The 144,179-nt window shown below is 44.4% G+C and overlaps 4 protein-coding genes and 1 long non-coding RNA gene across 9 annotated transcripts; 4 read left to right on the plus strand and 1 right to left on the minus strand.

Annotated features, from left to right (window-relative positions):
- Positions 1–5,584: 5,584 nt before the first annotated feature.
- Positions 5,585–23,310, plus strand: LOC138768807 (sialic acid-binding Ig-like lectin 8). The gene is made up of 9 exons (XM_069946761.1): positions 5,585–5,652; positions 10,454–10,819; positions 13,995–14,258; positions 15,339–15,602; positions 17,108–17,371; positions 19,295–19,426; positions 21,844–21,894; positions 22,252–22,310; positions 22,801–23,310. Exons 1-9 carry the CDS (start codon positions 5,589–5,591, stop codon positions 22,840–22,842), a joined length of 1,506 nt encoding a protein of 501 aa, XP_069802862.1. The 5' UTR covers positions 5,585–5,588; the 3' UTR covers positions 22,843–23,310.
- Positions 23,311–36,906: 13,596 nt separating this feature from the next.
- On the plus strand, positions 36,907–91,362 carry CD22 (CD22 molecule). 5 transcript variants are annotated; one of them, XM_069948176.1, is made up of 17 exons: positions 36,907–37,086; positions 38,314–38,522; positions 46,732–46,814; positions 58,944–59,297; positions 61,991–62,272; positions 62,461–62,709; positions 63,386–63,646; positions 64,511–64,765; positions 66,584–66,844; positions 67,835–68,092; positions 82,013–82,282; positions 83,889–84,149; positions 84,234–84,327; positions 84,412–84,481; positions 86,019–86,143; positions 88,324–88,390; positions 90,178–91,362. In XM_069948176.1, exons 2-17 carry the CDS (start codon positions 38,398–38,400, stop codon positions 90,316–90,318), a joined length of 3,156 nt encoding a protein of 1,051 aa, XP_069804277.1. In that variant the 5' UTR covers positions 36,907–37,086; positions 38,314–38,397; the 3' UTR covers positions 90,319–91,362. The 5 variants fall into 5 exon arrangements, with proteins under 5 accessions (XP_069804277.1, XP_069804280.1, XP_069804281.1 ...); XM_069948179.1 differs by lacking the exon at positions 61,991–62,272; XM_069948177.1 differs by lacking the exon at positions 36,907–37,086 and having other exon boundaries at positions 38,173–38,522.
- A 5,719-nt stretch (positions 91,363–97,081) lies between these two features.
- On the plus strand, positions 97,082–98,381 carry LOC138768808 (free fatty acid receptor 2-like). Its single transcript, XM_069946762.1, has one exon. The coding sequence runs from the start codon at positions 97,395–97,397 to the stop codon at positions 98,379–98,381; it is 987 nt and encodes a 328-aa protein (XP_069802863.1). The 5' UTR covers positions 97,082–97,394.
- Positions 98,382–103,460: 5,079 nt separating this feature from the next.
- Positions 103,461–139,571, minus strand: LOC138769491 (uncharacterized). Its single transcript, XR_011359261.1, has 3 exons — positions 139,373–139,571; positions 124,136–124,384; positions 103,461–104,367 (listed from the first exon to the last, which is right to left on the minus strand). It is a non-coding gene; the product is annotated as an uncharacterized lncRNA (long non-coding RNA).
- Positions 134,644–135,847, plus strand: LOC138769573 (free fatty acid receptor 3-like). The gene has a single exon (XM_069948136.1). The coding sequence runs from the start codon at positions 134,716–134,718 to the stop codon at positions 135,673–135,675; it is 960 nt and encodes a 319-aa protein (XP_069804237.1). The 5' UTR covers positions 134,644–134,715; the 3' UTR covers positions 135,676–135,847.
- Positions 139,572–144,179: the final 4,608 nt, after the last annotated feature.

A 144,179-nucleotide genomic window follows, 5' to 3' on the forward strand; every position in this document is an offset into this window, starting at 1 on the left:
AAGGGGGATGACATTTACGTACTCGCAGCGGGATGACATTGAAAATCCGCTGCGAATACGGTACATGTGACCCTTAACAGGAGATTGATGGCGCTGTCTTAACGGAGAAGTCCGGTGAAATTTTTTTTACAGTATTGTATTGCCCCCCAAAAGTTATACAAATCACTAATATACACTTATTACGGGAAATGCTTATAAAGTGCTTTTATCCCTGCACGTACTACTGCATCAAGGCTTCACTTCCTGGATAAAATGGTGATGTCACCTCCTGGATAACATGGTGATGTCACCTCCTGGATAACATGGTGATGTCACTTCCTGGATAAAATGGTGATGTCACGACCCGACTCCCAGAGCTGTGCGCTGGAGGGCACTGGAGGGACACTGAGCATTCCTCTGCCATCATCCTCTCCAGCAGCCACAGCTCTGGGAGTCGGGTCGTGACATCACCATTTTATCCAGGAAGTGAAGTCTTGATGCTGTAGTAACTGCAGGGAGAAAAGCACTTTATAAGCATTTCCCATAATAAGTGTATATTGGTGATTTGTATAACTTTTGGGGGGGGAATACAATACTGTAAAAAAAGAAATTCAACGGACTTTTAAAGTAAGATTCTTTTTGTTGCCCATAGCAACCAGTTACAGCTTAGCTTTCATTTCCCCACAGCAATATAGAAGATGAAAGCTGAGCTGTGCTTGGTTGCTATGGGCAACAGAGAGACTCTGACTATAAGACATTCTTCCTCTTCACTAGACTATGCTATTGTTGCATGTTCTATGCTGCTCTATTGTTCCTGTACGATTTTTGACGTCCCAGCATGGATAATAAAAAAGTTCAGACTGTCTCTTTTTGTTTCATATAACGTAATATAACCTCATTCTATAAATCAGTGTCAGGATGGTTTTGCTTCTCACAAAGCTCCGATATCGCTGAGTCTGCAGTATTGGGATCCTCTTCCTCTTCTGTACTTTCCACTGTTGCAGCAGTCACTTCCTCTGAGCGCCCCTCATCTTTAGGAGATGAAACAGGAATGAAACCATTGTAGTTCTGTATACCGATATAACATGAAAATAAGGGCTTTCCCCCTGAGACAAAGTTACCCCCTGTCCACAGGATGTCCACAGCTGATAAAAGTATGGGGGCCATGGTCTCCCATTGGAATGAACTCTGCGCTTCATTCCTTCTCTATGGGAGTACAGTGTTCCACCTGCCACTCCATTGTAATGGGAGACCAGGTTCCATGTTCTCAAGATTTCGGGAAAGAATAAGAGCCTCGGGCTGCTTCAAGTTCTGGTGCGTCTTATTGTATTGTCCGTTTTATGTCTGAACTTTATATAGGTTGGCTTTGTTTTTTGCACACACATTTGGGGCTTCTGTGTTACGTTCTTGGTTTGCCTCTATAGGAACCTTATCCGTTATCTTAAGAGGTGAAAACATGTCTAAAAAGAGTCTAGAAGGGCCATGGTTTGGCCACTGAGGAAGATGAGACAGGAGTTCCTGCTTCTGTACCACATGGGTAGATAAAAAACTCCGAAGCCTGCGTCCAACAACTCAGAACTTCTTCATGACAGGGATAGAGCATGTTAAAGTGAATCTGTACCCATCTGGCCTCATAGCAGAATCGGCCCTGCCACCAGTTGCCCAAACCCCAATCTCTACCAGGACGTACTTACCTGTGTCACCTTTTGCAGCATCCCTTGAAAAAGCCCTAAGAGACTATTTCCAGTTATCGATAACCTAGATGTGAACCCTATCACATTGTGGAATCCCCATAAGGCAGTTTTTAGAGGAGAGTTTATAAAATTGGGCAGTCATATAAAAAAAAAGAGAAAAGAGAAGCAGAAATTAACATTACCGCATAAAAAAGAAAACAACTCGAGGCTATGTTCACACTACGTTCAAAAAAGAGAAAAGCCGTCCGCTTTTTCTATTTAAAAAGATGTCAGTTTTTGCCGCAATGAAATTGACTTCAATGCAATGCATTAAAGTCAATGGAATGATGGACAATAACCAACGATATCAACAATCATAACATGTGAGCTCTGACCAGCTGACTTCCCTAGAATTGTTTGAGTACTGGGATAGGAGGATTGGGCAATCACTCAAGTAAAGGGAGGGCTCATAGTGCATATAAAAGAAAGGTACCAGTGTGCAGCTATAATCCAAGCCTGACACCGGGAATGAAAGCACAGGTCCCTAACAACAACTACTGCGGGTAGGCCCCTGAAGATAAGCACATAAAAAACGTTGGGCCGTCGTTGTCACCTATTCTGAAGAGCTTCCGATTGGCTTAATAAAGGGAAGTACACAATTTCAGCTATTATGTATAGATGCTCCTATTTGAGCGGACGTGATGTGGGTTATTTAAAAGGGAGACGCAAGGACAATGCAAAAAACTAAGATGATATGAGCAAGTGCAATAAAAACAAACTAATGCAAAGGTTTCTTGAAACGTACCAAATGGAAGTGCAATCCTTGATTATTTGAACTTATAGAACCTTTAAATAGTGCTTCCCTTGGTGCTATGGTGATGGATGGGAAGTTTTGCATGCTACATGAAATAGGTTTTTCTTTTCTTTCGTTGATTTGTGTAAGTAAAAAAAGTTACGTACATTTTAGGCTCTCTGACTCTCAGTGAAGATAGAATTATACATAGAGACCAAATTTACTACATTGTTTCTTTTGTTATATGTTGTTGTTGTTATTATATTCTATGTTGTTAATTATGATCATGCTGTAGAGCTATCGTGAGACCGCATCTGGAAAACTGTGTCCAGTTCTGGAGACCTCACCTACGAAAAGATACTGATAAAATAGAACGGGTCCAAAGACGGGGAATAAAAATGGTGGAGGGTGTCAGGCATAAACCATATCAGGAAAGACTATCTACTGTAACTCAATTTAAGCCTATCTGAGATAAACTCTATCTATCCTAGAATAATAAAGGCCCTATTACATGGAACAATTATCATCCGTATTCGGCCAATATCGTCCGTATTCGGCCAACATCGGCTGTTACAGCTGATAATCGCCCCGTGAAATAGAAGGCAATGATCAGCCGACATCGTTCATGTCGGCTGATTGTTGCTGTCGTTTGTCTTTCAACCATGTTGAAAGACAAACAGCTGTGATAGCAGCGATCTGTAATAGGAACGGCGGCAGCAGACCGCGGCTGTCCTCTATGGGCTGTCCGGACGATCTAGCGATCACCCGGGCAGCCCCCCCAGCAGCTCCCCGCACTCTTTCCCAAACTCACCCGTTCGCTGCCGCCGTATGTAATAGCGGCGCCAGCAGCAAGCGGGGAACGAGGAGCAAGCGAGCGCTGACAGCCCTCGTTTGCTCCTCAATATTGCCCTGTGTAATAGGGGCCCAAGAAGGGAAATATTAATAGGGCAGACTAGATGGACCCAGTGGTCTTTTTCTGTTGACAACCTTCATTGTTTCTATTGTTCTGTACACTTATCAGGTGTGTTTGTAAAATATTGTGTATTAGTAGCAGTAGTAGTAGTACAATTTCTAATAACAATACTACTACTACTACAAATAATAATAATACTTTTATTGCCATATATAGGGATTTTGATGTGTGATTCTAGCAACGCATTATTGGGAAAGTGCAACTTGGGTACCATGAGGCTATGAGGTTAAGACCTGGGACTAGCATGGAAAGCAAACTAGTGGACAAAGTTTAAGGTGTATTAGACCCTGTGTGTGGTCTTTATGAGCACTGGGGGTCCCAGAGGTCACCAATCAAGAGAATAAAGGAGCCAAAACAATAATTCACTGCTGGGGTCACGTCACTGCTTCTCCCTATTGAGCCCCGGTCAGGTCTGTTACATCTGATAGAGGAGGAAAGATATTGTAAAAGAAGTGATAGACACCAGTCATGTAAAGAAAATTTACCAAATTCTATTTCTGATCATGCAGCGCGAATGAATGAAGTGATCACTTCTTACATTTTACACTTTACAGTTTTGATTTGATTGATGACTATTATTTATGTTTTCTGATTTATTTTTTTAATACAATTTTATTTTTTCCATTCAGTCCAGCGAGGATACAATGGGCATCCGATTTATTAAGTAAATCTAACAGACTGTCCTCCTTTGGGGGGATTTGGGGGTGTAATAGTCTGGTGTCTTGTGTTCTTTTCAGTTGGTGGGGTTTGGCAGAATATAGAGGCAGTGGGGGGTTGGGGTAAGGTTATGGGTCATTTTTGAGGTATAACAGTCCATGGATTCTAATTGTCCTCTTAGTTGGTGGCTGGCGGAGACATATAGGGGGCAGTATAGGGTCCATGGTGTCTTATGCTCCTCTCAGCTGGTATGCAAAAAAAGTCAGTGGAGCCTCATTTAAGACAGATATCCCTCCAGGGAAGGACCATGGGGGAGATCTATCAAACATGGTGTAAAGTGAAACTGGCAACCAATCAGATTCGGCTTTTCAATCCTCACACTCTTTGGAAAATGAAAGGTGGAATCTGATTGGTTGCTAGGGGCAACGGAACCAATTTTGCTTTACCCCCCCCCCCCCCCATGTGTACTTTTATTACCCACCATTTTGACTTTCAGATTCATAACTGCATTTTTTTAAACCACTCTTAATCCCATGATGCATCAGCACAACATGACATGGGCAGCTAGAGCCATCAGCAAGCTGCGCAGGTAATAGAGAACTGCAGGGATTCTAGCTCTGTAGTTCCCAACACAAACAGTGGAGGCAGCAGAGAGGCTGTGTCACAAAGTAATATAACTTTATTAAAACAATGTATTAGCAAAATAAGATTTTTTTTTTCTTTAAGCTTCTGGGGTAGCCCTTTAACTCCCAAACTACCCATGCCGTACCTGTACACCATTATTTACTACAGAGTTATGAAGCGTGCCTAGCAGCTGGACTTGCTTTATAGCGGGTGAGTTATGGTTGCTATCGGCTATACCGTTAATGACCGGCTGCAGCGATTACAGTGTTTAAGTGGAAGTGACAGAAGCAACTCTGATCAGGACTCCCGCAGTGCGATTGGTGATCTTCTCATATAACCTGCCACAGGTAAACTCTATGAGAAGAGCGCCAATAATACTGATCAATGCTATGGTCATTTAAACCATTTAGGCCAGCCCATTTAGGCCATTTTGGGCCGGGACATGAAGAGGTTTAGCATAGTGTATGTCAGACATAGGGTCCGAGCTGCACCATAAAAATAGAAACAAAGACAATGGTGGAGATTTATCAAACATGGTGTAAAGTGAAACTGGCTCAGTTGCCCCTAGCAACCAATCAGATTCTACTTTTCATTTTTCAAAGAGTCTGTGAGGAATGAATGGTGGAATCTGATTGGTTGCTAGGGGCAACTGAGCCAGTTTCACTTCACACCATGTTTGATAAATCTCCCCTAAAATGTGTAAAATATATATTGTTTTGTTTGTTTGTTTTTTCGTTTTTTTTTTTTTTTTTTTTTGCTTGTGTTTCCCTTTTTCAGAATACCTAGGAGGAAGTGGCTATGTAATGAGTATATAAGCATATAAAAGGAAGAAGCCATAACAGAGAGGTTTCTGCATATGTCAGGAGAAAGTTACAAATTCTGGGTCAGGATGAAGTCTAGAAACTTCTGTGGTGCATGGATATTACTGGTGACCCTGTCCCGGCTGTGGAGAGGTAAGTGGGATATATACAGGTCTATTTGTTACTAGAGAATCCTATCCTAATATATTCTTCATTACTCAGTTCCCTTCTATGGGGCACTTCACAGTAACCTCAAAGGGCCCTATTAGACAGAGCGATTTTTTGACGATTAATGATGAACGATCTCAAGCAACCGCTTTGGCAAACGACCCAAAATCGTTCACCTAATTACACAGAACTATGATCTTCACTTGCGATTGTTCTTGTGGTCGTCCTGTCCTCGCTGATCGTTTGTTTTAGAGCTATTACACCTAAAGAACTTATGGGAACGACGTGTTATCACACTGACCGATTCGTGACCGATCAACGATGATTTTAGGTCCAGGTCTCAGCATGCAATCAACGATTACTTGTTAGTTGTTTAATTTTTGCATGCAATTACAAAAAATGATAATAGCTTATATCTGAACCGTATAACGATTTTTAGAACGATAATCACCTTGTGTAATAGGACCCTAAGAGTCCCAATAAAATGGGAAATGTAATCATTTAGATCAATGTAAAAGTACTTGGTGCATAACTCAGGAGACAAGAAGGGTCTTGTTCTGCAAGTGCATAGGCCTAGAGATGAATCAGTTTACATCAGATTGCACTCAGCTTCTGATTCAGATTAGGACGTGCCCCCAATGCTCTGCAGGAGCGGGCACTTAAACAAGACTCCCTGCTTCAGTACAGTACACTAAGCAGAGGGTCTGACCTGAGAGGTAAAGTTACAATACATACAGTATCCCTGCTTCTCTCTAGGCCATTAAGGGTCCTTCTAGATGGAGTGGTGCCTTGGATTACGAGCATAATTTATTCCGGGACTGTGCCTGTAATCCAAATCCATTCATAAACCAAAGCAAATTTTCCCATAAGAAATCACTGATATGCAGACAATTGGTTCCACCTGTGTGCTCTGTGATGTTTCTGGCTGCAGCCACAAGAGTGACTGGCAGAGCAAAGAGCCAATGGCTGCTTGCTATGACAGTCCACTGTATTTACCTATAACAGCCCATAAGGAGCCCTTATGGTTAAATACATATGTGCAGGAGCATACTACCTTTTGCTTAACCCCTTATGTACTGCAGTGTGTAAGTGACCCAAAGTTCAAAAGACAAAGTGATATCTGCTTTACTGCTTGTGCAATGATAACCTTCTGCACAGAGTCATTTTCCTTTCCTACTTCCCAGCTGGAGAACAGAGGTTATCAGAGCAGTGAAGCAGAGATCTCTGTCTTCTGCTTGTTAACCCTTTTTTTTGTGTTGCAGCATCTAAGTAAACATTGGGTCACCTATACACTGCAGTACATAAGAGGTTAAACAATAGGACACACGCTCTTACCTTTTCCCCTCGGGACAAGCTCCTGCACTGGCCCCATAGCAACTGCCTACCCTGCTCCTATGGTAGCCTCCTATGGAGTGTAAGTGTAGTTACATTATAGCAGTGTGTGTAGCTGAGTGTAAGTGCAGGAAGATTATAGTAGGGATGAAGAGGATGGGAAACACAAGGACTGACAGAGACTGCAGGGCATATGTGGGCACAGTGTAGCAGCACTCTCTGCCAGGGGAGAGACAGGTTACAGCTATGAAGAGATTACCTCCACAGTTCTGTCCCCTGATGCAAGCCTCAGCCTGAGGCTATGATTTTAAAGGTGAGGGAGACTTCCTGGGTCAGAGTACAGCGCTGTAGACCCCGCTATGCCGACCATTCCTCTCCCCCACTCCCCTCCCACCCAGTACAGGGAGCTCTTAAACCAAAGCAATGCTCTTAAACCAAGTTACAATTTTGAAAAACTGAGCTCTTCTTGCAAAACGCTCTCAATCCAGGTTACTCCTAAGCCAAGGTGTGTAGGTGTGTGTGTGTGTGTGTATATATATATATCCCGGGGGATGGTGTGTTTGGACACAGTTCACAGCAGACTTGGACAGCTTGGCGTTTATTTGCAGCATAAACAGTCCAGCAAACAGAAATACAGCAGCACCGTGCTTTAAGAATAAAACAAACAAAAAGGTCTTGCCCGTCTGGGCTCTTACTAACAAGTTTCTTCACCTATCTAACACTTATCACAGTGCGTCTTCCACCTGGATACCGCAGGGTATATATAAGCTCCAGCAGAGGCTATGTTCACAGTTTTCTCCCAAACAGACACCCAGGCTGTTCACTCCTGGCTGAGAGCAACCACCTGCAGCTCTGCAGAGCTTTTACCTTTTCCAGGCTCATCAGAGCACACCTGATCCCAACACCCAAAGTGGATCGGGGGGGGGAGGGAATGCCAAGTCTCACTACCAAAACCTACCTGCCATTCCATGTAAATCCAGGCCCGGTAAAAATAAATAACAACTCAGCAGCATAACACTGCTGAGCAACAGATCCATCCTGGACTCACCATCTCACCGTGTGTAGCAACCTAGGCGAGATGTACACCCCCTCGAGCACTTCACCTGTGACATGTCTACAATATATATATATATATATATATATATATATATATCACTCTTGATAGGACAACAGACAGTTCACTGTTTAGGAGTCTTGAGCAGACAATGGATACCGGTAGTTTACAGATCACAGCTGATATGCTGGCAGATGAGAGGCTATACTTTTCAGACTCGGAGAAAGATGGAGATAAACACTTGGCACAGTCTCTGAATACAATAGTTGCTTGAAATAGATTTGGCCTTGCTTGTTGGGAATTGAAGACAGTAGTGGGCTAATGGTTGGCTCAGGGTAGTGGAGCCCTATCTATATCCTAGGACTTTCAGTTGTGGAAGCTTTAGAGAAGAGTTACCTACACCCACGGGTTATGAACGTCTTCATAATGCTGTCTATTGGCACAAAGTGACACAGATTCAGTGATGTAGGCCCCACCTTGTGATTAGAGCTAGCCATTGAGGCAACCCCTTAGGAAACCTAGTGAGTTGCAGTAGAGTAGCTTGACTACTGACTTGTACCTGGAATGATCCTCAGGATGATCCACAGGGTTGTCCCTTGATCCCCTTTAACGCAGCCTCGGCACCTTTAGGCACTAGTCGGACATGGGCATAAGACATAGAAAGTAGAATAATCTGTTTCATAAAGTTCTGCAAATGGGTCCTGGCCTCAGGCCAGGCCCTGGATATACACTGCAGCAGACTTTCTGTATACACTCTCTGTCCAACATACACTGACAGGAATCTGCCCCAAGTAGTCCCAATATATATATATGTTCAGAGGGGATCTGATTGAGCAAGGGAACTAAGATAATTCTCTGTGATAGGATAGTGACTGCAGATAGCTAGCTCAGGGATTGGCTAGTTGGCTAGACATAAATCACGAGACAGTGGCAGGAAATACACACAATCAATAGAAAATACAGTTAACCTATGTATAGTTTACCTTACGCCCGAAAGACATAAGGTGAAAATTACAGTGACACCTGGTGACGGGAGCAGCATACTACAGCTTTAGTCTGAGACCATATAGACAAACACAATACCAACTTATACCTGCTAGAAAAGAGCCGTGGACACCCTCTCTCAGACCCCCCACTGAGTAAAAGCCAACCCCAGCATAGTTATAGGGTGGTAACTGAAAATATACTGGAGAGGAAACAGGTTAGGCACAGCATGAATAACTGGTAAACATATAAGACTGAGAAGGCCACTGGAATAGAAAATATAGTGCAATAGATAATAAGGCACATAATGAGTAATAAAAAAGTAGAAAACTTATAACCCTTAGGCGACCCTGAACGTACCTGTACGTCCAGGGCCGCCCACAGGTGTTCAGAGCGGGGCCGCACGGCGGCCACGCTCTGAACCGCCACAGTCCCAGGCGCCGCATGTAGCCAGGGACCACGGCTATTAGCAGACACGGTCCGATCGCTGTGCCCTCTAATTAGATAATCGGATGCAGTTGTCAAAGATTACAGCTGCATCCGATTACCTGATGCAGCTGTTCCCAGGTGTCTAGTGGAGGAGATCGCCCCCCCCCCCCCCCCCAGGGACGTTGTCCCGGAAGAGCGATCCCCGTGTCTTCACCTGGCCAGGGTCTGCGCCGTAATGGCACTGATCCCGGCTCGGCATTCGGTTGCTTCCGGCTGCAGCAGCTGGAAGCAATCGAGTGCCTATCTTATTGATCTATGCTGTATTACTGTGCAGCATAGATCGCAATGAGAGATCAGTGTACTTATACTTAAAGTCCCCCATGGGGAATAACCCCAACCCCAGGGGGAATAACCCTAACCCCAGGGGGGCTTCTAGTATAAGTGTAAAAGTAAAAAAAAAAGTGTCATTAATAATAAAAAGCCCCCTCCCCTAATAAAAGTGTGAATCACACCCCTTTTCCCATGTTATAAATAAAAATAAATAAATAAACATGTTTGGTATCGCCACGTGCGTAATTGCCCGAACTATTAATTAATCACATTCCCGATCTCGCACGGGACCATCTTGCCTGCATGGTGCGGTAGCTGGCTCTGCAGCGGGACTCTGAGACAGTGGAGGGAGGACAAGCAGATCTGTGGCTGCGGTGTCTTCTGTGCAGGTCTCCTGCGTTGCCTGGGCATCACCAGGAATGGAAGGTAGGACAGGAATAGGGAAGAAAGATGGTACTGTGTGCAGAGCTCCTTCGGTGCACGACCGCACAGTGCCATAGCTAAGCCACGTCCCATTTATCTATCTCTTATCTTTCTATCTAATACTCTATCTCTTATCTGTCTATCTATCGAGAAAATATCTCAGAATACATATATGGGTTATTCGTTACATGTAATACCGGATATATAATAACACTCTCCTTTATGCTTCTACAGGTATCACATGTCTTCCAGGCTATACTATACGAGTGGCTCCTAGTGTCAGTGTACAGGAGGGTCTCTGTGTCACCATTCCTTGTACCTTTACTGCTGATAATAGAAATACATTCAGCAATTCCTTTGGATACTGGAAAAAGTTGCCTTTTGATCAAGAGATTACTGTTGTCACTAATGATAAAGCCAGGGATCCCAAATCAAAGTTCTATCTGGCGGGAAATCCGGATAGTGGAGACTGCACCCTGACCATAACTGATGCGAGGAGAGAAGATCAGGGGACGTATTACTTTAGATTTGAAGAAAGCAAAGACAGTAGAGTGAAATATAATTATATAGAAGAAGTAACAACCACTATTACAGTGACTGGTAAGTGTGAGTGATGTGCAGGATCCTGCTGTTCAACAACTAGAAAAAATGTGGAACCACCAAACGTACAGGATGGTGGTAGCAAGAAAGAAATCCATATTAGTCTCTGCTGAATGATTGCTGGACTTTCCAGAAAAAGATTTTTTTTAAAGGTTTGTACATATGAGGTGCTCATTCCAGCACTGGTCTTCTCATGTTTCTCCATGTGCCTATGTGCACCATCTCACCCGTCCATTAGCTCGTATTTTCAGTAGAGATTATTGAACAGGGCCGAGGTTCAGATTCGTACTAACCCGAACCATCGGCATTTGACTCCTGCTGCCTTCCCGTTTCTTGGGGAAGGTGGAGAAAGCCCGAGTACCGCCTTCCCCACGGAACGGGAAGGCAGCGGAGGTCAAATGCCGATGGTTCGGGTTAATCTCTTAGATCATCTCTAATTTCCAGACCTACTAATGCATACTCATATATGCATAAGTAGGCTTGTCTCTCTCCTCGGAGAGAGTAGGAGGGGACATATGAGCCGGTAGGCTTAAAAAACAGGGCACTTAGTAGTAGAGGAACATCAAAAAGACTAATTAGCATATTTATTTTGAAAGAAAAAACTCCTCGACAGCACCATGCAGAAGACCAGAGTCGGAATTAGCGCCAACAGGTACATATTAGCAGGTTCCTATGTAGTAGGCACATCTCCCTAGATGACCAGTGCAGATCGGTGACTGATCAGTGATGTCACTTTTATCAGATCTTTCCCCATGATTGTACTTTTTAGCTCTCTGTGTAGATGTTAGTGCTGGGTGACCTGTGGTTCCTCTTTATGTAAATCCCATTACATTTGGCCGATTTCTTTCAGTTCTGTCATTGACTCCCGTTTCCACCTGTTTTGTGGAGCATGTTCTATTTTTCAAGCATTGTGGTGAGTTTTCTATCTTGAAACTGTGTTCTTTTCTTAAGTCTACCCTTCCATTCTCTTTTTCTAACCTTTATATTTTCCTAATACTTTGCACACAGCTGCCTAGGAACAACCAACATCTTTTCCCACACTCTTTTTTTTTATTATAAAGAAGTTTTTATAAGCCGCATCATCAACATAACTATTCTTGGGTAATGTTTTCATTCCATTAGCCAGGTTAACCAGTCAGGTCTGTGAACAATTTCCCTTTTATTACAGACTAATTAGCATTTTCAGATGGACCAGGTTTGCTGAGGAAACCTAAATTACAATGTGGTTAAAATTTCTTACCTTATTATTGAAGGATTCATTACGACAAACTTGTATTAAGGAAAACTTGTCATTATTTCATGCCGCTTATACCTCAAGTTGTCCAGGCAGTCCCTGGAGATTTCTCCCCACCCCACTGGCCTTGATCAATAGATATATCCCTACACCCAGGCAGAGATCTATCAAACAAGGCTGGCGAGGTGGAGAGAAGGCACTGAGGACCACCCCAATGACTCGTGACTCCACCATAACAATTGATGACAGGTTCCCTATAAAAGCAACAGAAAAGAATTCATCTTTCTCAGTTCCATACCTACAGATCAAAGTTCTTGCCACAATGTGACTTATAGCATACCTGATGCAGCCTCACTGTATAATGGACAGGGATATCTTCTCTAACATTACTCATTTCTAGGAACTCCTGTCTGGATTGTCCACACTGTTTGTGTCCAGTTAACTTGTCCAAAGAGTTGTGACACACCCAGACCCCTAGGGTTACCATCTTTCTCAAACCAACTCAGATTTTCCAGAGACCTCTAAATAACAAAATACACAAATTCCCTCCCAGAACAGAGTCCGTCTTGTCTAAGAAGAATGCCGCCCGAGAGTTCAGCAATTGACCACCGGTGCTTTTATTCACGGCTCTGGCTTTTCCTATTCTCAAGCCTCTGTTCTATCCACAATGAACAAAATGCTCCAACCCTTAGCCCATTGATGTTCTCATGGTGGATAAGTCAATGTGTTCTCTTGGATCACCAATGTTTTTAAGCTGGCCATGTTCAGGTCTTCTTCTCTCTTTCAGGCCATACAAGGTTCTCCAGATAGCTCATCCAGGTCCATCGCCCATACTTCCATTCTACATCCAAAACACTGCACTTTATAGTCTCCTCATGGTCTTCTCCTAACAGAGATGGGATTCAGCTCTTCAGCACCACAAGGGAAGGAAATGATGACCATCTCTACTGCCCGGCAACATTGCCAACGTGTTCCGCAGTTCCCAAATCTACTGTTGTTGAGTACAGTAGACAGTGTGTGGGGCACACTATAGTATAGAAATATAGCATAAACCATTAACCTTTCGCTGGTTGAACTTTGTGGACATGTGTCTATTTCAACCATATTATTATTATTAATATTATTATTTTATTTATTTATTTTTATACAAAGTACAGGGGAACATTTATATTTTCCGTACCCGATACAACACCTTTACAAGGATTAGAAATTGCAGCAAATGTGGTTTTCTGGGCAAAACATACTGAAATCTACAGGATAGGTCATCAGTCACTCATCGGCAGGGTGCACGTACCCGGCAGCCCCTCTGATCATCTGTTCTGTGCCAGCACTACACAGTGTTTGTGGCGACTTCTAACAGCAGCTCAGTTCCTGTTCAAGTGAATGGCAACCGAGCTGCAGTAACCAGATCTGGCCACTACACATTGAACAACAGTTTCCGGCCTCATACACTGTTAAGAGCTTCACCAAACAGTTGATCAGTGGTGGTGCGGGATGTCTGCACCCTGACGATGAGTGACTGATGACCTATCCTGTGGATAGCTAACTGGTATGTTTTTCTAAGAAAAGCCTTGTAAAGACTGTACTTTTCCCAGTGATTTCACCTTCAGACTACAAATCAGAGTCCTCCAAATCTTCTGCCCCTTCTGCCCATTTCTCATTTGACCTCTTATTTTGACCTTGATTCTGCACAATATCTCAGATTTACTATTTTTTCTCTGTGTCTTTTGTTCTAATGCTCTTGCACCCCTCCAGTCTATCTGCAACCTTTCCCTTCATCCTCAGCCCCAGTCTGTTACTCAGTAAGATCATGTTTCTTGGACTTGCTTGTTTTGATTTGTTTGTTTCTGTTATATTATGTATTCTTTTTTTTTTATTTTACTTGTAGTTCATTGTGATATCATAGTTATTTTATTATCTCATTGATTATTCCTTGTATAGATTTCACAGCAGAACCAGTCGTCTCAGATCTAAGGAAACTGATTGCTGGTATAGAAAAGACAGTGATCTGCTCTACTCCTGGGAACTGCTCTGCCACATCCTTAGTTATCCAATGGAAGAAGAGTGATGTGTCCGGCATCTGGAAGAATACACCTACTATAACATTTACCCCGTCTCTAGAAGATCACCAGAAAACCATCACATGTGAGATGATAAACTTCAAGGGGAAGACAACTAAGAAAACCATTCTTCTTGATGTCTGCTGTAAGTACATATTAGTTTGGCCAAACAAAATGGAAATGTCCAAACAATGGAAACTGCAGTTCAATGTTTCCAAATACTCTATCTGAGTATTATATCTGCAGTTCTGTGTTGGCAAAGACTTCAGAAGAGAAGGATTTAGGGGCTTTAAAATGAGTCACCAGTGCAACTGAAATGTTTTACAGATATAGCTTTACATCACCCTCGAAACATATTACATGTTTTGAAAAAAAGAAGGGACATTTGCCTTTGTCAGATGCCTGTACTCTTTTGTATAGTTTCCATCACACCCTATGCTGTTACCGTAGGGCTATGTATAAACAGTTAGCTAGGAATACATAAGGCATAACTAGCTTACTGTTAGCAGTTTTCCAGTGCTGGCCACTTTGTGCCTGATCCTTGGAGTAGCCTCACTGGCATTATAACATTACTATATGCAGAAATGTCTTCCTACCAACTCCATAGGTGCCACGGGGGTTTCCTGAGCAGAAGCAGAAATTATTTCGAATACATTTGGAGACACTGAGAAAGACATAAAAAGCTGCTAACCTCCATATAACTATGGTATAATATCATGATATCGCCCCATATATTAGCTATGATCTTCACAAAACCGTATACTTTGCTCTTTGCTCCTCACATCATTATAGCCAAATATTTTTCTGTCCATCTTCCATGCGCTGGAATTCCCTACCACAACATATCAGACTCCTTCCAACCATCCAAATTTTCAAAATCAGCTTGAATTCCCATTTTCGTTTGAAAAGTTTACAACTCTCAATTATTCTATTCCCACTGCAAAACTATATACAGCAGCAGCGTCCATGCTCCCTGTGTTATTCCTCCTCCCCTTCTTATTGCAGTTCCTCATGGGCGGGGCCTTCTTTTATCAGTTCCAGTCTTTTACCCAGTAGGTTCATGTTTATTGTGCTTGCTTGATTTTCAGTTGTTTATTCAGGTAACTCTATGTATGTAAACCGCTCTGAACTTTATACTTATCTCACCCTGGATGTAATGCTCTAAAAATTAATACTAACAATAACATTACCATTTTTGTCAATTTACTCATCATTCCTCATATAGATCTGCAAGAAGAACCAGTCGTCTCAGATCTTGGGACAGTGACTGCTGGTATAGAGAAGACAGTGACTTGCGCACCATCTGGAAGCTGCCCTGCGTCATCTGTAGTTATCCAATGGAAGAAGAGTGATGTGTCCGGCATCTGGAAGACCTCACCTACTATAACATTTACCCCAACTCCAGATGATCACCAGAAAACCATCACATGTGAGATGACAAACTTTGAGGGGAAGACCACTAAAAAACACATTGTTCTCGATGTCTGCTGTAAGTACATATTAGTTTTACAGATATCCTGTTAGGCAGAGTTCACACTGTGTTTTTTTTCATCCGTAATTGGAAAAAAAAAAAAAAAAAAAAAAGATAAAAAACGGATGCATTTGTTTGCATCTGTTTTAATCCAGTTTTCTATTGACTTTCATTATAAAAAAAAGAGGATCAAAAACCTTTTTTTTTAACGTACACAAAAATAAGGTCAGCTACATTTTTGTGTACGTTAAAAAACAGATGCATTTTAATCAGTTTTTTTTATACATATATAGATATATACAGTATATATATATATAATAGAAGTCAATGGAAGAACAGATGCAGACAAATGCATCAGTTATTCCATAGGTTTTTGCATAAGTTCTGTGCAAAAGCAGATTTAAAAAAACGTAGTGTGAACCCAGCCTTACACACCAAGCAATGCAGACTCTTCCCTTGCTCTCCACCTGTCTGCTCTTCAAATCATGTAATACTTTTATAGAGGCCGGTCTGTAGCATAGGACGGAGGCTGAGAAAGGGGCACCAGCCTAGCCCAGCCCAACTTTTACACAATGATATGAGTGACTACAGGTGACCTCTTCTCTACAGTTGTTTTTTTTCTTCCCCATATTATCTAGACCACCATGATTCTTCCATCTACATCTCATCTCTACAGAATTTTCCTTTTTCCACTTTTCCAGCAGATCACATTCTCCAAGAAAAGCTCCTCTTAGTGTCACACACTGCACCCTATGAATTGAATACCCAAATACTCTACAACCCCCCCCCCCCCCCATATTGAAATATTAAAGGAAAATGTGTTGTAGCCCCTTAATACACTGTGCACCCCAGGAGGTATAATGCACTGTGCTCCCGCCCCCTAATATGGTATAACGAACTGTGCCACCAGTTATGGAAATTGATGCACTGTACCACCCTTAATGGGGTATAATGCACTGTGCCCCCCCCCCCCCCCTAATATATAGTACAATGTACAATGCTCCATGCCTCCACTTAATGATATTTAATGCAATGTGCACTGTGCTGGGCTTAATGAGGTACAATATAATGCACTGTGCTGTACCTCCAAAGATGCATATCCCCCCTTCCTAAGTAAGGTATAATGTAAAGGACTCCCTTGATACACTGTGTCCCCAATGAGGTTTAATACACTTTGACCCCCTTAAAAAGGTATATACTGTGCCCCTTAATACAGTGCCAATAATGTGACCCCCAATGTATAATGCATCATGCCCCCAATGACTTATAATTTACTGTGACCCCAATGAGGCATAATGCACTATGACCCCCTAATACAGTGCCCCCAAGAAAGTACAATGCACTGTGCCCCCCAAAAAGGTATAAGGCACTGCACCCCCCCCAAATGAGGTAAAATGTACTGTGTGCCCTTAATACATTGTGCCCCCCAAATAAATATTATTTTTTTATCATAATTATTTATAATAAATATAATATTGACATCATAGTAAATTCAGTTAACTCACTCATTTATTCTTGAATAGATCTCACAGAAGAACCAGTGATCTCAGATCTTGGGACGGTGACTGCTGGTATAGATAAGACAGTGACCTGCTCTCCTCCTGGGAACTGCTCTGCCACATCCTATGCTATAAAGTGGAAGAAGAGCGATGTGTCCGGCATCTGGAAGACTTCACCTACTATAACATTTACCCCGTCTTTAGATGATGACGAGAAAACCATCAGATGTGAGATGACAACCTCCTGGGGACAAAAAGCTCAGAAAACCATTCGTCTTAATGTCTATGGTAAGTACATGGTAGATTTACAGATATCCTTCCATCTCCCAGCATTGTGCACCAAACAATGAACACTGCAATAATTTGCCATTTACAAAAATTGCCAGAACTTTCCTCCTTCTGGCATTCATTGCTAGTAAAACATAGAAAGTAGGGATGGTCCGAACCGAGTTCGGTTCAGGTTCGTACGAACCCGAACCCTCGGTAATGATTCCCGCTGTCTGATCCAGCGGGAGGGCCGCCTGGAAAACTGGGATACAGCCATAGCCATAGGCTGTATCCCAGTTTTCCAGGTGTTCCTCCCGCTGTATCCATCCACGGAGCGGGCAGACAGCGGGAATCTGCTGCTGAGCAGCATACGAACCCGAACCTCGGCAGGTTCGGACCATCCCTAATAGAAAGGAAAATAAAAAGGGTATTGCACTAAAATATTACTTTTCATATGTTGCTATGATAAAGTAGCTTGCGGACCCGGAATCCAAAAGGTCAGTGGAATGATTTTGCTGATCGGATGGAATAGAGACCACGACCGGTAAATACAAACGCTTAGAGGATGCGTACACACCTAGGAAGGCCTCTCCTACATTACCTTAGCGTGGGAGTTTCCCAACTGCTGTGGACGATGCAGGCTGTTAAGGAGGAAATAGTCAGGGTTGGCACAGTACAGGTAAAATTTCTGCTCTTGCCCTCCTCAACTTGCGGGAATGGAACTCTTCTGTCAGGGAGTACACAGTACAACACAGTTCCGCACTTTGGCCACAGAACTTGACTGGAATAATGGTGCCCTAGTCACGAGTTCTCTCTTCTTGGGTAAGGTGAACTCTCTCCACCTGCTTGGATTCCTCAGTAGTTGGCTGGGGCGGCTTATGAAATGCTGGTGCCAACCGGAATGTGCAGTGAACCCGGACTAACTCACATTACTGACGGACCTCCTCCTCTCTCTCAGAGGATCAAATGTCATTCCAGGTAGTCAGGTGGATCAAGTCGTTTAAGGAGGATGGAAGGTCTCGGCTGAAAAGCACATCCTTCACTCAACTAGAGAGACCATTCTTGAAGGTGGTGACTAGGGCAGCATTATTCCAGTAGAGTTCTGCAGCCACAGTGCGGAACTGTACCTCGTACTTCCCAACAAAGAGCTCCGTTGCAAGAGGAGAGGACGCAAGACGACACTCCATTGCAAGAAGACGCTCCCCAGAAGAAATTCGAGCAGGCTCTTCAAACACGTACCAGAACTCCAACAGGAAGGCTTGGAGGTTGGTAGTGACCGGATCATCCTGATCCCATAGGCCAAGGCCTTCCCCACGAGGAGGCTGATGTCAAATGCCACCTTGGAAGTGCGCATGAGACAAATCCCCTGTACATCTTGGGATCTCTATCATACTTGGACGGCAGTGGCAGGTGTAAATTTGGTCCAAAGGGAGATATCGCTCAACTGAGGTGAGGGGGGCACCCATTGATTCGTGAGCATGGGGCACCGCAGCCAAAACACTTAATATCTATTTAGTCTCCTTCCCTCAGTTCTGCTTTATACTGAAGACACCAAAAAACTGTGTGTGAGGTTTCCCCCCCCCCCCCCCCCCTCTTCCCTCTTCCCTTCCAAGACAGCTGATGTTAACAAGTCCCTGGCTGGCTGTATCTGCAACATTGCAGCTTCTTTGTAATGCTGGGTGGGTTATTCTGAGGTCAAGTTGCTAATGAACTCACTGTGATTAAACCTCCCAGCATTACAAATTTGTTACAAAGTTGTAGCTAGGGATTACCAGGGATTTGTTTACATTAGCCTTCTCGGAAGGGAGAGGGGAGGAGAGGGAGACAAAGAGAAAAGCTTACACACAATTTTCAGTGTCTTCAGCAGAAAGCAGCAGAACTGGAGTACATAAGCTCTACATAATGTGCTGGAACCATCCATAACCAATTCTATGTACTTTATAGCACCTTTACTTCAAGACCCTAAAGTCATTGCTGGATCGGTAATTGGAGGAAGTATAATTGTTTTGGCAGCTCTACTGGGGATTGTCTTCCTTGTAAGAAGGAACAAGATGAGAAGTGAACCTAGTGAACCAAGTATGTATCTTTACTCATCTATGTTTCAGACCTGAGATGACCATCTGATATTGTTGGAGAGGTTATAGCCGATCACCTGTGCCATTGGCCGATGACTCCTCCTTCTATGAGATTGGCCATCATTGGCCATCATATTATACAATGCAAAATTGTTGTTTTTATTGATGAAAATGTAACTGTATGGCTATGTTCACACATAGTGACATAATACCAAAATGCAGCCATAGTTTCAATGCATGATGCGCCATTAAAATTGGACAATTGCCCAGTAATCCACACATTGTATAGAATTACAGTCGTAACTGAGAACAGGCATAAATAAAATAAACACTATTTACAACTAATAATGAGCGGGCCCGCACATATTTGGCTTCGATCGGTATGTTTGAACTGAATAAAAAAGTTTGACACTGACTTTTACCCGAACTTTTGCACAGACCTGAACCCCATTGAAGTTAATGGGAACATGAACTTTAGGCCACAAATGGCTTGCGGTTCAATTTAACCCCTTCAAGACCAAGCCCTTTGATGCACAAAAGTACAGGTCAAATTAATGCAATGTTCCTACCCGCCTTCTAAGAGCCATAGCGCTTTTATTTTTCTACCTACAGGGATGGTTTGGGGTGTCATTTTTTGCGCCATGATCTCTAGTTTTTATTAATATCATATTGTTGTAGCAGAAAAATTTTGATAGCTTTTTATGAATTTTTTTGTGATATATAGGTTAATAAAATCAGCAATTCTGTGCGTTTTTTTTTCCCGTTTACGCCATTCACCATGCGGGAAAAATAATGCTATATTTTATTAGATACATGTATTGCATGTACTGATCTATGCTATGCCGGAGCATAACATAGATCAGTGTTATCGGCGATCTATGTATAGAGCCTGTCTGAGAGCAGACTCTACACATAGATCGCGGATCCGAAAGGACGGAGGTAAGGAGCATGGCTGCGGGGGTCCCGATCACTCAGTGACAGATGCTTGATCTGTCACTGGGTACCTTAAACTCCGCGATGTTTAAGGGGTTAATGACAGTTGGCTGCGGGATCGCAGCTGACTCTCATTACCTGCGGCCCCGGACACAGATGAGAGCGGGATCGCTATCCCTGCAGCGCTCCCGATCTCATCAAAAACCCCGTCAGTAACAGGAATGTATATATACATTCCTACTGAACGGGTATGTTTAGTAAGAACATATATATACATGTTACTGACGTGAAGGGGTTAAAGGAGAACCCTTTATTTTTACCTATACAGTGGACCAAACAATTTCCCCAGCCTCCGACTAGTAAAAATGAGTACACTTGTGGTTTAATTTAAGCAATCTGTTTTCACCCCCTCCTCCCTGACTTTCTCACAGCCACCAGCTCCTTAGCACAGATGATCCCACAGTTTTCACACTTGTTCAGGCCTTTCTTTCCCTGCCTGTATCAGCAACCTTTCTGTCAGGAATCTGCAGTAGCCTGTGTGAATTGGACCTGGTGTTTTGCTTTTGTGTGCCACACCCGACTGCTTCTCAGCTTCTGGCTATGCAGGAGTTAAGCTGAGAAGCTTCTGGACTTGATTTTACACCTGTGTTGTTGCTGTGATTGACGGGTTTCTCTGCCTGTCTGTACCTGGGAGATCAGAACACCGGTCCAATGGGGATCCAGACCGGGCTCTTGCTCAGCATAAAATAGAGCTGAGGCAGAGTCCCAGCGCTGGCTATTGAGGGTAACTCCTGGTTCCAGATTCCCCGTCTATTCCTGCGAACCCCTCTCCTAATCCCTCATTTTGACTCGACTTGTTATCTGACCTTCTGCCTGACTATTTGACGATCCCTTTGCCTGCTGATTTTGTACTGCGTTGCCTGTGTGGATTTGACCCGGCTTGTTCACCATTCTTTTATGTTTGTTCGTCAGTCTCGTTCTGTGTGCACTTTATCAGCGTAGGGAACATCTTCGTGGTTGTCCACGACCGCCTAGGGCCAATCGAGGCAAGCAGGTAGTGACAGTGGGTGGGTTCAGACCTAGGGCCCACTGTCTTGTCGTGTCTGTATGGCCCGATCCTGACACTTTCCCTATTAAGAACAGAGGTCTGAATCTGCGGTTGTTTTTCACCGCCTCCTTATGTCCCACTGACATCATTATGCCCACCATTATACACCAGGGTCACATGTCCCATCTAACCAAACCAAGGCATGGCTAGGGGTTGCCAGGACAACAGTGATGCATACAAGCTTGGTGATTGCTCAGCAAAATTTCAACAAACTTTATTGAGGAATAACGAACAGATACATGTGCAAATTCTAACTTGATGGTTCGAGTTCCCTCATTTCCCTATTTACAACTTTTTTTTTTCATCTGCCAATTGTGACCCCACAGTGGAACATGGAGACAATCTTACAAAAATCTTGTAACATTTGTTTTTCCAAGGTGCCTTATCAAGAGATTCACCAGCCAGTATGAAGGTAGAAGACGACAATGGTACGGTATATATATATTCAGTTATTTGTTTACTTGCTAAAGTCTATTATGTTTTCTACATTTCCGTTTACAGAGTGCGCAGGTTGTAGGAAGCTGTAATACAGCAATGTGTATAATCTATAGCGTTATTGCTCTCACCTTCAGGCCATGTTAACACTACAGTTTTTGAAGTGAAAATACGGCCATATTTTGATAATTACGGCAGTAAGTAAAGAGCATGATCATTATTTACAGCTGTAATTATCAAAATACAGATATATTTTTACATTAAAAAACATTGTGTGAGCATAGCCTCAATCTTAAAATCACTTTAACCAAAAACGTACATTCTGTAAACAATTTTTGTTTCTTTTCCAGAAATGTATGTAAATGCATTGACTGTCGAGCGGGACAATGAAATGTGTTTTACTATGAAGGTGAGTATGAGTATAGCCAGGCAGATACATAATGGTACAGAGGAAGACAGTCAAATAGCGCTCTGCTTAAAGGAGAACTCCCACCAACTTTGAAATCTACAGGCGGGGGTGGGTGTGAAAATAACTAACAAGTTAACACAACCAAACCCCCCAACCCCCCCCCATCACCCCCCCCCCCCCCCCCCCCCCCCCCCACACACACACACACACACACACACACCACCACCACCTCCGTAGCGCCACCAAGATAATGTAACCGATTTGGCCACCGTCCCACGTAAACGTCATAGCTGTCTATTAATTAGGACATAAGTCCTCTACATCTGATGCATCAATCTCCTCTCCTCGGAGCACAAACATCTCTGCTACAATTCTTTTAACAACCCAGATTACATATATATTTATTTTACTTTTTTTTTCTTCTTCTATAGTATTGTCTTGTTTGTGTGTTGTTTAGTAACTACTTTGATGTCTTTCTCTTTCTCGTTAGTCCATAGAGGAGGCAGAAGATAACATTTACGCCAATGTCTAAGGAAAAGAGAAGAACGACTATGACAGAGAGAAAAGGAGTGACGGTATCATACATGACAACGCTCCATAAAGGACAAGAAGCAGGCCTGCTCTGGGCTCTGGGGTCTTGTTTGGGATAGATATTTATTCCGGGGGTCTCTGTATTAGCTCAGGTGGTCTGGGGGCTCTTTATTATTAGGGATTTGGAGTGTATGTATTTAGATGATGTCATCTGAAAAGGTCTGTTATTAGGAGGTTTAGCCTGGGGTCTGTATTTAAAAGGTCTAGGATAAATGTTTATATAATGGGGATTTACTTGGAGTCTGACCTGGTGTTTAGGGGGTCCGGTTTGGGGTTTATATTTATGGGGTCGGATCTCGATTCATTTAGGGCGTATGGTCTGGCATATATATTCAGGTGGACTGGTCTGGACTTCTGTATCTGCTTATGACTGGTCAAGTGTATACATTTTGTCTGTGATGAAGAGGGGTCATATAGGCCACATGTAGTGATGTAGGGAAAATTCATGTTTCACTGATTCATTCAAACTTTTTTCTCCAAACAAATTTTTTATTGTGATCAGGAAAAAAAATAAGGAACAACTTCCAAAAAAAGAAAAGAAAAAAAATAAATAAATAAAATAAAAATAATAATATTTACAATTAGGACGCGCAGGTCCTAGCACCAAGTACATAGTTGATACGATGTCCCTTGCATTGATCAAGATCACTTGTTTTATATAGTTTTGTGACTAATTCATTCAAACTTGACCCAAACCCCATTGAAGTGAATGGGGATCTGAACATTAGGTCACAAAAATGGCTGTAAAATGGGTGTTGAAAGGGGTAGGGGGCTGCAAATGCAACCAAAAGGTGGGTTAGGAACAGGACTTGCTAATTGATTGTAAATGTAATTTTTAAAATAAAATTTTTATAAAATTTTGAAGCAGCTCCTGGGTGTAAAGCTGAAACAGCAGTGTGGAGGGTAGCTAGGAGGGCAGCGGTGAGTATGCAGAGCATGCCATGGGGTGATGATGAGGTTCTAGACCTCACATGGATTGAAGCCCATGAGAGTCTAGAAAAAGAGGTGGTGGACACACAGCCCCAGCCACCCAGTGGCCCATAACCAGTTGGTCAGCTGTCACAGGCCACTGCACCCAGGGCACACCAAAGCCAGCTCAAAGGAGCTCACTGGCATGGCATCTCCACTGGCAAAGACATGGGTGGTTTGCAGGTTGTGCCACCAGGAAGGGGTAGAGGTCTGTAAAATAAAGTAAAAAGAGGTTAACAACAGGAATATGGATGGATAACAAGTGGGGTAGGGATAGGTACACACAGGGATATGGATAGGAAACAAGTAGGGCAGGGATAGGTACTAACAGGGATATGGATAGGTAACATGTGTGGTAGAGATATGTACCAACAGGGATATGGATAGGTAACAAGTGGGGCAGGGATAGGTACCAACAGGGATATGGATAGGAAACAAGTGGGGCAGGGATAGGTACCAACAGGGATATGGATAGGTAACAAGTGGGGCAGGGATAGGTACCAACAGGGATATGGATAGGTAACGTGGGGCAGGGATAGGTACCAGCAGGGATATGGATAGGTAACATGTGGGGCAGGGATAGGTACCAACAGGGATATGGATAGGTAACATGTGGGGCAGGGATAGGTACCAACAGGGATAGGGATAGGTAACATGTGGGGCAGGGATAGGTACCAGCAGGGATATGGATAGGCAACAAGTGGGGTAGAGACAGGTAAGAACTGGCGTAGGGATGATTGAGTGTAAGAACGTTAAAAGCCGTCAACCTTTTTATATTTTTAAAGATCAAGCCTATAAATACATACAATCACATCCATCATTTTTTTATTTGAATGTTTTATTAGTACTTAATCCAGAACAGTTTGGACAGGTCCTAGATCCAGGGCCGGCGTCAGCACCCGGCTAAGTAGGGCAAATGCCGGGGCCCCCAGCTCCTCTAGGGGCCCACTCCCGTTTGTTACTACATTTTTTTTGTTAGTAAAAAAGAAAAAAAAGTGTAGTAACAAAGGGGACTGGGCCCCTAGAGGCCGCATGTGACAGTTAGGGGCCCGCCGATCCATACTGGGGCCCCCGAGCACCTGTCTTCCATCACAAATCTTCCCTACAGCCGAGTAGGAAAGAGGACCTTTGAGTCTGAAGGACCTTTGATGATGTCACGGGTCATGTGATCGGACACATGACCTGATAAAGGGCAGCAGGTAGGCTCTGCAAACTAAGTGTCCTGTATGTGCTGGTTCTTCTACTTGTTTTGTGTATAGAGGTCCTGCTGTAATATATATATATATATCTATTACAGCAGGATATATATATATATATATATATATATACATTACAGCAGGACCTCTATACACAAAACAACTAGATATCTGTATCTATCTATCTATCTATCTATTTCCCTATCTCCTATCTATCTATCTATCTATTTCCCTATCTCCTATCTATCTATCTATTTCCCTATCTCCTATCTATCTATCTATCTATCTATTTCCCTATCTATCTATCTATCTATCTATTTCCCTATCTCCTATCTATCTATCTATCTATCTCCTATCTATCTATCTATCTATCTATCTATTTCCCTATCTCCTATCTATCTATCTATCTATTTCCCTATCTCCTACCTATCTATCTATCTATCTATCTCCTATCTATCTATCTATTTCCCTATCTATCTATCTATCTATCTATCTCCTATCTATCTATCTATCTATCTCCTATCTATCTATCTATCTATCTATCTCCTATCTATCTATCTCCTATCTATCTATCTCCTATCTATCTATCTCCTATCTATCTATCTATCTATTTCCCTATCTCCTATCTATCATATGAACATGGTGAGACCTCTAGTTCTCCTATATTCAGGCCCTGCAGTGATATACAGTGTGTGTGTGTGTGTGTGTGTATATATATATATATATATATATTGTAAGGGATTAGGTAGCGGGGTAGTCGTCTCCTGAGTAGACGGGGCACACTCTGGCAGGCACAGATAGAACACTGGAGTTCGTACAACTGACCTCAGCCAGTTTTATTTAGAGATAGTGGTACAGAAATAAATCAACACAAACAAAATCCTATGCCTGTCCGGCACTAACTAAACAGCAGGATACCTCACTAACAAGGTGCCAGCCTAATACCAGTCACCACACATAACAGAAGTTGTACGTACCACTTGTATGGCTCTCACAGGTTCTTAGCAGATGACCTGTTCCCAGGCTGAGAGCCAAGGTGTGTCTGCACTCCTGGCTTTTTATAAGACTTGCACACCTGAGGACTGACTGATTAACCAGACAGCCCAAGAGCCGGACTGTCTGTATGGAGTGGGGCCCACCCTCACTCCCCACTCCAGCAACACAGGCCCTGATAATTAGTTTTGTTCAAACCTGATCTGCAGAAGCCACAGATCTCTGGACACTATTTTCCTGGTTGCTTTTTTTATATCACAGACATGATAAATCTTGGGCATATATACACCCCATCTACAATTTCTCCAGACACTCTGTCACATATCCTCCCCCCCTGTTTCAGACCCGGGGCTGGAACACATCTGGACACAAGACAATGTACACGGGACAAGGCGTCAGCATTTCCCATTTGTGTTCCTGGCCTATGCTTTACAGTAAATCTGTACTCCTGTAAAGCCAAGAACCACCTTGTGACCCTCCTATTCTTTTCCTTATTCTCACACATCCATTTGAGGGGAGCATGATCCGTAATTAATACAAAGTGCCGCCCAAGCAGGTAGTAGCGGAGCGCTTCCAGGGCCCATTTAATAGCGAGGCACTCTTTTTCCACAATCGCATACTTTTTCTCGTGGTCATTAAGTTTTCTACTTAAATACAGTACAGGGTGTTCTTCCCCATCCCGCACCTGTGACAGTACAGCCCCTAGTCCCACATCAGATGCATCAGTTTGAAGTACAAACTCTTTCTCAAAGTCTGGGGTTATCAGCACTGGCTGAGCACACAGAAGGTTTTTAAGGGTCTGAAAGGCTTTCTCGGCCTCTGGTGTCCATCTAACCATGACCGAGTCTTTACCTTTTGTCAGGTCAGTCAAAGGGGCTGCAAGAGAAGCAAAGTTTGGAATAAACCTTCTGTAGTAGCCGGTAATCCCCAAGAAAGCACGAACTTGCTTCTTATTTATGGGCTGCGGCCAACTTTGTATGGCTTGAATTTTATTTAATTGGGGCTTTACAAGACCACGGCCTATAGTGTAACCTAGGTATCTGGCCTCCTCCAGACCAATGGCACACTTTTTTGGATTGGCTGTGAATCCTGCCTCACACAGAGAATCTATAACAGCTTGCACCCTAGGTAGATGGGATTCCCAATCCAGACTTTGGATGATAATGTCATCTAGATAGGCTGCTGCGTACCGTTTATGAGGTCTTAAAATCTTATCCATCACCCTCTGAAAAGTTGCGGGGGCTCCATGCAAACCAAAAGGCAAAACAACATAATGGAATAGCCCATCAGGGGTGGCAAAGGCAGTTTTCTCTTTGGCCTCATCTGTTAGTGGTATCTGCCAATACCCTTTGGTCAGATCTAGGGTGGTGATGTAACGTGCCTTTCCTAGCCTGTCAATGAGCTCATCCACACGGGGCATCGGGTAAGCATCAAACTTAGATATGGAATTTAGTTTACGAAAGTCATTGCAGAACCTCCAGCTGCCGTCTGGCTTGGGGATCAGAACTATGGGGCTAGACCATTGGCTATGGGACTCTTCAATTACCCCTAGTTCCAGCATTTTTCTCACCTCTTTGGATATAACCCCTCTCCTGGCCTCTGGTATTCTGTAGGGCCTAAGCTTAACCTTTTCCCCTGGTTCAGTAATTATATCATGTTTGATAAGAGAGGTGCGGCCTGGGATATCAGAGAAAAAATGTCTGTTCCTAAAGAGGAAATCATGTACCTCGACCTTCTGTGCATTTGCCAGAGAGTCAGGTACGGTTACCTCTGGTATCAATGGCTTCTCGGAGCAAAGCTGCCCTGGTGGTAATGAGGTGTCTGCGGCAAGTGATAGTCTATCTTTCCACGGTTTAATAAGATTGACGTGGTACACTTGCTCAGGCTTCCTCTTACCTGGCTGGCGGATTTTGTAGTTCACCTCATTTACTTTTTCTAATACCTCAAAAGGGCCTTGCCACTTAGCTAGAAATTTACTTTCTACGGTAGGGATCAACACTAGAACCCTGTCACCTGGGGAAAAAGTACGTATTCTGGCACTGCGGTTATACACTCTCTGTTGTGCCTCCTGGGCCTGGGCCATATGTTCACGTACAATAGGCATTACTGCTGAGATCCTGTCTTGCATTTGTGCAATGTGTTCAATTACACTTCTATAGGGTGTAGCTTCCTCTTCCCAAGTTTCTTTTGCTATGTCTAGAAGACCCCTTGGGTGACGGCCATAAAGCAACTCAAAGGGAGAATACCCTGTGGATGACTGTGGGACCTCACGGATGGCAAACATGAGATAGGAAAGAAGAAAATCCCAATTTTTCCCATCTTTGTCCACCACTTTCTTTAGCATGGCTTTTAGGGTCTTATTAAATCTCTCTACCAGTCCATCAGTCTGCGGGTGGTAGACAGAGGTACGCAGCTGTTTAACCTGGAACAATTTACACAACTCTTTCATGACTCGTGACATAAATGGGGTACCCTGATCTGTAAGGATTTCTTTTGGTATTCCCACACGACTAAACACCTGCACCAACTCTTTGGCTATGGCCCTGGATGATGTGTTACGCAAGGGTATAGCTTCAGGGTAGCGAGTAGCATAATCCATAATAACAAGAATATGCTGGTGACCTCGAGCAGATTTTACAACAGGCCCCACCAGATCCATCGCTATTCTCTCAAATGGCTCCTCAATGATAGGTAGAGGTACCAGGGGACTACGATAGTGGGGTCTGGGAGCTGAAACCTGGCACTCTGGACAGGAGTCACAATAATCTCTCACATCTTTGTGAACTCCTGGCCAGAAGAACCTTTGGAGGACTCTATCTGTAGTTTTCTCAACTCCCAAATGTCCCCCCATAATGTGACTGTGGGCCAGATCTAGCACAGTTCTGCGATATGCTTTAGGGACCACTAACTGCTCCACCAAATCATCTCCCCTTTTCACCACTTGGTACAGTAAGTCATGTTTTACAGCCATGTATGGAAAGGCAAGTCTGGTGTCCGGCTCCACCAGGTTATCATCAATCATTTTCACATTTTCCCTGGCTCTGATAAGGGTGGGGTCTTTTAACTGCTCTGCACCAAACTTATCTTTCCTCACTTCAAGATCAGGCATATTGTCACTAGGGAGGTCTGGACTGCTCTCACCCTCTGGGGACACAACATCACGGGGTTCAGCTTCCTCACTATCCCCAGCCATAACAGTGAAGGGGAAAGTTTCCTCCTCACCTAGAGCCCCCCTCTCAGGCAGTGTATTGGAGACTCTCTGTTCCCATAACCTCCAGAAATGTGGGAAATCCCGCCCCATGATGACATCATGCATTAATGATGGAACTATCCCCACCATAAATTTTACAGCACCAAACTGAGTATGTATGTCCACTAGGGCAGTGTTGTAATGGCAGGTGTCCCCATGTATGCATGTCACCCCAATGGTTTTCACCTTGCGTTTTCTGGGATCTACCCAATCAGCTTTTACCAGGGTGACTAGACTGCCTGAGTCTAACAATGCATTTACATCTTTACCTTCTACAGTAATAGCGCACATTTGTTTCTCGCCCCCAGCATTTGGTAATGCAGCACACACAATCTGAGCATACAGGGATAAACGACGGTTTATACAAGAAGCATCACATTGCATGGGTTCATCATACATTGGGCAATTGGCAACAACATGACCTGGCATATGACATCTGAAACATTTTACTAAGTCTTTATTTAGTCTCTTATAAGCCACAGACCTCTCTGGCATGGCTTGCCAGCTTCTAGAGCCTGGGCCTTCAGTCTCTCCCCTTGCACGCACAACCATATTAGATCTGCCAGCCCCCTCTTCCCTTGGAACAGTCTTACCAGAATGTCCTGGCGTTCTCCGCTGTGGGGCTAGGGGGCGCTGTGGCAGACTCATCAGCTCCTCCGCTGCTGTGTACCTCTCCACCATCTCCACCATCTGGTCAGCATTTTTGGGATCTCCATGACTCACCCACTTGCGCAAGGTAACAGGGAGGGATCTTAAGTACTGATCCATTACCACCCGTTCAACCATCTGTGGCCCTGACAGGATCTCTGGCTGCAACCACTTCTTGGTCAGGTGAATGAGGTCGTGCATCTGAGAGCGTGGAGGTTTGTCTGTGCTGTAGGTCCAGTTGTGCACTCGCTGTGCGCGGACAGAAACCGTGACTCCAAGGCGTGTTAGAATCTCCTTTTTCAGCTTGTCATAGTCTATAGCATCATGATTTTCCAGGTCAAAATATGCCTTTTGGGGTTCCCCAGAAAGGAAAGGTGCCAAAAGTCCCGCCCACTGCTCCTTTGGCCAACTTTCTCGCTCCGCAGTTCTTTCAAAAGTTGACAGGTAGGCTTCCACGTCATCAGCTGATGTCATCTTTTGTAGAAAATGGCTAGCCCTTATGGAGGTGGGGGCAGCATCTGCAACACCTGGGACCTGTCCAGCGACAGTGGTTAGTTGCTGCACCACAGTTTTTAAGGTCTCCCGGTCATTTCTTTGCTCCTCCTGGGCAGCTTCTAGTTGGGCTGTCAACCTGCGGGTTGTTTCTTCGAGCACCCTTTGCTGCACCCTGGTAGCCTCTTGTTGCACTCGGGTAGCCTCCTGCTGAGATGCAACAGCACTCAAAATAGCTTTTACTACATCCTCCATTTTGTCAGATGTAGAGACACAGTCTTTAAACCAGTGCAATAGGAGTGACACTGGCCCTTTAAATTTTCCAGTCTTGTTTTCTTGTGCCAAGATTTGTGCCTAAAGCCTCCTCCACCAATTGTAAGGGATTAGGTAGCGGGGTAGTCGTCTCCTGAGTAGACGGGGCACACTCTGGCAGGCACAGATAGAACACTGGAGTTCGTACAACTGACCTCAGCCAGTTTTATTTAGAGATAGTGGTACAGAAATAAATCAACACAAACAAAATCCTATGCCTGTCCGGCACTAACTAAACAGCAGGATACCTCACTAACAAGGTGCCAGCCTAATACCAGTCACCACACATAACAGAAGTTGTACGTACCACTTGTATGGCTCTCACAGGTTCTTAGCAGATGACCTGTTCCCAGGCTGAGAGCCAAGGTGTGTCTGCACTCCTGGCTTTTTATAAGACTTGCACACCTGAGGACTGACTGATTAACCAGACAGCCCAAGAGCCGGACTGTCTGTATGGAGTGGGGCCCACCCTCACTCCCCACTCCAGCAACACAGGCCCTGATAATTAGTTTTGTTCAAACCTGATCTGCAGAAGCCACAGATCTCTGGACACTATTTTCCTGGTTGCTTTTTTTATATCACAGACATGATAAATCTTGGGCATATATACACCCCATCTACAATTTCTCCAGACACTCTGTCACAATATATATATATATATATATATATATATATATATATATATATATATATATATACACACTGTATATCACTGCAGGGCCTGTATATAGGAGAACTAGAGGTCTCACCATGTTCATATTATAAATAAATATATATATATATATATATATATATATATATATATATAAAATGCTGGTCCTGCTAGTTCTCTAGTATACAGCTCCTGCTCTGTGTGTGTGTATGTATATACACACACACACACACACAGAAGGAGCTGTATACTAGAGAACTAGCAGCACCAGCATGATATATATATATAATCCTGTGACTGGGTCTGACTCCTCCAGAGTCCTGACTACTGCAGAGATCAGGAGATACAGGAGGAGAAAGATATGCAGCAGCCGCATGTTTCTTCTGCTGCAAATCTTTCCTCGCCTGTCTCTCCATGATTTGCTCCTCAAAGGGGCCCGCCGAGGCTCTGTCGCCCAAGGGCCCACAAAAAGCTGGAGCCGGCCCTGCCTAGATCCCACATGAACTGACACCCATCACCTCCATTCACACCCATAAGCCCTGGTTCTGAATGGGAGCATTTAATTGGTGGCCTTTAAAATACTCCCTTTCCGGCTGGTGGAGACCCCTATTGCACTGACATATTCCACCGTAGTTGACTATTCTATGTGATTCCCAGCCGATGCTACTATTGTAAGTGGGCCATCACTGCCCAGCATCAACATGGAGGTGAGAAAATAAGTTGTGAGCTGTGCAACAACATCAGTGTCGCACTAGTCCCTACTAGCATGTTCTTCAGCGACCCTTTACCCTTTACTTTTTTCTCTTGACTGTCTAGTAAACTCACCTTTATATATGAGTGGCCTTTATATATGAGTGGCCTTTATATATGAGTGGCCTTTATATATGAGTGGTCTTTATATATGAGTGGCCTTTATATATGACTGCACACCTTGTACATTTCAAATGGTGTCAATGGCTGAAGTCTTTTAGAAAAACCCTTGATCTGTTTGTATTCTTCATGTGATATATACAGTGGTGCCTTGGATTAGGAGCATAATCCGTTCCGGGACGGCGCTTGTAATCCAAATCCACTCTGTAACCAAAGCAAATTTTCCCATAAGAAATCATAGAAATGCAGACAATTAGTTCCACACCCCAAAAATAATGATTTATTATTCTGAATAACATGTAAAAAAAAATGAAACAAACATTCAGAACCAGCAGAATCTGTGATATTATAAGTTACTGTACAGTAATGGAGAGGATGGGAAACACAAGGGCGGACAGAGACTGCAGGGAGTATGAAGGAATGAGCAGGACAGATGTGGGCACATACATGCAGCACTCTCTGTCCGGGGAGAGAGGGGTTACAGCTATGGAGAGATTACCCCCACAGTCCTGTCCCCTGATGTAAGCCCCAGCCTGAAGTGGATCTGCTATGATTTGGAAGGTGAGGGAGACTTCCTGGGTCAGAGTACAGGGCTGTAGACCCCGCTATGCAGACCATGCAACTCCCCCGCTCCCACCCAGTTCAGGGAGCTCTTAAACCAAAGCAATGCTCTTAAACCAAGTCACAATTTTGACAAAGCTCTTAAACCAAAACGCTCTTATACCAAGTTACTCTTAAACCAAAGTACCACTGTATATATAACATCCATTTGGCTTTAAAATGGAGGAAACTAGAAATACCCATACACCACCACCTGATGTCACCATAACACCTCATACTGGATGGATCCGTAACACTGAGTAGGAATTAAAAGGATTTATAAGATTAAAGTTCTCAGTAATACGCTAGCACAGGTAACATCTCCATTATACTGTCCTCTGTTATAAAGATTGGGGGGGGGGGTATTTAATCTACACCCCTTCTACATTTTAACTATTTGCGATATATCTTCATGCACATTCTTTCTGCTTCTTACAGTTACAGGATGGACATTCTTACTAGAGATGAGCGAACTGTTCGGACTTTCGCTCTCTCGCCATGCCTCTGATCCCGGCCGCATAGTTGTACTCCGGCGAATATGCGGTCAGGATATTCCAGGGAATCGATGTTAAAATCCCTGGAATATCCCGGCCGAATATGCGGCCGGGATCACAGGCATGACGCTCATCTCTAATTATTATTAGTATGTGACAGGAAGAGGGGCAGTAAGGACAGTGAGGCAGGTGACAGGAAGAGGGGCAGTAAGGACAGTGAGGTAGGTGACAGGAAGAGGGGCAGTGAGGACAGTGAGGTAGGTGACAGGAAGAGGGGCAGTAAGGACAGTGAGGTAGGTGACAGGAAGAGGGGCAGTAAGGACAGTGAGGTAGGTGACAGGAAGAGGGGCAGTAAGGACAGTGAGGTAGGTGACAGGAAGAGGGGCAGTAAGGACAGTGAGGCATGTGACAGGAAGAGGGGCAGTAAGGACAGTGAGATAGGTGACAGGAAGAGGGGCAGTAAGGACAGTGAGGCATGTGACAGGAAGAGGGGCAGTAAGGACAGTGAGGTATGTGACAGGAAGAGGGGCAGTAAGGACAGTGAGGCAGGTGACAGGAAGAGGGGCAGTAAGGACAGTGAGGCATGTGACAGGAAGAGGGGCGGTAAGGACAGTGAGGCATGTGACAGGAAGAGGGGCAGTAAGGCATGTGACAGGAAGAAGGGCAGCAAGGACATTGAAGCATGTGACAGGAAGAGGGGCGGTAAGGACAGTGAGGTAGGTGACAGGAAGAGGGGCAGTAAGGACAGTGAGGCAGGTGACAGGAAGAGGGGCAGTAAGGACACTGAGGCATGTGACAGGAAGAGGGGCAGTAAGGACAGTGAGGTAGGTGACAGGAAGAGGGGCAGTAAGGACAGTGAGGTAGGTGACAGGAAGAGGGGCGGTAAGGACAGTGAGGCAGGTGACAGGAAGAGGGGCAGTAAGGACAGTGAGGTATGTGACAGGAAGAGGGGCAGTAAGGCATGTGACAGGAAGAAGGGCAGCAAGGACATTGAGGCATGTGACAGGAAGAGGGGCAGTGAGGACAGTGAGGCAGGTGACAGGAAGAGGGGCGGTAAGGACAGTGAGGTAGGTGACAGGAAGAGGGACGGTAAGGACAGTGAGGTAGGTGACAGGAAGAGGGGCAGTAAGGATAGTGAGGCAGGTGACAGGAAGAGGGACAGTAAGGACAGTGAGGTATGTGACAGGAAGAGGGGCAGTAAGGACAGTGAGGTATGTGACAGGAAGAGGGGCAGTAAGGCAGGTGACAGGAAGAGGGGCAGTAAGGACAGTGAGGTATGTAATAGGAAAAGGGGCAGTAAGGACAGTGAGGTAGGTGACAGGAAGAGGGGCAGTAAGGACAGTGAGGTAGGTGACAGGAAGAGGGGCAGTAAGGACAGTGAGGCATGTGACAGCAAGAGGGGCGGTAAGGACAGTGAGGCATGTGACAGCAAGAGGGGCGGTAAGGACAGTGAGGCAGGTGACAGGAAGAGGGGCGGTAAGGACAGTGAGGTAGGTGACAGGAAGAGGGGCAGTAAGGACAGTGAAGTAGGTGACAGGAAGAGGGGCAGTAAGGACAGTGAGGTAGGTGACAGGAAGAGGGACGGTAAGGACAGTGAGGTAGGTGACAGGAAGAGGGGCAGTAAGGATAGTGAGGCAGGTGACAGGAAGAGGGACAGTAAGGACAGTGAGGTATGTGACAGGAAGAGGGGCAGTAAGGACAGTGAGGTATGTGACAGGAAGAGGGGCAGTAAGGCATGTGACAGGAAGAAGGGCAGCAAGGACATTGAGGCATGTGACAGGAAGAGGGGCGGTAAGGACAGTGAGGTAGGTGACAGGAAGAGGGGCAGTAAGGACAGTGAGGTAGGTGACAGGAAGAGGGGCAGTAAGGACAGTGAGGTAGGTGACAGGAAGAGGGGCAGTAAGGCATGTGACAGGAAGAAGGGCAGCAAGGACATTGAGGCATGTGACAGGAAGAAGGGCAGCAAGGACATTGAGGCATGTGACAGGAAGAAGGGCAGCAAGGACATTGAGGCATGTGACAGGAAGAGGGGCGGTAAGGACAGTGAGGTAGGTGACAGGAAGAGGGGCAGTAAGGACAGTGAGGTAGGTGACAGGAAGAGGGGCAGTAAGGACAGTGAGGTAGGTGACAGGAAGAGGGGCAGTAAGGACAGTGAGGTATGTAATAGGAAAAGGGGCAGTAAGGACAGTGAGGTAGGTGACAGGAAGAGGGGCAGTAAGGACAGTGAGGTAGGTGACAGGAAGAGGGGCAGTAAGGACAGTGAGGCATGTGACAGCAAGAGGGGCGGTAAGGACAGTGAGGCATGTGACAGCAAGAGGGGCGGTAAGGACAGTGAGGCAGGTGACAGGAAGAGGGGCGGTAAGGACAGTGAGGTAGGTGACAGGAAGAGGGGCAGTAAGGATAGTGAGGCAGGTGACAGGAAGAGGGACAGTAAGGACAGTGAGGCATGTGACAGGAAGAGGGGCAGTAAGGCATGTGACAGGAAGAAGGGCAGCAAGGACATTGAGGCATGTGACAGGAAGAGGGGCGGTAAGGACAGTGAGGTAGGTGACAGGAAGAGGGGCAGTAAGGACAGTGAGGTAGGTGACAGGAAGAGGGGCAGTAAGGACAGTGAGGTAGGTGACAGGAAGAGGGGCAGTAAGGCATGTGACAGGAAGAAGGGCAGCAAGGACATTGAGGCATGTGACAGGAAGAGGGGCGGTAAGGACAGTGAGGTAGGTGACAGGAAGAGGGGCAGTAAGGACAGTGAGGTAGGTGACAGGAAGAGGGGCAGTAAGGACAGTGAGGTAGGTGACAGGAAGAGGGGCAGTAAGGACAGTGAGGTATGTAATAGGAAAAGGGGCAGTAAGGACAGTGAGGTAGGTGACAGGAAGAGGGGCAGTAAGGACAGTGAGGTAGGTGACAGGAAGAGGGGCAGTAAGGACAGTGAGGCATGTGACAGCAAGAGGGGCGGTAAGGACAGTGAGGCATGTGACAGCAAGAGGGGCGGTAAGGACAGTGAGGCAGGTGACAGGAAGAGGGGCGGTAAGGACAGTGAGGTAGGTGACAGGAAGAGGGGCAGTAAGGACAGTGAAGTAGGTGACAGGAAGAGGGGTGGTAAGGACAGTGAGGTAGGTGACAGGAAGAGGGGCGGTAAGGACAGTGAGGCATGTGACAGAAAGAGGGGCAGTAAGGACAGTGAGGCATGTGACAGGAAGAGGGGCAGTAAGGACAGTGAGGCATGTGACAGGAAGAGGGGCGGTAAGGACAGTGAGGCAGGTGACAGGAAGAGGGGCAGTAAGGACAGTGAGGCAGGTGACAGGAAGAGGGGCAGTAAGGACAGTGAGGCATGTGACAGGAAGAGGGGCGGTAAGGACAGTGAGGCATGTGACAGGAAGAGGGGCAGTAAGGCATGTGACAGGAAGAAGGGCAGCAAGGACATTGAAGCATGTGACAGGAAGAGGGGCGGTAAGGACAGTGAGGTAGGTGACAGGAAGAGGGGCAGTAAGGACAGTGAGGCATGTGACAGAAAGAGGGGCAGTAAGGACAGTGAGGTAGGTGACAGGAAGAGGGGCGGTAAGGACAGCCGGTGCGCATGTGCACCAGCAGCCTTTTCTCTCCCATTCACTGCTGTGGAAGATGTAAGTGAGGGAGATCTAAGGATGGCGGCCGGAGATGACGGGGACGCGGCCGGTGGGGGATTCAAGCGGCGATCGTCACCAGAGGGATGGTACGTATATAAGCTTTTTTATCGGTCCGCCAGAGTACTCCTTTGAGTTATATCACAAAGTAATATAGAGCATTAGAGCAACGTATAATTAAAAAGAAAAAGTTATTATAATTCACCAGAATATCCCTTTATGAAAATCCTGCAAACTCCAATTTGTCTAGGAGACAGTAGGAGGGAGGCCGTCTGGGCCTCTGACCTTTGACCTCCCCTCCCTGTTACAGCCCCGGGAAGTCATGTTCTATTCACTGCTGATGGTAAAAATGTGAATAAAGGAGAAACTACAAGAGAAGCGTAGTGCTGAAACGCACAAGGGGAATCTTATATATCAAGGTCACTTCTATATTTGTCTTTACTTTCTGGGAATTACCAAAAAAATAATGGCCATAGTTTATATTAACCTTGATCAGCATTTCAGTATCTTCCTGTCATGGGTCTCTTGCGGAGTTCCCCTGCTTTTTTTTCATCCTGCGTCTTATTTTCTTTGGAATTTAATTATTCTTGTATTCCTTTGAACCTTGTACATTCAAGGACTGACATTGTATAGTGTCACCAATAATAGTCACATAAAGCATATATAACATATCATTATATAGACTAAATATGGACTAACAAGCTATTGCAATACTACATTTCTGATGATGCTTGGACAGCCAAATCCAAAGCTTTAGCTGTCCGGGCATGATGGGAATTGTGGTTTTGCAACAGCTGGAGAGACGCAGTTTGGAGACCCATGAGATACATCTTCCCTTAGCAGAGTTTGGCACCTTCGCTGTTAGCAGATCCTCCTTCTCTATATGAAGGCAATAATATAACCCACCATACAAGCTCTGCACAACAAATCTGCAGGTGTTCATTGGTATTATGACTTATGCCAGAGCGGGGCATATGGCAGGCATACGCCGTGGAAAAGGGGTGAACTTCTCTGTGGCATACACTAGGAGTGCACATTGATAAATGTGCCTCCTGAAATCCATTGCATTTGCCCTCTCTGTGCAGCCCTTGTATAATAATAACCCTCTTTGTGCTGCCCCTATATAGCAATGGCCTCTTTGTGTGGCCTCTGTATAGTAATAGGCGCTTCTGTACAGCCCCCTTATAGTAATAGACCCCTCTGTGCGTCTCCTGTATAAGAATAGGCCCCTCTTTGCCCCATGAAAATAAAAAAAAAAACACACACTACTCAACTGCTCCACTCCCAATGCATGTTTCTTCTCTCCTCCAATGCAGGCAGTATGTTATAGAGATGTTATAGCGATGCTGCGTTTGCCAGAAGTCCCTGGAAGCCTGTCAGTGTTGCCCATTTAATGGTCCATGTGTCCTAAAGGCTCTCACACTGTTGAATGGTGCGCTCACCAAGGACTGGTCTCCTGGATTCCCTTGAAGGCTAGTCCAACACTGCAGCAAATCCCACCTCTGGCATTGGGCCCCCAGCACAGGTGAGTTTGGGAGTGTCCGTCCCCATAGCTTCCCCAGTAGCTACTCTTCTGTATTTCTGGATTACAAAGATATTGCAGATTAGGAATACATTTGGCAGTGAACTGTTCCAGAGTTACATTATGTTCCTGTATCTGAAGCCTAGATTGGATACAATTGTACAACCCCTTGAAAAAGTACCAGGTCCAGGGGCATAGCTATATGGGTGCAGCGGGTGCGGTGGCACTTGGTCCTAGAAGTCTAAGGGGGCCTATAAAACCCCCTCCTCCCTACATGGGGAGGCCAGTACTATGAATTAAACATTATAATTGAGGGGCCCTATGGCAGATTTTGCACTGGGACTCACTAGCTTCAGGTTACACCTGTGACAGCTCTGTGCAGCTTCATGGCTATAAACAACAATGCTCCTTGTTACTTAAGAGGAACTGAAATACACATTTTAGGAGTGGTTTCCCGCACAATGCACAAGAATCTGAGTACAAGAGGACGTTGGGGGAGAACACACGTTGTGTTAGCTACTATAGGAAGAGCAGCTCTGGAGCACACACTTCTGCCACCATCAAACCTCATAAAAGCTCATGATAAAAGTCTAATAAGACTGAAGGATAATAAAGAAAGTAAAGTCCGTGCACTGAAGACATCGCGGGAGGAAGTAACAGATCGCTGCACACATGGCATCAAATATGCAAAACTACAAAAAAAAAAAAGTTACATTTATATCCTGACTTTACTGTCACTTGTATAACGTCTTGTTAATTTTCTTATATAAAAAAAAAGGAAATGTGGAAGACTTGGCTTTCACGCTTAACTTCTATGTCACAAGCATGGCTGTCTGATCATGGACTTTGGGGAATGGTAGAAGAATCTAACCGGATCCTATGTAATCCCTGTGCATCATATCTACCAGATCTCCATCCACACCACAGCTTACCTACAGTATGGCTACATTGGCCTAAGGACGGTCGGATGCACGACCAAAACGTCGCCAGCCAGTAGCGTTACCTACTTACCCTTCTCTTGTACCTTGATCTGGTTGGATTGTGATCTTTCATTTGAATAAAAATTCTTTCACGAGCAGAAAAAAACTGTTTTGGAAGTGCCGTGTTTCTGTTTCTATATATACTACGGGATTGAGGAATCCTTCTACACTGGCACCCAATACCATCAAAATAGGGTGTGCGGTCTGTTGATGCTGTACTATAGTCTGTAGGTGATGTCTGTAGCTTCTATTCAGAACTTTCTGCAATGCTCTGCAGTAACAGTGATCACAAGCAGTGCCTGTTAATACCATGTGTCATGCCTTGTATTGTAGCTCAGGTCTATTGAATTGAATGGGATGTAGCTGAATATGCTAAATCCACATACACATGGATTGTGATGCACTGGGTCATTGTTCCATTTGTAGCTTGGTGTAAAACTCCTCCATACAGAAAGGTCGTCAATATTAAAACCTACACTATCCATGTAGAAAATTTGTAATAGGTTATTTAGGCAATGTGGCACATGACCACCATGGAGCCCAATAGTCCATATAGTATTAATCAGCACAAGGTAATGTCGGTGGAAAAGGTCCAATGACCTGACGCAACTGTTCCCATTTATTGCAAAGTAGATCATTTACTGGGGTGCTTTCATTTATCACCAATCATCAAACCTCTATGCCTATATTATGAGCAGATGTCAGATCCCTGTCCCAAAATTTGTGCAAAATTTTCCCTAATATGGAAATCCAGGACAGAAAGCGTAGGTGCAGATACATTCTCCTCTGAAAGCCACAAAACAACAAGGAATCCCTCAGCTTCACAGGAGGGAGATGATGAGCGAGAACTTCATGGTTGAGTCCCCAATAGGGGTGAGCAGGTTTCTCTTTCAGTCCAGATGATTTCTGCTGCCAAATATGAGACTTGAGGCAGGAAGCTGAGGGAGGGCGGCTGCATTGTTCTGTTCGGTTGATAGATTTCCTAATATCTTTCTGCTTCTAACATCAAGAAGAGCAGAAGTGTTGTCACCATCCCAGAAGAAGAGCTGTCACCATCCCAATAAAAGAGCAGAAGTGCTGTCACCAATCCAGAAGAGCTAACACCATCCCAGAAGAAGAGCTGTCAATATCCCATAAGAGCTGTCACCATCCCAGAAGAGCTTTCACCATCCCAGAAGAAGAGCTGTCACTATCCCAGAGGAGCTGTCCCCATCCCAGAAGAAGAGCTGTCACTATCCCAGAAGAAGAGCTGTCCCCATCCCAGAACAAGAGCTGTCACCATCCCAGAACAAGAGCTGTCACCATCCCAGAACAAGAGCTGTCACCATCCCAGAACAAGAGCTGTCACCATCCCAGAAGAAGTGCAGAAGTGCTGTCACAATCTCAGAAGAAAAGCCATCACCATCCCAGAAGAAGAGCTGTCACCATCCCAGAAGAAAGGCCATCACCATCCCAGAAGAAAAGCCATCACCATCCCAGAAGAAGAGCTGTCACCATCCCAGAAGAAAAGCCATCACCATCCCAGAAGAAGAGCTGTCACCATCCCAGAAGAAGAGCTGTCACCATCCCAGAAGAAAAGCCATCACCATCCCAGAAGAAGAGCTGTCACCATCCCAGAAGAAAAGCTGTCACCATCCCAGAAGAAAAGCCATCACCATCCCAGAAGAAAAGCCATCACCATCCCAGAAGAAGAGCTGTCACCATCCCAGAAGAAAAGCTGTCACCATCCCAGAAGAAAAGCCATCACCATCCTAGAAGAAGAGCTGTCACCATCCCAGAAGAAGTGCAGAAGTGCTGTCACCATCCCAGAAGAAGAGCTGTCATCATCCCAGAAGAAAAGTTGTCACCATCCTAGAAGAAGAGCTGTCACTACTCCAGAAGAAGAGCAGACGAGCTGTCACTATCCCAGAGACCACACACCGGAGGAGATCCCAAAGGTAAAACATTTCAGGTTCTACCCAGATAACATCCATATATAAATATAAGAAATCTCTGACAAATGTAAAAAATTATGTTATCAATACAAGGTTAATGTTCTATTTAACTATATTTTTTTATTATAATAGACCCATTATAACTTAAAGGGTTTGTACATAACATAATGCATCCAAAAAAGTCCATAATGCATCCAAATACATAGAATGCACCACATGATATATGGGGATTTATTATATATTGATCATGATGGATTTGATATGTTTATCTATATAGCTATACATTTTATTGGATTGAATTGCTGGATTTTGGGGGGATTTGTACTTTATATAGCTTACCCAGTTACAAGGTCTCACCTAACAGTGGTTATCTGGTGTATCATACATAGTGCAATATGATGGGTTCCCATAGATTTCTAGGGAATAAAGACATATTAGGAGTTTTTGTATCCTTTTATTGTACAGAGACGTATAGTACACCATGAAATATATATTAGATACCATAAGAACTCATGGTGTGTCATATATCTTCCATGGTGTACTGTAAATCTTTGGGCAATGCTTCTATGACTTTACCTTAGTATACTGTAGATCATTAATACTGTATATGATTGGTAGCAGCACTTTAAAAGCACTGGACCATGGTACTAGTAAAAGTCATATGCAAAGAGATGGTCTAATACACTTTGCTCTGGATTTACTAAGTGCTTAAAAAATCTGGGCATCCTGAGATGGATGCAAGAATGGATCTTCCCGCCTTGCCACGACCCGCCCCTGCCTGCCAATATTCGCCAAAGACAAGGATGATAAATCCCCCCAATGCTTTTTTCACCTTGCATCGGAGTACCCTTTTAAGCAGAAAAGTCCAGGGATCTTGTAGTGCAATACGATAGTATCTTCTAAGACAAAGAATCTTCTGGACTTTTGGGGACCACTATAGGATTCTCTAGCCGGTCAGTGTGACCCTGCTGCTGCCATTATTACAGAACACGTTGGGCTGTGCTTAGTGCAGTAAGCACCATCAGACCCATATTGGATGGAAGATCAACGAGCCAGTGAGCCAACCCTGTAGCTATAGTGAACATGTGTAAGGCCACTTTATATTTTATTGTGAACTCTGCTGTTATCGTTGCCCAACCGGCAGCTAAAATTCATATCTGGCGCAGACGCCAAACACTTATCAGTACTTGCAGTCACAGCTGTATCGCGCTCATGCGTGTTTCATCAGACTGATGAAGGGGTCTGACGAAAAGCACATGCGAGTGATACAGCTGTGACTGCAAGTACTGACGAGTGTTTGGCGTCCGTGCCCGATATGAATTTTACCTACCGATTTTGTTGTTTACTGTATGTGGAATAAAGACACAGAAGGTGGTGAGTGCCCGCAATCTTTTTTCTTCTAATTTAAGTTTTGCATATGTACTACCAAGTGGTCTCACATTAAGGAGCAACTCCATGTTGCACAGATCCACACAGTCCTGTCCTGCACACGTACTGGAAGCCTACAAACTAGGTAGTGCCGGTGAACTTGTTCTTTTTTGGATTTTCTAAGTGTTGTTTTTTACATAGCACTGTATGTATGTGACAATTTTATCACTTCACTGACTCAAGACTGGGATATGCATGCATGAAGGCGCACGTTTGCCTATACCAGATGGCACGTCCTTTACTTACTAATATTTTCCATTTCAAGATCAGTCAATTGTTCAGCCTTTTCATTATTGTTTTACAAAGTTATTAGAGGTTTCATCCATCTTACATTACTATTAGCCATGTCCTAACACAGCAGAACTAAGTCTTTTCACTTAAAGGGTACCTGTCATTTCAACAAATGTCTGACATGTTATGTAGCCACATGTCTGAAGTTTGTACTGGTGAGGGGCCGGGTGCTGAGACCCCCGGCGATTACTAGAACAGAGGGGCGAAAGTGCTTAGCAGCGCATCGTCTGCCCCTCCATCTCCGCTCTCAATGATAAAGTATATTATAATGGAGCTCCCAGCAATTGCATCTACTGGCAGTTCCATAGGTTGCAATTATAACTATAGTTATTGCTACATTAGCATTGAGAGCAGAGATGAAGGGGCAGAGCGTGCAATGATAAGCGCTTCTGTCACTTTGCTCTAGTGATCAGCGGGGGTCTCAGCACCCGGACGCCCTCTGATACAAACCTCTGATGGGTCACCATAAAATGGCAGAGGAGTTTGTTGTAATGACAGGTACACTATAACAGTAATTTGCCTTGTGGTCATCATCTCATCTCATATTGTCAGGGCCGGCCTCAGGGGTGTGTGACCTGTGCAACTGCAACATCACCCAATAAAACTAAAGGGGGCACCAGTGCTTCGCCAGCTCCTTTAATGACATAAGGGGCACCCTTAGTGACAGTGCAAGGAGCCAATGGCTTCTCATGCTGTCACTCACTCTTGTGACCGCAGGCAGTGTCATACATTGGACCCCAAGAGGCCGCTCTGTGCATCTGCGCCATTGATTCACTTAATGGAGATGCTGCACAGGGGAAGCCTATACTATATGGGGATGCTGCACAGCAGGAGGGCTTCACTATATGGGGATACTGCACAGCAGGAGGGCTTCACTATATGGGGACGCTGCACAGCAGGAGGGCTTCACTATATGGGGATACTGCACAGCAGGAGGGCTTCACTATATGGGGATACTGCACAGCGGGAAGGGGCTTCACTATATGGGGATACTGCACAGCGGGAAGGGGCTTCACTATATGGGGATACTGCACAATGGGAAGGGGCTTCACTATATGGGGATACTGCACAATGGGAAGGGGCTTCACTATATGGGGATACTGCACAATGGGAAGGGGCTTCACTATATGGGGATACTGCACAGCGAGAAGGGGCTTCACTATATGGGGATACTGCACAATGGGAAGGGGCTTCACTATATGGGGATACTGCACAGCGAGAAGGGGCTTCACTATATGGGGATACTGCACAATGGGAAGGGGCTTCACTATATGGGGATACTGCACAATGGGAAGGGGCTTCACTATATGGGGATACTGCACAGGGGGAGGACTTCACTATATGGGGATGCTGCACAGCGAGTGGGCTTCACTATATGGGGATACTGCACAATGGGAAGGGGCTTCACTATATGGGAATACTGCACAGCGAGAGAGCTTCACTATATGGGGATGCTGCACAGCGGGAGGGCTTCACTATATGGGGAAGCTGCAGAGCGGAAGGGCTTCACTATATGGGGATGCTCCACAGCGGGAGGGCTTCACTATATGGGGATGCTGCACAGCGAGAGAGCTTCACTATATGGGGATGCTGCACAGCGAGAGAGCTTCACTGTATGGGGAAGCTGCAGAGCGGAAGGGCTTCACTATATGGGGATGCTGCACAGTGGGAGGGCTTCACTATATGGGGATGCTGCACAGCGAGGAGGGCTTCACTATATGGGGATGCTGCACAGTGGGAGGGCTTCACTATATGGGGATGCTGCACAGCGAGGAGGGCTTCACTATATGGAGATGCTGCACAGCGGGAGGGCTTCACTATATGGGGATGCTGCACAGTGGGAGGGCTTCACTATACGGGGATGCTGCACAGTAATGGGGACTTCACTATATGGGGATGCTGCACAGCGAGGAGGGCTTCACTATATGGGGATGCTGCACAGCTGGAGGGCTTCACTATATGGGGATGCTGCACAGTAATGGGGACTTCACTATATGGGGATGCTGCACAGCGAGGAGGGCTTCACTATATGGGGATGCTGCACAGCGAGGAGGGCTTCACTATATGGGGATGCTGCACAGCGAGGAGGGCTTCACTATACGGGGATGCTGCACAGTAATGGGGACTTCACTATATGGGGATGCTGCACAGTAATGGGGACTTCACTATATGGGGATGCTGCACAGTGAGGAGGGATTCACTATATGGGGATGCTGCACAGTGGGGGAGCTTCACTATATGGGTATGCTGCACAGTGAGGGGGGGCTTCACTATATGGGTATGCTGCACAGCGGGAGGGATTCACTATATGGGGATGCTGCACAGTGAGGAGGGATTCACTATATGGGGATGCTGCACAGTGGGGGAGCTTCACTATATGGAGATGCTGCACAGTGGGGGAGCTTCACTATATGGAGATGCTGCACAGCGGGAGGGCTTCACTATATGGGGATGCTGCACAGTGGGAGGGCTTCACTATACGGGGATGCTGCACAGTGGGAGGGCTTCACTATATGGGGATGCTGCACAGCGAGGAGGGCTTCACTATATGGGGATGCTGCACAGCTGGAGGGCTTCACTATATGGGGATGCTGCACAGTAATGGGGACTTCACTATATGGGGATGCTGCACAGCGAGGAGGGCTTCACTATATGGGGATGCTGCACAGCGAGGAGGGCTTCACTATATGGGGATGCTGCACAGCGAGGAGGGCTTCACTATACGGGGATGCTGCACAGTAATGGGGACTTCACTATATGGGGATGCTGCACAGTAATGGGGACTTCACTATATGGGGATGCTGCACAGTGAGGAGGGATTCACTATATGGGGATGCTGCACAGTGGGGGAGCTTCACTATATGGGTATGCTGCACAGTGAGGGGGGGCTTCACTATATGGGTATGCTGCACAGCGGGAGGGATTCACTATATGGGGATGCTGCACAGTGAGGAGGGATTCACTATATGGGGATGCTGCACAGTGGGGGAGCTTCACTATATGGAGATGCTGCACAGTGGGGGAGCTTCACTATATGGAGATGCTGCACAGTGGGGGAGCTTCACTATATGGAGATGCTGCACAGGGGAAGTCTATACTATATAGGAATGCTGTACATGGGGTGGGCTTTACTTTAAATGGATGCTGCACATGTGAGGCCTTTACTATTTGGGGATGCTGCACAGCAGGGGGGGGGGCTTTATTATATAGAGATGCTGCACATAGGGGCCTTTACTACAGTATATAGGGATGTTAGACATGGGGCCCTACTTTATGGGGAACCTTTACTGTATGGGAATGCTGCACATTTTGTGCCGAAAGCAAGCTCCACACAGGAGGGATCTATCCTAAGGTCGGCCCTGCTTATTGTTGACCACAACACTCTACAACTCTGTATGCAACAGCCATAGGAGAAGGGTAAGATAGGAGGTGCTGTAAAGGAGAAGTCACATGTTGTGGATTTCCTGTTGTTTTTATTTATCCCAAACTGAGCTCATTGAAATATGAAAATTCTAAAGATAAACCCTTTAAGAAGAGAAGTCTACAACCACGTCTCACAATTTTTCTTTTACTCTTTAGAATCATGGATAACATACAACTAAGGGTGAAATGGACTTTTCTGCTTTTACTGTTTCTTTTTAGAGCTGTATTCAGTATTAGAGGTATGTATAAAATATTCTAATGCTATAAGAGTGCCCCTCATGTAAAAGAATATAAGTACTACAACACAATAATAAGTAATATGTAATAAATTGTACAAGAACATTGCTACTATAATACTGCCCTTATATACAAGAATATAACTACTATAATACTGCCCTTATATACAAGAATATAACTACTATAATACTGCTCCTATATACAAGAATATAACTACTATAATACTGCTCCTATATACAGGAATATAACTACTATAATACTGTTCCTATATACAGCAATATAACTACTATAATACTGCTCCTATATACAGGAATATAACTACTATAATACTGCTCCTATATACAAGAATATAACTACTATAATACTGCTCCTATATACAGCAATATAACTACTATAATACTGCCTCCTATATACAGGAATATAACTACTATATTACTGCTCCTATATACAGCAATATAACTACTATAATACTGCTTCTATATACAAGAATATAACTACTATAATGGAACAGGGTAGAAAGAGAGAGGCGGTCACTCACCATTGATTGCCGAAAACATTCATTTATTCATCCGGGCATGAACAAAGCAGGGAAGGGGGAAGGTGGAGGAGCAGGTGCAATCAGACGAACGTTTTCACGCTATCGCGCTTCGTCAGGTCTGGCGTGTCTAACACAGGTGAGGGTGTGTTTATAGGTCATGTGACATATGTGAAAATAGTACAAAAAGTTATAAATTGCGAAAAACACATATGCAAAACACATTAAAACCAAGCCGGAGTAACATGCTAAAATAGTAAAGCATTGAGGTCATTTCTCTCATTGAGACCAGACACCCCTGTGGCATCCAATCGGATGATCCATTTCGTCTCACATTTTAAAAGGAGTTTGAGCCAGTCAATACCACTGCTGGGGGGGTTAACCCTTTCCAGGCCTATAATTCTTAAACATTTAGCGTCATTTGCATGATCGTTGCGTATATGATTAATAAGGCGTGGGACGCCCTTACCGGATCGCAGGGAATAAAGGTGCTCTTTAAAACGAACCCACATAGCTCTTATAGTTTTACCTATATAGTATCTATGGCAGGGGCAGATGATTGCATATACAACATGGGTCGTTTTACATGTTATGAATTGTTTTATGAAGCATTCAATGCCTCCAAGGACGATGTATGACTGTGCCAACACCTGAGGACAGTATTGACACTGTCCACATCGTCTATTACCAGAGGGCAGGGACTTAGTGAGCCAGGACTTAGGGCGATTAACTTTACCAGCCGAAAATATATCGCCTATGGTTTTACTTTTCTTGAAAGTGAATAGGGGTTTGTTAAAGGCGGCACTTTTTATGTCCTCGTCCTCAGGGGCGCCGCAATGATGAGGCGACCTGAATCGTCTGCCTCAGGCGGCGCCACCAGCTATCTTCATGGGGGCGGCATTCAGTGGCAGATTATAATATGAGCGGTTCGGGCGGCCGCCCACATTATAATCCGCCACTGACTGTACCCAGGGCCTAGGTGAGTAAAAGTGTTTGTTTTTTTCAATGTTATATAGCAGGGGGAGCTATATACTATGGGGGGGCACAGGGGGCTATATACTATGGGGGAGAACAGGGGGCTATATACTATGGGGGAGAACGGGGGCTATATACTATTGGGGAGCACAGGGGGGCTATATACTATGGGGGAGAACGGGGGCTATATACTATTGGGGAGCACAGGGGGGCTATATACTATGGGGGAGCACAGGGGGGCTATATACTATGGGGGAGCTATATACTATCAGGGAGCACAGGGGGGCTATATACTATGGGGGAGAACGGGGGCTATATACTATGGGGGAGCACAGGGGGCTATATACTATGGGGGAGCACAGGGGGCTATATACTATGGGGGAGCACAGGGGAGCTATATACTATGGGGGAGCACAGGGGGCTATACACTATGGGGGAGCACAGGGGAGCTATATACTATTGGGGAGCACAGGGGAGCTATATACTATTGGGAAGCACAGGGGGCTATATACTATTGGGGAGCACAGGGGAGCTATATACTATGGGGGAGCACAGGGGAGCTATATACTTTGGGGGAGCACAGGGGGCTATATACTATGGGGGAGCACAGGGGGCTATATACTATGGGGGAGCACAGGGGGCTATATACTATGGGGGAGCACAGGGGAGCTATATACTATGGGGGAGCACAGGGGGCTATACACTATGGGGGAGAACAGGGGCTATATACTATTGGGGAGCACAGGGGGCTATATACTATGGGGGAGCACAGGGGCTATATACTATGGGGGAGCACAGGGGAGCTATATATTATGGGGAGCACAGGGGGCTATACACTATGGGGGAGCACAGGGGAGCTATATACTATTGGGGAGCACAGGGGAGCTATATACTATTGGGAAGCACAGGGGGCTATATACTATTGGGGAGCACAGGGGAGCTATATACTATGGGGGAGCACAGGGGGCTATATACTATGGGGGAGCACAGGGGAGCTATATACTTTGGGGGAGCACAGGGGGCTATATACTATGGGGGAGCACAGGGGGCTATATACTATGGGGGAGCACAGGGGAGCTATATACTATGGGGGAGCACAGGGGAGCTATATACTATGGGGAGCACAGGGGGCTATATACTACTGGGGAGCACAGGGGGCTATATACTATGGGGGAGCACAGGGGGCTATATACTATGGGGGAGCACAGGGGGTTATATACTATTGGGGAGCACAGGTTAGCTATATACTATTGGGGAGCACAGGGGCTATATACTATTGGGGAGCACAGGGGAGCTATATACTATTGGGGAGCACAGGGGTCTATATACTATGGGGGAGAGCACAGGGGGCTATATATTATGGAGAGCACAGGGGGGCTATATACTATTGAGGGGGAGCACAGGGGGGCTATATACTATTGGGGGAGAGCACAGGGGGGCTATATACTATTGTGGGAGAGCACAGGGGGGCTATATACTATTGGGGGAGAGCACAGGGGGCTATATACTATTGTGGGAGAGCACAGGGGGGCTATATACTATTGTGGGAGAGCACAGGGGGGCTATATACTATTGTGGGAGAGCATAGGGGGGCTATATACTATTGGGGGAGAGCACAGGGGGGCTATATACTATTGTGGGTGAGCACAGGGGGCTATATACTACTGGGGAGAGTGCACAGGGGGGCTATATACTAATGGGGGAGCGCACAGGAGGGCTGTATATAACTGGAGGAGCATATGAGGGTCTATATACTACAGGGACACCTTAAAACTATGGAGGCACAGAGGGGTGTAACTATGTAGGGGTACAGAGGGGTGTAACTACTGTATAGGGGTACAAGGGACCTAACTACTGTATGTGTTGGAGCCTAAAATATTTGTCTGGCAGATTCTGGAGAGAAGATTCACAGCCAGGAGAAGACTTCAAGGTGGCCCAGGCTGGATGGAGAGAAAAAGAAAAGGTGACAGACTCTGATCGGAGAAGACGCCTCCGGTGAGTCACTGGATGTAACTTCACTCTGTTATAGGCTTGTACTGATAGGGGTCATGGTATGGCGGTATTATGTAATGGTATCAATGGTGATATCTTTCTGTTTTGTTTAGTGCAGTTTTTATGTAATATGTAATCACTGAATGGTGGAAATAGTGTTATAAGGTAACTACTGTATGTACTGGGGCTCTTGATACAGTGTGGGGGCAAATTCAGTACATTATACAATGTGCAGAAAGGTAAGGGGGGGCCCACTCTTGAGGGCTGTGCACTGGGCCCACCAATGTATTAAAACGGCCCTGACTGTACCATGTACTGGAGCCCCCCCGCCCCCGGGCAGTATCTGTAATGAGATGCTGTGAGCGGGGGAGACTGTATTCATAAGCGCCGCGCTGTACTAAATCAGCCGCGCGGTGCTGATACTACAGCGCGGCGCTTATGAATACAGTCTCCCCCGCTCACAGCATCTCATTACAGATACTTCCCGGGGGCGGGGGGGCTCCAGTACATGCATTCCACGTCCGTGATCCGTTAGGATCACGGAACGTGGGAATGCAGCCTTAGTCCCCGGCTGATGTGCGGCTGCCCGGGGTGTCCCGTCCTGTCCCCGGCAGCGCGCGCATCAGAGAGCTCCCCGTGCGCCGGAAGTCACAGGCACAGGCGCACGGGGAGCTCTGTGATGCGCGCGCTGCCGGGGACAGGACGGGACACCCCGGGCAGCCGCACATCAGCCGGGACCAGACCAGAGAGGCTCGACGGGGGAACGGAGGGCAGGTGAGTTGTGTGCTGTTTTTTGTTTTTGTTTTATCTGCTGTGCAGGGGGGGGGGAGGGGGGACCATCTATAAGGTAGGGGGGGGAAGGGGGCCATCTATAAGGGAGGGGGGAAAGAGGGGGACGATCTATAAGGGAGGGGGGAAAGAGGGGGACGATCTATAAGGGGGAGGGACCATCTATAAGGGAGGGGGAGAGGGAAGAGGGGGACCATCTATAGGGGGGGGCCATCTATAAGGGAGGGGGGAAAGAGGGGGACCATCTATAAGGGGGGGGGCATCTATAAGGGAGGGGGGAAAGAGGGGGACCATCTATAAGGGGGGGACCATCTATAAGGGAGGGGCGGGAGGGGGACCGTCTATAAGGGGGGGGAAGAGGGGGACCATGTATAAGGGGGAGAGGGGGACCATCTATAAGGGAGGGGGAAAGAGGGGGACCATCTATAAGGGGGCATCTATAAGGGAGGGGGGAGAGGGGGACCATGTATAAGGGGGGGAGGGGGACCATCTATAAGGGAAAGGGGACCATCTATAAGGGAGGGGGAGAGAGGGAAGAGGGGGGACCATCTATAAGGGGGGGGAAAGAGGGGGACCATCTATAAGGGGGGGGGAGAGGGGGACCATCTATAAGGGGGGGAGAGAGGGAAGAGGGGGACCAACTATAAGGGGGGGGGAAGAGGGGGACCATCTATAAGGGGGGAAGAGGGGGACCATCTATAAGGGAGGGAAAGAGGGGGACCATCTATAAGGGAGGGGGGAGAGGGGGACCATCTATAAGGGAGGGGGGAGAGGGGGACCATCTATAAGGGGGGGGAGAGGGGGACCATCTATAAGGGAGAGGGGACCATCTATAAGGGGGGGAAGAGGGGGACCATCTATAAGGGGGGAAGAGGGGGACCATCTATAAGGGGGGAAGAGGGGGACCATCTCCTAAAAGATCAGCACCCTCCTCTCCTGACATCCTCTGTGCTGCTGGGACTTCTCCTATAGGATTAGCACCCTCCTCTCCTGACATCCTCTGTGCTGCTGGGACCTCTCCTATAGGATTAGCACCCTCATCTCCTGACATCCTCTGTGCTGCTGGGACCTCTCCTATAGGATTAGCCCCCTCCTCTCGTGACATCCTCTGTGCTGCTGGGACCTCTCCTATAAAGTCAGCCTCCTCCTCTCCTGACATCCTCTGTGCAGCAAGGGACCAAACATTATGTTTATTGGGGACAGCAGTGGGGGGGGGGGCAGTAGTGGATTATAATGTGGGCGGATTGACGGGGGGGGGGGCGTCATTCTATAGTTCGCCTCGGGCAGCAGAGAGGCTAGAATCACCCCTGCTCGTCCTGCTCCAAAATGTACCAATGCTTCCTGATGATATTTTTCAGGGTCTCATTCATGGGAGAATTTTGGAAAGAGAATGTGAACCTTTTAAGGCTGTCATTGTGAAACTTATTTTCTCTCAATTTGGGTTTACGTAAGGAGGTGGTGCTTATATTACAGGCTTTAAGGTACGCGTCGTTGATGACGTCAGAGGGGTAACCTCTGGTCAGCAAGCGGCCGCGCAACTGATTAGCCTGTACATGGAAGGACTCGTCATGGTTATTAATGCGTCTAATTCTGATCATTTGGCTATAGGGTATTGATCTTTTCACAGATGGGGGGTGTGAACTAGAATAATGTAACAAGGCGTTAGATGCTGTTTCCTTACGGAAAACTGATGTATGAATAGAGTTATCTATGAATTAACCCTCCCAGCAGTGGTATTGACTGGCTCAAACTCCTTTTAAAATGTGAGACGAAATGGATCATCCGATTGGATGCCACAGGGGTGTCTGGTCTCAATGAGAGAAATCAATGCTTTACTATTTTAGCATGTTACTCCGGCTTGGTTTTAATGTGTTTTGCATATGTGTTTTTCGCAATTTATAACTTTTTGTACTATTTTCACATATGTCACATGACCTATAAACACACCCTCACCTGTGTTAGACACGCCAGACCTGACGAAGCGCGATAGCGTGAAAACGTTCGTCTGATTGCACCTGCTCCTCCACCTTCCCCCTTCCCTGCTTTGTTCATGCCCGGATGAATAAATGAATGTTTTCGGCAATCAATGGTGAGTGACCGCCTCTCTCTTTCTACCCTGTTCCATTTTTGGACTGTTATCTTGGGCGTTGTGCACCTCCATCAGCAGTAATCACATCCAGGAGAGAGCTTGCCTTTCCACAGGACTGCTAATAGAGTGTGCATTCCCGTAGTGCCAGCCATCCAGCTCTCACCCTATATTATAACTACTATAATACTGCTCCTATATATAGGAATATAACTACTATAATACTGCTCCTAAATATAGGAATATAACTACTATAATACTGCTCCTATATACAAGAATATAACTACTATAATACTGCTCCTATATACAAGAATATAACTACTATAATACTGCTCCTATATACAAGGATATAACTACTATAATACTGCTCCTATATACAGAGATATAACTACTATAATACTCCTCCTATATACAGGAATATAACTACTATAATACTGCTTCTATATACAAGAATATAACTATAATACTGCTCCTATATACAGGAATATAACTACTATAATACTGCTCCTATATACAAGAATATTGCTACTATAATACTACCTCCTATATACAAGAATATAACTACTATAATACTGCTCCTATATACAAGAATATAACTACTATAATACTGCTCCTATATACAAGAATGTAACTACTATAATACTGCTCCTATATACAGGAATATAACTACTATAATACTGCTCCTATATACAGGAAAATAGCTACTATAATACTGCCTCCTATATACAGAAATATAACTACTATAATACTGCTCCTATATACAAGAATATAACTACTATAATACTGCTTCTATATACAAGAATATAACTACTATAATACTGTCCCCTATATACAAGAATATAGCTACTATAATACTGCCCCCTATATACAAGAATATAACTACTATAAAACTGCTCCCTATATACAGGAATATAACTACTATAATACTGCCCCTATATACAAGAATATCACTACTATAATACTGCTCCTATATACAAGAATATAACTACTATAATACTGCTCCTATATACAAGAATATAACTACTATAATACTTCCCCCTATATACAAGAATATAACTACTATAATACTGCCCCCTATATACAAGAATATAACTACTATAATACTGCTCCCTATATACAGGAATATAACTAATATAATACTGCTCCTATATACATGAATATAACTAATATAATACTGCTCCTATATACAGGAATATAGCTACTATAATACTGCCTCCTATATACAGAGATATAACTACTATAATACTGCTCCTATATACAGGAATATAACTACTATAATACACGAACTGGAGAGAATGGAACCGCTGCACATCCCATCTATGGCTGATACTAATGCCGCTAGGCCTATATTAAAAATCAACACCAGAGTGTCTGTATATGAATTGATCAAGCCATATTGCCCCGTGTACCACCGCGCAGGTCCTCTGGTCCACACGGGTCCCTACGCTAACTCTACACCGTGTCGGTCAGCGACCGCCAACCCCGCAAAGCGTGCACGTGCAGGGAAGGGAGGCCATGGAACGGCCCTGCAACCCCAATGTCACAGGACCAGACCCAAAAAGCCCCACCAAAACCCAGCCAGCACCACCGGCGGGGAAGGCTGCCCCCAAACGACACAAGTATGGATATGGTATTACACTTACCATTACTGCTCTCACAGAATGGGGAAGACATAGGGTCCAGACATGTGAGCACAGGCATATCCTGCTAATTTTGGTCATGTGGGTCAATATGGCTTGATCAATTCATATACAGACACTCTGGTGTTGATTTTTAATATAGGCCTAGCGGCATTAGTATCAGCCATAGATGGGATGTGCAGCCGTTCCATTCTCTCCAGTTCGTGTTTTACAGTTCTCCCTCTCTGAACAGCTAGCACTCCTTTATAAGACCCACATGACCAAAATTAGCAGGATATGCCTGTGCTCACATGTCTGGACCCTATGTCTTCCCCATTCTGTGAGAGCAGCAATGGTAAGTGTAATACCATATCCATACTTGTGTCGATTGGGGGCAGCCTTCCCCGCCGGTGGTGCTGGCCGGGTTTTGGTGGGGCTTTTTGGGTCTGGTCCTGTGACATTGGGGTTGCAGGGCCGTTCCATGGCCTCCCTTCCCAGCACGTGCACGCTTTGCGGGGTTGGCGGTCGCTGACCGACACGGTGTGGAGTTAGCGTAGGGACCCATGTGGACCAGAGGACCTGCGCGGTGGTACACGGGGCAATATGGCTTGATCAATTCATATACAGACACTCTGGTGTTGAATTTTAATATAGGCCTAGCGGCATTAGTATCAGCCATAGATGGGATGTGCAGCCGTTCCATTCTCTCCAGTTCGTATAACTACTATAATACTGCTCCTATATACAGGAATATAACTACCATAATACTGCTCCTATACACAAGAATATAACTACTATAATACTTCTCCTATATACAAGAATATAACTACTATAATACTGCTCCTATATACAGGAATATAATTACTATAATACTGCCCCTATATACAAGAATATAACTACTATAATACTGCTCCTATATACAGGAATATCTATATCATAAAAATCAAAGTCTGTCTGTCTGTCCTTCTGTCTGTCCCAAATAGACTTCCAAACGCCTGAACCGTTTGACCCCAAATTTGGCACACAGATACATTGGGTGCCCGGGAAGGTTATTGCGAAGGTCCCGTCCCCGCCAGATGTACAGGAGGGGAGGGGGAGGGGAAAGAGCGGCGCCCCATAGAGATGAATGGGAAAATCCCCACACTGCAAACACAGGTGATATAATTAGCTGCATGTCTCCAGCAGTAAACGGCAGTTAGGAGCCTTAGCAACCAATAGGATTACTGCTTTTTATTTTCACAGGGAGCAATGGTTGCTAGGGCAGCTGCCTCACAACATCCACAGAAATAACTGGTAGACCCCCTACTCCATCTATACAGTACATGTATACAGGGCCCCCTACTCCATCTATACAGTACATGTATATACAGGACCCCCTACTCCATCTATACAGTACATGTATATACAGGACCCCTACTCCATCTATACAGTACATGTATACAGGGCCCCCTACTCCATCTATACAGGTATACAGGACCCCCTACTCCATCTATACAGTACATGTATACAGGACTCCCTACTCCATCTATACAGTACATGTACACAGGCCCCCCTACTCCATCTATACAGTACATGTATACAGGACAGTATTACCAGCTGCTGCTGCTGCCTTAAGCACTAAACCTGAAGGTGCCCCATCCTCACTCACCAATTAGCATCAGGATAGGTAGGTAATAGCTCCACGCGTCACATTTAACACCGCCACACCAAGCCTGACCAATACCGCCATACTGTGACTAGATAACACTTTCATACCAGACCTGACCAATACCGCCATACTGTGACTGGATAACATTGTCATACCAGACCTGACCAATACCGCCAAACTGTGACTGGGTAACACTGCCACACCAGACCTGACCAATACCACCATACAGTGACTGGAAAACACTGCCACACCAGACCTGACCAATACCACCATACTGTGACTGGATAACACTGCCATACCAGACCTGACCAATACCGCCAAACTGTGCTGGATAACACTATCATACCAGACCTGACCAATACCACCATACTGTGACTAGATAACACTGTCATACCAGACCTGACCAATACCGCCATACTGTGACTGGATAACACTGCCATACCATACCTGTTCAATACCGCCATACTGTGACTGGATAACACTGTCATACCAGACCTGACCAATACCGCCATACTGTGACTGGATAACACTGTCATACCAGACCTGACCAATACCGCCAAACTGTGACTGGGTAACACTGTCATGACATACCACCATACTATGACTGGAAAAAACTGCTATACCAGACTTGACCAATACCGCCATCCTGTAACTGGATAACACCCCCACATTAGGCCTGACCAATACCACCTTACTGTGACTGGATAACACTGTCATACCACACCTGACCAATACCGCCATACTGTGACTGGAGAACACGCCACACCAGACCTGACCAATACCAACAATGTGACTGAATAACACTGCCATACCAGACATGACCAATACCGCCATACTGTGACTGGATAACACCGCTATACCAGACCTGACCAATACCGCCATACCCCCCTCGAAAAGACACCAGATTTTCTGGCAAGTCTGAACGGGAGGGTACTGCCCCTCTGCAAGGTGCTACCCTACGCGCCAGACCATGGGTGCCTAATGGTAAATACGACCCTGCAGGTATACAGGACACTACAGGTATACAGGACTCCAAAACTATACACTACAGGTGCACGGGACCTCCACCAACTATATACTACAGGTATACAGGACCCCAAACTTTACACTTTAGGTATACAGGGCCCCAAAACTATACACTACAGGTATACAGGACCTCCACCAACTATATACTTCAGGTATACAGGACCTCCATCAACTATATACTACAGATATATAGGAGCCCAAACTATACACTACAGGTATACAGGACCTCAAAACTATACACTTCAGGTATACAGGACCTCCACCAACTCTATACTACAGGTATATAGGACCCCCAAACTTTACACTACAGGTATACAGGACCCCAAACTATACACTACAGGTTTACAGGAACCCAAAACTATACACTACAGGTATACAGGACCTCAACCAACTATATAATACACGTATACAGCACCCCACCAACTCTATACTACAGGTATACAGGACCCCAAAGCTATAGACTACAGGTATACAGGAACTCCACCAACTATATACTACAGGTATATAGGACCCAAAACTATACACTACAGGTATACAGGACCTCCACCAACTCTATACTACAGTTATACAGGACCCTCAAACTATGCACTACAGGTATACAGGACCCCCGAACTATACACTACAGGTTTACAGGAACCCAAAACTATACACTACAGGTATACAGGACCTCCACCAACTATATAATACACGTATACAGCACCCCACCAACTCTATACTACAGGTACACAGGACCCCAAAGCTATACACTACAGGTATACAGGAACTCCACCAACTATATACTACAGGTATATAGGACCCAAAACTATACACTACAGGTATACAGGACCTCCACCAACTCTATGCTACAGTTATACAGGACCCTCAAACTATGCACTACAGGTATACAGGACCCCCGAACTATATACTACAGGTATACAAGACCTCCACCAATTATACACTACAGGTATCCAGGTCCCTCAAACTATAAACTACAGGTATACAAGACCTCCACCAACAATACATTACAGGTATACAGCACCAACTATATACTACAGGTATACAGGCCCCCCGAACTATACAGTACAGGTATACAGGACCTTCACCAACTGTACACTGCATGTATACAGGACCTCCCTCAACTATACACTACAAGTATACAGCCCCCCAACTACACACTACAGGTATACAGGACCCCCCCAACTATACACTATAGGTATACAGCCCCCCAACTATGCACTACAGATATGCGAGACCCCTAAAAACTATACACTGTGGGTATACAGAACCCCTCCATCTATGCACTACAGGTATACACTAATTCCACTGATTAACTCAGATGAAACAATACCTTTAGCTTGGCCTCCTGGGCACCTTAGAACAAATCTAATTAACACACTGACACTTTATACCCGGGCAGCGCCGGGTACATTTTCTAGTAACTACTATAATACTGCTATAACTGTGTGTGTTTCTGTTTTGTAGATGAGAATGTCAAACTTGGGATTCGTGTTTCGGCCTGGGAGGGTTCCTGTGCCCTTTTACCATGTGAAATTATTAGTAGACACACAATTGACCATTACCTCTGGTTTTATAATTCAGAATTTGATAAAGATAAAAAGGATTTTAAAGGAGTAGTTGTTTATCACAGCAAGAATGAGGCAGAGGTAAACAGTTACTTTAAAAACAGAGTAGAATACAGAGGAAAAGGAGCCAAGGATTGCACTATACTACTAAAGGACCTGAAGAAGAACGACACCGGTTCTTATGATCTGAGACAGATATGGCAGGATGGTGAAAGATGGATGTCTAAAAGCAGTTTAATGCTGACAGTATCTGGTAAGTTACCTTTACACTTCTATCTGTAAACAACGTCTTAGGGCATTGTCAATTCTGAGAGCGAAGAGCGCGAGAAATCCCATTGAATCAATGCAGCGTCTGCGGCCTGGGCTCCGCTTGAAATTCCGCCTCTTTTGCTCAGTGTAAACGGATCACCATATCGGCCGCAGGAACATCATTTTGTTTTATTTGGAATGCAGGCACATTTGGGTGTGCCTGCAAACCAATTAACCATTGAAGTCCATGCAATGTACAGCTGTCAGAACAGCCATTGTGTGGACACAGTGGGAACAATGGCCGCTGTTCCTGCATTAGCGACAGCAAATAATTGTCATGTCAATCATTTGTGCGGCCGTAGGGGGAACAACGGCCATTGTTCAAGTTACGCCCTTTGTTCACCATGGAGTTTAATGCAGTGCATTATTTTAAGGCTAGAACAGCCGTTGTTTTAATTGTCAACAACAGCCGTTCTTGTCTTAAAAAATACACTGTGTGAACATAGCCTGAAACTGTGGGCATGTCATCTGCTGTATAAGGAAAGCCACAAATTGTGCCAAATGATATACTCAGCTATACTGACCTAAACTGGCAGTTATACGAGATCACTGATATATACCAAGGATTTTTTTACTTTAAATGGAGGGAGGGGGTGTAGGTTATTAAAATGTAAGTTTGGATTATATAATTATCATAAATTTGTCAGCTTTAAGTACTGCCAATAGGGAGCTGCCATATACACTAGAAACTGCCATAGACAATAGAGGTAAGCTGCCATAGACATTAGAGAGAAGCTGCCATAGACACTAGAGGGAAGCCACCATAGACATTAGAGAGAAGCTGCCATAGACACTAGAGGGAAGCCACCATAGACATTAGAGGGAAGCTGCCATAGACATTAGGGGGAAGCTGCCATAGACACTAGAGGGAAGCTGCCATAGACATTAGAGGGAAGCTGCCATAGATACTAGGGGGAAGCCACCATAGACAGTAGAAGGAAGCTTAGCTGCCATAGACAATAGAGGTAAGTTGCCATAGATACTAGAGAAAAGCTGCCATAGACACTAGAGAGAAGCTTAGCTGCCATAGACATTAGAGGGAAGCTGCCATAGATACTAGGGGGAAGCTGCCATAGACACTAGAGGGAAGCTGCCATAGATACTAGGTGGAAGCCATCATAGATATTAGAGGGAAGCTGCCATAGATACTAGGTGGAAGCCATCATAGACATTAGAGGGAAGCTGCCATAGATACTAGGTGGAAGCCATCATAGACATTAGAGGGAAGCTGCCATAGACACTGGAAGGAAGTCACCACAGACATTACAGGGAAGTTACCGTAGACATTAGAGGGAAGTTATCTGTAATATCCTTACTTAGCCACACTCAAGCGACACCTTCTTTGGCTCCTGGAGCTCTTCCCCTGGCTCTCAGAACCCCCCCCCCCCAACAGCTGAACGCTGCTGAAGCATGTGCCTGTTCTTGGAGACAGTGCCGTTAGTCAGGTAACATCACAGATACTCAATGGCGTTCCCAGCCCCGCAAGGCGTTGCAGGTCCACACCACCTGACAGAAGGTTCTTGACCAGACCCCTGACCTCCTATTTAAGCCCCCGCTTAGTCTTCCAGTACGCACTGGCTATTAGATCAGTATTTCCTAGCGTGCTCTGCGTTCCCTATTCTGTTTTCGGATGTGTTATCTGATTACCCTGACCTCGCCTCTGGTTTATTGGGCTATTCTCTTGATTCTGTTTTGGTACGTTGCTGCTCATTTGGTTTGACCCCAGTCTGATTGACTACCCCTTATTTGTAAGTTTGTCTTGTCTGAGTTTTCTGTTTTCACATATCGCAGGGAGAGGCTATCGCACAATTGCCCGCAGTAACTAAGGGCTGTCCGAGGCAAGTAGGCAGGGACAGTGGGCAAGGACTAGTTGGGTTCACCGTCTGTGTCCTCCCTGTCCCCTCCCTTGCTGAACCCTATCTGGGGTATCATAACATTGTTTGCACACCTGTTCTTATCGTTGCTCATACTCTGGAGATGGTCTATGCGCGGGCCGATGTGTAGGAGTGTATAGTCAGGATGTATGTACTTTTGATACACCATTGCGTATTGGACCCAGGCCGAAGACGTTGTGACATGCCAACATGCCGTGACTGCTCGCAAACGGTAAGACCTATCGTGTACGATCTGTATTACTCTTCCCTGTCTATGTAGATCATTGTTTGTGTTATGGGGCCTGACTGGTCAATTGTGTTTTCTGTACCACATGCCATGCTAATGGCATCCGTGGTGACCTAAGGTTACTTGTGCCCACCAGAGTGGAGCTATATCCATACAGAACATGCGCATGCCCTATTTTAACGGCATTGCAAGTAAGATGTGAACTGAGGTTGTCTCCTACTGAGGTTCTAGGTTGCGTTATTATGCCAGAACCTGAGCTCACTAGAGTAACCATCAGTAGTTTTGTGGGCCAGTGGACTTTGAATAGAATTATAGGACGTGAGGCCATATATATTACAACTGACTATAGTGAAGAAAGTCCTGCTCGAGGTTTGAAAGCTGAGATGTACATTCTGGTCGGCTTTTAGGATTGACAAGTTCTTTTCACCTATGATCCATTCTTAAAACATTGTTGTCTTCCTGTTTCTTACCTTCTAAAACAATTCCATACAACTTAGTTTTTTCTATTTCTTTTAGAAAGCAAAGGGTTAAACATACATGTCCCGGAAATGCAAGAAAACAAGTCGGTCACGTTAACTTGCTCTGCAGATTATTATTGCCCTGTTTATGACAAACTGATTTGGCATCATGTTGGAATGACAGATAACAAAAGAACCACGACCACCCCCACCATGACCACCACGACCACCACGCTAACATTTGTTCCTACATGGGAAGACGACAATAAAAATATCAGCTGCGTCCTCCAAAGGATGAATGAGACAAAAGAAATGAAAACCATACAACTTAATGTGAAATGTAAGCTCTTCCCTCCACGTCCGTTGTGTCAGCTGTTAGAGTTTTTGGTTTTTCCTTCCTTATATAATCCGGGAGCATTTTCAGACAGTTGTCACAGCCCCGCCCCCTGTAACTGATGATAGTCTACAGCTATACATAAAGGGACAATCCTTTATTTAGTAATTTATTTATTTTATTTTACTTTCCAGATGCCCCCAGAAAAGTCCAAATAAACTCTGAGAGCCCCATAACATTCAGAGAAGGGAATAACGTAACACTGGAGTGTTCTGTGGAAAGTAGCAACCCAGATGTTTCCATCACATGGTACAAAGATAGTAAAGAACTGAAGGGGTCGGAGGAATATAAACAAGTGTTCAACGAATCAGGAGAATACTATTGTCTAGCTAAAAACAGTGTGGGCACCGCTAAATCAAACCCTGTGGAAATCTCTGTGCTGTGTAAGTAGTCACATCCAAATCACTGAAGAAAGATGGAAAGAGGAAGAGGGAGAAGGGATGCGAGGGAGGGAGGAAGGAAGGAAAGGAGGGGAGAGGGGAAGGAAGGGTAGGAGGGATGGAGGAAGGAACGAAGGAAGGATGGTGGGAGGGAGGGAGGGAAAGAGAGGTGGCGGAAAGAAGGAAAGGAGGGGAAAGATGAAGGAAGGAAGAGGAGGGAGAGAGGAAGGAAGAGGGGGGGAGGAAGGAAGGAAAGAAGAGGAGGGAGGAAGGAAGGGGTGGAAAGATGGAGGAAGCAGAGGAGGGATGGAGGAAGGAAGGATGTGGGAGGGTAAGAGAGATGAAAGGAAGGTGAGGAATGGGAGGGGAGGAGGGGTCGAGGAAGGAAGGAAGGAAGAGGAGGGGAAAGGAAGAAAAGGAAGGGGAGAATGGAGGAAGGGCGGGAAGAAGAACAGTAAAAAAAAGTAAGAATGGAAGGAATGGGAGTAGTATATTTCTCTGGGAGGGGTATATTTCAATGGGAGGCGTAATTTTCTATGGGAGGAGAATATTTCTACCTCCTTAAGTAATACAAGTCCCATAGTTTATTATTTATGAAGCTTCCCTTACAAGTTCTGAGAGCTGAGAGATCCCAGTATTTCATGTTGTGATTCACATCGTGTCATATAAAACTTTTCAGATGGGCCCAAATCTGTATCTATCCAGGAACCAGAGGGAAATATAATAGAAGGATCCAAAGTGACTCTGACTTGTATCTCTGATGGCAACCCCCCAGTCCACCATTATATCTGGTACAAGAATGGAGGGGAAGATGTCCGTAGCAACAATAGCCAATATCAGTTCAGCCGCATTACAGAGAAGGACTCTGGGTCTTATGAATGTAAAGCTTCTAATGCTTACGGCTCAGTCAGATCTATGCCCGTACAACTGGATGTAAAATGTGAGTATGTGACCCACCAGGGTCTTCTTCATATCACAGCACAGAGATCTCCAAGGGTTTATACAAGAAAATGTTAGTTCTTTTTTGTGGATCCTGTGGACTGTGAGTAAGTGCCACATTGAGTAATATACCGATGCCAAACCTTATTGAATATATATATATAATTTATGCCATTGCTGCTTTCCATAGAATCAGTAGAGTGGACAATAGGTTAGGTGTAGACTCATATAGACAAAAAGGCAATTTGGATCCATTATTATCCAACCTGTATAATATGGCATAAAACATCACCTTATAATAAATTGTTGAATGTCTGTTAGCACCAACTATAATGGACTATAACTTTAAACTTTACAGAGACTCTGTCAGCAGGTTTAGGCTGTCCTATCTCAGGGGAGCATAGACTAGTGACAGAGAAGCTGAACAGAATAATGTATCACTTACATTGCTCTGTGCAGCTGATCCGGAGATCTCCTCCTGAATAACATGGACAATAAGTAGTCCTCTCCATTATGCGCATGAGCCCAGTAGTCCTGGATATTCATGAGAAGCAGAAAACTCCGCCCACCAGCTGATGATTGGCAGTTCTCTCTCCATGTTGTGTATAGGCAGTCAACTGTCAAACAGCATCTGGAGGGTGTGTGGGGGGGGTGTGTGGTAAAAATCCTATTCTCCTGCATATAAGGAGAACGGCTGAACAGAATGATGGAAGTAATACACCAATCTAGTTTATGCTGCCCTTATTTAAGGCAATATAAACCTAGTGACAGACTCCCTTTAAATAAAACTTTTAAAAATTTTTTGTCATTTTTACTATTATTATTCTTAACATATTCATGACTTTAACCTTAAATGTTTTGGCAGATCTACCACAGAATGTGACAGTTGTCATAAAACCAGACAAGCAGATCCGTGAAGGGACTCAGGTCACTTTCAATTGTGTCTTTACTAATGGCAATCCACCTGATACAAACATTACATGGCACAAAAATAAGAATCCTGTTATCCCCTTTAAAGTGACCAAGACCATACAGGCAGCGGATGCGGGATCATACAGCTGTAAGGCTGGGAATAAAGTTGGGTCTTCCTTTTCTAATCCAGTGGACGTGGACGTTCTCTGTAAGTATAACTATTAGGAGGAGGATTTGTTTTATAGATAGATAGATAGATAGATAGATAGATAGATAGATAGATAGATAGATAGATAGGAGAAACTAATAGAACCAGGAAGGCATTGCAGTGGGTAGAGCATGCCTCCAAGGGTGTGTTACTCTTAAAGGGGTATTCCACAAGATAGGGCATAACTAAGTGATTGCTAAGGGTCTGACCACTTGGGCTCACATCTTGAGAATGGTCGGCTCCCATAGAATGAAGCATCAGGTTGCGCATGGTCAGCACCACTCCATTCTGTGGGGGCCTTGGAAACAGCGGAGTACACTGTTTGCCTGTTTCAGTAGCTTTCATCGAGAATGAAAGGAGTAATGGCAAACATGGGAGACCATTCACAAAATCACAGGGGTCCCCAGCTATCAGACCCCCTGCAATCAGCTAGTAAGTATAAGGTACCATAGAGTCTCTTAGAATGGTTGCAGTATCTGAGTAAGCTTGGAAGCTCTAAAATACAGAATGAGGAACAACTTCCATTTAAATATATAAAACTCTTTTCTCAGTTCTTAAAGGGAACCAGTCATGTAGATTTAGGGTTCTAGGTTACAATAATTATAATATAGAGAATGCTGCAGAGTTTCCATATAAACTGCTCATTTGTCGCTGTCCCGGCTCCATGAAAAGGTAATTTTATTCCTCCCTGCGCTGTATGCAAATCAGCAGCAACTAGTCACATGGGAGATGTCTATCTCAACTAGTCATGTGGGAGGTGTCTATCTCAACTAGTCATGTGGGAGGTGTCTATCTCAACTAGTCATGTGGGAGGCGTCTATCTCAACTAGTCATGGTTGCTGGGCTGTAGTGACAGTTCTCGGGCTCTAATCACCCCCCCTTGCAATGTAAACCAACCTCTGAATGATGTAGAGGGCCCCTGGTCTATGAATAAAGCCCAGAGAGGCGGGGTTACAGCACGGAGGGGTGTGATAACAGCCCGGGAGCCATGACTAGTTGAGGGAGAGACGCCGCCCACATGACTATTTAGCGCTGGTCTGCATACAGCACGAGAAGGAATAAAACTACATTTTTGAGGGGACAGGGACAGTGACAAATAAGCAGTTAATATGGTGAACGCTATGGAGCACGCCAAAGGGGAGGGGAGTTTGGAGTCCCAAGAGACCTTAGAGCCCAATTCTATACGATACAAGAACCAATAGGGCGAGAACAGAAGCAGGTATGTGGGTAGTGGGAAGAGGTCCATTTTAGGCATTGCATACTTGGGATGGGCCGCTTTTCTAGCAGGGTTGGATGGTGGGAGGGGGATCGAAGAATAAATAGCATTATGTATTGATCAGTTGGCTCTCCTGCCACTTCTCATTACTGCAAACGAACTGAGCCTACTCCGGACCAGCAGACTCACCAACTCCCCTTCACATCAGAAAGCCACCAGAAGGCGCTTTTTCTGTCTTTCTAGTACTCTTCCCATTAATAACATGTATCCTGAGATCCTGGACACTAATGTGAGAATGTTTAGAGATCTCAGGGGCACAAAGCTGCCCAGGATTTACAGAAAGAGTAATCAGTTTTTAGGGGACATAGCAGCTTTGAAAAGATGACATCTTCCCAGGATCTTCCCAAGGTGTCTGGGGAAAATTAACTTCGCTAGAGGTTTTCCTAGATCTTGTATGTCTGATAGTTGGGGGTGGAAAGTTTCTTATGACATAGTAATGGAGCCCAAGTAGGTGCCAAAACTCAGCGCCAATGATATTGGTGATAACATTAGGTAGATTGTCAAAGAAGGTGATTCACATCGTGTTATATAAAACATTTCAGATGGGCCCAAATCTGTATCTATCAAGAAACCAGAAGGAAATATAATGGAAGGATCCAAAGTGACTCTGACTTGTATCTCTGATGCCAACCCGCCAGCCGACCCTTACCTCTGGTACAAGAATGGAGTGGAATATTCCCGTAGCAACAATAGCCAATATCAGTTCAGCCGCATTACAAAGATGGACTCTGGGTCTTATGAATGTACAGCTTCTAATGCTTACGGCTCAGTCAGATCTATGCCCGTACAACTGGATGTACAATGTGAGTATGTGACCCAGCAGGGTTTCCTTCATATCACAGAACAGAGATCTCCAAGATTGTGTTCACACAATCTCAGCCATAATCTTGGGGTTTATAGATTTCCAAACAATCTGTGGACTTTGAGTTAGTGCCATGCTGAGTAATATCCTTATGCCAAAAGATTGTTACTGATATATCATTTATCTTATTTCTGCTTTACTATCGAAGCAATAGGTCAGGTGTAGACTCGGATAGACAAAAAGGCAATTTAAAGGGGAGCTATCAGCAGTTTAGACAAATCTAACCTGCTGATATGTCCCTATTGCACAGGAGACGCAGAGGAGGAAGGTACGTCTCTTACTTTCCTCCTCGGTGCCATTCTGATTCAGTTAGCAGTTTGCTCCACGGTCCAGTGAGACCGCTAGGGTAACTGGGACACCCGTTAGGAGAACTGCTCACCCCCATAGGGCGATCCGCCCCTTGCCGGCCCGCCCCTCTCTAATTGTAATCAATGGAGCTGGCTGGCCCTGGGCAGGCCAGATCCTCGTTATGGAGGTGGTCAGTACTCCTAATGAGTGCCCCAGTGCCCCCAACAGTCTTACCGGACCGTGGACCGGGAACGGGCCAAGGAGGAACGTAACAGATATACCTTCCTCTTCTGCATCTCCAGAGCAATACGGATATTAGTCTAGCCTGTTGATAGTTCCCCTTTAACAATTTTTAACCAATCCATATAATATGGCATGAAACATCGACTCATAATTGTTATGGTGTAATTGTTTTTTTTTTTGCAGTTTATTCTTTAATTCTTCCTTTTTGGTTATACTCATCTTACCCAGAAAAATAGATTCAATCCTACAATTCTAAATCAGTAGTTGAGAGAATCTCGCTTAGCTCAAACTATAGATGACTGTGACTTTAGGAAACATTTCCAGTTTTTGAAATCATTTTTACTATTAGTTTATTATTTTTTGACTTATTCATGACTTTAATTTTAAAATGTTTTTGTAGATCCACCAAAGAATGTGAAAGTTGTCATAAACCCAGAGAACAAGCAATTACGTCAAGGCACACAGGTCACTTTCGATTGTGTCTTCGATAAGGGCAATCCAGTCGATACAAAAATTACATGGCACAAAAAAGGGATTCCTGTTGCCCCCTTTAAATTGGCCAAGACCATAGAGGCAGCGGATGCGGGATCATACAGTTGTGAAGCTGAGAATAAAGTTGGGTCTTCCTTTTCTAATCCAGTGGATGTGGACGTTCTCTGTAAGTGTAACTATTATTAAAAGGAGGAGAATTTCTCAAATTAATATTTTATTAAAATGTTCACAGAAAAAAATGTACAACACATGGTTGTAGATGTATAGAAAGTGATAATGATGTATAGGTGTATTTGGGTGAGTGGTAATTACTGTTGATGGAACAAATAGAATCTCAGAGAAAAAGCAATAATAATAACAACTAGATTTGCATTTCCAGGGAAATACATAGTGCTTGAAAAGAGCACCCCTTTACCAGTGACTTCCTTTTAAGAGAAACTTTAATCCTGGGTCCCATCCCTTTAAGAGCGACATGGGTCCCTTTAAGAGCTCTTAAAGGGACCAGGCTGCTCTTAAAGGGACCCAGGCCGCTCTTAAAAGGACCCAGGTTGCTCTTAAAGAGACCCATTTCGCTCTTAAGGGACCCATTTAGCTCTTAAAGGAACCTAGGTCGCTCTTAAAGGGAGCCAGGTCGCTCTTAACGGGACCCATTTAGCTCTTAAAGAGACCCATGTTGCTCTTAAAGGGACCCAGGTCGCTCTTAAAGGGACCAAGGTCGCTCTTAAAGGGACATATTTCGCTTTTAAAGGGACCCAAATCGCTCTTAAAGGGACCCAGTTCGCTCTTAAAAGGGACCCATTTCACTCTTAAATGGACCCAGGTCACTCTTAAATGGACCCAGGTCACTCTTAAAGGGACCCAGGTCACTCTTGAAGGGACCCAGGTAACTCTTAAAAGGACCCATTTTGCTCTTAAAGGGACATATATCGCTCTTTAAGGGACCCAGGTCGCTCTTAAAGGGACCCATGTCGCTCTAAAAGGGACCCAGATCGCACTTAAAGGGACCTATTTTGCTCCTAAAGAGACCCATTTCACTCGTAAAGGGACCCAGGTCGCTCTTAAAGGGACCCAGGTCGCACTTAAAGGGACCCATTTCGCTCCTAAAGGGACCCATTTAGCTCTTACAGGGACTCAGGTCGCTCTTAAAGGGACCCATTTCGCTCTTAAAGGGACCCAGGTCGCTCTTAAAGGGACCCAGGTCGCTCTTAAAGGGACCCATTTTGCTCTTAAAGGGACATATTTCGCTGTTAAAGGGACATATTTTTCTTTTAAAGAGACCCAGGTCGATCTTAAAGGGACCCATTTCACTCATTAAGGGACCCATGTCCCTCTTAAAGGGACCCAGGTCACTTTTAAAGGGACCGAGGTCGCTTTTAAAGGGACCGAGGTCGCTCTTAAAGGGACCCATTTCGCTCTTAAAGGGACCCTGTTCTCTCTTTTATGGGACCCCGGTCGCTCTTAAAGGGACCCAGGTTGCTCTTAAAGGGACCCAGGTTGCTCTTAAAGGAACCAAGGTTGCTCTTAAATAGACCCAGAATGCTCTTGAAGGGACCAAGGTCGCTCTTGAAGGGACCAAGGTCGCTCTTGAAGCGACCCAGGTGGCTCTTGAAGGGACCCAGGTGGCTCTTGAAGGGACCCAGGTGGCTCTTGAAGGGACCCAGGTCGCTCTTAAAAGGACCCAGGTCGCTCTTAAAAGGACCCATTTCACTCTTAAAGGGACCCATGTCGCTCTTAAAGGGACCCGGGTCGCTCTTAAAGGGACCCGGGTCTCTCTTAAAGAGACCCATTAGAGCGACTTGGGTACCGTCTCTTTAAGAGTGACTTGGGTACCGTCCCTTTAAGAACGACTTGGGTACCGTCCCTTTAAGAGCGACTTGGGTACCGTCCCTTTAAGAGTGACTTACGTAATGCCCCTTTAAGAGCAGCTTGGTTACCGTCCCTTTAAGAGCGGCTTGGTTACCATCCCTTTAAGAGCGGCTTGGGTATCGTCCCTTTAAGAGCGGCTTGGGTACCGTCTATTTAAAAGCGTCTTGGGTACCATCCCTTTAAGAGCGGCTTGGGTACCGTCTCTTTAAGAGCGGCTTGGGTACCGTCCCTTTAAGAACGACTTGGGTACCGTCCCTTTAAGAGTGACTTATGTAATGCCCCTTTAAGAGCGGCTTGGTTACCGTCCCTTTAGGAGCAGCTTGGTTACCGTCCCTTTAAGAGTGACTTGTGTAATGCCCCTTTAAGAGCGGCTTGGGTACCTTCTCTTTAAGAGCGGCTTGGGTACCTTCTCTTTACGAGCGGCTTGGGTACCGTCCCTTTAAGAGTGGCTTGGGTACCGTCCCTTTAAGATCGGCTTGGGTACCGATCCTTTAAGAGCGGCTTAGGTACAGTCCCTTTAAGAACGGCTTGGGTACCGTCCCTTTGAGAGCGGCTTGGGTACCGTCCCTTTAGGAGCGGCTTGGGTACCGTCCCTGTAAGAGCGGCTTGGGTACCGTCCCTTTAGGAGCGGCTTGGGTACCGTCCCTTTAAGAGCGGCTTGGTTACCATCCCTTTAAGAGCGGCTTGGGTACCGTCCCTGTAAGAGTGACTTGGGTACCGTCCCCTCAGCTCTGCTATTCTACTGATTGAACTCTGCTACTTATAATGGTAAAGATCATTGCTCGGTTACCATGACAATCTTACTCATGTCAGTGAGTCAAAATCGTTAAGGACCTTCCATCTTCTACATCTTCTATTGGCCAATAGTGGACATGTGACTGTGTGACTGTTGTGATACATTGCCTGACGAGACCTTAGAGTTCCTATTGGTTTCTATATTTCAGCTATTTGCAAATGTGCTGTGATTGGCTGTTAGTGGTTAGTGTGCGCTCATTATTTCCAATGGGCCATTATTTTCTATGGGAAATTCAGGGTCTTTAAATGTAAATTTCTTAAAAATGACAAATCCGATCGAAACGAAAAATAGACAGCACACCTCACACCGGAGAGGGCTTCGAAACGCAGTTTGAACGGAGTCTGTGCGCAAAGCGGTTCGGGCTGTATTAATCGCAGAAAAATAGCTGGAAGAAGAAACGGAAGAAGAATACAGATTACAATATAGTGCTTTTCAAGCACTATAATTAGAGATGAGTGAATAGTAAAATATTCGAAAGCTTGAAATTCGATTCGAACAGACCGTGATGTTCGACTATTTGATTGAATATCGGACCCATTAAAGTCTATGGGAGAAAAATGCTTGTTTCTTGATGACCTCCAAGTGGTTGAATTAAGGTTTCCAAGTTCACAATGACACCTCAGAAATAGATGCAAACACCTCTGGAATGCAACTGGGACAGCAGGGGAAGCATGCCTGGGTGCATCTAACATGCCCAAGTCACAGTATTATGCCACTATCACAGGTTCTCAACCATACACTCCAAACACAATATATGATGACAGGAGCCAGCTGTTTTACTGCTTTCAATGAGGCACAGAGCGCAAAAAAACTGCAAAGCTTTATTTTTAATTTTTTTGCCTACACAGACGTATATACTGTACTATATCTCAACATTTACGTGTGCCAACAGGGGACAGGTGCCATGTGTTTTCCTGCTTTCAATGAGGCACTGTTAGGAATGTGACTTTGCGCTCCTCGGTCTGTGCCAGGCGGCCGAGGAAGCGCTGAATTTTTGTCTGTGTTTGCATATGAATTGTGTCTGAACTGTGTTTTACTTCAGCCACACCTGCCTTGCCTGTGAGACTTCTGGCAGTGCAGGGGTTACTGCACTGCTAGGTCTGTTCAGCTGAGCTTGGTGCTGGAATCAGGGCTGCTCCAATCAGCTGCTGGACCTAAGCTCTTACCCTGGATAAAAAGCAGTCAGATCCTCAGTTCCCCGCTGGCTATTAGTTGTCACTAGTCCCAGCTCCCCTACTCCTTTCCCAGCGTTCCCTGTCCTAATCCCCTTGCTATTGCTCTGCCCGTGTTCTGACCTCTTGCTTGACATTTGACTATCCGCTCTCCTTCTGATTTTGTACTGCGTTGTCTGTTTGGTTTTGACCCTGCTAGTTGACTATCCTCCATTGTGTTTTGTTTGTCTGTCTACGTTTTGTGTATTCACCTACGCAGTGTAGGGACCGACTCCGTGGTTGTCCGCGACCGTTTAGGGTCGACCGAGGCAAGTAGGCAGGTGACAGTGGGTGGGTTCAGATCTAGGGTCACTGTCTCTTGTCTTGTCTACGCCTGCCAGTCCTGACAGAATAGCCAGCCTTAAAAAAAAAAAAAAAAAAAAAAAAATTTTTTTTTTTTTTTTGCAGTCACCTTGCATCATGGACGCCATGGAGGCTCTGGTTAACCAGATGCAAGGTCTGAACACGCTGGTTCAGAACCTTGCTGAGCGCGTCCAGGAGCAAGAGACTGCACCACTACAGGTGACCATGACCACCCCTCTACCTCTGGAACCTCCTGTGCAGCTCCCTGAAAAGTTTAAGGGAGACAGGAGGAGTTTCCGAACATTTAGAGAGGGATGCAAGTTGTTTTTTCGTTTGCGCCCCTGCTCCTCTGGGGACCAAAGGGTGGGCATTATTATGTCCCTCTTGCAGGGTCCTCCTCAGGAGTGGGCTTTTTCATTGTCCCCTGGATCCATGGAGTTGACCTCCGTGAATCAATTTTTTGCTGCCCTAGGGCTATTATATGATGACCCAGACCAGGCGGCAGTAGCAGAGCATCAGCTTACTTCTCTGAGACAGGGTAAGAGACCTGTAGAAGAATATTGTGCTGAGTTCCGGCAGTGGTGTGTACCATCCGGCTGGAACGATCCAGCTCTGCGTTGCCAGTTCCGGATGGGGTTGTCGGATCAGCTTAAAGATCTATTGGTAGTGTACCCTACCCCTGATACTTTAGAGGGGACCATGACATTAGCCATACGGGTGGACAGACGACTCAGAGACAGACGCAGAGAGAAAGACACCCCTGAATCTTCTAAAACACTGTCCTCTGCTGTTTCTACTCCTAAGTTAAGTCCTTCTGTTCCCCGATTGCAAGATGAACCCATGCAACTCGGGGTTGCGGATGCCAAGATTAGACGGGCTTACCGCCTACAACATAATCTCTGTTTGTACTGTGGAAAGGCCGGACACCGGGTGAGGGAATGTACCTCCAGACCAGAACCACCTCCGGAAAAACTCCAGCGCCTGAGTGACGATCGAGGGGGTCACTCAGGTGCCCAGGTACCTCTTGAAAAGAAAAACAAATTAATGTTGCCTATTTCTTTGTTTTTGGGAGACAAATCTGTTTCTGGTTACGCTCATGTGGATTCGGGGGCCTCGGCCAACTTCATTAACTCTGCATTCTGGTCAGCTCTGGGAATATGCCCGCTTCAGCTTAGATGTCCGTTGACTATTACTGGTGCTGATTTTACACCCCTGGCCCAGGGTAAAGTCAGGTACATTACTCCTTCTATGGAGGTGCAGGTTGGGTCAGTACACAAGGAGATTCTTGATTTTCTGGTCATAGATAACTTGTCTTCTGACATAATTTTGGGTTTGCCCTGGTTGGAACAACATAATCCTGTATTTGATTGGTCCACTAAGGAGTTGATTAAATGGGGTTCTAAGTGTTCTTCTCACTGTATTGCATTAAATGTCACAGACTGCTCTACTATGGAGGGAGAGATTCCTGAGTTTGTAGCTGACTTTGCCGATGTGTTTGATGAAAAATCTGTGGAAGTTCTGCCACCGCACCGTCCGTACGATTGTGCTATTGATTTGATTCCAGGGTCCAAATATCCTAAGGGGAGAATTTTTAATTTGTGCAGACCCGAGAGGGAGGCCATGCGAGAATACATCCAGGATAGTCTTCGCAAAGGTCATATTCGTCCCTCTTGCTCTCCATTAGGTGCTGGTTTCTTTTTTGTGGGGAAGAAAGATGGTGGACTTAGACCCTGCATAGATTACCGTGAACTTAATAAGATCACCATTAAGAATCAGCACCCCCTTCCTCTTATTCCGGATCTGTTTAATCAGATTGTGGGTGCTCAGTGGTTCTCCAAGATTGATCTTCGTGGGGCCTACAATCTGATTCGAATAAGAGAAGGGGATGAATGGAAAACTGCCTTCAATACCCCTGAAGGGCATTTTGAATACCTAGTCATGCCCTTTGGGTTAAGTAACGCGCCGGCAGTTTTTCAGCACTTTGTAAATGATGTCTTTCGTAAATATCTTGGTCAGTTTCTGGTAGTATACCTGGACGACATCTTAATTTTTTCACCAGATTGGTCCTCTCATGTTTGTCACGTCCGTAAGGTATTGGAGTTACTCCGACAGAATCACCTCTACGCTAAATTGTCCAAGTGCCAGTTCGGGATCCAGAAAGTCTCTTTTCTTGGTTATATTATCACCCCTAACTCTTTTTGTATGGACCCCCTTAAAGTGACCGCTATTGAGAAATGGGAACGCCCAACTAACCTCAAGGCCCTGCAACGGTTTTTGGGGTTTGCCAATTACTATAGAAAATTTATTAAGGGGTTCTCTGTCATTGCTAAACCATTAACTGATTTGACCAGAAAAGGGGCAGATCTGGTGAACTGGAGCCCCGAAGCCGTACAGGCATTTGGACAGTTGAAGAGGTGTTTCTCTGAAGCTCCAATCCTTATTCAGCCTGATCCTGAGCAACCATTTATCATTGAGGTGGATGCTTCGGAGGTAGGGGTTGGAGCAGTTCTCTCACAGGGTCCTGTGACACTGACTAACTTAAGCCCTGTAGCCTACTTTTCAAGAAAATTCTCTAAAACAGAGTGTAATTATGATATCGGCAACAGAGAACTACTGGCCATTAAGTGGGCCTTTGATGAATGGAGACATTTTCTTGAAGGGGCTAAGCATAAGATTAAGGTTTTAACTGACCATAAGAACCTATTATACCTGGACAAGGCTAAACGCCTTACCCCCCGGCAAGCCAGGTGGGCATTATTTTTTACCCGGTTTAATTTTGAGATTACCTTTCGTCCTGGTTCTAAAAATGTCCGAGCTGATGCCCTGTCTCGCAGCTTTGATGTCAGCAGTGCCCCCAGGGAAGAACCTGAGACTATTTTAACACCAGGAGTGGTCATTGCCACTCTCCAACCTGAACTTGCAGCTCAGGTGGTAAACTCACAGTCCCTAGCACCCAGGAATACTCCAGATGGGAAACTCTTTGTACCTCCTAATCTTAGACTCAGGGTTCTTGAAGAGACCCATTGTTCTGTATTAGCAGGTCACCCCGGCATTGCTGGCACAAAGTATTTGCTCTCACGTTGTTATTGGTGGCCTACTTGGGCCAGAGATGTTAAACTGTTTGTTGAGGCCTGTGAGGTCTGTGCCAGGTCCAAGGTCCCTCGCAGATTACCCGAAGGTCTTTTACATCCTCTACCTTTACCTGAGAGACCTTGGACTCACCTTTCAATGGACTTCATCACTGACTTGCCGCCATCAAAAGGAAAGACTGTCATCTGGGTTGTTGTTGATAGATTCTCCAAAATGTGCCATCTCATTCCCCTTAAGAAACTCCCTAATTCACGTGCTTTAGCATCTTTGTTTATCAATCATATTCTACGGCTACATGGGGTGCCAGAGAACATTGTATCTGATAGAGGGGTGCAGTTTGTGTCTAAGTTCTGGAGGGAGTTCTGTGGTCGATTGGGCACTTTATTATCATTTTCATCTGCCTTTCACCCTCAGAGCAATGGGCAAACTGAAAGAGTGAACCAGTCATTGGAACAATTTCTCAGATGCTTTGTTTCTGGTGCCCAGGACAAATGGAAGGAGTATTTGTCCTTGGCAGAATTTGCCCTCAATAATAGGGAAAATCAATCTATCAAAATGTCGCCGTTTTTCTGTAATTATGGTTTTCATCCAAGGTATTCATCTGCGCATGCTTCTGAATCTGTTAACCCGTCCGCTGAAAAGACCTATAGTAGACTGTGCACAGTCTGGGCTCGAGCTCTTGAGAGCTTGGTTAAAGCCCAAGAATCTTCTAAAAGACAAGCCAACAAAAGACGCATATCTGTCCCAGAGTATTGTGTGGGTGACAAAGTGTGGCTTTCCACCAAAAACTTGAAGCTTAGGGTTCCGTCCGGAAAGCTAGCACCTAAATATATTGGTCCATATGCCATTACTGAAATCATTAACCCTGTTTCTTTCAGGTTACAACTGCCAAGAACCATGCGCATTCACAATGTGTTTCACAAATCTTTATTAAAGATGTATGTTACTCCGGTGTTGCCATCTACTCCCCCTGCCCCTCTGATCGTTCAGGGGGATCTTGAGTTTGAAGTGGAAAAGATTCTGGACTCTCGTCGGGTGCAGAACTCTGTCCAATACCTCATCCATTGGAAGGGGTTCGGCCCAGAAGAGCGAACTTGGGTGGCGAGCAAAGATATTCATGCTCCTCGCCTCATACGCCAGTTCCATGCTCGCAATCCCTCTAAGCCGAGTCCTTTGAAAGAGGGTCCGGAGGCCCCTCATAAGAGGGGGGGTACTGTTAGGAATGTGACTTTGCGCTCCTCGGTCTGTGCCAGGCGGCCGAGGAAGCGCTGAATTTTTGTCTGTGTTTGCATATGAATTGTGTCTGAACTGTGTTTTACTTCAGCCACACCTGCCTTGCCTGTGAGACTTCTGGCAGTGCAGGGGTTACTGCACTGCTAGGTCTGTTCAGCTGAGCTTGGTGCTGGGATCAGGGCTGCTCCAATCAGCTGCTGGACCTAAGCTCTGATCCTGGATAAAAAGCAGTCAGATCCTCAGTTCCCCGCTGGCTATTAGTTGTCACTAGTCCCAGCTCCCCTACTCCTTTCCCAGCGTTCCCTGTCCTAATCCCCTTGCTATTGCTCTGCCCGTGTTCTGACCTCTTGCTTGACATTTGACTATCCGCTCTCCTTCTGATTTTGTACTGCGTTGTCTGTTTGGTTTTGACCCTGCTAGTTGACTATCCTCCATTGTGTTTTGTTTGTCTGTCTACGTTTTGTGTATTCACCTACGCAGTGTAGGGACCGACTCCGTGGTTGTCCGCGACCGTTTAGGGTCGACCGAGGCAAGTAGGCAGGTGACAGTGGGTGGGTTCAGATCTAGGGTCACTGTCTCTTGTCTTGTCTACGCCTGCCAGTCCTGACAGGCACAGAGAACTATTACCTACTGCGACAATTACTAACTAGGATAAAATTGTCCGACACAAGTCTATGCAGGATAGTTAGAGGCTGTGTGACTCCCTGTCTGTGTCACTCTTTCATATGCTGCTAGACAGTTTATGCACTCTTAATGGAGGAAGCAGCTATATGCTGTCTGTGCTGTGTAGTAGCCCTGATAAGGGCTTTTATGGTCTCTCCTGCCTACAATTTTCTAAAATCCTCACTGTCCCTATCCACTCAACTAACTGCAACATGTACACTGAGGAAGATAAATGCTGGGCTGTGTATGATTGTAGCCCTAACAAGGGATTTGGGGGTCTTTCCTGCCTACAATCAGCTAAGTCTTCACTGTCCCTGCTCTAATCTCTCTCCCTGACTACCTTCAAGATGGCATGACATGACAAGCAGGAAAAGCCAAGTTCTTATACTCTGGAGGTCACATGAGTAAGCCAGCCAATGAATGTAGCCACTGTCGTTGCGATGCCAGCATGCTCCTAGGGCCTGTCACACCCCCTGCCCTGCATAGTTATTGGCTAGAAAAAGGCACCAGGCAAAATGGTAGGAGAACGAAAACAAGTATTTTGAATAGTTTAGTATTCAATCAAATAGATACTCCATCAAGTACTACTCACTCACCTCTAATAACAATCATAACATAATAAATTGTCACAATAGGGAGAGTAATATGTACAGAAAAGAAAAAGGAAAGGAGCAACCAATAGAATCAGGAAAGCATTAGAGTGGGTAGAGCATGCCTCCATGGGAGGTATTCCCCTCTGATAAAGTTATCCCCTGCCTACAGGATAGAGCATAACTAACTGATTGTGGAGGATCTGACCTCTGTGACCCACTGCAATATTGATTACTGGGACCCCAGTATCCTGTTAAATTGGATTGGTGGGTCAGTTGGTGACAGCAGCGATGTCCCACCCCAGTCGCTGACTGGCTTAGCGGGCATTTGCAGCGGGCTTAGTGGGCATTTGCAGGGAGCTGCAGGTCTAGCGGGGTCCATGAGCGGTGATATGGCACTGAGGGGACACGGGGACGGGTAAGTACCCCTTTAAAATATAGCAATTAGTGATAAGCGAGTATGCTCGTCCGAGCTTGGTACTCGATCGAGTATTAGGGTACTCGATGGTACTCGTTACTCGGATGAACATCTTGCGATACTCGAGAAAATCTCATCATCCGTTTCCTGTAAGTTTCGTCGCTATTTCGCAGCCAATAAACATGCAGGAGACTCTTTGGTACATCCTGCGATCACGTGGGACCCATACATGTCGATAGCAGCGATTGGTTGGCCAGATCAGATGACCCTGCCATATAAAACTCGGTGCCGGCAGTGCTCGCTTCAGACGCATGCTGTGAGAGATCAGGGACAGAGCTGCTGCTGGTCAGGGAGAGTGTCAGTGTAGGATTTAGCGTTCCAGTAGGCAGGGTATATACTAGCAATATAAACAAACAGCCCTTTCCAGGGCTTCAAATCGTTTTTTAATAGTATTACTACAGACTGCTGGCTGGGACTTGCAGTGCTGCTACCACGATTTGACCAGCACACTGTGGTGATCGGCTGCTGGCAGAAAGGGGACATTAGGTGTTGCATACAGAACCCTAAGAAGTGCTCAGTGTACTCTTTTTTTGATTTTGGGGATGGTGGTCCTGCTGTACTACATTAGATTGCTGAAATTTGTAGTACACCTGCATAGAACTTCACTGCTCATTGGACGGGGGTGTCAGAGAGTGTGTCTAGGTCCAGCCACTACCAGATGTTACCGTACAGCCCCCCCTAAACTAGTGGGTACAACACTGTATTGCTGGGATTTGTAGTACACCTGCATAAAATTTCACTGCTCATTGTAAGGGGGTATCACAGCGTGTATCTAGGTCCAGCCACTACCAGTTTGTACCGTACAGCCCCCCCTAAACTAGTGGATACTACACTGTATTGTTGGGATTAGTAGTACACCTGCATAAACCTTCACTGCTCATTGCAAGGGGGTATCACAGAGTGTGTGTCTAGGTCCAGCCACTACCAGCTCCACTACCTACCGTACAGCCCCACAAAACCAGTGGGTACTACAAGTATTTTTCCTGATTTCTGTATTTAATACGCAAGGCCTATCTAAGTTCGATACTGTGCAGTGTCCATAAAATGGTGAACCCCAGGGGTAAGGGTCGAGGGCGTGGGGTTCCAAGTGATGCCGTTGCCAGAGGCCATGGTTCAGGGCAGGGTGACACAGCAGCACCTGTTGAGGAGGTAGCAGTATGAGAGTGAATCAATATCAACAGGCCCTGGTGCAGAAGCTGAAAATGTACTTCCCATCTGACACCACTAGCGCCAGAGGACGTAGTACTGTGGGCCAAAGAGCGGGGGAGAGGAGCGGTGGAGCAGACAGCTTGTCAAGGGGCAGGGGAACACTCTCCAAGGCCTTTGACAGTTTCATGGCACCCCAGCAAGACTATGTTAACCGTCCCCAATCTAGACAGAGTAGGGGGGAAGCCTTCAGGAAGATGGTGAGGGAGTACCTTGCTGACCATACCAACGTCCTTACCAATCACTCTGCTTCCTAAAACTACTGGGTTTCAAAGCTGGATACGTGGCCCGAACTGGCGCTTTACGCCTTGGGGGTGCTGGCCTGCCCTGCCGCTAGCGTGTTGTCAGAGCGGGCCTTCAGTGCAGCTGGTGCCATCATCACTGATAAGCGCACCCGCCTGTCAACTGACAGCGCTGACAGGCTGACGTTTATAAAAATGAACAAAGCCTGGATTTCACCTGAATTCAACTGTCCACCCGGGGAAAGCAGCTGAACATGAAGATTCTTGGTATCTCCTCTTCCTTCTCCTCCTCTTCCTCCTCTTCCTCCAATTCTCAGCCAACAGCCAAGTCTTCTTCCGCCATGCAGAGTCTGGCCTAATTATTGGGAGGCTCAATTGCTTCCTCACTCACTTCTAATGGTTCCCTGTGTCCTCACTGCCATGTTCTGATGTCACACTACATCTGTGGAGGAACGGGACTGGTTGCCGGGGGCCCGCCGATCGCGCCCCCGCCAACCAGCCAGCTGTTTTATTTTTTTATTTTTTTTGGTCTAGCCGTGGCTGGGGCATCACAACCCCTGGTCGAGAGCCATCAGGTGTACCCTTGATGGTGACAGCTGTCAGCACCCAGGTTCGTGTGTAATTAGCAGTGAGCTTGGTTGCGTGTGACAAGGGGCGGAACCTGGTGGCGGCTCTGCAACTCAGCAGCCTCACAAATGTACCATGCCTTGCCCAAGTCTTCAACCTAGTGTTGCTGCGCTTCCTTAAAACTTACCCCAAGGTGCACTGCATCTGTGCGCATTTCCACAAGTCAACCAGTTAAATTAACCCCAACTGCTACAGTCACATTCAAAGTCAAATTCAAACTCAAAACAACGGTGGGGGGGAGAAGTGGGGAGTCACATGATGCAGGGATTGTTACCCCAACTGCTACAGTCAAATTCATAGTCAAATTCAATTTACCTTCCTTGTATTCTCCATTTCGAACCATATTATCTGTGAATGTCATCTTATCATACGGGTGTCCTCTGCCATTCTGCATCCATGTTGACTACTGCTGGGCCTTTACTGGCATCCATGTTGACTACTGCTGTGCCTGCCCTTGCTTTCATGTTGGCTACTGCTGGGGCTTAACTGGCATCCATGTTGGCTACTGCTGGGCCTTTACTGGCATCCATGTTGACTACTGCTGTGCCTACCCTAGCCTTCATATTGGCCACTGCTGGGCTTTAACTGGCATCCATGTTGACTACTGCTGGGCCTTTACTGGCATCCATGTTGACTACTGCTGACTACTGCTGTGCCTGCCCTTTCCTCCATGTTGGCTACTGCTGGGCCTTAACTGGCATCCATGTTGACTACTGCTGTGCCTACCCTAGCCTCCATATTGGCTACTGCTGGGCCTTAACTGGCATCCATGTTGACTACTGCTGGGCCTTTACTGGCATCCATGTTGACTACTGCTGACTACTGCTGTGCCTGCCCTTGCCTCCATGTTGGCTACTGCTGGGCCTTAACTGGCATCCATGTTGACTACTGCTGGGCCTTTACTGGCATCCATGTTGACTACTGCTGGGCCTTTACTGGCATCCATGTTGACTACTGCTGGGCCTTTACTGGCATCCATGTTGACTACTGCTGGGCCTTTACTGGCATCCATGTTGACTACTGCTGCTCCCGGGAGTTCTCTGTGTGCTCAATGCCATGCTGTGTCTGGCCTAATTTTGGGGAGGCTCACTTGCTTCCTCACTCACTTTTAATGGTTCTCTGTGAGCTCACTGCCATGCTAGGTCTGGTATAATTTTTGGAAGGCTGACTGGCTACCGCTTCTACCTTGTTCACTCTGTCCTCAACGCTATGCTGTGTCAGGCTGAGTTTTTGGGTGGTTCATGATAAGCTACCTCTGTTTTAATGTTTCCCTGTGTTCTCACTGCCATGCTGTGTCAGGCTGAGTTTTTGGGTGGTCCCTATGCCTACCTCTGTTTTAACCAGGCTGTTGCACAGAATTAGGCATAATGGTGCCATTAGGCATGCATACATGGTGCCCCTGCTGTTTCCTGTCCATTTCCGTGGTGTTTCCATCATTTTCTGAGGTTGACAGGTTTTCACATGACCTTCTCTCTACCGAACTTGAGTCCCCTGCAAAAATGCTTGAGTCTCCCGTTGACTTCAATGGGGTTCGTTACTCGAAACGAGCACTCGAGTATCGGGAGATATTCGTCTCGAGTAATGAGCACCCGAGCATTTTAGTACTTGCTCATCACTAATAGCAATTTATTTGGAATGAATAAAAATTTTACTTTGTTACTTATATTTCCTATATTATTAACATAAAATAAAAATAAATCAGTATAACATTAATGATTTCTCTCAATATAAAAAAAATTCTAATTTCCCCATTAACAATTTTGTTTTGTTTTTTTCCTTAGATCCACCAAAGAATTCAAAATGTAAAATACTAAACGGGAATGAGAAAAGAGAACGTGAGTCTGCTGAACTGAAATGTCCGACCCAGGAAGGTAATCCCAAAAATCTGAAATATGAATGGTTTAAATATGAAGAACTGTACGGAACGACAGCCACGGATACTCTGATCATCCCAAACCTGCAATGGACCCATGCTGGAACATATTCCTGTAGGGCGATCAATATAATAGGAAGGAGCATGAAAGCAGTATGTCTTGTACTGAAGCTCCAGTGTGAGTAGGACTCTCTCAATATGGAATGGATCAGGTTTTCTATGATATCTATTGCAAAGATTTCCTGTTTGAAAATTAGTCACTCAGCGTGAAAACTGGGCAGTGCCTGCGCAGTGGAATACATTGCCATATAATGGCGTCATTTACTAGTGTGTTTCCATCATCAGGCTGGGTTCACACACCCTCTTTTTTCTGGCCATCTTTTTGGGCGTCCATTATTTTGAGGCCAAATTATTTCTCAATTATGGCCATGTTTGCAAAATAACGGCCTCAAAATGTCCAAAATGACGGCAAAAAAAAAGAAGCTCAAACTGACTTTTTAAAATTAGTTTTTACCTGCCAGTTTGTTGTTTTCCTAACATCGTGCGTCACAAAAATCTCTGAAAACCGAGACATCCTATATTTTCTGCTTAAAATAAAAAGGGTTCATCCCTTTAAAGAGGTACTCTGGCGAAATTTTTTTTTTTTTTTTTTTCAAATTATCTGGTTTCAGAAAGTTATATAGATTTTTTAATTTAATTGTGTTTAAAAATCTTAAGTCTTCCAGTACTTATCAGCTGCTGTATGCTCTTTCCAGGAAGTGGAATATTCTTTCCAGTCTGACACAGTGCTCTCTGCTGCCACCTCTGTCCATGTCAGGGACTGTCCAGAGCAGGAGAGTTTTTCTGTTTCAATATGTTCATTAATTTTCAAAGCATCGTAACTCATAAAATATAACATTTTCATGAAATTTTCTAATTTGCTACTGCTATGGACAGTTCCTGACATGGACAGAGGTGGCAGCAGAGAGCACTGTGTCAGACTGCAAAGAATACACCACTTCTTGCAGGACATACAGCAGCTGATGAGTACTAGAAGACTAGAGATTTTTAAATAGAAGCAAACTACAAATCTTTATAATGTAACTTTCTAAAACCAGTTCATATGAAATTAAAGGGTTTCTGCCAGAGTAACCCTTTAAGCCATTACGCTGTCAGGTTAAAACTCAAACCCGACCATCCCGCCATGCTAGAAGTGACTGGTTTTTAGAATAGAAAATACGTTAAAAAAAATGACTGTTCGCTTTGTAAATTTTTCTACTTGTATGAATTGCATTGAGAGATTTTTCAAACATGGTGTAAAGTGAAACTGGCTCAGTTGCCCCTAGCAACCAATCAGATTCCGCCTTTCATTCCTCACAGACTCTTTGGAAAATGAAAGGTGGAGTCTGATTGGTTGCTAGGGGCAACTGAGCCAGTTTCACTTTACACCATGTTGGATAAATCTCCTCCTATATGTTTATTTCACATTATTTATATATTTTAGTTTTGTGTTTCTTTTTTTAACCCTTTATTTTACTGACTTCACTGTAATGGCCGATAATCGTTTGGTGTAATAGGGCCTTTAGGGCTGAGTCTGATCAGCTTCCATAGCTATGAGATTGGAGGCCCCTGGTCGCGGGCACACAGCCCAGACACACGCATTCTCTCTCACCCTCTCACTCTCTCTCAATCTCTCTCTCTCTCTCTTTCACTCGATCCTTTTTTTTTTTTTTTTTTTTTTTTCTGGTTAGGTCGTATTAAAAGACATTGAAACCTAAACTCAGTGGTTACATGTCACTTTACAGATTCTCCAAAGAACGTGACTGTAGGAGTGTCTCCCGGAGAGTCTGTGACAGAATACACATCTGTCACACTGGACTGCACAGCCAAAGCCAATCCCCCCATACTCTCCTACACCTGGTACCACAACAATAAATCACTAGAGACCAATCATGCAAAACATATTCTAGCCAGTATACAGCTGAGCCATGCCGGAGAGTACCACTGCTATGTGACAAATGAAATGGGATCCAGCAGGTCCCTGGGCGTCCACCTCCACGTGTCACGTAAGTTCCTGCTCTCCAGGTAACTCTATGATACAAGTTCTTTATGGATCGCCATTATCTGGGAATTGTCCTCTTGTTTTGCAGATAGTTTTTCCACAATAACCAAATACATTGCAGCAGCCATCCTGCCGCTCATCCTCATAATACTGACTGTACTGATCATACGCTTTAGGTTCTGGTAAGTGATCTCCTGTTGTATAGATCAAAGACCCGCTGGGTTAATGTGTAAGAGACTTTTTTTAAAATATTTATGTCCTTTAAGTATTAGGTTCAAGACTTGTAGAAAAACAGATGGTGACAGAAGCGACTCATCTTTTTTTGTTTTAAAAAAGGTATATGCATCTATCTATCTATCTATCTATCTATCTATCTATTTATCTCTCTATCTCCTATCTATTATCTATCTATCTATCATCTATCTATCTATCTCCTATCTATCTATCTCCTATCTATCTATCTATCTATCTATCTATCTATCTATCTATCTCCTATCTATCTATCTATCTATCTCCTATCTATCTATCTCCTATCTATCTATCTATCTATCTATCTCCTATCTATCTATCTCCTATCTATCTATCTCCTATCTATCTATCTATCTATCTATCTCCTATCTATCTCCTATCTATCTATTTATCTCTCTATCTCCTATCTATTATCTATCTATCTATCTATCATCTATCTATCTCCTATCTATCTATTATCTATCTATCTATCTATCTATCTATCTATCTATCTATCTATCTATCTATCTCCTATCTAACTATCTATCTACTATCTATCTATCTCCTATCTATCATCTATCTATCTATCTATCTATCTCCTATCTATCTATCCATCTATTATCTATCTATCTATCTATCTATTATCTATCTATTTAATCTTTTTGTCATTCATCTGCAAAGGTCTTTAAGCAACCGCCAATCTGCTAGATCAGTGCTTGCTTACCAAGCCTATTACATGGCTCAGTGATCGTGCAGCAAGGGCTGTAAATATATAATTAGTGATGTCCGTGCAGCCCTGTTGCATATATAGAAAATAATAAAGTAATACTTACCTGTCCACACTCCCCGGTGTCCTTCTGACCTCTACCCTCTCACCACAGCTGACACGTCTCTGAAGTGACAGGCCTCTCTTCCAATCACTGGCTGAGACGGGACGGTGATTGGCTGCGTAGCTTTAGAGATGGCCTCAGATGTTCGGGGGGGGGGGGGAGCGATGAGCAGTGAAGCAAGGAAGACACTGGTGCACCAGGGAGTGTGGACAGGTAAGTATTACTTTATTAGTTTCCATATACTGTTTCATTGGCCGCTTTACTATGACGTGGAACGATGCATGGTCAGTGGCTGATAATTTTTAAATCTGCTAAAAGACAGTGATCAGTTGATGATCGGTTCCTTGGCTGATCATTGTCTGATTGGGCAGATTATCACCCCGTGAATTAGGGTCCTTTCAAATATTGGGGCATACCTAAGGCTTATCTTTAAAAAAATACATTACAATTAAGAAAAAAGGAGAATTATGTGTGGCTTTAAAGGAAGATGTACAGTTACCTCATAGTACATATGGGACCTGCTGGGCTCCAGGCCAGGCCTAGCACCATAGCTATCACATCATACACCTATTCCAAAGCCTGCATCCCACTATGCACACTGCAGCTCAAGTACCCTGACTACCTTATTGTCTTGTATTTAACCCTCTGGGAGCCAACTATTGAAGATCCCTTCAGTGAAGCCATTCCAGGACTAGGACCAACATTACCAAGGCTAGAGGAGATTGTCAGGTTTTCCTATATCTCCATGTCTATCTTTCTTCTACCCATCTATATATCTTCCAATCTACCTAATATACTTTTGTTTTATCTTTCAGGCACACAATGAGCTATCAGACCAACTGGACCAACAAACTGCATCAGATGACAGCCTTACTGAACAGATCAATTATTCCAGTCTTCAATATCCTGTTTCCACCAATGGTCAAGAGAGTCATCCCAGGTCTAAGATTACACATATTGTATATACCTACAATGTCAGAGAGGCCACGTCCATCTCTATTGCTAATGGGAAAAATCTAGAAGTGTGATACTAATCCAGTTCAAAGTCACAATGAGCTTCTGGAATTATCCGTCCAAGAAGAGAAGGGCCAGGGTTATAATAACTGGGAGCCTAAGGCCTTATTCACGTGCCCCGTAAAGTTGTCCATGATCCATTCATTATCCCGGTCAGCTTTGGTATGTCCATTGATTATCCCGGTCAGCTTTGGTATGTCCATTGATTATCCCGGACAGCTTTGGTATGTCCATTAATTATCCCGGACAGCTTTGGTATGTCCATTGATTATCCCGGACAGCTTTGGTATGTCCATTGATTATCCCGGACAGCTTTGGTATGTCCATTGATTATCCCGGACAGCTTTGGTATGTCCATTGATTATCCCGGACAGCTTTGGTATGTCCATTAATTATCCCGGACAGCTTTGGTATGTCCATTGATTATCCCGGACAGCTTTGGTATGTCCATTGATTATCCCGGACAGCTTTGGTATGTCCATTGATTATCCCGGACAGCTTTGGTATGTCCATTGATTATCCCGGACAGCTTTGGTATGTCCATTGATTATCCCGGACAGCTTTGGTATGTCCATTGATTATCCCGGACAGCTTTGGTATGTCCATTGATTATCCCGGACAGCTTTGGTATGTCCATTGATTATCCCGGACAGCTTTGGTATGTCCATTGATTATCCCGGACAGCTTTGGTATGTCCATTGATTATCCCGGACAGCTTTGGTATGTCCATTGATTATCCCGGACAGCTTTGGTATGTCCATTGATTATCCCGGACAGCTTTGGTATGTCCATTGATTATCCCGGACAGCTTTGGTATGTCCATTGATTATCCCGGACAGCTTTAGGGCCTGTTGTATTCAGATGTTCTGTGCCACGATGCATACCGCGATGGCTCTATGGGATCCATGTTTTTTACTGATTCCACGGATGTAGCACCCGTGAAAGAGAGGGATCCCATTTCACTTCTCACCTGCAGAGGGGAAGAGCTGGTGCCCCCCCCCCCCCTACAGCCACTGGTACTGCATCCTCAACCAACCCCCCCTCCCCCCCATCCGGGGCAGGCATACACATAGCGTTTCCATGGAGACCTAAACCGGTGTAGTGTCCCGTTGCTTCCTTCCTTCCGTGGGCCCACACGTGAAAAAAGCAGCAAGGGACTATACCAGTTTAGGTCTCTATGGAAACATTTACACACTGGAAACACTGATGCGCATCAGTGAAAAAAAAACAATCACGGATGAAAAAACGGGTGTAATCACAGGTTTTTTTTCACAGATCCCGGATTCAGCTCATTGACTAAAATCACAGTCGATAAAAATGACTGGATGTGTGAATGAGGCCTGAGCCAAAAGGCCCAGATTTATTTTAAAGTGGTAATTAGAGATGAGCGAACCGGGTTCGGGTTTCAGTCGATCCGAACCTGATTGATCGGTATTTGGTTAGCGGTGGCTGCTGAACTTGGATAAAGCTCTAAGGTTGTCTGGAAAACATGGATACAGCCAATGACTATATCCATGTTTTCCACAGAGCCTTAGGGCTTTATCCAAGTTCAGCAGCCGCCACTAATCAAATGCTGAACGTTCGGGTTCGGATCGACTCCAGGTTCGCTTATCTCTAGTGGTAATATAATAAATAAAGTAACACATAAAAATACAACAAATGAAGAAATCCCGTACACCACAATATCATAACATCATATTAGGCTGGGTTCACACTACGTTTATGCAATCCTTTTTTTCACCCGTTTTTTGCAAAAAAAGAAAGAAAAACAGATGCATGTGTGTGCATCCGTTTTGATCCCTTTCCCCATTGAATTCCATTGTTAAAAAAAACGGATCAAAACGGATCCGTTTTTTTTTTTTAAACATACACAAAAACGTAGTCGACCTTGTTTTTGTGTTCGTTAAAAAAAACGGATCCGTTTTGATCAGTTTTTTTAAATAATGGAATTCAACGGGGAAAGGGATCAAAACAGATGCACACACGCATGCTTTTTTTCTATTTGTTTTTCATCCGTTTTTTTCAACAAAAAAAAAGGATGAAAAAACTGATTGCAAAAACGTAGTGTGAACCCCACCTTAACCAAAATATTGTGTTTCTGTTTAGGACCAACACGATGTGTTCAGATACAAGTGACATTTACAGTGTTGTGAAGAAGCCGATTACTGCCGAGGTAAATCCTTATTATACATAGTAGTAGTAGTAGTAATAATAATAATATCAAAAGTTTTGCTACTAAAGTTGTAAAACTCTATGCCAATGGGATATTTTATAGGATCTTTTGCCCACTTCTTCATTGTTCGTCATAAGGAGAAACTCCAGCAGATACCTAAAACCCAATCCCATCTTACCCAGACCCCCATTGTTCTAGTGTTCCTGTATTTGCCCCCAGACTGCCTTAAAGGGGTAGTGCACCAAAAAAAAATTTCTTTCAAATCAACTGCTGCCATGAAGTGCCAGAGATTTGTAATTTACTTCTATTAAAAAATCTCAAGCCTTCCAGTACTTATCAGCTGCTGTGTGTCCAGCAGGAAGTGGTGTTTTCTTTCCTGTCTGACACAGTGCTCTCTGTTGCCTCCTCTGTCCATGTCAGGAACTGTCCAGAGAAGGAGCAAATCCCCATAGAAAACCTCTCCTGCTCTCCAGACTGGAAATAATACCACTTCCTGCTGGGCATACAGCAGCTGATAAGTACTGGAAGGCTTGAGATTTTTTAATAGAAGTAAATTACAAATCTCTGGCACTTCATGGCAGCAGTTGATTTGAAAGAAAAAAAATTTTGGTGCACTACCCCTTTAAGCTTCTGCCCCCTGTTATGATTGTAGAAATCACAGTCTATTACCTGCAGCACAGATCACAGACTGTCACGGTGTTGTAGTCAGATCTACAATATTCCAAATTATAATCAGGACATTTTTGGGGGTATGTGTAGAATTGTAAGGCCCAGGAGAGGTGGCAGTCTGTACCCTGTGCGGCAGCATGCAGCATGTCACAGGCAGTGCACCCGCCACAGAAGGAAGGGGCACAGATGGTTGGCTGGCACTAGTATACTGAAATAATTTACAGAGAACCAGAGGAGTCAGGTAGAAAGTCAGAAATGAGATAGTCCTTCACTGTGTATAGTTAAGTTAGAAGAACATACAGTAGGAATCATCAAATTCTAAGAAATTGGGGTTGCCCTCGTGTACAATACATGTGTATAAACATAGCCTAAGATTATACTTATATCATATATATATATATATATATATATATATATATATATATATATATATATTTATGGGCTTGATAGATGTGTTCCTCCAGGTATTTTGAAAAGTTAAAGGGGTACACTGGAGAAAAAAAATTAAATCAACTGTCTTCAGAAAGTTATACAGATTTGTTAATCGCTACTATCCAAAAATCTCAAGTCTTCCAGTACTTGTCAGCTGCTGTATGTCCCGCAAGAAGGGGTGTGTTCTGACACAGAGCTCTCTGCTGCCACTTCTGTCTATGGAAATGTCAAAAGTAAGAGCAAATCCCCATAAAAACTTCTCCTTCTCTGGACAGTTCCTGACATGGACAGAGGTGGCAGCAGAAAGCACTGTCAAATTAGAAATAATATACCACTTCCTGCAGGGCATACAGCAGCTGATGAGTAGTTTACAAATAAGTAATTTACAAATCTATATAACTTTTATTACACCAGTTTGAAAACATTTCACACAGCTAAGACAGTGCTTGTTAGCCAAAGCATGACTACATGGAATAGGCCGTGGGCAGAAGCCGCAAAGTTATGGTGCATTAGAATATGATATCCTATTACAACTTGGCTCTGGTTGGTTAGCGTATTTTTTAGAGAACTTCTAAGCGATGAAAATTCTGTAATTTTTTCCCCCAAAAACAATTGCTCCCTCACGTTTGCTTTAGTTAAATATGACTTAATGATGCTTCATACATTACATCTTGTTACCTTTCTAGTATGAAAACATCGAGTCTATAGAAAAAACTCAGGACGACTCCCAGGATGAGCTTCACTACTCCACCATCGCCAACCTGAATAAGGGCACTAGACGGGTGCATTGTGATCCGGAGGTGGAATACGCCATGTTAAAACATTGATGAAATATTTTTCAATTTGTAAATGAACAAAAAAAGACTGGGCTCTCATTTTGTCAGGCCTGGTGGTCATACATTTAAAGGGCTGTTACATACCAAACTCAATGCATCTTGATGAAGTCAGAACTCAACTACATTGGAGGTGGAGGCGCTGTTGCATTGATGTCTATGGAATATACAAGAATCAAATGACAGTGGTGATAAGTGGTACTGCAAGTCACAGGCAAATGTAAGGAGGCAGAACAGAATAAATTATCAAAAAGTCAATTTACTTGGTAGCCATCATTGTAAGACTACTCTGCATCACATCTAGCAATTTAGTTATGGATGGAATATGATGAGTTATAATGCTTGTGACATGCACCTGCCTTCTCTCGGAAGGTATTTGTACTTCCAAGACAGCCAGAGGGAGGAGGAGCAATGGGGAGCAAAACAGGTAGGATCTTCGGCTCCCCCAGATAACCCGGAAATATTTTATTTTTTCCCATATAGCCTTTTAAAAGCTAAATTTCTTTATTGTTTATTTTGTGTATTTTTTTGACACCCAATAGAGGGTTTGGTTTTTGGCAGGGCCAGTTGTACTTTTTAATGGCGCCCTTCAATGGCAGCATAAAACAAAGAACATGCATCGCCTTCTACAGAGCTGTGTGGGGGGTTGGCTTTTTGCGGAGTAAGGCATTGGATTTTTTGTTTGCTTTTTCATCCATGTATTCAGCGATATGAGGTGACAAAAAAAAAACATTTTTGGAATTAGCTTTTTCATTTAACAAAAAGAGTAATTTTAATGTGTATTAAATGTGTCTATTAAATGCTTTTTATATTTCTTTTATTAGTTTTCGTTCCTATGATTGACTCTTGATCGCATGCACAGTACACTGCAATAGTTACTGTATGAATTGCAGTGTACTGTCATTATACTGTTTTCCTGTGACACGGTTTATAGTGTTACTGCTATTTTCTTGTATTCTCTTGTATATATTTCATCTGCAGCTCTTACAGCTTGATATCTCAATGTGCTTTGTTTTTCTGGATACAATAAAGATTATTTTACTGCTAAATATGTTGGGAACCTCACATCTCACATAACATTGCCAGGGCATCTTCCAAGACCTTCAAAGACCATTACTTTTTTTTTTTTTTTTTTTTATTGTTTATTTATATAATTTTCAGAAATAACAAATAAAATAAATATATGGAAAGAATGAAATGTACAAATTTGGCAGAAAAATCACTGAATTTACTGAAAAAGGGTTAGATAACCATTATTTCCAACAAGATCATGTCTAGAAAGAGTGTTAGGACCTTGGCCTGTATTCTGCCAGGTGTCAAGCCTAAAGATAATCGAATCTTAGGATTTCGCAGGTTCGATCTCAAGAACTCAAGCGTTCTTGAACCTGAAGCATTTGATTCCTGGTGCCTTTGCGGTCCTATTACCTAGGCTGTATCCTGGAATTCCAGGTGGTACTCGGGCTGTCTCCTCCTTCCCCATGGACCGGGAAGGCATCGGGAATCAAATGCTGTAGGTTCGAGAACATTGAAGTTCCTTCGAACCTGCGAAATCCTGAGGTTCGATCATCTCTAGTCAAGCCACCAAGGTGGTTAATAGTCAAATTTAATAACTTCAGATCGATTGCATAAACCAACAAGACAACAAGAAAACCAAAAGTAAAAGACCAAGGGGGGAGAGAACAGAGACAAGACAGACACATTAAAGTGACCCGGGAACAGCAGAGGTAGTAGTTCGACTGGCAGTACAGAAGTTCTCGTAATAAGAATCCCGCAGTGACCATATTTGATGGAACCGCTCCACTTGGTTCTCATTTGAGGCAGTCAGATACTTATTTTGACGTACATCCTGGCTTCTATTTATCAGTTCTACAGCCGAGGTAATGAGAGATTGCTTCCAATACATAGCTAACAAGCATTTTGCAGCTGTCAAGACATCTAGGAGCAGCCTGGCCGTCCGCCTACGCATATTCTTCGGTGGTACATTAAGATTGTAAGTGAGTGGATCTAGGGGTATTTCCTGTTGGAATATTGTACTTATCAAGCCCTGTATGCCCTTCCAATACGGTTGTAGAATCGGACAGTCCCAGAATAGATGGGGTAAGGTACCTTCCGCTGTAAGACATCACCAACAAATTGAGAGAGTTGTAGGGTATAGTCTGTGGAGGAGATGCGGGGTGTGATACCAGTGAAAGAGTATTTTATATTGGTTTTCCTTGTAAACTACACAGGAAGGTGACTTGGGTGCCTGTGACCAAATCACATAGGCCTTGGGATATGGGTCTATGAAGATATCTTTCCCGTTTAGTCATATAAGGGTGGATCCAAGACCATTACTTTTCTAATGTATTCAGTATTCTTCCGCGGCATTGGGTATGGTGGGGAGAGGTTCGTGTTGTGGTAGATGTGATGGGGGAGGCTCCTGGTGTAGTGGGCGTGTGGGGGAGGTTCCTGCTGCAGTGGATGTGGAGGGGTCCTGCTATAGTGTGTGTGTGGGGGAGGTTCCTGCTGCAGTGAATGTGGTGGGAAAACAGTTCCTGTTGCAGTGGGTGTGTAGGGGAGGTCCTGCTGCAGTGGACATGGAGGGGTCCTGCTGCAGTGGGTGTGAAGGGGGGAGGTTTTTGTTGCACTTGGTGTGGTGGGAAGAGGTTCCCACTGCAGTGGGTATGGTGGGGGATATTCCTGTGCTGCAGTGGTTGTGGGGGGGGGGAGGCTTTTAGTAGGGAGCAAACATGTTTGTAAATGTCCGTACGAACGTGATGCTAATTGTTCGTGTTCGACGATCAAAAACAATTTGTTCGATGATCAGAATGGTTATAACAATCATTTTCGAACATGCAAACTTTTATCCACATCCCAGTATCAGGTCCCAGTATATTACACACCCAAGTATTAGGTCCCAGTATATTACACACCCAAGTATTAGGTCCTAGTATATTACACACCACAGTATCAGGTCCCAGTATATTACACACCCAAGTATTAGGTACTCGTATATTACACACCCCAGTATCAGGTCCCAGTATATTACACACCCAAGTATTAGGTCCTAGTATATTACACCCCCTAGTATCAGGTCCCAGTTTATTACACACCCAAGTATTAGGTCCTAGTATATTACACACCCCAGTATCAGGTCCCAGTATATTACATATCCCAGTATTAGGCTCCCAGCAGATGATTTGAGACCGCTTTATAGGTGAGGAGGACTCACATGTTGTAAATAAACATTTTTAGGGTGACAACTGCGCATTGACTTTAAAACGGGACCATATGGACAACCTGAAGGCAAAACAAAATTGGTGACTTTTAAAGGTCGTAGAGACGTCAAGGAAATATTTTGGAGCAAATGCAAAGAGCTTCCTGCTGGTTATTGCTTTATGAGCAGTTATCTCATTTACTGTAACCAGCCATAACTGATGGGGACATGGAGGAAGCAGATAAGTGTTACTATAAAGACGAGCGGGCTTCGCGTGTTTGTGTCTGACTATTGTTTACCCAGGTCCCATCAAGGTAGATAATGGTTATTACTAATGCTGTGTAATATTATACCGACCGCAGCAGTAGTCCTCATGGTCAGCTAGCTTACAGATGTGACCTACTTCTATGTGGTTACAGTTCTCTAGAATATCCAGGCATCCATGTTCCCTTAAAGGGGCTGTCCAGGATAAAGTCAAAAGACAATATGCTCAGGCTGTATAAAGAAAGAAGAAGAGACTATACTTAGTTTCCTAGCTCCCCCAGCAGCATATGTAATTCTGGTGCCCGGTCTCTACCTCTGGGTGCTGGGGTCAACATAAAACATTGCTGCTCAACCAATCATTAACCACACTAGTGTCTGCCTCAGTCAGTGATTGGATGAGCATTAATGTCATGCTGACACCAGCACCCGGAAATGGAGAGCAGAGAAGATAGTAGTGGCTGCAGGGGAGCGAGGGAGGTAAGTACAGACTTTTTTTTTTCTTTACACAGCCTGGGCATGTTAAGGTAAAATTAAAAAAACTTTATCCAGACGACCCCTTTAAAGGGCATGCTCATTTTAGAATTCCATGCTAAAGTTTATGTAAAGAATTAGCCTACACGTGAAATTGCTTTGTGCCTCACACAAGTTACCGTGCAGTAATCTGAAACTTTAGCTACCGTTTTAATACTTTTCAAAAATTTGCTAAAATGTAACAGCACTCCTACTTGTTTAGTGTCGGCACAGAGCTTAGTGTGCATTCTGGGACAGTACACAGTCATGATATGATCAGGAGCTATTGAGGAATCTCCTGACAGCATGCTTGTTGACTGTTTCCAATAACAACCAGCTGAACCAGGCCTTGTGTGTAGACTTTGTAACCGAATACGTCCTGTAAATGTGATTGACTCTCCAACTCCCTATATTCCACAAATGTGTGATATGTAGGGTTCTTAGAGGGGTATTTTTATTGGAATACCTTTGGGACCCACATCTAGAGGATCTAAGAGCTCTCAGTCCCTTCCACCAGGTAATGACAATGACAGTAATGACAACAATGTAGGTAAAAGTGCTGGGCGGATTACACAATTCTCATAAGTCTCTGTGGGAATTAACCAAACCAGCACAAACAGGTCGGAGAAGATCTGAAGGCCCTCGAATCCAGGATATGTTGGTCCCAGAAGTGCGACCCTTATCAATCAGACTTTTTTTTTAGCAGACACTGTGGATATGCCCTAAATGCTTAATTTGATAATACCCCTTTACTACTGGCATCCCCCAACTATAAAAAGAACAAAAGTACCCTGACTCCTGTTCCACCAACTGAGGTGGCCCCAAGCTATCAGCATATGGCCAGCTTAACTCTAGACCAAAAAAAAGTTAAGCACAATTTTCTATATGGAAACAATGGCTAGTGGTGCAGAGTTCAACCAGAGTCCTAAAAGTGTGAACCTCCTAAGGTTGCCTTCACACCTACCGGATCCACTGCGGATCCAGTATCATTCACCCCTATGATAGCGCATACTCCCAGCGGGATTGACATCCCGCTGTGAGTATGTGCTTTAACTCCCTGGTACCCGCAGCCCCGCCGCCCGCATCCCTGTCCCATCAGCCCCGCCGCCGGCATCCTCCATCCCTGTCCCCGGCATCCTCCATCCCCGTCCCATCATCCCCGGCATCCTCCATCCCCGTCCCATCATCCCCGTACCCGGCATCCTCCATCCCATCATCCCCGCTGCCGGCATCCTCCATCCCCGCCGCTGAGAGCATACATTACCTTCTCGGTGGCGCAGCAACAGTGAGGCTCCCGACTCCAGTGCCGCTGCGGTGCGGTAATGTATGCTCTCGGTGGCGGGCTTCAGGATGCGGGTGCGGGGATGGAGGATGACTGGGATGATGGGATGGGGATGGAGGATGCCGGGGACGGGGATGATGGGACGGGGATGGAGGATGCCGGGGACAGGGCTGATGGGACGGTGATGCGGGCGGCGGGAACCATGGAGTTAAAGGGGTAGTGCGGCGCTCAGAAATTATTCACAGAATAACACACATTACAAAGTTATACAACTTTGTAATGTATGTTATGTCTGTGAATCGCCCCCTTCCCGTGTCCCACCACCCCCACCCGTGTACCCGGAAGTGTGGTGCATTATACATTACCTGATCCGTGTGGAGGGCCGCCCGTCCCCCCTCCGCCGCGTCACAACTGTGCTCAGCCGCGATTGGCTGAGCACAGTTATGCTCAGCCAATCGCGGCTGAGCATCGGATGACGCTGCAGAGGGCGGCCGGCATTCGGGACAGTCGGAGCTGTTCGCCGTCCGCCCGAAGAAGACGTCACTCGCTGAAGATCGGAGACGGGTGTCGGCACGTGACAGGTGAGTATAGCGCACCACACTTCCGGGTACACGGGTGGGGGGGTGGGACACGGGGAAGGGGGTGATTCACAGACATAACATACATTACTAAGTTGTGTAACTCTGTAATGTGTGTTAGTCTGTGAATAATTTTTTACCGTCGCACTACCACTTTAAAGCACATATTCACAGTGGGATGTCAATCCCGCTGCGAGTATGTGCTATCATAGGGGTGAATGATACTGGATCCGCAGCTGATCTCGATGCGAATCGGCAGAAGTGAGATCCGCTGCGGATCCGGTAGGTGTGAAGGCACCCTAATAATAGGAAAACCCCCATGAAGACAACCAATGGACCTCTTCATAACAATACTGAATTCCTATACTTCCCAAACTTTCATAAAGCCATTTCAGGACACACATCTCGTGCATTCATTGTATATGACTTTCAGTGATGTCTTTTCTTATCTTGAGGTCCTACGTGTTCACTTAGCTTGGATTTGTTGTGTTGAGTATGTGGAGCCTTTGATGTAATGACTATAAGTGATGTTCTCCTAGCAACAGTCCCTAAGTGTCACCAATACAGGTCATATACCTGAGCTTTAGTACCAGCTAACGCTCTCTCTCGGCTCTGCCTCAATGATTTTTTTCACTCCTTTCAGACTGCATAAAACCCTTGAAGCCTTATCATTTCATTGGCAGCACATCAATACTTGATTTAAAGTCACGTTATAGAATTTATGGCTTTATGGGCTGTTAGTGAAGGTAGGCTTGTTACCGGAGCTCGCTGTACAAAATGTTAGTGGAGATCAGCAATCTTTCTGGACCATTTCCCATCCATTTACAGAACAAAAATAAGAGATTGATTGGCCGGGATCCATGTGGTTAATACTTCATTCGAAGCTGCCTCCGATTTACTGGATCTGCTCTGCCGGGAACAAGTCAGTCATCTTCAGGATCCCTCTGGAGCAGGAGTCAGTGTTTGTCATCTCTATCCAACTATTAGGATTAATGTGGAACATCTTCTTGTTTTTGTGTTTTTATCTTTCTCTTTTTGGTTACACAAGATCATTTGTTGGTCCGAATAACCAAGATGTCTTCAGGTTCTGACCAGTTGAGCCAAGAGTCAAAGTTGTCTTCATAATGGTCAAGATTATTCACTGAGCTTAAAACTGTTGCCCATCTCTGAGCATTTATATATTGTCCTCCTCACTCAAGAGCAGCAAAGATGTCTTCATCCGACTATTTCCTGACAACCAATGGATTCTTCTAAAATGTATCTGGATACCCTGTCCCTGGTGATTTATGTCATGACCATGTTTCTAGGACTGCCATCCAACCTCCTGGTGTTTTACATTTTTTTCAAGAAGGCTCGATGTAGATTGACACCAAACCTCATCTACATGATTAACTTGTGTGTCTCCGACCTTGTGTTTATCGTGTTCCTACCAATAAAAATAACAGAGACTTTTCTTCATAGCTGGACCCTTCCCGAAATCCTATGTCCTCTGTTTAACTTTGTGCATTTCAGCACTATCTACGCAAGCGTTTGCTTCCTCACTGCCGTGAGTGTTGGACGATACTTGAGCGTTGCTTTTCCTATCAAGTACAAAATTTACAAGAAACCCAGGTATTCATTCCTCATTTGTATATGTCTCTGGGCCATTGTCTTTGCTCATGTGTCTTTTGTCTTTTTCTTGGAGACGTCTCAAAAAGGTTACGTTGAGATGTTCCTCTACCGAACTGATGATGACAAGGTGGTCTGCTATGAAAACTTTACGGAAAAACAATTGGCTTTGATTGTACCGGCAAGACTGGAGCTTTCCATCGTCTTATTCTTCTTTCCCTTGGCTATCACAATCTTTTGCTATACCCGATGTATCCAGATCCTAATGAGGTGTTGCATGCATGCGAAGCATAAGAAGAGAGCCATACGAGTGGCCGTGACCACCTTAACCGTTTTCATTGTTTGTTTTGCGCCTTACAATATTTCTCACATTGTTGGGTTCGTGGAAAAAAAAAGTGTATCATGGCGGAAGGCCGCTCTCCTGACGGGCACCTGTAATGCCTTTCTGGATCCTCTTGTCTTCTACTTCTTATCTAGTTCTGTGGATCGGGGCTTTTACCAAGCCTGGAAGTCATTGCAGCAGAAATACAGCATATCCAGGAGGAAGCTCTCCTCTGTGTTCATGAAGGAACATCCAGACCAAGTGGAGACTATAAAGACAATATCAGCAGCTGTATAACTACAAGGGATGATGAAAGACAAGTTCACGTATCACAACCAATACTCCAAGAGGCCATCTCTTCCTCATCAGTGTGAAACTGGATGGAATCATTCATAAAATGACATACTATGTACACTTTTTTTGCTTGAGGGGCCAGGTAAAGAGACTTAGGGGTGAGCTCTGGTCACTAGATGTATCACAAACATTAGGTTTACGAGAAAAACCTTTCAGTAAGTCCAGGAAGTACATGCAACCACAAACAGAACATTGAAGAAAAAGTCTAATCAAAAAAATACATTAAGAATAAAATATTTAATGTATAATCTAACAATTGTACATAACAGATTATAATAGTTCAGATTTGAAAGCAGAAATGCAACTGAAATTTTACTGTAATTAAGGAGAGAAAGTTTTTTTTTATGATCGCTTTAATTGAACTTTTTTGTCAAAGAAGAGGATGGAAACTTAGCACTGTCTGCGAGGAACAGAGAGGAACAAAGCAGCAAACTGACAAGTAGCAATAGGAATCACTTGTCATCTGTACAGTGATAATTAGGTAGGGGATGGGGAGAGGTTTTGTTGTTGTTTGTTTTGTTCATTTTTTTTAGGAAAAACACAACTGCAATTTTTGATGCGGCTTTTTGAGCCAAAGCCAGAAGTCTAAGGGGGATATTTACTAACAAATCTAAAAACACGATTTGATCAAAGATGTTTTGGCATAATTTCCAGTCTAATGTGTTTAGTCAAATGTATGTAAATTGTCTAATAGCATAGTAAATGTGTCTTAAAAATAATGGTCTTTTAATTAGTCTAATAAATTCACCTGGTTCGGAGCAGACGTAGCGATGCGCCAATATACGCAACTTTTTAAAAAAATTTCACAGTTAATAAATTTAGCTAAAAAAAGAATTCTGGCGCACTTTTGATCTAATTAACAACAAAAAAATCTAATTCAAAAAGTCGCATCTAATTTGGATAGTCTTGTCTAAAAAAGCTTCCTAAATTCATATTAGATTTATTTTGAGCGCAAACTAGATATATTAGACTAAAAACAGGCGCAATTAGTTTGATAAATGTCCCCCTAAGTCTTTCCTTTATATTTCCCATGTAGAATCTTATCTTGGCTTTGGCTGAAAAAGGTGAGTGAAGAATTGTCACAAAAACAAGAGAAGAGATTTATCATTAGCACTCCCCATTTTTTGCACAAAACTGCACCTTTTCCCTGATGTAACCCTAATCACCTGATGGGCGGGGGGCACAGTAAGGCAGGAGGAGGCATGGCCTCCGCTCGCACCTGATTTGTCAGGATTTACGCCTACAAGCGTGTAAGAGAAGGTGTAGAAGCTGCTTGGCAGGTGCAGGTCCACTGGATTTATTTAAAGGGAATGTGACACCTAAATTTGCTTTTACTGATTAGAGTCAGATACTAAAAGTTTTTTTTTTATTCTAATCTGTTTCTATTTTCTGGCGGTGATTTTTTTTTATTTCACTTTTTGTACATTGTTCTGGGGGCAGCAATATTGCCTTGGATGTTCTTAAAGAGACTCTTGTCAGTAGGTTTATGGTGTCCTATCTTAGTGTAGCATAAACTAGTGACAGAGAAGCTGAACAGTATGATGAGTCACTTACATTGTTCTGTCCAGCTGAGTTGGAGATCTCCTCCTGAATAACATGGACAATAAGTAGTCCTCTCCATTATGTGAATAAGCCCAGTAGTCCTAGATATTCATGAGAAGCAGAAAACTCGCCCACCAGCTACTGATGGACAGTAATCTATCCATGCTGTGTATAAGGAGTCAACTGTCAATCATCAGCTGGAGGGCGGGGGGAGAGGTGTGGCAAGAATCCTATTCACCTGCATATTAGGAGAACGGCTGAACAGAATGAAAAAAATCTGTTCAGCATTTCTGTCACTAGTTTGTGCTGCCCTCATTTAAGGTGGAATAAACCTAGTGACAGATTCTCTTAAACAGCATTTAGTGACATGCTTTACAGTATGACTCATGGACATAGATCACAATACACAGACCTTGAGATGAATGTGCAACATGATTGAGCGTGCTCTGCGACCTTTGAAGAGGTCATTCCATAAGGAGCTGATATGGTCTACTTTATCTACTGGTGTCACATGATGCTGCAATGCTGTACAGATCACTTTACAGCAGCCTACTCTTATCACCACAGACACAACAGGAAGCCTCAGTTTTGTTTTAGCCCCAGTGGTGAGAATGAAAACTGCAAGATCTCAGGGTTATTTTATTATATAGAGAAAAATGAAAAATTAGGAAAAATGTCACCAAAAATCCTTAAAAAATTTTCAACATACAATCATTATTTAAAAAATGAGTAATTTTCTGATGACACATTCCCTTTATGACTATCAAAAATAGTGACATCACCCATAAACTTAAAAAAAGAAAAACCAAACGGTAAAAATAACGGTAATTTCTTATTATGTGGCAGCTGAACCACAATATAGGGTTTGTTTGTTTACTTGTTTTACTTGTTTTACACACTTTGGCCCTGATGTAATATTTTTGCACATTTTGGAGCAATCGCTTATTTGTGCAATTTTTTCCTTTGCATTATACAAAGATTAAAAACATCATGATAAATTTTCCCCTTACTTGATTTGTGCCAAATTTATTAAGACTTTTTAGACAGCGTCTAAAAAAGGTGTGGCTTTTGGGGAAAAGGGAGTGACCTAAGGAAAAGGGGTGTGGCTTTAAGACTAAACTCAAGAACAAGAGGACCCGGTGAGAGGTTTGTTGGGGGGAAAATCTGAAGTAACATGAGAAAATATTACTTTACTGAAAGAGTAGTAGATGCTTGGAACAAACTTCCAGCAGATGTGGTAAGTAAATCTACAATAACAGAATGTAAACCTGCCTAGTATATACATATATCTATCCTAAGATTATAAGAAGGGAAATACTAAAAGAGCGACTAGATGGACCCAGTGGTCAGACTTAGGCTGAGCTCAGGTCACTGGATGTATCAGAAACAATTTGCAATTTTTCTGTGTTTTGTACAAAGATTAAGAACATCATGAATAAATTCTCCCCTTGCTTACATGATTTGGGCTACATTTAGTAAGGCCTTTTAGAAAGTATTTGAAAAAAGTTTGGCTTTGGGGGGAAAGGGAGTGACTTAAAGGGAACCAACGGGGCTGATTGGTTCCCTTTAAGCAAAAGCGGCGTGGCTTAAGATGTGTCACAGTACACAAAACAAAATTGGCAAATTAGGTGAAAAAGGATGTCACAGTTTAAAGGGATTGTTCAACAACAAAAAATTCTTTTAAACCAACTGGTGCCAGAAAGTGGCAGAGATTTGTAATTTACTTCTATTAAAAATCTCCAGCCTTCCAGTACTTATCAGCTGCTGTATGGGTTTTTTTGGGCCACATGAGGCAAATAATGACCGTTATTTTAAAAACAGCTAAAAAATGTTGCAGGAACATAGCCAGTAATTGGTGTAAATTTAAATTAGACGTTATAAGGCTATGTTCACACACCATGAAAAGGATGCCTGTTTTTATTGGATGAACATCATTTAATGGACGATACCGGCAGTAATTTTAAAACAACAGCTGTTATTTACATAATTAAATGACGGACTTCCAATAAAAACGGCCATCATTTCGACGGTGTGCGCCACAAACCTTTTTTCTGTAAAAGAAAAACATAAAACCCAAATAGCTTGTAAAGGAGTCATCATTTTTTGGGCATCTACAGAGGATAAATCTCCCCCAGTTTTACCATCAAACTGAAAAATTGAAAATTGTGTAAAAAAAAAAAAAACTTGAACGGCCAATCTGGTTAAGGGATCCAAAGGGGGACAAAGTAATTGAATAAAAATCTACTGGAACAAAAGAGAAAATAGGAGAGGGCACTCACCATAAATCGTGTTCTTCTTTATTTCGATGTGCAATAAAAAACACAGGACACACAACAGCTGGTTCGTGCGCATGCGTGCTTCTTCAGACCCTCAGTCTGAAGAAGCACACATGTGCACGAACCAGCTGTTAACCTGATCACGTTCTAGTGCTGGCGTCCGTTTAATTCAGCACAATATGTCCTGTGTTTTTTATTGCACACCGAAATAAAGATTTATGGTGAGTGCCCTCTCCTATTTTCTCTTTTGTTCCAGCAATTTATATACACTCGCTTTTCTTGGGAAAGTGAGCACCAACCAGTAATTTTTGCAAAACCTGTGCACCCACACTTGCAGCAAAAGCCTTTAACCCTACATTGCCTATGTCTCTCTTAGGTAGTGCCGGAGCCTGTTTCTAAGCTATTGTGAATAAAAATCTATTCATCCCCTATATCTGAGCATTTACTATTAACAACTCTTTGTGAATCGGCATTTTGCAGTTGAATGCATCTAAGGCCGAGTTCACACTGCGTTTTTGCAATCTGTTTTTTTAATCCGTTTTATGCAAAAAATGGATGAAAAACATGCATTTGTGTGCACCCATTACGATCCGTTTTCCAATGACTTCCATTTAAAAAAAAAAAAAAAGATCAAAACATTTTTTTTTTTTTTTGCATACACAAAAACATGGTTGACCATGCTAAAAAAAAGGATGCCTTTTGATCCGTTTTTGATCCTTTTTATTATAATTGGAGTCAATGGAAAAAGGGATCAAAACAGATGCACACAAAGGCATGTTTTTCATCCATTTTTTGCATAAAAAGAGATGAAACAAGTGGATTGCAAAAACACAGTGTGAACGCAGCCTTAGCAGCAGCAAAAGAACTTACTGCAACGTCTCCACAGTGCAATGCAAGCGAAACGCGAGTACATTGTGTGCTTTAACCCTATAATAGAATCTCTAATACGCGGCAACAAGCCAGACAATTGTTTTAGCAGGACAGGAGGGTTTCAGCCTCCGGATGTGAATACAGATATTTCACTCCTATAACAATCAGGAGAGAACTTGGAAATGGTGAAAAACTAAAAAAAAATAGAAAGATCCACAAAATCCCTGTAATGTAATACTGTATGTGTACTATCCAGATAAGCAGTGATAATACAGGCCGGACCTTATCTGGAGTTTGTACTCAGTATTATTGAGGAGATTTCCTGGGATCAGTGTAATATTAGATATACAGATTGATGTTTTATTGCCTTGTGGCAGCAGCAATATCTCTCGACAGGTGAATAAGGGTGTCAAACGCTCACTTAAAGGGGTAGTTAACAAAAAAATTAAAAAAAATCTTTCAAATCAAGTGATGTCATTTACTTCTATTAAAAAAAAATCTCCAGTCCTCCAGTACTTATCAGCTGCTGTGTGTCCTGCAGGAAGTGGTGTATTCTTTTCAGCCTGACACAGTGCTCTCTGCTGCCACCTCTGTCAATGTCAGGAACTGTCCAGAGCAGCAGCAAATCCCTATAAAAAAAACCTCTCTTGCCCTTCAAATTGGAAACAGCTACAACATCACGACTCGGCTGAATGATTGCCCGCTCAACCAGTTAGTGACTGCAATGGTGTCCCGCCCCAGTCACTGATTGGACAATCAATCAACCAGGAAGAGCTGCAGTATACAAGTATACTTTCTTTTATTATGTTACTGCACACCCAGCCTTCCTGAATTTTGTTTATTTCATGGGACTCCTCCTTTATTTCCAGTTTATAAAAATGTATTAAAATGACACACATAGCAAAATAATGTAACATATAACAAAGTATATTCAATTTCAACCTTCAGCCAGCAGGTGGCGCCAGAGTGGTTGTACTTTGGCACCTTAAAGGGGACACTCTGGCAAAAATCGTTTTCTTTCAAATCAACTGGTTTCAGAAAGTTATATAGATTTGTTTAATTTACTTCTATTTAAAAATCCCAAGTTTTCCAGTACTTATCAGCTGGTGTATGTCCTGCAGGAAGTGGCATATTCTTTCCAGTCTGACATGGTGCTCTCTGCTGCCTCCTCTGTAAATGTCAGGAACTGACCGGAGCAGGAATAAATCCCCATTCTCACCAGCCTTGATTGATAGATCTTTCTACGGGTATAAGGGCAAATTGTTTAATCATAGAGTATGCAGGAACCATCAAGGATTGCCCTGATAATTCCAATTTCAGGCAGCATAAAAGTGAGGACAGAATCCCTTTAAGTACTTAATTTAACTTTACAGATAAAATGCTCCCTACCGGCCTTGGAGAGAAAGAACTTACGGCACTGCATTTAGATACTGACTGCAATGAACGCTCCTGAGCTCCCCCTAGTGGTGACTGCAGAAAACCAGAATTTCGTTTTTTTGCTCTGTGACTATGTAAAGGATTTGAGTATCAGAAAACCAACCTCCAATAGCCATAAAGTTATAGGATGAAAAAATCTAAAGATACTAAACATTACGATTAATTTAATTTAAATTAAAGAACAGGAGTCACTCTTACTCCCCATGGTTCTGTAGTATATGGTTACTATTGAATGATGTCATATGATGATGATGGGGACTGTCCTCTGTGGACCTATGTCACTCTCCCTGTCCATCTGTATCCATCCTATGGATGAGGGGCCCAGCGTGTGTTTAATGGGCTGCACCTAACTTGTTATGCTCGGGCAATGGAACACCCATTACTCACAATAAGAGTCGCTGGACTGACAATGAGATGTATATAGAGGGCAAAGTCCCTTTATGACCTCCCCAGAGCAAACACAGAGTCACTCCTGGGATCTTCCTCGCCTTGATGTGACCTGGAGCATCCGTCTCATGTACACGTGAAAGTACATATCTGGGAATAAAGATCGCAATCATTTAACTTAGTGGCGATCATTTTCATTCTCCAATATCCAGCTTGTATAGGGGGAGGAATAAGCAAGTATCTGTTGCAGGAAAATATCCTTCTTATGACTCATTGGCCGTTCAATGGACGGTGTTGTGTATATGAGCTTTCAAACTGTATATAATATTATATGATGCTGCAGGTACTATGTTAACTATGTACAACGGTACCCAGCAGCAATGCCATATACAGTGGTACCTGGGTTTAAGGGTAACTTGGATTAAGAGCGTTTTGGTTTAAGAGCTCACAGTTTTTTTAAATTGTGACTTGGTGTAAGAGCATTGCTTTGGTGTAAGAGCTCCCTGTACTGGGTGGGAGGGGGAGCGGGGGAGGGGCATGGTCTGCATAGCGGGGTCTATAGCCCTGTACTCTGACCCAGGAAGTCTCCCTCACCTTCCAAATCATAGCAGATCCACTTCAGGCTGGGGCTTACATCAGGGGACAGGACTGTGGAGGTAATCTCATAGCTGTAACCCCTCTCTCCCTGGACAGAGAGTGCTGTATGTATGTGGCCACATCTGCCCTGCTCATTCCTTCATGCTCCCTGCAGTCTCTGTCAGCCCTTGTGTTTCCTATCCTCTCCATTACTGTTCTAATGTGCCTGCACTTACACTCAGCTATACACATTGCTACTATAATGTACCTGCACCTACACTCAGCCATTCACACTGCTGTATATAAAGTTTATGTCACTATCCTCCTGCACAGCTCTGTGATTTTCACTTCCTGATTGGTCCAGGCTGAACACACACACCCCTTCCCCATTGCTGTCATGTGACCACACAGACCTCTGACAGCAGCCCTGCTTCTCTATTCTAGCCTGTTGTACTACACTACTGCATTATGGGGATCTGCAGCTCCATCCTGTATTTATAAACTGCTGCTGTGTTATCAGGGTTATACAGTTACTATACATTATACACCACATGCTGACTGCTATACTGTACAGTAACTTATAATATCACATATTCTGCTGTTTCTGAATGTTTGTTTTATTTGTTTTACATGTTTTTCAGAATTAAAAAAAAAAATATTTTGGGGTGTGGAACCAATTGTCTGCATTTCAATGATTTCTTATGGGAAAATTTGTTTTGATTTAAGAGTGGATTTGGATTAAAAGCTCCATCCCGGAACGAATTATGCTCGTAATCCAAGGCACCACTGTATATGATATTGTACGATGTGACGCCACAGGTCTTGTAGTAGGTTCTCTTTATACAATGGGCTGGCTACAAGACCATGTTAGGTTGAGGTGGCTGGCGTAAGGTCTGTAGGTCACCACCAAGGAGGATCCCCCCCACACACACAGGGCACTCCCTAATGTGGGTGTCATTGTAGACCCTGTGGTGCCCTGGTGTTATGGGGCAGATTGAGAAATTTCACAAAGAGTTAAAGATAAAAGAATGTGACAGCAGATGAGCGAAGAAGGAGAAGAAGGAGAAGACCTAGGCCTGGCCTGATGCCCAATGAGTGCTAGTAGGCAATGAGGCTCTTGTGATGTTTATCCTCTCCGGCTGTGGTCTCCAACTCTATCAGGTCTTAGTTACTTACTGGAACTCTTACAAGGAAATGTATCTCTCCAGCCTGAAGAACAATGGGTCTTAGAAGACAATAAAGATGTTGGACCCAGTAGAAAGTGGAAAGGTTGGTTTTGTGGGGTCCTTATGATTTTGGTCAAAAACAACCAATATTCCTCATCTGTTTTTAAGAGGTGGGCCTCCATGGGAGATAGAGGGACCCATAATGTGAAGTAACCTACTGAGCACACAGCTAGGAGGAAGCTACTATTTGGGTGGTCTTTTTGAGGTCTTTTAAAGTGTGTTCACACGTTCAGTATTTTTTTTTACTGAACACAAACCCAGGGATAGATCCTAAATAGAGAACAAATACACAGGAAAGACTGAGACTTTTCCTCTGTTCCAATCTATTCCTAGCTTTGTATTCAGTAATTGCAATTAGAAACCTGAACATGAGAATAAGGAGGTAACCAATGGAACTCCACCCAAAACTGTCCAGGACAGAGCAATCAAGATTACCTGATCCAGAGCAACGGATCAGGCACTGAGACACTTGCACAGTAACTGCCCCCAGTGAGACTAATAAACAGGACAGTAGAGGACAATACATGTAGAATAGGTTAGACTACAGTGAAACCTTGGATTATGAGCATAACTTGTCCTGGGAATCTTCTTATAATCCAAATCACTTTTATATCAAAGAAAATTTTCCCATAAGAAAAAAATTGAAGCACCGACGATTCGTTCCACAACCCAAAAATAAGGTAGGTATGGGGTTCTTTATCAATAAAGAACACTGTATCAGTAAGGAAGGGGTTAATCAGGTAACTCTCTCTTTACACACAACTCCTGAAGTTATTGCTGCCTATGTTATAGCTGCCTATGTTATAGCTGCCTGTTATTGCTGCCTATGTTATTTCTGCCCATGTTATAGCTGCCCATGTTATAGCTGCCTATGTTATTGTTGCCTATATTACTGCCGCCTGTGTTATTGCTGCCTATGTTATAGCCGCCCATGTTATTGCTGCTTATGTTATAGCTGCCTATGTTATTGCCGCCCATGTTATAGCCACCTATGTTATTGCAGCCCATGTTATAGATGCCTGTTATTGCCGCCTATGTTATAGCCGCCTATGTAATTGCCAACTATGTTATAGCTGCCTATCTTATTGCCGCCCATGTTATAGCTGCCTATTTTTTTGCTGCCTGTTATTTCCACCTATGCTATAGCCGCTTATATTATTTCCACCTATGTTATAGCCACCTATGTTATTGCTGCTTATGTTATAGCTGCCTATGTTGTTGCCGCCCATGTTATAGCCACCTATGTTATTGCTACCCATGTTTTAGCTGCTTGTTATTGTCGCCTATGTTATAGCTGCCTATGTTATTATTGCCGCCTGTTATGGTAGAATAAGATGCTCTTCGACATCGAGGACATTGATTTTCTACCACCTGATGTTTCGATAAGAGACGATACAAGAATTACATGTATAAGAAAAGGTAAACCTGAGAGCAGAATGGGGCTGTAGTTATAGGACAGCGCTTTGGTGTTTTCCTTTATCCGGAATTATAGTGAAGTTTTGCCGGGTTTAACATGCGATGCGACCACTATATTATCTTACTGCGACACTAACAACAACAACAACAGCAAAAACTTAAATGCGCATAAAAAAATCATCAGCCCCATAAAGTCAGTGTTTGTAAAACTGAATCTCGCTGCTTTTCCAGATGCAAATCTCTTGGGCGACTGTATACAGGTCCTATATCAGGCTCTAGTATGTAAGGTCTATATGTATACTAATTCCTTGGGTTACTGTATACAGGTCCTATATCGGGCTCTAGTATGTAAGGTCTATATGTATACAGATATACAGATCCTATATCAGGCTCTAGTATGTAAGGTCTATATGTATACTAATTCCTTGGGCGACTGTATACAGGTCCTATATCGGGCTCTAGTATGTAAGGTCTATATGTATACTAATTCCTTGGGCGACTGTATACAGGTCCTATATCAGGCTCTAGTATGTAAGGTCTATATGTATACTAATTCCTTGGGCGACTGTATACAGGTCCTATATCAGGCTCTAGTATGTAAGGTCTATATGTATACAGATATACAGATCCTATATCAGGCTCTAGTATGTAAGGTCTATATGTATACTAATTCCTTAGGTTACTGTATACAGATCCTATATCAGGCTCTTGTATGTAAGGTCTATATGTATACTAATTCCTTAGGTTACTGTATACAGATCCTATATCAGGCTCTTGTATGTAAGGTCTATATGTATACTAATTCCTTAGGTTACTGTATACAGATCCTATATCAGGCTCTAGTATGTAAGGTCTATATGTATACTAATTCCTTAGGTTACTGTATACAGATCCTATATCGGGCTCTAGTATGTAAGGTCTATATGTATACAGATATACAGGTCCTATATCAGGCTCTAGTATGTAAGGTCTATATGTATACAGATATACAGATCCTATATCGGGCTCTAGTATGCATACCTCCCAACTTTTGCAAAGAGCAAAGAGGGACATGTGCGCCGCGGTCCCAATAGCCACGCCCCCATAGCGACCCTCCATAGCCACACCCCCATAGCAACCCTCCATAGCCACGCCCCTATATCAACCCTCCATAGCCCCTCCCCTACAGTCACCACATGCTGCTGACTGAATAGTGCCCTATACAGTATCCAATCCCGCCAAAAATGCCCTATATGGTATCCAATCCCCCATTATAGTGCCCCACATAGTATTCAATCCCCCCAATAGTGCCACACATAGTATCCAATGCCCCCATATAGTGCCCCACATAGTATCCAATCCCCCACATAGTGCCCCACATAGTATCCAATCCCCCACATAGTGCCCCACATAGTATCCAATCCCCCACATAGTATCCAATGCCCCCATATAGTGACCAACATAGTATCCAATCCTCACATAGTGCCCCACATAGAATCCAATCCCCCACATAGTGCCCCACATAGTATCCAATCCCCCACATAGTGCCCCACATAGAATCCAATCCCCCATATAGTGCCCCACATAGTATCCAATCCCCCATATAGTGCCCCACATAGTATCCAATGCCCCATATAGTGCCCCACATAGTATCCAATGCCCCATATAGAGCCCCACATAGTAGCCAATGCCCCATATAGAGCCCCACATAGTAGCCAATGCCCCCATATAGTGCCCCATATAGTAGCCAATCCCCCATATAGTGCCCCACATAGTATCCAATGCCCCATATAGTGACCCACATAGTAGCTAATGCCCCCATATAGTGCCCCACATAGTAGCAATGCCCCATATAGTGCCCCACATAGTATCCAATGCCCCATATAGTGCCCCACATAGTAGCCATGCCCCCATATATGCCCCACATAGTAGCCAATCCCCCATATAGTGCCCCACATAGTAGCCAATCCCCCATATAGTGCCCCACATAGTATCCAATGCCCCATATAGTGCCCCACATAGTAGCCATGCCCCCATATATGCCCCACATAGTAGCCAATCCCCCATATAGTGCCCCACATAGTATCCAATGCCCCATATAGTGCCCCACATAGTAGCCATGCCCCCATATATGCCCCACATAGTAGCAATGCCCCATATAGTGCCCCACATAGTATCCAATGCCCCATATAGTGCCCCACATAGTAGCCATGCCCCCATATATGCCCCACATAGTAGCTAATGCCCCCATATAGTGCCCCACATAGTAGCAATGCCCCATATAGTGCCCCACATAGTATCCAATGCCCCATATAGTGCCCCACATAGTAGCCATGCCCCCATATATGCCCCACATAGTAGCCAATCCCCCATATAGTGCCCCACATAGTAGCCAATCCCCCATATATGCCCCACATAGTAGCCAATCCCCATATAGTGCCCCACATAGTAGCCAATGCCCCCATATATGCCCCACATAGTATCCAATGCCCCCATATATGCCCCACATAGTAGCCAATCCCCCATATATGCCCCACATAGTAGCCAATCCCCCATATAGTGCCCCACATAGTAGCCAATCCCCCATATAGTGCCCACATAGTAGCCAATCCCCCATATAGTGCCCCACATAGTAGCCAATCCCCCATATAGTGCCCACATAGTAGCCAATCCCCCATATATGCCCCACATAGTAGCCAATCCCCCATATATGCCCCACATAGTAAACAATGCCGCCATATATGCCCCACATAGTAGCCAATCCCCCAAATATGCCCCACATAGTAGCCAATGCCCCCCATATATGCCCCACATAGTAGCCAATCCCCCATATATGCCCCACATAGTAGCCAATCCCCCATATATGCCCCACATAGTAGCCAATCCCCCATATAGTGCCCCACATAGTAGCCATGCCCCCATATATGCCCCACATAGTAGCCAATCCCCCATATAGTGCCCCACATAGTAGCCAATCCCCCATATATGCCCCACATAGTAGCCAATCCCCATATAGTGCCCCACATAGTAGCCAATGCCCCCATATATGCCCCACATAGTATCCAATGCCCCCATATATGCCCCACATAGTAGCCAATCCCCCATATATGCCCCACATAGTAGCCAATCCCCCATATAGTGCCCCACATAGTAGCCAATCCCCCATATATGCCCCACATAGTAGCCAATCCCCCATATATGCCCCACATAGTAAACAATGCCGCCATATATGCCCCACATAGTAGCCAATGCCCCCCATATAGTAGCTAATGCCTACGAGGCTGAAGTTGGTTTCTTATTCGGCCAGTTTCTTATTCGGGGCTGAAGTTGGTTTCTTATTCGGCAGTTTCTTATTCAGAGGATTTTTCTTTTTCCTGTTTTAGCTATTATGCTTACAGAAAATGTATAATATTCATACCCTACCGTAAGTGAGGGGCCCTGAGAGGACTGGTGATAAAAATGGCAAAAAAGACCCCACGGTTGGCATAAAAATGGGCATGAAAGTAAAACCACAAAATTATTATTTAAAAATAAAAATGACTTTGGGCCACTGATCTCACACTGATAATACACAGCGAGGGATCCCCCGCATCACACCCAAGAGAGTCCAGCCTGGCCCAAAGTGGTTCTGGGTATAAAAACTGGCATCAAAGTGGGCACATAGCCATTTTTCATGATTTGAATAAGTAACAGCTATTTTCAAAGGGTTAAATGAGTTTGGGCCACTGATCTCACACTACGTACACACAGAGAGGGATGCCCCGCATCACATCCAAGAGAGTCCAGCCTGGCCCAAAGTGGTTCTGGGTATAAAAACTGGCATCAAAGTGGGCAGATTGGCATTTTTCCCAATTTGAATAAGTAACAGCTATTTTCAAAGGGTTAAATGAGTTTGGGCCACGGATCTCACATTGATATTACACAGAGAGGGATCCCCCGCATCAGATCCAAGAGAGTCCAGCCTGGCCCAAAGTGGTTCTGGGTATAAAAACTGGCATCAAAGTGGGCAGATTGGCATTTTTTCCTAATTTGAATAAGTAACAGCTGTTTTCAAAGGGTTAAATGAGTTTGGGCCACGGATCTCACATTGATATTACACAGAGAGGGATGCCCCGCATCACATCCAAGAGAGTCCAGCCTGGCCCAAAGTGGTTCTGGGTATAAAAACTGGCATCAAAGTGGGCAGATTGGCATTTTTTCCTAATTTGAATAAGTAACAGCTGTTTTCAAAGGGTTAAATGAGTTTGGGCCACTGATCTCACACTGATAATACACAGAGAGGGATGCCCCGCATCACAACCAAGAGAGTCCAGCCTGGCCCAAAGTGGTTCTGGGTATAAAAACTGGCATCAAAGTGGGCACATAGCCATTTTTCATGATTTGAATAAGTAACAGCTATTTTCAAAGGGTTAAATGAGTTTGGGCCACTGATCTCACACTACATACACACAGATAGGCATGCCCCGCATCACATCCAAGAGAGTCCAGCCTGGCCCAAAGTGGTTCTGGGTATAAAAACTGGCATCAAAGTGGGCAGATTGGCATTTTTCCCAATTTGAATAAGTAACAGCTATTTTCAAAGGGTTAAATGAGTTTGGGCCACGGATCTCACATTGATATTACACAGAGAGGGATCCCCCGCATCAGATCCAAGAGAGTCCAGCCTGGCCCAAAGTGGTTCTGGGTATAAAAACTGGCATCAAAGTGGGCAGATTGGCATTTTTTCCTAATTTGAATAAGTAACAGCTGTTTTCAAAGGGTTAAATGAGTTTGGGCCACGGATCTCACATTGATATTACACAGAGAGGGATGCCCCGCATCACATCCAAGAGAGTCCAGCCTGGCCCAAAGTGGTTCTGGGTATAAAAACTGGCATCAAAGTGGGCAGATTGGCATTTTTTCCTAATTTGAATAAGTAACAGCTGTTTTCAAAGGGTTAAATGAGTTTGGGCCACTGATCTCACACTGATAATACACAGAGAGGGATGCCCCGCATCACAACCAAGAGAGTCCAGCCTGGCCCAAAGTGGTTCTGGGTATAAAAACTGGCATCAAAGTGGGCACATAGCCATTTTTCATGATTTGAATAAGTAACAGCTATTTTCAAAGGGTTAAATGAGTTTGGGCCACTGATCTCACACTACATACACACAGATAGGCATGCCCCGCATCAGATCCAAGAGAGTCCAGCCTGGCCCAAAGTGGTTCTGGGTATAAAAACTGGCATCAAAGTGGGCACAGAGCCATTTTTCCCAATTTGAATAAGTAACAGGTATTTTCAAAGGGTTAAATGAGTTTGGGCCACTGATCTCACACTGATAATACACAGAGAGGGATGCCCCGCATCACATCCAAGAGAGTCCAGCCTGGCCCAAAGTGGTTCTGGGTATAAAAACTGGCATCAAAGTGGGCACATAGCCATTTTTCATGATTTGAATAAGTAACAGGTATTTTCAAAGGGTTAAATGAGTTTGGGCCACTGATCTCACACTGATAATACACAGAGAGGGATGCCCCACATCACATCCAAGAGAGTCCAGCCTGGCCCAAAGTGGTTCTGGGTATAAAAACTGGCATCAAAGTGGGCAGATTGGCATTTTTCCCAATTTGAATAAGTAACAGCTGTTTTCAAAGGGTTAAATGAGTTTGGGCCACTGATCTCACACTGATAATACACAGAGAAATATCCCCCGCATCATACCCAAGAGAGTCCAGCCTGGCCCAAAGTGGTTCTGGGTATAGAATATGGCATCAAAGTGGGCAGATTGGCATTTTTTCCTAATTTGAATAAGAAACAGCTGTTTTCAAAGGGTTAAATGGGTTTGGGCCACGGATCTCACATTGATATTACACAGAGAGGGATGCCCCGCATCATACCCAAGAGAGTCCAGCCTGGCCCAAAGTGGTTCTGGGTATAAAAACTGGCATCAAAGTGGGCACATAGCCATTTTTCATGATTTGAATAAGTAACAGCTATTTTCAAAGGGTTAAATGAGTTTGGGCCACTGATCTCACACTGATAATACACAGATAGGCATGCCCCGCATCATACCCAAGAGAGTCCAGCCTGGCCCAAAGTGGTTCTGGGTATAAAAACTGGCATCAAAGTGGGCACAGAACCATTTTTCCCAATTTGAATAAGTAACAGGTATTTTCAAAGGGTTAAATGAGTTTGGGCCACTGATCTCACACTGATAGTACACAGAGAGGGATGCCCCGCATCATACTTAAGAGAGTCCAGCCTGGCCCAAAGTGGTTCTTGGTATAAAAACTGGCATCAAAGTGGGCACATAGCCATTTTTCATGATTTGAATAAGTAACAGCTATTTTCAAAGGGTTAAATGAGTTTGGGCCACTGATCTCACATTGATAATATACAGAGAGGGATGCCCCGCATCACATCCAAGAGAGTCCAGCCTGGCCCAAAGTGGTTCTTGGTATAAAAACTGGCATCAAAGTGGGCACATAGCCATTTTTCATGATTTGAATAAGTAACAGCTATTTTCAAAGGGTTAAATGAGTTTGGGCCACTGATCTCACACTACGTACACACAGATAGGCATGCCCCGCATCACATCCAACAGAGTCCAGCCTGGCCCAAAGTGGTTCTGGGTATAAAAACTGGCATCAAAGTGGGCACAGAGCCATTTTTCCCAATTTGAATAAGTAACAGGTATTTTCAAAGGGTTAAATGAGTTTGGGCCACTGATCTCACACTGATAATACACAGAGAGGGATGCCCCGCATCACATCCAAGAGAGTCCAGCCTGGCCCAAAGTGGTTCTGGGTATAAAAACTGGCATCAAAGTGGGCAGATTGGCATTTTTCCCAATTTGAATAAGTAACAGGTATTTTCAAAGGGTTAAATGAGTTTGGGCCACTGATCTCACACTGATAATACACAGCGAGGGATCCCCCGCATCAGATCCAAGAGAGTCCAGCCTGGCCCAAAGTGGTTCTGGGTATAAAAACTGGCATCAAAGTGGGCACATAGCCATTTTTCATGATTTGAATAAGTAACAGGTATTTTCAAAGGGTTAAATGAGTTTGGGCCACTGATCTCACACTGATAATACACAGAGAAATATCCCCCGCATCATACCCAAGAGAGTCCAGCCTGGCCCAAAGTGGTTCTGGGTATAGAATATGGCATCAAAGTGGGCAGATTGGCATTTTTTCCTAATTTGAATAAGAAACAGCTGTTTTCAAAGGGTTAAATGGGTTTGGGCCACGGATCTCACATTGATATTACACAGAGAGGGATGCCCCGCATCATACCCAAGAGAGTCCAGCCTGGCCCAAAGTGGTTCTGGGTATAAAAACTGGCATCAAAGTGGGCACATAGCCATTTTTCATGATTTGAATAAGTAACAGCTATTTTCAAAGGGTTAAATGAGTTTGGGCCACTGATCTCACACTGATAATACACAGATAGGCATGCCCCGCATCATACCCAAGAGAGTCCAGCCTGGCCCAAAGTGGTTCTGGGTATAAAAACTGGCATCAAAGTGGGCACAGAACCATTTTTCCCAATTTGAATAAGTAACAGGTATTTTCAAAGGGTTAAATGAGTTTGGGCCACTGATCTCACACTGATAGTACACAGAGAGGGATGCCCCGCATCATACTTAAGAGAGTCCAGCCTGGCCCAAAGTGGTTCTTGGTATAAAAACTGGCATCAAAGTGGGCACATAGCCATTTTTCATGATTTGAATAAGTAACAGCTATTTTCAAAGGGTTAAATGAGTTTGGGCCACTGATCTCACACTACGTACACACAGATAGGCATGCCCCGCATCACATCCAACAGAGTCCAGCCTGGCCCAAAGTGGTTCTGGGTATAAAAACTGGCATCAAAGTGGGCAGATTGGCATTTTTCCCAATTTGAATAAGTAACAGCTATTTTCAAAGGGTTAAATGAGTTTGGGCCACTGATCTTACACTGATAATACACAGAGAGGGATCCCCCGCATCACATCCAAGAGAGTCCAGCCTGGCCCAAAGTGGTTCTGGGTATAAAAACTGGCATCAAAGTGGGCAGATTGGCATTTTTTCCTAATTTGAATAAGTAACAGCTGTTTTCAAAGGGTTAAATGAGTTTGGGCCACTGATCTCACACTACATACACACAGATAGGCATGTCCCGCATCACATCCAAGAGAGTCCAGCCTGGCCCAAAGTGGTTCTGGGTATAAAAACTGGCATCAAAGTGGGCACATAGGCATTTTTCATGATTTGAATAAGTAACAGGTATTTTCAAAGGGTTAAATGAGTTTGGGCCACTGATCCCACACTGATAATACACAAAGAGGGATGCCCCGCATCACATCCAAGAGAGTCCAGCCTGGCCCAAAGTGGTTCTGGGTATAAAAACTGGCATCAAAGTGGGCAGATTGGCATTTTTCCCAATTTGAATAAGTAACAGCTGTTTTCAAAGGGTTAAATGAGTTTGGGCCACTGATCTCACACTGATAATACACAGAGAGGGATGCCCCACATCACACTGATAATACACAGAGAGGGATCCCCCGCATCACACTGATAATACACAGAGAGGGATCCCCCGCATCACACTGATAATACACAGAGAGGGATGCCCTGTGGGTCCTTACCAGACTTTGGAGCAAATGCCAAACTTTACTGAAACGGTAATGAGGATTAAGGTAAAACACACCTTTATCCATGGTGTTTTTGGTGCAATAAGGAGCTATCAGCAGTTTAGATTAATCTAACTGGCTGACAGTTCCCCTTTAATAATGGTCATTATTTGCCCTTATTTTTACTTTGTTTAAACATAGCCTAAAGGGGTATTCCTGGAAAAATTGAAAAAAAAAGAACTAAAATTAACCCTTAACTAAAGAACTTATATATTCCTTGTTGGCTTTACTCGGAGATTGCTGGTCCAGTCACATGATGCAACCTTTCTTACAGTGATGTCCTACTTCCTTTCATCTTCTTGGGTATGGTGACGTCAGCACTTGGGGGCAAAGCCATCTCTCGTACCCAGAATGGCCTTCCTACACGTGCGCAGTGCGATCATTAGTATTGCAGCATGTATCTGCTAATCCCACTGGGTACAGGGACATCAATGCTCCCGTAATCAGGTTCTGCTGGCTACAAGGGCGGTCTTACTGGCTACAAAGGGGTCCTATATGGCTACAAGGGGACCCTGACATTGCAGGCAACACATAGGACAAATATATTTCAATGGCCCTGTTCACACATCTGTACAAGTGTTCAGGTCCACGTCCCACGCTACAAAAAAATAAAGGATAGATTATAGTGCGGACTTGGATTTGCGGCACGAATCATTGTCTTCTACATAGTGCTCCGTAAACTGCGTAGCACTGTTACTGCACATTCATAGTGCGGTCCACCATTACAGGTCCGTATTCACTGGCTGAACTATGGATGTGTGAATGAGGCCTAACATAGCCTAAAGCAGACCTGTCAGCAGAAAACATTGCTGCAGGTATTGTTATTATAGAAATGTATTCAGGGTTAGCCGAGAAATGTTTAATAAGACGAGATGGGACAGCTAATTCTGGGATCCTGTTATGCTGACAAATGCCTCCTGAGTACTTTAGCCCTGTTTGCTTAAAGGGGTAGTGCGGCGCTAAACATTTATTCACAAAATACCCAGAACCACTTTGGGCCAGGCTGGACTCTGTTGGATGTGATGCGGGGGATCCCTCTCTGTGTATTATCAGTATGAGATCAGTGGCCCAAACTCATTTAACCCTTTGAAAATAGCTGTTACTTATTCAAATCATGAAAAATGGCTATGTGCCCACTTTGATGCCAGTTTTTATACCCAGAACCACTTTGGGCCAGGCTGGACTCTGTTGGATGTGATGCGGGGCATCCTTCTCTGTGTATTATCAGAGTGAGATCAGTGGCCCAAACTCATTTAACCCTTTGAAAATACCTGTTACTTATTCAAATTGGGAAAAATGCCAATCTGCCCACTTTGATGCCAGTTTGTATACCCAGAACCACTTTGGGCCAGGCTGGACTCTCTTGGATGTGATGCGGGGCATCCCTCTCTGTGTGTATGTAGTGTGAGATCAGTGGCCCAAACTCATTTAACCCTTTGAAAATACCTGTTACTTATTCAAATTGGGAAAAATGCCAATCTGCCCACTTTGATGCCAGTTTGTATACCCAGAACCACTTTGGGCCAGGCTGGACTCTCTTGGATGTGATGCGGGGCATCCCTCTCTGTGTGTATGTAGTGTGAGATCAGTGGCCCAAACTCATTTAACCCTTTGAAAATACCTGTTACTTATTCAAATTGGGAAAAATGCCAATCTGCCCACTTTGATGCCAGTTTTTATACCCAGAACCACTTTGGGCCAGGCTGGAGTCTCCTGGATGTGATGCGGGGCATGCCTATCTGTGTGTACGTAGTGTGAGATCAGTGGCCCAAACTCATTTAACCCTTTGAAAATAGCTGTTACTTATTCAAATCATGAAAAATGGCTATGTGCCCACTTTGATGCCAGTTTTTATACCCAGAACCACTTTGGGCCAGGCTGGACTCTGTTGGATTTGATGCGGGGGATCCCTCTCTGTGTATTATCAGTGTGAGATCAGTGGCCCAAACTCATTTAACCCTTTGAAAATACCTATTACTTATTCAAATTGGGAAAAATGCCAATCTGCCCACTTTGATGCCTGTTTTTATACCCAGAACCACTTTGGGCCAGGCTGGACTCTCTTGGATGTGATGCGGGGCATCCCTCTCTGTGTGTACGTAGCGTGAGATCAGTGGCCCAAACTCCTTTAACCCTTTGAAAACACCTGTTACTTATTCAAAATAGGACAAAAATGCCCATCTGCCCACTTTGATGCCAGTTTTTATACCCATAACCACTTTGGGCCAGGCTGGAGTCTCCTGGATGTGATGCGGGGCATTCCTATCTGTGTGTACGTAGTGTGAGATCAGTGGCCCAAACTCATTTAACCCTTTGAAAATAGCTGTTACTTATTCAAATCATGAAAAATGGCTATGTGCCCACTTTGATGCCAGTTTTTATACCCAGAACCACTTTGGGCCAGGCTGGACTCTGTTGGATGTGATGCGGGGGATCCCTCTCTGTGTATTATCAGTGTGAGATCAGTGGCCCAAACTCATTTAACCCTTTGAAAACAGCTGTTACTTATTCAAATCATGAAAAATGGCTATGTGCCCACTTTGATGCCAGTTTTTATACCCAGAACCACTTTGGTCCACGCTGGATCTCTTGAATGTGATGCGGGGCATGCCTATCTGTGTATTATCAGTGTGAGATCAGTGGCCCAAACTCATTTAACCCTTTGAAAATACCTGTTACTTATTCAAATTAGGAAAAAATGCCAATCTGCCCACTTTGATGCCAGTTTTTATACCCAGAACCACTTTGGGCCAGACTGGAGTCTCTTGGATGTGATGCGGGGTATGCCTATCTGTGTGTATGTAGTGTGAGATCAGTGGCCCAAACTCATTTAACCCTTTGAAAATAGCTGTTACTTATTCAAATCATGAAAAATGGCTATGTGCCCACTTTGATGCCAGTTTGTATACCCAGAACCACTTTGGGCCAGGCTGGAATCTCTTGAATGTGATGGGGGGCATGCCTATCTGTGTGTATGTAGTGTGAGATCAGTGGCCCAAACTCATTTAACCCTTTGAATACAGCTGTTACTTATTCAAATTGGGAAAAATGCCAATCTGACCACTTTGATGCCAGTTTTTATACCCAGAACCACTTTGGGCCAGGCTGGACTCTCTTGGAAGTGATGCGGGGCATGCCTATCTGTGTAATATCAATGTGAGATCAGTGGCCCAAACTCATTTAACCCTTTGAAAATAGCTGTTACTTATTCAAATCATGAAAAATGGCTATGTGCCCACTTTGATGCCAGTTTTTATACCCAGAACCACTTTGGGCCAGGCTGGACTCTCTTGGATGTGATGCGGGGGATCCCTCTCTGTGTATTATCAGTGTGAGATCAGTGGCCCAAACTCATTTAACCCTTTGAAAACAGCTGTTACTTATTCAAATCATGAAAAATGGCTATGTGCCCACTTTGATGCCAGTTTTTATACCCAGAACCACTTTGGGCCAGGCTGCACTCTGTTGGATGTGATGCAGGGCATCCCTCTCTGTGTATTATCAGTGTGAGATCAGTGGCCCAAACTCATTTAACCCTTTGAAAATACCTGTTACTTATTCAAATTGGGAAAAATGTCAATCTGCCCACTTTGATGCCAGTTTTTATACCCAGAACCACTTTGGGCCAGGCTGGACTCTCTTGGATGTGATGCAGGGCATCCCTCTCTGTGTATTATCAATGTGAGATCAGTGGCCCAAACTCATTTAACCCTTTGAAAACACCTGTTACTTATTCAAAATAGGACAAAAATGCCCATCTGCCCACTTTGATGCCAGTTTTTATACCCAGAACCACTTTGGGCCAGGGTGGACTCTGTTGGATGTGATGCGGGGCATCCCTCTCTGTGTATTATCAGTGTGAGATCAGTGGCCCAAACTCATTTAACCCTTTGAAAACAGCTGTTACTTATTCAAATCATGAAAAATGGCTATGTGCCCACTTTGATGCCAGTTTTTATACCCAGAACCACTTTGGGCCAGGCTGGACTCTCTTGGGTATGATGCGGGGCATCCCTCTCTGTGTATTATCAGTGTGAGATCAGTGGCCCAAACTCATTTAACCCTTTGAAAACAGCTGTTACTTATTCAAATTGGGAAAAATGCCAATCTGCCCACTTTGATGCCAGTTTGTATACCCAGAACCACTTTGGGCCAGGCTGGACTCTCTTGGATGTGATGCGGGGCATCCCTCTCTGTGTAATATCAATGTGAGATCAGTGGCCCAAACTCATTTAACCCTTTGAAAATAGCTGTTACTTATTCAAATCATGAAAAATGGCTATGTGCCCACTTTGATGCCAGTTTTTATACCCAGAACCACTTTGGGCCAGGCTGGACTCTCTTGGGTATGATGCGGGGCATCCCTCTCTGTGTATTATCAGTGTGAGATCAGTGGCCCAAACTCATTTAACCCTTTGAAAACAGCTGTTACTTATTCAAATTAGGAAAAAATGCCTATGTGCCCACTTTGATGCCAGTTTTTATACCCAGAACCACTTTGGGCCAGGCTGGACTCTCTTGGGTGTGATGCGGGGGATCCCTCTCTGTGTATTATCAGTGTGAGATCAGTGGCCCAAACTCATTTAACCCTTTGAAAACAGCTGTTACTTATTCAAATCATGAAAAATGGCTATGTGCCCACTTTGATGCCAGTTTTTATACCCAGAACCACTTTGGGCCAGGCTGGACTCTCTTGGATGTGATGCGGGGCATCCCTCTCTGTGTATTATCAGTGTGAGATCAGTGGCCCAAACTCATTTAACCCTTTGAAAATACCTGTTACTTATTCAAATTGGGAAAAATGTCAATCTGCCCACTTTGATGCCAGTTTTTATACCCAGAACCACTTTGGGCCAGGCTGGACTCTCTTGGATGTGATGCAGGGCATCCCTCTCTGTGTATTATCAGTGTGAGATCAGTGGCCCAAACTCATTTAACCCTTTGAAAACACCTGTTACTTATTCAAAATAGGACAAAAATGCCCATCTGCCCACTTTGATGCCAGTTTTTATACCCAGAACCACTTTGGGCCAGGGTGGACTCTGTTGGATGTGATGCGGGGCATCCCTCTCTGTGTATTATCAGTGTGAGATCAGTGGCCCAAACTCATTTAACCCTTTGAAAACAGCTGTTACTTATTCAAATCATGAAAAATGGCTATGTGCCCACTTTGATGCCAGTTTTTATACCCAGAACCACTTTGGGCCAGGCTGGACTCTCTTGGGTATGATGCGGGGCATCCCTCTCTGTGTATTATCAGTGTGAGATCAGTGGCCCAAACTCATTTAACCCTTTGAAAACAGCTGTTACTTATTCAAATCATGAAAAATGGCTATGTGCCCACTTTGATGCCAGTTTTTATACCCAGAACCACTTTGGGCCAGGCTGGACTCTCTTGGATGTGATGCGGGGCATCCCTCTCTGTGTATTATCAGTGTGAGATCAGTGGCCCAAACTCATTTAACCCTTTGAAAATACCTGTTACTTATTCAAATTGGGAAAAATGTCAATCTGCCCACTTTGATGCCTGTTTTTATACCCAGAACCACTTTGGGCCAGGCTGGACTCTCTTGGATGTGATGCAGGGCATCCCTCTCTGTGTATTATCAGTGTGAGATCAGTGGCCCAAACTCATTTAACCCTTTGAAAACACCTGTTACTTATTCAAAATAGGACAAAAATGCCCATCTGCCCACTTTGATGCCAGTTTTTATACCCAGAACCACTTTGGGCCAGGGTGGACTCTGTTGGATGTGATGCGGGGCATCCCTCTCTGTGTATTATCAGTGTGAGATCAGTGGCCCAAACTCATTTAACCCTTTGAAAACAGCTGTTACTTATTCAAATCATGAAAAATGGCTATGTGCCCACTTTGATGCCAGTTTTTATACCCAGAACCACTTTGGGCCAGGCTGGACTCTCTTGGGTATGATGCGGGGCATCCCTCTCTGTGTATTATCAGTGTGAGATCAGTGGCCCAAACTCATTTAACCCTTTGAAAACAGCTGTTACTTATTCAAATTGGGAAAAATGCCAATCTGCCCACTTTGATGCCAGTTTGTATACCCAGAACCACTTTGGGCCAGGCTGGACTCTCTTGGGTATGATGCGGGGCATCCCTCTCTGTGTATTATCAGTGTGAGATCAGTGGCCCAAACTCATTTAACCCTTTGAAAACAGCTGTTACTTATTCAAATTAGGAAAAAATGCCTATGTGCCCACTTTGATGCCAGTTTTTATACCCAGAACCACTTTGGGCCAGGCTGGACTCTCTTGGGTGTGATGCGGGGCATCCCTCTCTGTGTATTATCAGTGTGAGATCAGTGGCCCAAAGTCAATTTTATTTTTAAATAATAATTTTGTGGTTTTACTTTCATGCCCATTTTTATGCCAACCGTGGGGTCTTTTTTGCCATTTTTATCACCAGTCCTCTCAGGGCCCCTCACTTACGGTAGGGTATGAATATTATACATTTTCTGTAAGCATAATAGCTAAAACAGGAAAAAGAAAAATCCTCTGAATAAGAAACTGCCGAATAAGAAACCAACTTCAGCCCCGAATAAGAAACTGGCCGAATAAGAAACCAACTTCAGCCTCGTCTAATGCCTCCATATAGTGCCCCACATAGTAGCCAATCCCCCATATAGTGCCCACAGAGTAGCCAATCCCCCCATTAGTGTGGCACCAGCGGCAAAAACAATAAACCAGTAACTCACCTGTCCTCCGGTCCCAGCAGCTCCTCTGCTGGCAGAGCGCGCACTCCCGTCATCCTCCGGGGCGGGCAGCGGGGTACAGAGTCACTGACTGTGCCGGAAGTAATTCATGAGCAGGTCACTTCCGGTACAGTTAGTGACTCTGTACCCCGCTTCCCGCCCCGGAGGATGACGGGAGTGCGCGCTCTGCCGGGAGAGGAGCTGCTGGGACCGGAGGACAGGTGAGTTACTGCTTTATTGTTTTTTTCGCTGGGGCCACTTAAAATGCGGGACACGGGGGGCCGTTCCGGGACCGCGGGACAGAACCCCGAAAACGGGACTGTCCCGCGAAATCCGGGACGGTTGGGAGGTATGATGTATGTAAGGTCTATATGTATACAGATATACAGGTCCTATATCAGGCTCTAGTATGTAAGGTCTATATGTATACTAATTCCTTGGGCGACTGTATACAGATGCAGCAGAGCTGAGTTTGTCAGATGCAGCAGAGGAGAAATCTACAGAAGCAGCAGAGCTGAGTTTCTTAAAGATTTAGTAGAATTGTCGGCCGCAAAAAGGCATTAAAGGGCAAAAGTAGTGAATTGTCTTCTTCCTCCCCCTCCGCTATCACATCGTCACCTTTGGTATCATTATACTGCTGGAATTTACAGGAAAGTGACCGCTCTTGAGGTTTATTTTCGGCATTCCTCCTATTCTTCCTCTTCCTAGTTTTTTCATAGCTTTAATGTCTTCTTTTTGTCGCCATCTGCTGGGCAGTGATGGAAATGCAGTGATCTCTGTAGACTTTAGCCAGGAGTGCAGCTCTGAAGTACACAAACTCTTTAATGATCAGAAAAAAGTTAGATTTTTGTGTCTTGGGTTTAAACCCTGCAAAAAAAAAAAAAATGCAAAGTGTAAACCGACTCTCACAACAATAATATAATTTATACTGGCTGAGTGACAGGCCGCTCAGCCAATCACTGGCCGGGACCGCCACAGCCAGTTATTGGCTGAGCGGCCTGTCAGCTGAGACAGGCCGCTCTGAAGCTGGAGCGCACGGGAACCCGGGGAGAAGCCCTGCAGCATGGATAGGTAATGTATGCAGTTAAGCAACGGGCGCAAGGACATCGGTAACGAATGCTCCATAGACCACAATGGAGTGAAAGAGTTGGCTTTGACTGGCAGCTGCGCACTCCCCCTGGTTATATCTCAGGATTGCAGCGGATCTCAAAAGAGAGACCCACTGACGTCAATAACTTTGAACATGTCAAAAGTTGCAAAACAAGACGGTAACACTTTAAAGGGGTACTCCAATGAAAATCTTTTTCTTTCAAATCAACTAGTTTCAGAAATTTATATAGATTTGTAACCTACTTCTATAAATCTCAAGTCTTCCCATACTTATCAGCTGCTGTAGTTCTGCAGGAAATGGTGTATTCTCTCCAGTCTGACACAGTGCTCTCTGCTGCCACCTTTGTCCATGTCAGGAACTGTCCAGAGCAGGAGAGGTTTTCTATGGGAATTTGCTACTGCTCTGGACAGTTCCTGACATGGACAGAGATGGCAGCAGAGAGCACTGTGTCAGACTGGAAAGAATACACCACTTCATGCAGGACATACAGCAGCTGATACGTACTGGAAGACTGAAGATTTTTAAATAGAAGGAAATTACAAATCTATATAACTTTATGAACCAGTTGATTTGACCCCTTTAACCTCTATGTTTCCTGTAAGATTATATTTGTTGCACAAGAACCCAGGGCAATCCTTAGGAGTATCAGTACATTAGGTGATGGCTATAGTTATAGTGAGCGGCTTCACAGCAGAGCTTCACTTGTCAACATGTCAATGAATATAAGTGAAAGCGATGTGGTCTGCACCCCAGAGATTTCCTCTGTGGTTAGCAAAACAGGAAGATGGCGTCAAGTTGACCCTTGACCTTCTGTTTGTGGGATTCCCCTGCCGAGCCCTTCAGGAGTCATGTTCTATGATAGCAAGGCTCCTTGTGATAATGTAGAGGAAGATGATGGAACCCACTTATGCCTTACACCCTGATTTCTAAGCATTGTCCTCAAATGGATTGTGGCTTGGCAGAGAAGAACATCATCAATCATTACCTTAAAGGGGGACTCCAAAGACAAAAAAGCTTTTAAATCAAGTGATGTAAAAACGTTATACAGATTTGTGAATTACTTCTCAGCTGCTGTATGTCCTGCAGGAAGTGGTGTATTCTTTCCAGTATGACACAGTGCTCTCTGCTGCCATCTCTGTCCATGTCAGGAACTGTCCAGAGCAGGAGGAGTTTTCTATGGGGATGTGTTACAGGACATACAGCAGCTGACAAGTACTGGAAGATGAGTTTAAAAAAAAATAGAAGTAATTTACAAACCTGTATAACTCTGACATCAGATTATTTTGAAAAAAAATTCTCATGAGTACCCCTTTAACAGGAATAACACATCGTCACACTGATATGTGCAGATCTTCTTCCAGACATTTTAAAGAATTTTTACACAGCATGTTAAAGCAGGGATCTGGGCACAATTATTTATTTTTATATATTTGTTTGGGGGAGGCATGAAAACATAAAGGACATACTCACCTAACTGGCTCTCCCACAGCTCCTGTTGTGACGTCATCCAGTCCTATCTGGTAAGGGTGACCTAGCTTGGTAAGTATGTCTTTTTTCATACCCACCCAAATCATCATCTGTTGTGGGATAGTCAAAAATTCAAATAATGTCTGATATCTATGTATTATGGTAATTACAAGGATTTTACTGGGAAATGAGCAGTCAAATAGAGGCAAATATCCAGCTTTATTTTCTCTTATGAGACGCTGATAAGTGCGGACTACATAGACTAATGATTAACCTGATGCAAATATATTACTATGGTAGATGGAGAGCCGGACTGCTACAGTACAGTATGTGACTATGGTGAGAGGGGCCCACACTGTACTGCCTCCTGTCATAGCTTTTACCTGCATTCACCACTAGGGAGCTACATAGCTTAAAGAGGACGTACCATCAGGTACATCCTCTTTAATCTGACACAGGGATAGAACGGCGCCGTCACGGGCAAGCCGGTGCCACGGTCCGTTTTCCGATCCGTGGCCCAGTTCCCTTGTACGGCGCCGTTCTATCCAAGAGTCCTGGGCCGGTGCTCAGGCACTTGAAGCGGGCCGGCCCACCCCCGCCCCCGTATGACGCGGCTCCGTTCATTCTCCATAGATGGGAGGAAATTCCCTCCCACTGGGGGCGGGGCAGCCCGCTTGCCCGTGATGGCGCTGATCTATCCCCGTGTCAGATTAAAGAGGATGTACCTGATGGTACATCCTCTTTAATACACTGAGGTCCCCAAATTGTATCATGCATCTGACATTAAAGGGGTACTCTGGAGAAACAAAAATAAAGATCAACAAGTTCCAGAATGTTATACAAATATGTAAATTATGTCTATTTAAAACAAATGTAAGTCTTCCAGTACTTATCAGCTGCTGTATGTCATGCAGGTGTATTCTCTCCAGTCTGACACAGTGCTCTCTGCTGCCACCTCTGTCCATGTCAGGAACTGTCCAGAGCAGGAGAGGTTTTCTATGGGGATTTGCTGCTGCTCTGGACAGTTCCTGACATGGACAGAGGTGGCAGCAGAGAGCACTGTGTCAGACTGGAGAGAATACATCACTTCCTGTAGGACATACAGCAGCTGATAAGTACTGGAGGACTGGAGATTTTTTAATGGAAGTAAATTACAAATCTCTGGCACTTTCTGACACTGGTTAACTTGAAAGAATTGTTTTTTTTTTTTTGTGAACTATCTCTTTAACCCCTAGGTGACCCTGGACGTACCCGTACGTCCAGGGCCGCCTCCACGCGTTCAGAGCGGGGCCGCGCGGTGGCCACGCTCTGAACCGGATGCGGTCTCGGATGCCGCTCGTAGCCCAGGACCGTGGCTATTAGCGGGCACGGTCCGATCGCCGTGCCCGCTAATAGAGTAATCGGATGCAGCTGTCAAAGTTGACAGCTGCATCCGATTACTTACTGCAGCTGTTCCCTGGTGTCTAGTGGGGAGGATCGCTCCTCCGGGACGTTGTCCCGGAGGAGCGATCCACACATCTTACCCCGTCCGGGGTCAGCACCGTCATGTCGCTGATCCCGACTCGGCACTCGATTGCTTCTGGCTGCAGCAGCCAGAAGCAATCGATGTGCCTATCTCATCGATCTGTGCTGCATATCGATGCAGCACAGATCTCAATGAGAGATCAGTGCACTTATACTAGAAGTCCCCCAGGGGGAATAACCCTAACCCCAGGGGGAATAACCCTAACCCCAGGGGGGGAATAACCCTAACCCCAGGGGGGGAATAACCCTAACCCCAGGGGGAATAACCCTAACCCCAGGGGGGGAATAACCCTAACCCCAGGGGGGAATAACCTTAACCCCAGGGGGGGAATAACCCTAACCCCAGGGGGGAATTACCCTAACCCCAGGGGGAATAACCCTAACCCCAGGGGGGGGAATAACCCTAACCCCAGGGGGGGGGGGAATAACCCTAACCCCAGGGGGGAATAACCCTAACCCCAGGGGGGGAATAACCCTAACCCCAGGGGGGAATAACCTTAACCCCAGGGGGGGAATAACCCTAACCCCAGGGGGGAATTACCCTAACCCCAGGGGGAATAACCCTGACCCCAGGGGGGGGAATAACCCTAACCCCAGGGGGGGGAATAACCCTAACCCCAGGGGGGAATAACCCTAACCCCAGGGGGGGAATAACCCTAACCCCAGGGGGGGAATAACCCTAACCCCAGGGGGGCTTCTAGTATAAGTGTAAAAGTAAAAATAAAAGTGTTATTATTAATAAAAAGCCCCCTCCCCTAATAAAAGTCTGAATCACCCCCCTTTTCCCAGGTTATAAATAAAAATAAACAAATAAATAAATAAACAAACATGTTTGCTATCGCTGCGCACGTAAACGCCCGAACTATTAATTAATCACATTCCTGATCTCACACGGTAAACGGCGTCAGCGCAAAAAAATCCCAAAGTGCAAAATTGCGCATTTTTGGTCGCATCAAATCCAGAAAAATTGCGATCAAAAAGTCGTATATGCGCAATCAAGGTACCGATAGAAAGAACACATCATGGCGTAAAAACTGACACCTCGCACAGCCCCATAGACCAAAGGATAAAAGCGCTATAAGCCTGGGAATGAAGCGGTTTTAAGGAACGTATATTTGTTAACAATGGTTTGAATTTTTTACAGGCCATCAGATACAATATAAGTTATACATGTTATATATCGTTGTAATCGTAACGACTTGAGGAACATATATAACATGTCAGTTTTACCCCAGGACGAACGGCGTAAAAACGAAAACACCCCAAATAAAAGAAATGTGGTTTTTCTTTTTTTTATTTCACCACACATTTTATTTTTCGCTGGTTTCGCAGTGTACTTTATGAAAAAATTCAGCCTGTCATTGCAAAGTACAATTAGTGGCGCAAAAAATAAGGGCTCATGTGGGTTTCTAGGTGAAAAAATGCAAGTGCTATGGCCTTTTAAGCACAAGGAGGGAAAAACAAAATTGGCCCGGTACTCTAAGGGTTAAACCAGCGTCCAATCTCCATTGTGGGATCAACCCTAAGGAGCCGACTTCAGTATACTGCATTTATATTCAACAATATAGAAGATTTACTTACAAACTAGTGAAACCTGAACATGCGAGAGTCCGGGACCGACTCCAAGTATATCCATAGAGATAACAGAGAGGATGCAGCTCATAAGAAGCATCCGTATACAAACATGAGGCTGGGAAGACGTTCACTCCCAGACTCCAGCAGCATTACTGTACATACACCCCAGTGTCATCCATGGAGGTCGCCCCCTGTACCAGGAGATTATACAGACACTTAGGATGTATTTTCTTTGGTTCTGGATGGACTGTGAGAGGAAATCCTCAAATTCACAAGAAACAAGGCAGATTGCAGAAACGGAAGCCAAACAATAGACTTTATCTATATACGGCATGCATGGATCTATATGAGCACATTGCACCCTGTATACAAAGGCAAAGCTTTGGTTTCTAGGGCAACCTGAGCACCTGCACAGGTTTATTAGGTGGTGAGGGGTATACTGCCCCATATATCTGTATGTATAGAACTGAGGGATTCACAATTCCTGGTAGATTGTCATGGTGTACATATGCCGTGGCCCGGGGTGCTGGTGCAGATGTTGTATGCAGCTGGTGGGCTCTGGGGTTTGGGGGTCAAATTGTCACAGTGTCCAGGAGTGGTAATATCCACCCCCGGACACACGGGCACCGCACCTGGAGTAGAACAATTGTGAGGTGCAAGTTAAAGTGCAGGTGCAGCGACAGAGATTACAGAGTCCCGATTTAAAACAGTGCTTAACTTTACCGAAAATACTTGTCTTGAGAGAGAGTTGTGTAAGGGCCGGGTAGGAGCCCTTGCTTTATTAGTACAGTACTCTGCCGGTAACATACTTGACTCCTGTAGTGAACTTCTTGTAGTCACGTTTAGATAAGTCTCTGTTATCTGACTGCCTTCTGCCTCCCAGTATCGGTGACCGTCCTCAAAGGTAGTACAAGTCCTAGGTCTATGTCTCTAGGTGTAGCTCCCACAGAAGCCTAACTCTAAGTGGAAGAGCGTCTGTCAGTAAGTTACCTCGGCTCTTAGCTTCTTTGCTTTACTGGGGATCAGCTCCTCTGCCTTTTCCTTAGGGGGTGACTGTCCTGACTGAGGAATCCTCAGCATAGGTAAGTGGGTCTCTCCTGTGGTCCTGGTTACCCCACCTCAAGGTTTAGCAATGCATCTAGCTAGTTACTTGCTCCTAGCCAGAAGGAAAGGTGTAGTCACTGTCAAGGCACTAGCCTAAGCCAGGCCTGCATAGTCACTGCAGCAGGAACCTGTGTCTTGTCCTACCCACTCTACAAAGAAACTAAACCTCTACTGCCCACCTGACAGGAAATCCCTTCCCTTTACAGGGTGGTGTGACAGGAAGTATGTGTGTGAGAGAGAAAAAATTGTACAGAAAGTCTGCTCAACAAAACAATATACAAACACATGGAATAACCTTTTGCCACATACTGCAGCTGTGCACAGGGGGAGTGAGACACCTAGTGGCTGCAGCAGAGAATGCAGACAAGTGACACCTGAATGAACTAGTTTTATGCTACGTTTACACGGAACGATTATCGTACGTGTAAACGCGCCGAACGATCGATAAATCGTTCATTTTGATCTTTTAACATGTTCTTAAATCGTCGTTCGCAAAAAAAACGCTGATCGTTCCGTGTAAACAGTCGTTGCGCGATAGTCCGGCCGCCCGCAGCCCCGCCCGCTCGCCACCCGCCCCCCGCTCATCCGCAGCCCCCTGCGCAGGCTCCAATCGCCACCCCCGCCGCCGCTCCGATCGCCACCCCCGCCACGGCTCTGATCGCCACCCCGCCGTCGCTCCGATCGCCACCCCCACCGCCGCCGCTCTGATTGCCCCCCCGCCGCTCTGATCACCCCCCGCTGCTGCCGCTCCGATCGCCCCCCCGCCACCGCCGCTCCGATCGCCCCCCCCCCCCTCCGCCGCTCCGATCGCCCCCGCCACCCTGGCCACGAGCATACGTTACCTGCTCCGCGTAGCAGGTCTTCGAAGTCCCCGACTCCCCTCTTCAGTGCATTGATTGATCGAAGCGGCGGCAAGGGTGGTGATCGGAGCGGCACAGGGAGCTGCGGTTGACCGTGGGGCCGGGCTGCGGATGAGCGGGGGGCGGGCCGGGCTGCGGGCGCGTGATCGCAAAACTATTGCAAAACAATTTTTCCGTACGATATATCGTACCGTCTAAACGCCGATCGTTACTTCGAAATCGTTACTTCGAAATCGTTAATCGTGCGATTGGGCCAATTATCGCTCGGTGTAAACTTAGCATTAGGGTCCATTTACACAGAATTATTATCTGACAGATTATCTGCCAAAGATTTGAAGCCAAAGCCAGGAATGGATTTGAAAAGAGGAGAAATCTAAGGCTTTCCTTTATGACCTGATCTCTGTTTATAGTCTGCTCCTGGTTTTGGCTTCAAATCTTTGGCAGATAATCTTTCTGTGTAAATGGACCCTTATCTGGGTGTGTTAAGACTAGAAGAAACACCTGTAGTGGGATTTCTGGCTGTTCCTGTGTTTTCACACTTGCAACTGAGGCTCCACTGACTCCTTTTTTGCATACACATACATTATATTACTTATCCTGTACTAATCCTGAGTTACATCATGTATTATATTCCAGAGCTGCACTCACTATTCTGCTTGTGGGGTCACTGTGTACATACATTACATTACTGATCCTGAGTTACATCATGTATTATAGTCCAGAGCTGCACTCACTATTCTGCTGGTGGGGTCACTGTGTACATACATTACATTACTGATCCTGAGTTACGTCCTGTATTATACTCCAGAGCTGCGCTCACTATTCTGCTGGTGGGGTCACTGTGTACATACATTACATTACTGATCCTGTATTATACTCCAGAGCTGCGCTCACTATTCTGCTGGTGGGGTCACTGTGTACATACATTACATTACTTATCCTGTACTAATCCTGAGTTACATCCTGTATTATACTCCAGAGCTGCACTCACTATTCTGCTGGTGGGGTCACTGTGTACATACATTACATTACTGATCCTGTATTATACTCCAGAGCTGCACTCACTATTCTGCTGGTGGAGTCACTGTGTACATACATTACATTACTGATCCTGTACTGATCCTGAGTTATGGTGGTTTTACACGGAGCGATAATTCGCCCAATCGCACGATTAACGATTTTGAATGAACTATTTTTTTTTATAACGATCGGCGTTTACACGGAACGATACATCGTACGGAATATTTGTTTTGCGATTGGTTAAGCCTATCTCACACATAGGGGAAATCGTTGAAAGACTTTACACTGAACAATCTGCGAATTTTTTGCGAACAATCAACGACGATTTGAGAACTTGTTGAAAGATCAAAATGAACGATTTTTCGCTCGTCGCTTGATCGTTCGCTGCGTTTACACGTACGATTATCGTTCCAATTCGACCGTTGTCGGGCTGATTCGAACGATACATCGTTCAGTGTAAAACCACCATTACATCCTGTATTATACTCCAGAGCTGCACTTTATTATTAGAAGATTGTGTTGTTTTATTATAACATATATGTCAATGAAATCCATGTTGTCTGAATATAAATGGTGCGGTGTGTAGGTGCCACCTCCCAGGAGCCCACGGCCGGGGCCGTCACCAGTCACTTTAATAAGCCTTCACCTTTATGTTTTATGGGACATCAGCGGGAGGCTACAGCTGCTCAGGAACCTGCTCAGCACTGGATACAGGTATCGATCGCCTCCATATATAAACCTCAGCCTTCTATAAACAGAGGACAGATAATACTAAGAGGGAAAGCTGCGTGCTAACCAGGGCTATTTATTCCAAGTCCGGTGAGGAAGAGAAGAAAGATGCCGAGAGACCTACAGACAAACCTCTCATACAGCTAAAGTAAGTACATCATATTTATCTATTATTCTATCTATCTATCTATCTATCTATCTATCTATCTATCTATCTATCTCCTATCTATCTATCTATCTATCTATCTATCTATCTATCTCCTATCTATCTATCAATCATCTATCATCTATCTATCTCCTATCTATCTATCTATCTATCTATCTTCTATCATCTATCTATCTCCTATCTATCTATCTATCTATCTATCTATCTATCTATCTATCTATCTATCTATCTATCTCCTATCTATCTATCTATCTATCTATCTATTATCTATCATCTATTAATCTATCTATTATCTATCTATCTATCTATCTCCTATCTATCTATCTATCTATCTCCTATCTATCTATCTATTATCTATCATCTATCTATCTATTATCTATCTATCTATCTATCTATCTCCTATCTATCTATTATCTATCTCCTATCTATCTATCTATCTCTCTATCTATCTATCTATTATCTATCTCCTATCTCCTATCTGTCTATCTATCTCCCTATCTATCTATCTATCTATCTATCTATCTATCTATCTATCTATCTCCTATGTATCTATCTATCTATCTATCTATCTATCTATCTATCTCCTATCTATCTATCTATCTATCTATCTCCTATCTATCTATTATCTATCTCCTATCTATCTATCTCCTATCTATCTATTATCTATCTATCTATCTATCTATCTATCTATCTATCTCCTATCTATCTATCTATCTATCTATCTATCTATCTATCTATCTCCTATCTATCTATCTCCTATCTATCTCCTATCTATCTATCTATCTATCTATCTCTCTATCTATCTATCTATTATCTATCTCCTATCTCCTATCTGTCTATCTATCTCCCTATCTATCTATCTATCTATCTATCTATCTATCTATCTATCTATCTATCTCCTATTTATCTATCTATCTATCTATCTCCTATCTATCTATCTATCTATCTATCTATCTATCTATCTATCTATCTTCGCTACCTAATATCAGTTGTTCCATTTGTCACTATGACCATGAATGAAGTAATATATCAGCTCTCAGCAATCTCTGACACTTGCATCTAGTCCTTAGAGACTCTCACATTTAGTATATAGATGGGGGACCCTCTGCTCCATGTTGGGGGTCAAACAGCTTCAAACTAATAAAATTCTTTGTATCTGACATGTACATAAATTAGGCTCCATTTCTAGTCTTGTAATAGTCAATAATCTTTACATCTATGTTCATAACAAATACCCAGGTCCCCATTGTTAACATGGAGGGGTCCCAGTGGTCAAAGCCCCTGCGATCTGACCCTTACCCCCTAACCAGCCAGTACAGGATAACTTGGAATACCTCTTTAATGTGACTTTTGCATAGGCTAATGACTATAGCATTGGTCAGACCTCTCAACGACTCAAGATATAGGTCCAAGCCATAGCTTTCCAATCAGATCTCTCCGCTTCCCCCATGAAATATTTTAATATAGACTTGTGACCCTAGTCTTTACTGACTCTTGGTAGACCAACCACATACAGCATAACATCTGAATGTACATGTATAGAAATATTGTTACGTCCTTCTTCAGGTCACAAAGAAACCCTCGAGACCAAAATCAACAAGTTACAGAGACCAAGACCTAGGGATGAAGTTGTGAAGCCACCATGAGCTATTTCCCAGGATCAAAATATCTTTTTTTGTTTGTCTACCTCATCACTTTTATCACGGGGCTTCCTCTTAATATAGCAGCCCTATCCACACTCTTTCACAAGTGCAGTCACAACCTTCTCCCGGTGGACATCTTACTGGCCAACTTGACCATTTCTGACTTGCTCCTGTTGACCTTCCTCCCTTTCCGCATGGTTGAAGCGGCCTTCGATATGCATTGGCCAATGCCCTACATTTTTTGCCCCCTGTCATCCTTTATGTACTTCAGCAGCATCTACATCACCTCTCTGTTCCTCATGGCTATAAGTGTGGAGAGATATCTGGCTACGGCTTTTCCTATAAGGTACAAGATGGTGAGAAAACCAGTCTACTCCATGGTGGGGAGTATGTTCATATGGTTCATTGCCACAGTTCACTGTAGTGTCGTCTACATTGTGGAATATATCACGCCCAACAACTTGACCACCAGCAACTCCACCGTGTGCTACAACATGTTTACACCGCCCCAGCTGGAAGTCCTACTTATTGTACGACTAGAAATGTGTTTTGTGCTTTTTTGCATCCCGTTTATGATCACCATCTTCTGTTATGGGAACTTCTTCAAGATTGTCATGTGGCAGTGTCAGCTGGACAGGAAAAGAAAAAAAAGAGCCATTGGGCTAGTGATGGCCACTCTCATCAATTTCATTGTGTGTTTCATGCCTTATAACGTATCCCATATCGTGGGCTTTATTGAAGGTGATAGTCCAGATTGGAGGGTCTACGCTTTACTCCTTAGCACCTTCAATGCTTCTTTGGATCCCATCATATTCTACTTCTCTTCTGCCTCTGTTAAGAAGTCTTTTCTGGAGGGCTTAGTCCATGCACTGAAAAAGTTTCAATTTAGAATCTACTGGAATAAATTATGTATTGGCCCTTGTCAAAAAGAGACAAAAAATACAAATCCTTCTGCCTAAAACCTCATTCAACTGTATTTGATAATATGTGACAGAGTCTACTTAGTTTTAAATGATACTTGTAATAATTGGGGACCGCAATGGGGTTAATAGTCACCCTTAGCTGTGCTTAGTTTTTACTGCTTCATTTGGGAATTTCAATTTCTTGCTAGTAATAGGACACAATGATAATTAGCTGATATGATTAGTGTTTATACTGTATATGAAGTACTTCACGTCTTCAAGTATAAGTAAAGTTAATTGAAGCAATAACAGACTGTTGTGTCTCTCTAATAGAGTGTAGAAAGGATACGGTCCACACATTTACAGACACATTCTGAAAAATCTTGAATAAAAAATCTTTTTCATTCCATAGAGTTGTAATAGCAACATTTAGGGACTGCCGTGGGGTTGACATTTGCCCACAGTTAGCCTTATTTCTTTTATATTTGGAAATCCAACGAATATGAGAGCAAAATAGAGGTCTGGTACAGTATTAGAGATCATGACAATTGTTTGTAGAGGCCTCATTTGTACTTTTAATGATAATTGATGATAGTTAACTCTATAGCATTCTCTTACTAAAGTCAATGAGATTTTCAATGTATGCAATGTATTTTAGGAGCGGTCACTGTATCACTGCATGCTGACTAGTGCTAACTAGAGAAAATCGAAGCTTCCTTACATTTGTTTTGGGTCTCATCCGGTATATATCTGATTGCCAGACTTGTTTTAGCTTTCAATCCTGATTTGGAGTTGGAAATTCTCCATTTTCCCAGCGATTGCCCCTGCAAAGTATGTACAGGAACAGGGACTCCTGTCAAAGACAGGTGTCCCTGCTCCTGGACAGTACACTGAGAGCCTGGCTGCAAATTGCCCAGCCCAGAGAATTTAGTAAGTTGAAGCTCTGATGCATAAAGCATCACCTCTTACCTCTCAGCCAGGAGTAGGGATTATATAAATCCAAAAGGAATCACAACTATTTAGACTTGTAGACCAAACCAGATTCATACCAAATGGATATAAACTTGGAGGGGGCCCTGTTGTAGCCATGCCACCTGTAACCCAGCTTTTCCATAAACATGTAATGACAGGATAGTGGATCTCTAAGGTGTATGCTTACAAGAGTGGTTGTGATTTTATGGGCAAATGCTCTTAAAGCGACACTACACCCTCTTGAGTATTATCGTATTAAATAATTTACAGTAGGTTCTGTAGCTTTATAGCTTTCACAGTTGCTCCTTTTTTTTCTAGCCCATTTAGAGTGAATGTTGCTTCCGTATAACAGCTATATAACATTTTATATACCTGTCCGCTAAAGCATAAAGGGATCAGTGTTTGCCTTGCTTTCCACAGCGCGTTCCGTCCCTTAATTTGTGATTCAACCTTTGCTCTCAAACAGCACAACAATACGGCCATTGCTTTACTGTTGGTTTAAGACATATTAATGTCAGAGACTCTATTAAAAATGTGTTCTTACATAATGGCATTGGTTCAAATGTTATTTCCTGGGTCAAGTAGGAGAGCAGGTAAGTACTCACTCCGGAACTGTGGAGGATGTTTGTCTATTTCACAACCTGCTGTGGTGGAGTAAAAAGGTCAAGCCTGTTCGTAACGCCAACACTGGTTTTGATTCTTTATACAAGAATATGTCTTTTAAATTACATCTCTTATGTCATCCTAGAGGTTGAAAGATGGCATATCTAGTTGTCTATATATCCTGTATTATCAGGGGGAAAATCACTCTAAAGTTCAATGTCAATGTAACATTAAGAGATTATTCAGAAAGACCTTGCCTATCTGTATATCCCAGCAGGTGGCGCTGTGCTGATGTGATTACAAGGCCCCTATCTAGAGCTTTATAAGCAGAGATAACTTGTGTCTTACTCGTACATGGCGAAGAACAGCCAGAGATCACACACTGACATCTCATATGCATACAAACCCTTTTAGGTTAGCTTCCTTTGACTAGTTATAGTCTCCTGCTCTATATTAAGATAGAGACTTATCCTTATCCTGATAGAGACTACCACCACTATAGGTGGACAGCCCCTGTTGATAGGCCCTGCTCTATAGTTTACCCCTGTTCTTACCCCCCTCCATACTGTAAGTAGTTTTCTCAGCTTTAAGGCTGATTGACAGAGTGAGGAGCCAATAGTTATTTGCTCTGTCAATGCTGAGCTCTGCATTTAAAGGGGTGCTCTGGAGAAAAGAAAAAAAATCAAATCAAGTAGGGTCAAAAATGTTTACAGATTTATAAATTAACTCTATTAAAAACCAAATTCCAGTCTTCCAGTACTTATCAGCTGCTGTTTGTCATGCAGGAAGTGGTGTATTCTGTCCAGTCTAACATAATTCTTTCTGCTGCCACCTCTGTCCATGTCTGGAACTGTCCAGAACAGGAGAAGGTTTCTATAGGGATTTGCTAATGCTCTGGACAGAGGTGGCAGCACTGTGTCAAGAACAAACCACTTTCTACAGGACATACAGCAGATGATAAGTACTGGAAGACTTGAGATTTTTAAATAGAAGTCATTTACAATTTTTTCTTTTCCTCTAGATGTAAGTGCAGCATTAGGACAAGCTTATATTTTAAGCCGAGTGAGCCCCCTAAGAGCAGGGTTGTGTCACCAGCCCTGTCTCTAACTAGTGCCCTGCTCTCTACTGAAGAAAGCCAAGAACCCTAAAACACTTGCCTACAAATAGATGCCTCTTCCTTTTGGAGGAGAGACAGTTTTGTTCCCTATGGAGTAGGGCTTACTTCCAAAAAGGAATCCATACAGCACTGAATGTCTACATTGAGAATCAGTGCTATTCCCTAAACTGGTGCTCTAAGGCACTAGTATATTTTATAGTTTTTGTATAAATGATATTGCATCAGTAATTCTTGCAGCTTGGGGACTTTGAGCTCCCAAATGTAAAAGAATTGATGTAAAAGAGCAGTTCTAACAATGACCACAAGAGGGAGACAGAGTAAAGGGAAAAAAATCAGTTGTTCATTCTGGTCATCAAAAAGTGTGAGCCCAGTCTAGCACCAATAGGAGGTTAATTATAGGGCTTTATGCTCAGAAGATAGTGTGATATGCTAAAAGAAAATCTCTACTATCACTATATGGCTATAAGGGAAAACCAGGATTATTCTTCCTTATTCTCATGCAGAATTCTTTTGATTTTCGGTTAGCAAAGACACAATTGGAGCCAACCTTTAAAAGGGTTGTTCACCCAAAAAGTTTTTCTTTCAAATCAACTGGTGCCAGAAAAAGGCAGACATTTGCAATTTATATCTATTAAAAAATCTCAAGTCCTCCAGTACTTATCAGCTGCTGTATGTCCTGTGGGATTAGGCATTCTTCAAGTCTGAAGACCAGGAGAGGTTTTCTATGGGGATTTGCTCCTGCTCTGGACAGTTCCTGACATGGACAGAAGTGGCAGCAGAGAGCACTGTGTCAGACTGGAGAGAATACACCACTTCCTGCAGGACATACAGCAGCTGATAAGTACTGGAAGACAGGAGATTTTTTTTAATAGAAGTAAATTACAAATCTCTGGCACTTTCTGGCAACAGATGAAAATATGTTTTGGTGAATTACTCCTTTAAGGCCACATAAGCAGAATTCTGAATGCAGTGACCAGGACAGTAGATATATATATATATATATATATATATATATATATATATATATATATATATATATATATATACACAGTTACTACTCACTTGATTTTGGTTTTATTTCCAACATTTCCAACAATTTGTTCAGATTCGATTTGGCGCCGGTCCAGTGACGTAACCAGAAGACCTCTGGCCTCTTCCCATTAAGATCAATGGATTGTGCAGAATGTTCCCCGTCGGCCACAATCTCGTTGCCCTTTGCTCATCCGGCATTAGCGCACATCTCATATGAGATCTTCTCATCCAGGTCTGTAATAATATAATAGATTATACCTGTTTACCTATTACTGCCGCTCGCCAGCCTCATAGTCTATTAATCACTTCATGTCCCAGGTGCCATGTTATTGTCATAGGTGAACAATGAGCTCAGGGCCCCATCTGTATTCATGGAAGATGACTCAATGCTTTCTGGCTTGTAGTCTGCCAGTAATCTTTATAAGTGACCTTGCATGGCCACATGGCAGCCCTCACTCATAGTCCTCTATATTGCTGTTATTGGTGAAGCAGGAGGCTCAGGATGAGCACTGCTATAGGTCCCACCCTGATAAGCTGTGCAGGGGATTAGTGAGCACAGCTGCACCTCTGGTGGCCACCTACACCACCAACCCCTAACATATGATAGCGGTATAATGTATGACCTTATAAATATCCGCTGATCACAGAACGGTGAAAGGATCAGACGCGTGGAGAGTGACTACAAGTGACCAGATCACCCTGGGGAGACATTTACATGGGATTTCTGGGTCTCCTGGGGTTTGTACACTGAGAGGGCGGAGTTATTCATATTACATTTACAGCTGGGAGACCACTGGGATTAATGTGAATATTCCTAGAAATTATATTCACATTGTTCACATAGTAACTTCTTAGAATGAATAGATAGACAGATGATAGATAGATAGATAGATAGATAGATAGATAGGAGAGAGATAGATAGATAGATAGATAGATAGATAGATAGATAGGAGATAGATAGATAGATAGATAGGAGATAGATAGATAGGAGATAGATAGATAGATAGATAGATAGATAGATAGATAGATAGATAGATAGATAGATAGATAGGAGATAGATAGATAGATAGATAGATAGGAGATAGATAGATAGATAGATAGATAGATAGATAGATAGATAGATAGGAGATAGATAGATAGATAGATAGATAGATAGGAGATAGATAGATAGATAGATAGATAGATAGATAGATAGATAGGAGATAGATAGATAGATAGATAGATAGATAGATAGATAGATAGGAGATAGATAGATAGATAGATAGGAGATAGATAGATACAGTGTCGGACTGGAGTGCCTTGGGCCCACCAGGGGAAATCATTCTTGGGGCCCACCCTTCTGCCACCATACTTATCTATGGTAACATTAATAAGGGTCCAGTAACACGGCCTGATATGGGGCAGTGTAGGGCTGCAAACGATTGCTAATCAGCAGGGCAGGAATACACAGATGTGCGGCCAACAACGATTTTTACAGCCGCACAAAAGATCAAATCAGCCGACTATCAGGCATTTGCTCGCTTGTCAGCTGATCTCTGGCACTTTTACATGGGGCTTCCTAGGAGCGCTTGTTACCGATAATTGGCCGGTGTAATTGGGCTATAAGACAATTTTCTTTGCATGATAACACTGTATACTACTGTATGCTACCAATAACACCAGTATATAAAGAGCAAATATCCCCACACATATTACCGCCATACTGTTACTGACCAAATCCTGTATACTGAGAGTGATATTACCAATAATACCAGTATATAGGAGGGAAATATTATCATCATACATATTACCGCTATACTGGTGCTGACCAAATCCTGTATACCAATATTACCAATAATACCAGTATACAAGGGGGAAATATTACACCACACCACAACCACTACCATCATTATATTGTTACTGACCAAATCCAGTATACTAAGACCAATAAAACACAGTACCGGATTACAAGTGACAAATACACATACTGTACCACATACTGACTAACAACGCCACACACTGACTAACACCACCACATACTGACTAACACCACCACATACTGACTAATACCATCACTGCTACTGACTAACACCACCACATACTGACTAACACCACCGCTGCTACTGAATAATCCACTGTACACAGATCACTATCACCTCATCCAGTCATATAGAGATGGACGCAGCTCTACACAGGCTCTATACACCATAAACATTACAGTGCAGTTACATCAGGTGACTCACAGGGGACGTCTTCTCTGATCAGAGTTCTTCCCTCTTCTTCTTCTTCTCCATCTGTCCTGGGCCGTTATGACAACTTCTCCGAGACACGAATACACAGAATCTGCCAGACAAACAATATTAGGCTCCTCACTCTGGCACCATCCTCAGCTCTCTACAAACTGCACATCTGTTCTGTCCCCTTTACACCCTCATTTAGTGGGTAGCCCTGACTCTATGTATATATATATATATCCCTTATGGTATATGGTCCCCTCTGTGTAGACACCTTATAGATGGTCCTTTGTTCAGTCCTACATATAGATAGCCCCTAGTGTTGTCCATGTCCCATATAGGTAAACCCCTTTATGTTTTCCATCCCCATATATATAGCCCCTCCATGTTGTCCTTCTTCAATATAGATAGCCCCCTCATGTTGTCCATTCCCCCCTATAGCCCCTCATGTTGTCCATCCGCCTATAGCCCCCTCATGTTGTCCATCCACCTATAGCCCCCTCATGTTGTCCATCCCCCCTATAGCCCCCCCTTATGTTGTTCATCCCCCTATAGCCCCCCTTATATTGTCCATCCCCCCTATAGCCCCCTCATGTTGTCCATCCCCCCTATAGCCCCCCCTTATGTTGTTCATCCCCCTATAGCCCCCTTATATTGTCCATCCCCCCTATAGACCCCCTTATGTTGTCCATCCCCCTAATAGCCTCCCTCATGTTGTCCATCCCTCCTATAGCCCCAAGTGCTGTCCATCCCCGCTATAGCCCCCCTCATGCTGGCCATCACCCCTGTAGCCCGTGATGTCCATCCCCCCCTATAGCTCCCCATGCTGTCCATCCCCCCCGTAGCCCCCCTCATGCTTTCCATCCCCCCCGTAGCCCCCCTCATGCTGTCCATCCCCCCCGTAGCCCCCCTCATGCTGTCCATCCCCCCCGTAGCCCCCCTCATGCTGTCAATCCCCCTATAGCCCCCATATATTGTCCACCACCCCCCTATAGCCCCCCATATATTGTCCACCACCCCCCTATAGCCCCCCTCATGCTGTCCATCCCCCTATAGCCCCCCATATATTGTCCATCCCCCCCCTATAGCAACCCTCATGCTGGCCATCCCCCTATAGCCCCCCATATATTGTCCATCCCACCATATATTGTCCATCCCCCCCTATAGCAACCCTCATGCTGGCCATCCCCCTATAGCCCCCCATATATTGTCCATACCCCCCCTATAGCCCCCCATATATTGTCCACCCCCCCTATAGCCCCCCTCATGCTGTCCATCCCCCTATAGCCCCCCATATATTGTCCATCCCCCCCCCTGTAGCCCCCCTCATGCTGGCCATCCCCCTTATAGCCCCCAGTGATGTCCCCCTATGATAAAAGGAAAACAAAACAAAACCCAACTCACCTGTCACCACGCTCCCCCGTCGGTCGCGGGCCTCTTCTCTCTTCTATTCCCGGACAGATGAGCAGCTCCTGGTCCCGGGCAGCTCCGTCACCACTGAGCTCCGTGCGCGCCGCAGCGGCTGGGACTTCCGGTATGCGCTACGTGTACCGGAAGTCCCAGCTGCCGCACCGCGCACAGAGCTCAGTGGTGACGGAGCTGCCCGGGACCAGGAGCTGCGCATCTGTCAGGGGTGGCGGAGGCACGCTTGTGACCGCAAGCAAGAAGCTGCTTGCGGTCACAAGAGTGATTGACAGCGCGGGAAGCCTATGGCTTCTTGCGCTGTCAATCGAAAGACTGACACATTTAACTGGAAGCGATCGCTGCAATCGCTTCCAGTTAAAAGGGTGAGGAGCGGCAGTCGGCGGCTGAGTGGGCCCCCCAGGAGCAGGGGGGCCCCGCTGGGCTTACTGGGTGGAGACCACATTGATGTGGTCTCCATTCCTTGTGTCCCCTGACTGGGGGGCGGGGCCTACTCCTGCTCGGGGCCCACCGGGGAAATCCCCGGTCCCCCGGTGGCCCGGTCCGACACTGGATAGATAGATAGATAGATAGATATCCAAACAGATTCCAACAGCACTCCAAGAACTTCAGTGTTCAAACGTGTAATTTATTCACATGATGCAGCACAGCAAAATAAAGCGACGTTTCAACCGTCTCACACGGTCTTTTTCAAGCTCAGTGATTAAGTGCAATCTCTACAACTTTATACAAAAGTGCTCTATTTACAAATACATATGATAGGTGATTTACAAAGTCCATCAGATCCAGAACGGTCTGTGATTGGTGTTCTTCAGTGTCCATCAAGTATGAACTCCCCTTTTCCTTATTGGGAGAAATTAGTGTCCATCTGTGCAAAAATCTTTACAAGCCTCCGTGCTCTTAACCCATAAGTGACCAAATAAATATAAATACTAATGCTTGAAATCCACAGTGTGTGTATTTAAAGACTAAGCAGATTCCTGGCGTAAACATCTCTTAACCTTTGGATCACATCGGAGTGTGGAGCCTAGTATATTCAAGAAAAAACTGTAATTACGGTTTAAATGCATTCCTCCTGGTGTTCCCAATTCAGACACTGCTTATCTGTGCGTCTTTGCGGTTATCATCTAGTATTGGGTATCAGGATCCATTAGCGTTCGACTCCCCCCGATCGCTCCAGGGGAGGTACAGCCAGCTTCACC

This window comes from Dendropsophus ebraccatus, chromosome 12 (assembly GCF_027789765.1).
Source record: "Dendropsophus ebraccatus isolate aDenEbr1 chromosome 12, aDenEbr1.pat, whole genome shotgun sequence".
In the NCBI taxonomy this organism is placed as follows: Eukaryota; Metazoa; Chordata; class Amphibia; order Anura; family Hylidae; genus Dendropsophus; species Dendropsophus ebraccatus.

What these genes read in the sequence shown, in the direction of transcription:
- LOC138768808 (XM_069946762.1), top strand. Translation starts at nt 97,395, where the DNA reads ATGGATTCTTCTAAAATGTATCTGGATACCCTGTCCCTGGTGATTTAT.
- CD22 (XM_069948176.1), top strand. Translation starts at nt 38,398, where the DNA reads ATGTGTCCTAAAGGCTCTCACACTGTTGAATGGTGCGCTCACCAAGGA. An exon ending in AGCTGTATTCAGTATTAGAG is followed by an intron (nt 46,815 to 58,943) that starts GTATGTATAAAA and finishes TCTGTTTTGTAG; the next exon opens with ATGAGAATGTCAAACTTGGG. An exon ending in AGTGGACGTGGACGTTCTCT is followed by an intron (nt 64,766 to 66,583) that starts GTAAGTATAACT and finishes AAAACATTTCAG; the next exon opens with ATGGGCCCAAATCTGTATCT.
- LOC138768807 (XM_069946761.1), top strand. Translation starts at nt 5,589, where the DNA reads ATGAAGTCTAGAAACTTCTGTGGTGCATGGATATTACTGGTGACCCTG. An exon ending in CATTCTTCTTGATGTCTGCT is followed by an intron (nt 14,259 to 15,338) that starts GTAAGTACATAT and finishes TTCCTCATATAG; the next exon opens with ATCTGCAAGAAGAACCAGTC. An exon ending in CATTGTTCTCGATGTCTGCT is followed by an intron (nt 15,603 to 17,107) that starts GTAAGTACATAT and finishes ATTCTTGAATAG; the next exon opens with ATCTCACAGAAGAACCAGTG.
- LOC138769573 (XM_069948136.1), top strand. Translation starts at nt 134,716, where the DNA reads ATGAGCTATTTCCCAGGATCAAAATATCTTTTTTTGTTTGTCTACCTC.